The 136,846-nt window shown below is 39.2% G+C and overlaps 1 protein-coding gene across 1 annotated transcript; it reads left to right on the top strand.

The window, feature by feature from the left end:
* Positions 1-27,718: 27,718 nt before the first annotated feature.
* On the top strand, positions 27,719-113,273 carry Mapk1 (mitogen-activated protein kinase 1). Its single transcript, XM_063226138.1, has 9 exons — positions 27,719-28,059; positions 65,460-65,642; positions 67,635-67,824; positions 77,024-77,140; positions 81,808-81,922; positions 82,179-82,310; positions 103,684-103,793; positions 104,387-104,512; positions 111,611-113,273. The coding sequence occupies exons 1-8, from the start codon at positions 27,941-27,943 to the stop codon at positions 104,501-104,503; spliced, it is 1,083 nt and encodes a 360-aa protein (XP_063082208.1). The 5' UTR covers positions 27,719-27,940; the 3' UTR covers positions 104,504-104,512; positions 111,611-113,273.
* The last annotated feature ends 23,573 nt before the right edge of the window (positions 113,274-136,846 follow it).

The raw sequence follows: 136,846 nt of genomic DNA, 5'->3' as shown, positions 1-136,846 counted from the left end.
GGGCCCAACTGACTGCTACCCTCCACTCCAGAACTCAAACCCAACAATGACTTCTAACCCAAACTTCTCTGACTTCATCTACTTCACGACTGGTCAACAGCAGGATGTACTGTGGCTAGTGGTTTAGCAGCCTGGATGCCCAGGGCTGCCTGCTCCACCACAGACACAAGGTACAGGGCACATACACATAGTCCATCAAGGTTATGACCCCCAGCATGTGTGAAACTACACTTTGAGACCAACTTGAGCCCCTTCCCAGTGCCCTTGGGATCACTACACTCATTTTAATTCCAGATGATTCTGGGAAATAGCCAATCATGGGACTCAGTCATCTAGTCCTTTTGTAGCCATTGGCTTGGTATCTTGCCACACTGCTACCAACACTCAGATGAAGGACAAAGCGGCTCACAGAGCCAGCCACCAAGTCACCACTTAAGGCAGGGTGGGATTCGATTGAACACATGGGGGTCAAGTGCCAGTAGGCAAAAGGGCCAGTATAACATCCAAGCCTCAGTGGTATTTTTCTTTCTTTTTTTTTTTTTATTTAAAGAGAAAAAAGAATGGACATAAAAAAAAAAACAAAGCAGTAAAAGGGTGCAAGTAATACAGAATTTCAAGAAAAAAAATATACAGTAAGAAATCACTAGTTAATAGGTTACATATTGTCTTCTTAGAAACAGTTGTCCAAATTATAAAATTAAAGCATATAAAGTGGACATTCATACAGTGAGATTGGAGACAGTTCCATTCAATGATCCAACAAAAGCTCAGTAATATGGTTTTCCATTCTACACACTCAAACATACATGTGGTTATATCCCTTAGTCCACCTTCCTTTCCTCTCTTTTTTAGAATAACAATTACACTTTTTGGGTTTTATTACTCCCACAGTTCTTATTACTTTTTTTTTTTAAGAGAATAAAACCAAACATGACTAAGCAAAACAGAGTCAGAACAGAAAGATGGGCATATAGTGGTATTTTTCAAAGTCCCCAAATTTGCAGATCTTGCCATTTGGTCTTTGACTTCTTTCTCAAGCACAAGAGAAAGTTTAGCAGCCAGCCAGGAGAACTCAGCCTGTGCTGCTGGCCAAGCGCAGGCATCAAAGGGACAGAGAAAACACAGGTGCCTCTTCTAGCACAGTTCCAAAATGCTGCCCTGAACTGTTCCCCAAATCATGGGGGAGATGTGTGGCCCAGCTCATTTGGGCTTGCTGTGCCCCTCCCTTTCCTCACTCCTCTCCTGGACCCCCAAGTCTCACACGCTCTTCCTTTGCCTGTGGACCTCCTGTTTCTTGGCATGGTCTGCTTCATTTCTCCTGGTCCCTTCCAAGTCCCCTAAAAATGTCCCTTCCTGATCCAGCAACACCTGCTGCCCAGAACTGAGGCTTCTACCCTCTGGGCATGCTGCAAGAAAGGCAGCTTTATCTTCCTCCATTTTATCACGGAGGGGGGCATCCTTGGAAAAACAAGGTAACTAGGCCAGGAGGCGATTCTGTCAGACTGCAGGGCTGGGGTTCCCCACCAGTCCCTGGCACCCTCAGGCCCACCCACTCATCAATCCGCCCTCTTGCTTGGCCCACTCACTCTGCTCCCTGAAATCTCCTACTTAAGTATATGCTGTCTTGTTTCCTAATGAATTGTCTGAATCTCCAGATGGTGGCTCTGTACTTTTCTCCTAGCCCCCACCTTCATGCAGCTTGGAACACTCTCTCAGGGACACTGGGTTGGGGGCAAGGTAGGCCTAAGGGACCACCAAGGTACAGACAGGGACTAGAGCTGCCCTATTGCTGAAAGCAGCTCACCTGTATGACCAAGCCATCATGATGGCAGTTGGGGCAGGGTGGGGAATAAGCTAAATTCAGTACAGAGAGCTGAGGCTACAGAGTGTGCGGGGGCAGTGGGCACTGGGTTCCAGACCTGCTAAATGGCTTCAGGCTGGCAAAGGGAATTCACATGCCCCAGGCTAGGGTTAGGTTGGACAGATCCAGAGAAAGATGCAGGAATCCCAAGTGGGAGGGATGATGCCTAGTACTTGGGGGCTCTCAGGACCCCCACCTGCTTCCCTTCCCACTCTCTCCTGGCTAGTATGGGGCAAGTCAGGAAGAGGCCCTCAGGGCCCTGGCCATGACTAGTTTTCTCAGATCTGCCTTCTTAGATCCGACCTGAGAGTCCTGGACTTCTGGGTAACTTAAGGCCAAGGAGTGAGTACAGCCCCCTGAGAACCAGCCCTGAGGATTTGCTCAACCCCAGGAGTGGATCCTGGCTGGTGCCACCTGTGGGAATAGCACTGGTGACCATGCAGCCCAGCCCAGGCAGGCCTATCCTCAGTTCACTGTCCTGGTAAGTCATTCTGGCTGGGGAGAGGCACTTCCTCCTCACTCTTCTTCTAACTACAAGACCACCTCCATGCCCTTTCTCTCCCCTTCTCTAGGCCTGAGCTGCAAATGGAACTTTGGGTCACTTCCAGTCCCCATGGCTTATTGGCTTCTGCCCGCGCTCAGTCCAGTTCCACACAGTGTTACTTCAAAGCAGTATATAGACAATCACCATGAATGAATATATCTAGTGATCAAAATATATTCTGCTTTTCTTTTTTTTTCAGTTCTGAGCATCAAACCCCTACGTCTCACAAATTATGTACTATATTTCTTATACTATAAAAGCAATACTACACACAGCCAAAAACTAAGGTTTGATTTTGAGTATGGAACAGAATATTCATGATCAGCCTGGGGTATAGATCAGGGTTAGATTACCTGTTTAGTATGCATGGAGTCCTGGTCAGTCCCAGTGCCAAAAAACAAAACCAAGGTTAAAAAAAAAAATCAAGGTACATATTTGAAAATGCAGTTTAATACAGGTTCAGTGGTACATGTCTCCAGTCCCAGCCACTTGGGAGGCTGAAGCAGGAGGATTACTTGGCCCCAGGAGTTGAACCCAGCTTGGAGAATGTAATGAGATCACATCTTTTAAGAATCCTGTTTTAACACTAGAGATGCAGCGCAGTAGTACACCACTTGCTTTACATGTATGAATCCATGCATTCCATACCAGTACCACAGAAGTTTAAAAACAAATTAAAAACAATTTAAAAATCAAAACTTCTTGAAATGAAAGATAGCCTTTTGCACAGACAAACTAAAATAATATAAAGAAATCTTGGATGATAAAAAAAGATTAAATGTAACAGCTATGAATTTTAATACATATCTCATGGACAAAGACATTGGAATTAGATACATTTAGTGTCCCTCCCCAGGCAGAAACTCTTCTATGTTGGTATCATGTTTTCCCTGAAGTAAGGGAGCCCCAGTTAACAGAGTTGTTTCTCAGCAGCTACTGCTTAACATCAGTGTCTTATTTTCTCATCACTGAACAGAATATCTGACACCCACAACTGTAAGGAAGAGAGGCTTATTGTGGCTCAGTTTGTAGAGGTTTCTGTCCATAGTCAGCTGGCTCCAAAGCAGGGTGACCTGGCAGAGGGGAACAGCAGAGGAGAAAGAGCTCATGGCACGGCAACAGGAAACAGAGAGAGACCTAGGGCAGAGGGAGAGAGATACACCATTCCAGGCCACACCCGCAGTGTCCCACCTCCTGAAGCAGGCAACTTCCCACATTCTATTCAGCTATAAACTCACCAATGAACTAGTCTATGGATGAGTATCATGCCCCCATGATCTAATCACCTCCCCAAAGCCCCACCTATGAGCACATGGAGGCTTTGGGGGAACTTCTAGTTATAAACCAAAACAATCACAAAGAGGTGGGCCCCAGACAGAGAATATTCCCCTTTCTGGGGCCCCTGAGCATCCATAGCCCCTCCAGGGCCACAGCTCAATCAGGGTGACAAACACAGGCCACTGAGCCCTCCCATGTGACATCAGCTACCAATGCCTGATTCCAACACTACTACAAGCATGGGTAGCTTCCTCAAAATTTTTGCAATTTTAAAGTCTAACATCAACAAGCTATCAAGATGCAAGAGGCAGCCAAGAATTGATGTCAAGGCTTAGGGTGTGGTTTAGTAGTAGAGCACTTTTCTAACATGCAGGAGGTCCTGGGTTCCATCCAACACTGACAAAGAAAAAGTCATGGGTCAATTATAAAGCACACTCCTGGAGCACAGCCACCAGGCAATGACAAAACAGTGTTTCATAATATTGAAACCTCTTAGAGGCCTTAACCCCTCTGCTTATCTCTTTTGTTTCTCCCTATCATCCCAATGACCAGAATCCTAAATGTGTAGGATCATCTTTATGGAGGATTTCTTTATAGATTTACCATGTATGTATATATCCTTACATGCTGTCATTTAGTTTTTGTTGTTTACTAACTTTTTGAAAATGTTTTTGTGCTTTACATATTCTTTTTTTTAAGTACTGACAATTGAACCCTGGGCCTTGCGTATGATAGGCAAATGCTCTGCCATTAAATGCCCTCCTTAGTCCTTTTTAAATTTTATTTTGAGACAAGGTCTCACTAAGTTGCCCAGGCTGACCTCAAACTCACAAGCCTGCCTCAGCCTTCCATAAAGTCAGCTTGCATGTATTTCTTATACTTTTGTCACTCAACATGTGCTTCTGAATCTATACATGCTATGTGACTTCCCAGCTCTCTGCATAAACATTCTTTTTTTTTTTTTTTTTTTTTTTTTTTTTTGTACCAGGGATCAAACTCATGACCTTGCACTTGCCAGGCAAATGCTTATGCCACTGAGCTACATCCCCAGCTGTATAAATGTCCCTAATGAGTCCGGTACCCACATACAAGAGTTTCTTTAGGGTATATACCAAGAAGTAAAACCACTGGGCACAGCTGGTTATATATGGAATTTTCAGGGCCCAGGGCAGAAGAAAGTACATGCCTCTTGATAAACTATTAGGGAGCAGCAGACCAAGTCAAAGCCCCCCACAACTGCACAAGTTTATGGCCAGGAGGCTACCCTGCCTTTGAGTCTCCATACCCACCCACATGGTTGTGCAAGAGGCTTGTGCCTAATGCAAGAGGCAGCCCAATGTCAATATGTAGCACACTGTTCCCAAACCTTACCATCACTTGGTACTATTAAACCTCAATTTTTGTCAATACAATAAGGGTAAAATGGCATCTTGTGGTTTCAATTTGCATTTCCTTGGTTACCTTATAGGGTATCTGCATCCATTTTGAGTTACTATAACAAAATCCCTGAGGCTGAGTACTGTGTAAGAAAAAAAAAAAAAAGGCTTCTTTGTCTAGACGTTTTGGAAGTTGAAGAGCATGGTGCTGGTATCCAGTACGACCCTGTGGCTGTGTCACAACATGCCAGAAAAGCAGAAGGAGAAGCAGACACATGCAAAAGAAAGTGAATACATGGCATGGAGTTACTTTATAACAATCTATTCTTATGGTAACTAACCCTGCTAAGAGATACCTAGCTCACTCTCTTGAGAGAGAGGTACATTTATTCTTTCTGAGGGTGGGGCTCCATGACCTAATTATCTCCCTAAAGGCCTCATCACTTCAACACCATTATACTGAGGGAAGAATAACATCCAGACCATAACAGATGAGTGACTTATGCATAACAAAATGGAGAAACTGCCTCCATTATCCTCTGTAGACCCTGTTCATTTCCTTTCTTCTCTGTATCCCTATAAGCCTGCTTGAAGGAAGACTATATACTGTCCAAAAAATAGGACCTCTGATAGCAAGCAAAGGTACTGTTAATGCTTGATCTGTAACAACAGGCAAACACCAGTATGACCTGTGGTGCCTATGAAGACACTAGGAAAATGAACAAGGACAACTACCAGCTCTGTAACGGGAGACAGAACTGCAACACAGCCACTAACAGATGCCTTTCTGAGGAGGGACTCAAATTAGCATTTAAAAAGGCTGTTCCCAAGTAATTTTAGGAAATGTAAATAGAAAAATAAAGCAACTAGGAAATTAAAATAATTAGAAGAATTTAAAAGGAAAAAATAAGTAGGGAAAACAAATGATGTTAAATGACAAAAGCAAAATGCAAAGTATATGAAGCAATATGTCTTTATTTAAAGAGAAAAAAAGGAAATTTAAAAAAGTATAAGGGTACAAGTAATACAGAATTTTAAGAAAAAATATACAGTAAGAAATCATTAGTTAATAGGTTACATATTGTCATCTTAGAAACAGTTGTCCAAATTATAAAATTAAAGCATATAAAGTGGACATTCATACAGTGAGATTGCAGACAGTTCCATTCAATGATCCAACAAAAGCTCAGTAATATGGTTTTCCATCCTACCCACTCAAACATACAGAAGCAATATATCTTACTATGTACAAAAATGGGCAGTTATTGATAGAAACGTATATGCTGTATACAAACAGAAAAAGCTAAGAGAAATTGCAGGAGTCTCTTATCCATAGTTTCAGTTACCTGTGGTCAACTGCAGCCCAAAAATATTAAATGAAAAATCCTAGAAGTAAGCAATTTGTAATTTTTAAGTTGTGTGTAATGAGTAGCCTGATGAAATCACATTGCATCCCTCCTCATCTAGGATATGAACAGGTCTTTTATTCAGTGTATTAACACTGTGTGTGCTATCCTCCCTCTGGTCACTTAACCATCTTGTTTATCAAACTATTTTCACGGAATCACAGTAGTTATAATTCTTGTTTTATTAATAGTGGCCAAAAATTCAAGGACAGTGATGCAAAAGAATCATCAGTGCATAAAACATGGAAGAACAGATTAATGTTGATGCTATGTGACAATGCTGTAGAGCAGATAAGAAAAAGCATATCTATATAGTGTCACAAGCTGCTTGCAGCTGTCTGAAGTTCTGGACATCAGCTGGGGGTCTTGGAACATTTCACCTTAGGTAAAAGATAACTGTGTTGTATTAAAATTGAAATTATAAGTGGGCAATTGGATCCTATTTTGGTATTGTATTACATTTTTGTAGTTTTTGTGCTTTTCTCTTTTGGAGGATAGATGCTGGGGACTGAACCAGGATTTTGCCCATGCTAAGTACATGGTTTATAACTGAGCTACACCCCCAATCCTGTATTTTCTGGATTTTTAATAATGAGTTTTACTTTTGAGATCAGAATGAAAACAATTTAGTATTATTTCAAGAAACCAAAATGGATTCACTCATTCATAAATGCTTGCAAAGCCCAATTTCAGATCACAAACAAGTGTAGATGTTGAAGTAGAGAGCCAAGAAGAGATAGAGATCCCTTCAAACCTAGTTTGAAGTCTGTCATTAAAGAAGGGGGTGGACAGGAAACAGGAGGCTTTCCTGCTCGGCCAGATGATCCCAGGAAGACAGCCTCCAGGACACCTGGAGAAAGGGTTTCCTGAGGGCTTGATAGCTCAGGGATGATGGCTCCAGGCTGCAGAGGAAGGCATTGACCAGATCACTGGCCTTTTGTGCATGACCTTATAAGTGACCCTTGAAACTGCTGGACAAGTCTGGGCTAGAGACTGGCTTATAGATGTTTTTCAGACTCCTGTTCGTTGCTTTTCAAAAACAAGAGTCAAGACCAGGGAGGAGGTCTAGGAGTCAGAGTGTGCCTTGCAGACTTCTTGAGCAATGCCAAGAAATCTGGAGCTGTGGCAGGGGATGCATTCAGGAGCCACAGTGGACTAGAAAAGACAGTAGACTAAGGAGACCGTATCCCTTCTGCTTGCTCCCTTAGCAAATGTTCACTCACACTGAACCACCTTGAGGCAAGACTTGAGATAGACCCATGAAACTAATGGGTACCAGAAAAGGCATGAGATTATGGTGGAACTGAGCAAAAGTATCTCTGCTGAGAAAAGCTGAAACAGCATTGGACAGAGTAAACAGCAAGCTGGAGCCAAGAGGTAGAGTTTGCTGTCCTGCTATTCTCCTATGATTCAGACACTACATGCCCTGAGGCCAATCTCAGAAGAGCATCTACAGTTTCAGAGAGCACCAGGATGGAAGTGCAGAGAAGCCTTGGGTATTCCATTGGAGGACGCCATCTATATGACGCCCAAGTTTAGGCCAAATTAATCTGTAGAGTTTCTATAGTGATAGAAATATTCCATGTCTTGATTTTTGTCTTGGTGACATAGATGAATACATCTGTCCAGATTCATTAGTGAATCTCATATTGGTGACTTACACCTCAATAAAGTATAAAAAGGCTCAGGTTAGTCTCTGGTAACCCAAGCAGTAGCTTTTGAGAGGTGCCCTACAGCAAGGCCACAGGTGGAGCTATCAGGTGGCCACCTTTATGAGCAGTCTTTAGGCCAATGACTAAGGGAAGTAGTGGTAGTTGTTGCTACCAGCCAGATCCTGCACAGAGGAACAACCATTGAGCCAAGCTAGCCAGCAGGGGCCCTGAGAATACCCTCATGCAGTGGAGGTGGGAGATAACATTCACTGAGGCCTGCTGTGTGCCTGGTCTGTGGCAAGACAGGCTTCAACTTGTTCATTTATCCTTAACCCCCAACAGCCAAGGCTGCTGGCCAGAGGAAGCTCATGGTCATGGATGGTGTGCAGCAGAACCCAAGTTGCCTCTGTCCAGAGAGTCAGAACTGAATGTTACCATGTGTAGTCATCACCTTCTGTAGCAGGGAAACTGTGAAATAGCAAGACTCTGTATGTGTGTGTGCAAGTGCGCGGGCGCGTGCTGCAGAATTTAAAATAGATGTGTGCGTATGTGTGTGGGGGGGGTGGACTGCTGTTTGTGTGGCTGAATAGATTTAAATAGAACAAATCTCTTAGCAGTCATACTTGTGCATGTGCCAGCAGTTAGTCTTCAGTACATTTTTCTGAAATCTCATATCTCAAGAGATACCAGTTTCTCCTTTCGGAAAGTACAGTGCCAGTCCAGAGAGGGTACAGCAGGGCATGTGGTATGTGTCAGACTAAGACCTTGAATGCTGATGCTGAGGGTTGTTCCCTGCCCTGGAGAAATAATGAGCCCTGCTTAGCTCTGCGTGGGGTGGGGTGCGGGGAGTAAGTACATCCTTATGTCAGAAAAGCCTTCTGTTGTATATACAACTGCCTGAACTAGGCTACACGAGACTGCTTTCTCACCATCCATGCTGGGCTTACCCTGTGTGCAAACAGACAGCACATGAAAACAGTATCATTTGCACTTAATAAAGTGACTCTTTTTTTACAGTATTCCCCCATTATCTGCAAGGCATATATTCCAAGACCTTCAGTGGGTGTCTGAAACCAAGAATAGTACCATAACCACAAATTCAATGCCTTTTCTATCTTATCCTATCACTTATCACACACTGTGGTCACACGCTTTACACTCTGAGATGCAATAACAAAGCTAGTACGATTTTTCTTTTTTTATCATTTCATGGATAGAAAGTTATTCTTACTGTATAGACTTATCAAACTCAGCACATATTTTTCTTTTCTTACTAAGTGAAGAACTCTCATATTTTCACTTAAAGAAAGTACTTTATGGCTTCTTTTTAGCGTACTTGAATTACCAGTATCATTATTCTTATACTAAATAAAGTAAAAATTACTGAAACATAAGCACTGTGACATGGCAACGGTTGATCTGATAACCTAGATGGCTAATAAATGACTAATAGGAGGATAGTATATACAGTGTGGATATGCAGACAGAGGAACCGTCCATATCCTGTAAGATGGATCAAAATTTCACCACCATCTCAGACTAATACAAAATTTAACTTATTTCTGAAGTTTTCTGAAAAAGGAAATGGAAGAAGACATAAGAAAATAGAAAGATTCCTTGTTCCTGAAAGAATTCCTGGTTCCTGCAGAACCAATATTGTCAAAATGGTCATACTTCTAAAACTGATATACAGATTTAATACAATCCCAATCAAAATACCAACAGCATTCCTCATAGAACTAGAGAAAACAATCCTAAAATTTATATGGACCCAGAAGAGATCCAGAATAGAAGAAGCAATCATGGGCAATTAGAGCAAAGCAGGAGACATTGCAATTCTGGGTTTCAATCTATATTATACTACAAGTTACAGGGATAAAAACAGCATGGCACTAGCACAAAAATAGACATGTGTATCAGTGGAACAGAAAAAAGGATGCAGAAACAACTCCAGCACATTTAGCCATCTGACTATAGCCTCTTCAACAAATCAAATCCATCAATATTATAAAAAGATGAATATACCATTGCTAAGTGGAATTTACCCCAGGAAAACAAAATTGGTTTGTTGCTCAAAAATCAATGAATGGAAGAATCAAGAGCAGTGGCACACATCCGTAATACCAGCACTGAGATGCTGAGGTGGGAGTATTGCCATGAGTTTGAGGCCAACCTCGAGACTATATAAAGAGACTCTGTCTCAAAGAAAAAAACAACAGAAATCAATCAATGGAACGCACCCTATTGAAAGCCTTTTTTTTTTTTTTGGTTGCAGGAATCAAACTCATGACCTCACACTTGCCAGGCAGGGGCTTATGCCACTGAGCTAAATCCCCAGGCCCTGAAAGACTTTATTAAAACCTCATAAAGTTATATCAAATGATGCAAAAACAAAAAGCATTTGATAAAATTTAACATCCATCCTGAATGAATCAAAAGACAGAGAAGGAACATTCTTAGCATTATAGCTAACAGCAAAAGGTTTAATACCTTCAAGAATAGTATGTGCAGGCTTATGGCTCCTCTGCAACATTGTAATGCAAGTCCTAGTTAGTTCAACAAAGCAAGAAAATAAAGGAATATAAATCAGACAGGAAGAAATGAAATTGTCTCTCCTTGACGATAACATGATTATCTATGTAAAATCTAACAACCACAACAAAATCTACCCAAAACAAAATCAAATCCCTATTAAAACTAGCCAGAGAGTTCATCAGAGTTGCAGAATGCAAAGTTAATACAGGAAAATTATTAGTGTTCTGTATACAGGTAACTGCAAAAACAACAACAAATGAGTACCAGTTACATTAGCTCGAACTACACTTCACATGAACGTAACAAAATATGAAAGTTCTATATGTTGACAACTATAAAAGCCTGATGAAATAAATTTTAAAAGTAAGTAAATGGAAACATATGTTCTTGGAATGGAAAGCTCAACATAAGAAAGATGTCAATTCTTTTCAAATTGATCTTCAGTTTCTTTTTGTGTGTTTTTTGAAACAGGGTCTCACTAGGCAGTTCAAATGAGCCTTGAGCTCACCTTTTAGCCTAGGCTGGTCCTCAAATTTGCAACTATCCATCTGCCTCACCTGAGTGCTGGGATTATAGGTATGCACCACCATACCCAGCTTGATCTTCAGTTTTAACACTATTCCAATCAGAATCCCAGAGGAACTTTTTATAGATACAGATGAACTGATTCTAAAATTTACATGGAAAGGAAAAGAAATGAAAAAAATTGAAACAAGAAAAATAAAAAATCAGAGAACTCACGCTACCTGAATTTAAGACAATTAATTGATAGCAACTGTAATGAAGACAATGTGGTATCACCACAAAAACAGACACATTAATCAAGAGTCCAGAAATAAGCTCACAAATGTTGGCAACTGATTTCTGGATGCTTACAAATATAGACAACTGATATTTGTCACTTTAACTATTTTAAAACATTTTATTACAAAATACATGTAACATATAACTTAGCATTTTAACCACATTTAGATATACAATTCAGTAACATTAAGAGCTTTCACAATGTTGTGCAAACTTTATCACTATTTATTTCCAAAACTTTTTCGCTGCTTCAACAGAAACATTACCTGTTAAGAAGTAACTCCCAATCTTCTCTGCCCTCAAACTCTGTCACATTCTGTCTATAAATTTTCCTACTCTAGATACTGCACATAAATGAAATCATTTGTTGTTCTTTTGTAATTGGCTTCATTTAACATAATATTCATTATGTTTTATGGATGAGTAATATCTCATTGTATATCAATACATGTTTTGTTCATCTATTGATCAACTTAGTTGTTTCAGCCATTTACTAGTCAGCTTTACACCACTGTAGTCAAATACTAGATACAGACTACTTAGGAAGAAGAAGGAAAAGGAGGGGGAAGAAGAAGATGAAGAGGAGAAGGAAGAGGAAAAGGAAGAAAAAGAGGTTTGTTTATGTTACTCTTTTGGAGATTTGAGGTCCAAAACTGCATGTGCAGGTTGAATGGTGAAGACCAGCCCTTGGCTGCCTCATTTCCTGTTGGACAGCAAGAAGAAAGTGATCATATCTGGAATCAGGAGCAGAGAGAGATGGGTAGGGCTTTATCCCTAAGCACAGCATCAGAGACCTGAGGACCTCCCAGTAGGCCTCACCCCTTGAAGTTTCTACCACTTTCCAGCGCTACCACTCTGGGGATGAAGGCTTTAACATATGAGTCTTTGGTGGGGGGACACAAATTAGCTATATCCACGCCATAGCAAACCATTTGACTATTATGAATAATGCGGTTATGAACATTAAATCCCTGTTATCAAACATTTGGGGTATACAACTAGAAGTGAAATTGCTGAGTCATACGCTAGGTCTGTTTAACTTTTTGAGGGACTATCAAACTCTTCCATATTTTATATTTCCACTGGCCATGTATGAGGGTTCCAGTAGCCTCACTGTGTCATGTGCTGAGTATCACTGTAATTGTGTATCTTTGAAGAAATGTCTATTCGGGTCTTCTGCTTGTTTTTCACTTGGGTTTTTCACTGTTGAATTGTAAGAGTTCTTTTTTATTGATAGTAACATGCATGCCAAAATTTACTAAGTCTACTCTAAGTGCACATTTCAATGGCATTGAGTACATTCAGTGACATTGTTATACATCACCATGATGCATCCCCTGAAGTTTCCTACATCCCCAACTGAAACTCTGTATCCATTAAACAGTAACTCCACAGTTCCCCTTCCCCTGAGTTGTTGGTGGACATATTTTACCTCATGCCCCTGCACCTTTGACTCATCCATGCACTTCACATGAATGGAATACCACAATTGTTCTTTATGTAGACTTAGCTCACTAAATGTAATACGATCAAAACCCATCTAGCTTGTAATAGAGATCAAAATTTCATTCCCTTTAAAAGGTAAATAATGGTTCCATTCTATGTATATACCACATCTTTTATACTTTATCCATCGGTGGACACTTAGGTTGCCTCTACTTTTTGGTTATATGAACCTATGCTGCTATGAACCTATGCACTCAAATATCTCTTTAAGACCTTGTTTTCAATTCTTTCAGGTATAGACTCAGAAGTGAAAATGCTAAAGCCTCTGGTAACTCTACGTTTAATATTTTGAGGAATTGCCATAATTTTCCATGTGAAATGATCACACAAATTTACATTCTCTCCATCAGTGCAGAAGTATTTTAAATTCTCTACATCTTCACTATACTTATTATTTCCTGGGGCTTTTAAAGGAGTTATTGTTGTTTTATAGTGCTCAGGATTGAACTCAGAGCTTTGCACATACTAGGCAAGCACTCTACCACTGAGCTATGTCCTCAGTCCTTAATTTTTAATTTTTAATTTTTTTGAGATAAAGTATCACTAAGTTGCCCAGGCTGGCTTAGAACTTGATCCTCCTGCCTCAGCCTCTGAAGTAGCTCTGATTACAGGGATGTGCAATTGCACCCAACTTGGCCTGTTTTTGTTTTTGTTTTGGGGGGAGTTTGTGGTACTGGGGATTGAACTCACGACCTCGTGCTTGCCAGGCAGGTGCTTATGCCACTGAGCTAAATCTCCAGCCCTTGTTTTTGTTTTTGAGAGAGGATCTCATTATATAGTTTGGACTGGTCCTGAGCTCCCTTTGTGGCACAGGCTGGTCTCAAATTTGTTGCTATCTGCCACGCCTGGATATAGTTTTACTCCTTACATTTAGTTTTCTCATACATTTTTAGTTCAGTTTTGTGTACAGTGTGATGTAGAAGTTGAATCTCAATCTTCCCCCAACCCTGTTGTCCAGTTTTCCAGCATAGTAACACAGTCTGTCCTCTCCATTAAGTGAGCTTAGTATATTTCTCAAAGTTACTCAAGTGTGTGTGTGTGCGTGTGAGCGCACACATGGAGTCATATATACAAGAGTTTATTATTTCTGGCTCTCTGTTCAGTTCCATAAGACTATATATCTGTCTTCATGCCAGCAATGCAATAGAGGTTTTGGAAGGGGAGTTCATGTTTTTGTTGTTATTTAGTCTCAAAAAGACAAAAAAAAAAAGTCACTTGGATTTTCATAGGGATTGCACTGAATCTGTGGTAGTATTGACATATTAAGTATTTCAATCTGTAAACATAGTTTGTCTATTTGTATCTTCTTTATATTGTAAATAGATTTGTTTTCTTAACTTCTTTTTAAATTTTTCATTGTCTGTGTATAAAATGCAACTGGTATTTGCATTGTGATTTTGTATCCCACTACTGTACTGAAATCATGTAGTGTTATTACTCTAGCAGTTTTTGTGGAATCTTTAAGCTTTTATATTTCTCAGATCCTATCAAGTGTGAAGAGAAATCTTACTTCTGGATTTCCAATTTAAATTATTTTCATTTCTTTTTGGACTACAACTTTCAGTACTATGTTAAATAAAAGTGGCAAAAGTGGGTATCTATGCCTTGTTTCTGATCTTAGAGAAAACATTTCTAGTCTTTCACTATTGACTATGATATTAGCTGTAGAACTTTCATATATGGCCTTCCTTCTAGTCACAGTTATTTTATTAAGAAATGTATTTTTTACTCTATGCTTGTGATACATAATAATTATGTTCATCTTAGGAGTTGATATGTGTAAATCACATCTTAATAATTTTTACTTCTCTTTCCCTTCCCCGAAGTGTACTGAATTTTATCAAATGCCTTTTCTGCATTAATTGATGTGATAATATAATTTTTCTGTCATTTTTATTCATGTGGTACATGGCCCTGATAAATTGTAATATATTGAATTCACATTTCTTAGATAAATGCCAGTTGATCATGCTAACAGTTACTTAAATGCTTGGATTTAATTTACTAATATTTTCAAGATTAGTTGAAGATTGTCGCATTCTTTTTTTTTTTGTCTTTTAGAGACAGGGTTTCACTATGCAGTTCAGACAGGTCTTAAACTTCTTAAATTCACTTTATAGCCCAGCCTATCCTCAAACTTGCAGCAATCCTCCTGCCTCAGTCTCCTCAGTGCTGGGATTATAGGCATGCACCACCACGCCTGGCTTTTTCCACATTCATATTTGTAAGAGATATTTTTTTCTGTGATTTTTTTTTTTAGACTGGGTCTCACTATTTAGTTTAAGATTGCCTTAACTATTAAGATTGCCCTAACTATTAATGTAGATGCTTCAGTTTAGCTTTCATATATACTCTTCCTTCAGTTGTTCTTTGTCATAGAAGTATCTTATTTCTCCATTAATTTTGAAAGATAGTTTCTCATGGTACATCAGTCTGGATTGGAAGTTGTTTTCTTTCAGGACTTGAAATATTTCACTCCAAGCTCTTTTTGAATTGCTGGTTTGTGTTGAAAAGTCTGTTGCAATTCTGAGAGGTTTTCCTTTATAGGTGATCAGTTTGGTTTTTTTTTTTCTTTTTTGTCTTTTTTGAGATGGGGTCTCACTTCATATATACTCTTGTATATATGACTCCATGTGTGCGCTCAGTAGTCCTGCCTTAGCCTCCTGAGTGCTGAGATTAGGTGTGTGCCACTGCACCCAAACTGTAATTTTTTTTTTTTTTTTGCAATTTTTGCAGGAGGGTACCAGGGATCAAAATCATTACCTTGCGCTTGCCAGGCAGGCACTTGCGCCACTGAGCTAAACCCTTGGCCCCTTTGCAATGTTTTCTTATCTAGATTTGGCATTAGATTTTATCTAGATTTGGCATTAGATTTTATCTAGATTTGGCAATACTGAATTCATAAAATGAGTCATGTAGAGTTTGAAATGGATTGATATTAAGCATTCTTTAAATATTAGGCAGGATTCACCTATGTAGGCCTCTGGTTCAGGGGTCTTCTTTGGTGATTATCTTTACTGGTTCAGCATCTTTTCATACTATAGATTTATTGAAATTCTCTATTTCTCCTGTGTTATTTTTGTTAATTTGTGTGTCTTGAGGAATTTGTCCATTTCTTTTAAAATTTTTTTTAAGAGAATAAAACCAAACAAAATAAAGCAGAATAAACCCATTCAAAGGGAGTTGGGGATTTAGCTCAGCGGCATAAGTGCCTGCCTTGCAAGCAGGCAGTCGTGAGTTCAATCCCTGGTACCGATTTAAAAAAAAACCAAAAAAGACCAAAAAAAAAAAAAAACCCATTCAAAAAACAAAACTAAAAGTGATATAGGACTTCAAAATAAGATAACAGGAAATCAATAATGGCTGCCATAATGCCTCTTGTTATCTTCAAAATAGCTGCCCATACCATCAGATGTAATAAAATCAAATAAAACAGAATGGAATAAAACCAATCAACATACAACAGTGAAAGTTATACAGGACTTCAAAATAAGATAATAGGAAATCAACAATGGCTCCCAGAGTGTTATCTTTGAAATAGCTGCCCATGCCACCAGATATAATAAAATCAAACTGAACAAAACAGAATAAAACCAATGAAAACAATAAAGGACTTTAAAACTAGACAATTGGAAATTAACAATGGCTACCACCTTCACTTTTTAGAAGTTTCTTCCACTTTCACTTTCACAATATGCATTGTACATTTTGGATTCCAATAATACCTTTAGTTTTTTTTAAACTAGACAGACAACATGATGTTCACCTATGAGTCCAATCTATTTCCCCAAGAGCATGATCACAAGTTGCATCCATTTACCAACAAGAGGCTTGTGATTATCCTTCTTTATAGCTAAGTAGCTTTCCACTGTATAAAAATGCCGTATCTTTCTTATCCATTCTGTGGGCAAGCTACACATGTTTTTTCTGGTTCCCTGTTGCACAGAGCATTGTTCTCTCTCCTTTGATGTTCAATCTATGAATTTCCTTTCAAGTTAATATGTTTCTTGTGTATGCATATTGACAGATCTTGTTTTTTTTAAATTGGTACTGGGGATTGAACTCATGATCGCGCACTTGCAAGGCAGGCGCTCATGCTGCTGAGCTAAATCTCCAGCCCAGATCTTGTTTCTTGATCCACTTTGCTTGTTTCTTTTTATTGCTAAACTGAAGCATCTACATTAATAGTTAGGGCCAACATGCACTGGTTCATTTCTGCCATGCTTTTTTCCTGCCGTTAGCTCCCTATTTTTCCCCTCCATTCAATTGCCTGCCCTGTTTGGTGATCCCACTCTGCTGCTATTCCTGGGACCAGGGTCATTTTTGTCTCTCTCTAGAATATCCTTTAATACTCTGTGTAGATTTTGTTTGGTGATCATGAATTCCTTCAGTTGTTCTTTGTCATAGAAGTATCTTATTTCTCCATTAATTTTGAAAGATAGTTTCTCATGGTACATCAGTCTGGATTGGAAGTTGTTTTCTTTCAGGACTTGAAATATTTCACTCCAAGCTCTTTTTGAATTGCTGGTTTGTGTTGAAAAGTCTGTTGCAATTCTGAGAGGTTTTCCTTTATAGGTGATCAGTTTGGTTTTTTTTTTCTTTTTTGTCTTTTTTGAGATGGGGTCTCACTATGCAGTTCAGGCTGGCCTTGAGCTCACCTTGTAGCCCAGGCTGGTCTCGAACTCACAACGATCCTCCCACCTCAGCCTTCCGAGTGCTGGGATTACAGGCATGAGCCACCATGCCCGGCTCTCTATGGTACCGGGGACTGAACTCACGACCTCGTGCTTACTAGGCAGGCGCTTATGCTGCTGAGCTAAATCCCGGGCCCCCAGTTTCTTTTTTCTAACAGCCTTAAGTATTCTGTCCTTGTGCTAAATTTCCTGGGGTCTTGATTATTATATTTATTTTGGTTATAGCTAGTTGGAGTTCTATATGTCTCACATATCTTTATGCCAGGTCCTTTCCCCCTGCTTGGGAAGTTCTCTGCTATTACTTCTGTAAATAATCTATTTCATCTGTGTTGACTTCTGCTTTTTCACTGATACTCATCACTCTTAAATTATTTTTCTTTGCATCTCCTTGCAGTCATTGAATTGTCATTTCCTGATTCCTTATTATCTTTAAGAGATCTTTCTTTTCACTATCACTAGTTGCCATCCTGTCTTCAAGGTCTGAAAGTCTATCTTCAGTTTCTTTCAAGTGGTTTTGCCAGCTTTCAGTGGAGTTTTTAATTTCCTGGATATCTTTTTGGATATATTTCATGCATTCCAGTTCTTCTCTATATTATTAATTCAAGGTTTCCCGCATACTCCTATGTTCCTCTTTTTAAAAAATCTGGGGGCTGGGGATTTAGCTCCGAGGCATAAGCGCCTGCCTTGCAAGTATGCAGTCATGAGTTGGATCCCTGGTACTGATAAAAAGGAAAAAGACCAAAAAAAAAAAAATCTGTCTTCTTTAGATATACTCAATAACCCTTTTATTATGTTTGTCATTTCTTCCTTTACCTGAAATATTACTTCTGATCTAATTCCTTTTATAGCCTCATGAAGTAGTTTCTTTACTCCAGTTTCCATTGTCCCAGAAATTTCAGGTGTGCAACTTCCACTTTCTTCCATGTCTGTGTGCCCTGGAATTGTTCTGTTTGGGCTGGAGGCCAGAGATTGCCTTTTGCTCCTTTGTCCTGACATTTTCCTGGGTTCCTCCAGACAAACGGGTTGTGGAGTCCCAGGTATTTCCCACATTGGCTACCTGTCTGCAGTGTAGGAAGATGGGTCAGGGACTTGGGTTTCTCTTAACCCAGGTTCCTCAGGAGGCTGTGATGAGTGGAGTGCACTTCTCCAGACACTCTCAGCTTCTCCAAGGTGTGGCTGACTGGTTGGTTCTTTTGGCTCATACTGACTACTGGCAGGAGAGTCCCAAAGGTGGCTGTGTGCACGTGGATGCTGGGCAAGTTGCTTCTCCCTGTACCTGCTGGCTACCCACGAAAGAGTCCCTAGAGCGGCCCTTGTCCATTTCCTTTTTTTGTTTTTTTGGCAATGGGAATTGAACTCGGGACCTTGTGCTTGCCAGCAGGCAGGCATGTACTATATCCCAGCCGCACTTGCCCATTTTTTGACTGCTAATTTTTCATAGTATTCTGTTTTAAAATTTCTTTAAACTGGTAGAAATTCCATGGTTTATTCACTGACTTTATTTATTTATATCTTCTCTCTTTGTGTCTTTGTTAGGCTAGCTAAAAGTTTGTCAGTTTTGATGATTTTGCTCAAAGAATCAACTTGGGGTTTCATTAACTTTATTGTTTTTTTTTAACTATGTTATTTATTCCTACTTCAGGTATTTTTACTTACTTCCTCCCCCAAACTGTGGGCTTTGTATGCTCTTTATTATCTAGTTTTTTTTTAATGTTATCTAGTTTTTTAAGCTCTCTGTCTAGTTACTGATTTGAGATCCTGCTATTTTAATGTAGACACTTGTGGCTATCAGTTTCCTTCTGAGTACTGTTTTTGTTACATCTCTGAATCATTCCTCTTGAGGTATTTTCTAATTTCTGTGTTACTTCTTTGACTTGTTGGTTTTTTCAGAGTATGTTGTTTAATTTCCACATATCTGTGAGTTTCCCAGGTTTCTGACTGTTATTTATTTATAGTTTCATTCCATTGTCATTGGAAAACAAATTTTGAATGATTTCAGTCTTTCAAAATTTGGTAAGACTTGTGGGATATCCCATGGTCTATACAAAAGAATGTGCATTAACACTTGAGAAGAATAGGTATTCTGCTGCTCCTCTGTGGAGCACTCTGTTTATATCTATTAGGCTCAGTTGGTTTATAGTGTTATTGAAGTTCTCAATTTTTTTATTGTTCATTTTTCTGTATGGTAGTTCTTTCCATTATTGAGAGTAAGTATTGAAGTCCACAACTATTTTTATAGAGCTATTTCTCTCTTTAGTTTTGCCCATTTTGCTTCACATGTTTTATGGCTCCTTAGGTACATATACATATTTATATTTAGATTTACAGTTATTATTTTATGCATCTGCAGTCTGTCTTATTATTTTTCTTGTTGCTTAGACAAAATACTCAATGCCCAAAGTTAAAGGAGGAAAGATTTATTTAGCTCACAGTTTGTAGAGGTTACAGTGATAGTTGGCTGGCTCCAAGGCAGGGTGGCATGAGAGAGGGACATCACAGAGAGGAAACAGCTCATGGCAGGCAGAAAGTTACAAAACAGTAAAGTACTAGCAGAAACAAGTGACAACCACAGCGGCCCTCTTTCTGTCCCTTACATTTTATCCAGGCTACATGCCCTTAGAGTGGAGTAGCACTTACACCTAGGATAGGGGACCCTTAATCCTACCCAGAACGGTGCCAAACCAATCATTGGACTAATTTAGTAATCACAAACCCTAACTTACCTCCCCCTGGTTTTGGCTCTATTTATTCAGGACTTTCTGGACCTATGGTTGAAAGCTTCTAATTGGTAACAGCAAGAGAGTAGAATTTAAGGAATACACAGATAAAGGGAATCTAGAAAAGGAGATAAAAGATAGCTGCTCTGTTTTACAACAGTGTCATGGGCCAGTCTTAGCCTTCAGCCTAGTATTAAAAGCATTGTTCGATAAGTCTGAAATAGTAGTTATCTTATTTTCATGATAGTCTTACAGAGTGTGTTACTAAATTCATATTCTCTTCCTGAGCAAAATATTTAGTACACTGTTTCAGTGGAATGAGTTAATGACTTAGTAGGATATTTGTTAATTTTAAAAATTGTTTGATTATTTATATGTTAAATTGTGGTATGATGGGGCTGGGGATTTAGCTCCGTAGCATAAGCACCTGCCTTGCAAGCAGGCGGTCGTGAGTTCGATCACCAGTACAGGAAAAAAGAACAAAAAAGTTGTGGTATGACAAGAGAATTTGACCTGAACAAATTTTATTTATCTGGATTTATTAAAACCTACCATGATCCAAAAGGATATTATGAGCAGTGATAGTGATGTGCATTATGTAGGTGTGAAACTCAGCATATATTTGTGTGTCTTATTCTGTTTAATTTATATTTTTGTTTTTCTTTGTTTAGTTTGTATGATAATGGTGTATAATATATGTCACTATAACATTTTTCCTTTTTTTTTTTTTTTTTTTTTTTGTCTTTTTCCTTTTTATTGGTACCAGGGATCGAACTCACGACTGCCTGCTTGCAAGGCAGGCGCTTATCCCGCTGAGCTAAATCCCCAGCCCTATAACATTTTTCCATTCATCCTAGTTCTAAAGATTTTTGTTTCCTGTTTTGTGTTACTATTTTATTTGATGCATTTGGCATCAGAGAGCCTTTTCTGGTTGGGGGTGGTGGTGGTGGATGCAGATATCCAACCAAGAACTTGACTCATGCTAAATAAGCTTTATACTACGGAGCTGCAACACCTGCCCCACAATGCCATTTTAAGCAACAGTCTAAGTTTGCCTTTTGATCTAATCTGAGATTTTCATATTTTTATAAAGATATTTAAACTATTCACATTTTTCCTATTTATTTAAATTGGCTTATTTGTTACATCTAGTCTAATCTTTGCTCATCTAAGCTTCGGGTGTTTTGACGTTGATGTTTATTTCTGTTCTATTTTTGTGGGGAAAGTGTCTAACACATTTCCTGGTACAAGATTTTTGATTTTTGCCATATGAGTTATATTTTCCTTTATCTCCTGCAATAATTTATAAGGTATATGTGAACCTTTTTATACTAAAAATTTATATGCTATTATATTATTTTAAAAATAGTTTTTATCCTCATGACATAAAACAAAGGGTTAGTGTCTTGCTTTAACTTCTGTTTCTTCTTCTCTGGGTTTCACTTCATAATCTAAGGTTAAAAACCCTATTTTAAAGATCCTTTTTCTTTTGCATTCTGTTTGCTATAGTAACAATTATTTCAAGTTATCAGTTTCAAACAGTTTCTGCTGAGTAGTGATTTTATTCAGTTAACTCTCCCTCTTTAGCTAGTTTCAAGGCCCATTGCCAGTTCTTTCATTCCATCATTCAGGACTTCTGATTCATGTCTTAGTAATTTATTGAACAATTCTGAGCAATTTTTGCAAAAAAGGATGTTAATTGGTTAGTGTATTAGTCAGAACTCTTGTGGTTTTAAGTAACAGAACCTAATTCAAATTGACTTAAGTAAAAAAGAATTTTTTGGCTCATCATACTGTAAAGTCCAGGCTTAACTGAACAGAGCCTCAGACTTCAGCATCAGGAAATTGTCTCTGGCTCTCCAATCTACCCTCTCTGTTTTATCTTCTCAAAGGGCATTTCTTGTAGCATGGCATGTTAGGGCCCAGACTCACATTCTCTGACCCCATCTTAAATGAACACTTCTTTCTCAATAGTTTTTGCAAAAGTCTGAGGTGGTGTCATTGGCCCAGATCAGGTCATATGTCCATCTTTCCAGATAACATTGGTGACTCTGATTGGGGAGCCCTGTTCACAGGCTTATTCTTGGAACACGGGAATGGAGTCAGTCCTTCAAACCACAAAAGTATAGAGATGGAATAGTTTGCTAAGGAAAAATTGGAGTTGTTGCTATCAGAAAGGATAGTCATAAGTGATGGGCACTCAAAATTAATAGATGTTTATTATTTTCTAAGACTTTGCACATCTGTGGATTGTTACTACTCTGGATAAACAATAAGGGAGATAGTTGAGTAGCCAAGTATCAGCCAAGAAAGGCTTTACGCCAACCTAGATGGTAGCTTAGTATGGCCTACAGTACTCTTGAACTTGGCTTTCAGCTTTGTGCTTCCAGAAATTTCTTGTTGCCAATGTGACTAGATGATTGTTCCCTCCAGGCCTGGCTCATGCTAACCTGACTCAGCAGAGATGTGATTTATGAGATTAAACTTCATCTTAGAATGAACAATAATTGCCACAGGACTTGAATGGGGTTGTCCACTGGTTAGGGCACTTTCTTTGTCACAAAACTACTAGTGAAGTCAAACTCTAATCATAAGGTTGCTTAGTGTCCATAGAACCAGGCAAGAGTAGTTCTCTGGAAAAAAATTAGTGGTTAGATGCAGCATGCCCTAATAGTGTAGTGGTTTATTATTATTTTAATTTTGAAAGAAAAACCACTCTATTCTGTCTCACAAACAATATCACAATAGTTGTTTAAAGAGGTAATACAAACATTTGCCCACCCCTGGATTCTGTATGATCTCAGTGAATCTATATGTAGTAAGAGCAGCCTCTTCCATTGCAATTCTGAAGCAAGGAAATTGTTAGAGTTATAGCTCAGTGGTCGAAATCTTGGGTTTGATCCCCAGCAGTACAATGAGAAAACAAGAAACAAAGAAGACATTTAACTGATGCTTTTACACTTTATACTTTCACTAGCAATTATATTTGTATGTTAAAGTTACAAAAGCCGGGTATGATGGCACACACCAATAATTCCAGCTAAGGTATGAATTTGAGAGGCTTGGGAGGCTAAGGTATGAATTTGAAGCCAGCCTGGACTACATAGTGAGCTTAGGGTCAGGCTCAACTACCTAGTGAGACTCTGTCTCAAAAAACAAACAAAAAAAAGTTACTTGGATGTGAGTCAATTTCCCATTGCTTCAATTTGAACTTCTTGATTAGACTAATCCATTTGCAAATCTACACCATTTCTGTAGGTCATTTAAATCCTCACAAAGCTTAACATCAGCCTGATTCTGGGCACAATCCAAAAACTATTTTAGCTCATAGAATTAAAGGCCAAAGTTCTGTTATACTTATGCCGGCAGAGTTCCTTAAGGCCCCTGAAAGGTAATGCCAGGCCTTAAGGGCTCAGCATTGTTTCCTCCACTTGAAGCCCCCTAGGGATGGCACGGCCCAGTGCATGTCCAACAGCAGAGCCCACCATCATCTCAATTGCAGTAGTTACCACTGGAGCCATTAGATCTGGCTGCCAGGGTGCAGCGGCAAATGAAACACTCATGCCAGTGTGGGTGCAGGTCTCAGCTGAGGGGCTGTGCAGAAGCACAGTTTGGGCTGGCACAAGATATCCAAGTGCACAGTAGTTTAGTAGTATGTAGAAGTATGACACTCTGCCAGTGTAGTAGTTTGAAATGCCACAAATACTTGGGTTGAGAGTGATCAGCAAGGATCTCATTTGACCTGTAATGAAGAGCTATGGACTTCTTTTAGAAAGGGCATGAAAGGAACTGGTAGAGCACATGGTTAGCATGAGAGAGATACTAAATGTACTCCTTGGCACCCCAAAAGATTACAAACAAGCCAGATATGGTGGTATAGGGCTGTAATCCCAGCACTTGGGAGGTTGAGGCAGGAAGGCCACTGTGAATTGGAGGTCAGCCTGGGCTACATAGTGAGCTCAAGGCCAGTTTGTATTACATAGAGAGACCTTGTCTCAAATAAATAAATAAATAAATAAATAAATAAATAAATAAAGAGAAGGGCCAGGTGTGGTGGATCACGCCTGTAATCTCACTCAGCACTTGGGAGGCTGAGGCAGGAGGATCATTGTGAGTTCAAGACCAGCCCAGCCTAGGCTACAAAGTGAGCTCAAGGCCAGCCTGAACTGCATAGAGAGACCCTGCCTCAAAAAGACAAAAAAAAAAAAAGAGAGAAGGGACATAGCTGGGTTTGTTATGGAAGGATGGACCCTGCAAGGGAAAAAAAATGGCAATTGGACACACAGAACACCCAATGTGGAGAAGTTAATTAAAGCCACAGGTAGGTGCAGTGAGTTGATGCAGCAGGATCTAATTGGCAGAGTGGCAGTGGAGAGAAGGTGCTTACATAAACCGTGCCTCTCAAAATTTAATGTACAGACAAATCATCTTGTTAAAATGCAGATATTGATTCAGGAGGTCTCAGGCATGAGAGACTACATTTCTAACAAAATCCCAGATAATGCTGATGGTCTGAAGACCACATTTAGGAATGTCAAGTATTCCTGAACTGTATAGAAATATAATTTATTTATTATAGAAATAGAATTTGTGATTGGTTAGGTGCATCACTTGTATTAAACAAGCATTCTAACACTGAGTTACACCCCAGTATAAAATGCATTGCTAAAAGAGTGTAGACAAATTTCCAGCTTGAGTATGTGGCTCAGTAGAGGTGACGCTACCCATAGATGTAAGATGTGGAACAGGTTTGGGTGGGGTAGATAACAAAAACAGATAATATTTATTGGGTACATAAAGTGCTATGTGCTAGGTTCTTCACGTGTTGTTTTATTCTCTTTTTACAACAAAATTATGACGTAGACAATCTTGCAATCCCTATCTTAAATCTTGGGAAATTAAGGTCAAGGTCATACAGGTTTAAGTGGATCAGCAGCGATACAAAGCTTCTAGCCCTGTGAGCACAAAATTCATGCAGTTAACCACTGGTAGTTTAGATGCATGGAGATGATGCCTTTGTGGGATGTCACATGGAGCTGTCCAGTGTGCAGGTAGATATGCAGACATAGAGTTCAAGGAGAGATATTTTGAGCAACACAAAGATCTAGGAGGAATGAAGGAGTTACAGTCAATGAAATCATCCAAGGAGGACCATAATTTAACCCTTCAGAGTGCTGTCAGTCTAGTTTCATTTTCCTTTAGCATTAACTATTGCAGAGAAACAATCTCAAGTCAGTATTTAGCTTTAAAAGTAACCTTTTGTGGGCCAGGGATTTAGCTCAGTGGCATAAGTGCCTGTCTGGCAAGCAAAAGTTCAAGAGTTCAATCTCCAGTACCAAAAAAACAAAACAAAAAACCTTTTGTGGTCAGGCACACCAGCACTTGGCAGGCTGAGGCAGGAGAACTGTCATGATATAGAGGCCAGCCTGAGCCACTGGTGAGCTCAAGACCAGCCTGGACTACACAGCAAGATCCTGCCTCAAAAAACTAAAATAAATAAATTTTAAAAATATAACTTTTTGTTGCCCGATTGGATATTATTTGCCCTCTATCCCTAAAATTTAGCAGTTTTTCCGTATGTCTTGAAGTTGGTTTCTGCTTATTCATTCTTCTGGATCCTTGAAAATTTACTCAGTTTTCCACTTTCACTTGTAATCTTTTCAGATCTAAGGAAAGTTTTCTTCCATTCTTTTTTTTTTTTTTTTTTGTCTTTTTCCTTTTTATCGGTACCAGGGATCGAACTCACAACTGCCTGCTTGCAAGGCAGATGCTTATGCTGTTGAGCTAAATCCCCAGGCCCTCCATTCTTATTATTACTTTAATTGATTTGCTGTTTTTTTTAAGGGGAGAGAATAACTATAATTTGAATTCCCATGAATGATGCCCATGATCTTTGGTTTTGGAGATTTCAATTATTTTATTCTGTATCCTTAAAAGGACTTAAAAGTATTTCTGCTGACTTGCTCTTTTGCATCATCATGCCTGCTTTTTACTGTTTCAATTACTGCTTTTACTTTGCTTATTGTGGTTTTCATTTCATAGTACTCTCCGTTTATCTTGGTCATTTTAAAAAAACATTTAATATCCTTTTTTAATAAAGCATATAAATTAGGTGTTTTCTAAAATTGGGTTCTAATTCATGGGTTAAATATATTTTGAAGGAGTATTTTTTGATTCTAGTATTCATTTTTTTCAAGTGGCATACCCTCCTCAACCCTCCAGTGTTTTTCGCTTTTTATTTTGGTGCTGGGGATTGAACCTAGGGACTCAAGATATGCTAAGTGTGAGCTCTAAGTGTGAGCTCTATCACTGAACTACACTCTCATCTTCCCCACAGGATTTTTTAAAAGCCTTCTTTGTTCTTCTTCTAGATGGCCTATCTGTTCTTTGTTAGTATGTGAGGTCTAGAATTCAAAGTTTTAAGGAAAAACCCAGTGTTGACTGAAGAGGATAAATGGTCTGCTTCTCCCTCCAAACATGGTGAGAGACAATGGCTGGATCGTTTTCTGTTAGATTTTTCTTGGCATCCATTACTATTTTTATTTTTCAACCTCTGATGTTTGTGACTGTTTCTAGCCCTCAGCATCTGTCTGGCTTAGTGGGTAAAACCACTAAGTCTTGATGTTACTGTCTTAGCGATTCCATGCTTTGTGTCTATATTTCAGTATGTCCTATATCTAAATTTCTATTCAGTTTGTGAATTTTTATCAAGTGGTTTAACTTACTATTCCGTAATACCTACTGCTTATAGCTCAGGTATTATAATTACTTCCCTTCTCTTTCTTGAAAATAACTTCTGTGAGGATGGATTCCTCAAAATACGGTAAGTGCTCAACAAATATTTGTGCATTGAACCTCTGATTAGGGGATCTACGTATTTTCTCGGTTTTGGTCTCCATATTGGTGTCTCACTTTCTCGGTATGCAAATATCTTTCTCGGTCTCAGACAAGTCTTTCGATTTCTTAGTCTAGAGGTCTAAGTTCATCAGTGTGTTGGTCAGGGATTCGCAGAGGCCTGTCTCAGGGTCCCAGTGGCTAGTCTGACGCGTCCTCGGGTCTCACGCTCAGTCCCAGGTTGATGTCTGGCCCTATTAAGACTCGGCCGGGAGGGTCGCGCTGCTCCACAGTTCCGAAGTCCCCGTCTCCTTCACAGCACCAAAGGCCACCCCACTCGCCTCTTGGCTGCGATGCACGTGACCACGCCGATCGGCGTCGCCTCGGCCGCTGCAGTGCTCCGCCCTGAACTCTACGCTTCCGCCAGCCCGCGCGGCCCCGCCCCGACTGCAGAAAACCAATCCGCGCGCACGCTGCTTGGCCCTGCCCTGCGCCCTCCTCGGCGCGCGCCCCTCCCTCCGCTCGCCCGCCGGCCCGCCCGTCAGTCAGGCAGGCAGTGGGTTCGAGCTGTGGTTGTCCTCTCTGTTTTTCTGACCGTCGCCTTTAGTCCTTCCCGGTTAACGGCGGCGGCTGTACGGGTCTCAGCGCAGCCCCTCGGGAGGCGCGGCAAATAGCTGAGCGGGAGCCGCGGAGGTCAGTCCAGCGCGGCAGCGGCGGCGGCCCGGCAGCCAACATGGCGGCGGCGGCGGCGGCGGGCGCGGGCCCGGAGATGGTCCGCGGGCAGGTGTTCGACGTGGGGCCGCGCTACACCAACCTCTCGTACATCGGCGAGGGCGCCTACGGCATGGTGTGGTGAGTGTCCGCCCTCGCCCGCAGGCCGGGCCCTGCTCGGCCATCCCACCGCTCGCCGCTACTGCGGACGGAGCCGAGGCCTCGCCCGCGCCTCGCCCTCCCGCGCGGCGACGACCCCGACTCCAGCTCCAAGCACAAGGTTCTTGTGCTGGGGTGCTCGGCGGTGCCCTAGGACGGGTGGAGCTTTAGGTGTAACTGGGGACCCTTCCCAGCCCGGCCCTTGCTCACTGTTGGGAGGGGCTCGGGGCGGAGGCCAGCACCCGTGGACCTCCGGACTTGGTCTCAAGAGCGGACTTTGAAGCCTGGACCCTCGCAAACGGAATGGAAGCGTCCCCTCCTTTCTCAGTTTGCTAGCATCATGGTCTTCTTTTTGATAATAGAATGTAAAACCAGGAATTCCATCAGATTGCGGACGGTGGCGATGGCCGTGGTCTTGAGAGCCATTCATCTCGTTGTGTGTGTGGAACACCAAAATAATATTTTTCTCTCCTTTCACCTCTGTTAACCACGAACAGCTTTCATTAAATATTTCTAATGCTGCTAATGGTGTTTTCCTGCGCAGGCTTTCTAAAAAGTATTACTGGTACCAGTGTTGGTTGTGGAATATTTCAACCTTGAAGTTTTAAAATGGGCCTTAATATCCTACTTACTGTTGCTTTTCACAGAGGATAAGTCCGCATCACTCTTTTGATCTATTAAAGATATGTTTGGAGTTCGGACTAAATGACTTTTTTCCCCCTTTTCCCCTAAAGAGCTTTAATAGCATAAGAGATACTTTAGCCTAATTACAACGAACTTTCCCAGTTAATGGTTTAGTGGTCATTGTATATTCATCTTACTGAAATTCTTACATAGTCACATGCACGTATTCTTACTTGATCCAGATCCCTCAGAAACGTTTGTAGAATGATGGTGACAGTATTGTATTTATTAGAATGAGCTAGCTGTAGCGTTACTTGATGAAGAATGTGTTCATGAAGAGTTGGTAGAAGTTGATTCTCTTAGTCATAAATCTTAAGTTTTGTTTTTTTGGCTTTTTGGGTTTTTTTGTACTAGGGATCGAAGTCAGGACCTTGCACTTGCCAAGCAGGCGCTTATACCTGCTGAGCTAAAGCCCCAGTCCCCATAAATGTGTGTGTGTGTTGAGGTAAACATTTTTTGAATGCTTCATGGCATGTGCTGTTATCTTTGTGTTGTATCTGAATAACCACTTTGAGGAAGGAAGATAGTGATATTTGTCTTCAAGTTAGAATGTATTTCTAGGTGAAGTCAGTTCGCAGGTCTCAAAACTAGAGTCAGACTTAAGATTGTAGGCTAAACTCCCATTTCAAATGCTGCAGCTCTTTTCAGTACACCCTGCTTCCTTTAAATAGTGATACTGATAATTTCAGAACTTTCGCATAGTTTACTGTTAATATTCTTCCTAAAAAGACTTTTGAGGGCCTGGGATTTTGCTCAGTCAAATAAGCACCTACCTGGCAAGCATGAGGTTGTGAGTTTGAACCCCAAAACGAAAAGAACAACAACAAAAAAAACTTGAATCATGAAAATTCTCATGTAGGAGCAAAATGCTCCCCAGTTTACAGCTGTAAAATTTAACTCGAATTCACAGACTTGGGAGCCAAAACAGAAATTCAAGTCAGGCCTAAAAGAAGGGCGAGCCTGAAAAGTAATGGAGAGAAAATACAGCTCACAACATCACTTCTCTTGTCATGCATCTCAGTACTCTTGCACCTGCTAGTAAGTATGCCAGTAACTCTCTCATGAGGCTATTGCTCCTGACAGCTTATTGCCTCTTTTAAAAAATTAGCTTTAGGATGTCAATTTGGATTATTTTTTTCCTTATCTCATATTTACTAGTGTTAATGATGATTTAGAATTGGAGCCTATTTCTGTTGCTGCTGCAAACTTACATGACTCAACACAAGTTGAAATGCTAATTTCTCTTGCTGTAATTTTCCTTTCCTCAGTAAAATATTAATACAATGGAATCTGAATCCTAGGTCCGGATTAGAGCCTTTTAATCTTCAAGTTGATAATATACCCTATTATTAACGGAATCTTTTACCATCCTCATTACTAGCATTTGATCAGTGTTGACTAATAGGTTTATGCAGAGCTTTTTAGCAGAAATGTTAATATTTGAATAGCAGTCTCTTAAGAAATTTAATGTTGCCAGGCGTGGTGGCACATGCCTATGATCCCAGCACTCCACTCTGGAGGCTAAGGCAGGAGAATTGCTGTGAGTCTGAGGCTACCATGGACTACATAGCTCAAGGCCAGCCTGAACTATAAAGCGAGACCCTGTCTTAAAACAAGAAACTCAATGTTTCCAGGAGGGTTTAAGGATTTTCACCTATTGTGTAGCATTTTTTTTTTCATTTTCTGAATCAGTTAATTAGAAATTGTGTCTATTTTGTTTTGGTTCCTTTCCTAAAAACATGCGATGCATATTCTACAGATGAAGAGTAGGGTTTGAGTTGGGCCTTTAAGAGTGGGTGTGATTTTGATAGGCAGATAATAGGAGCAAGTGACAGCTTGAACTGTGGAATCTAATCCTGGAAAAGTACTTAGTGACAAACTGTGGAGGGCTATAACGGCAAACCTGAGTTTGATTGTACTGTTCTGTATTTGTACTTTGAGGAAGCATTAATAGTGGAGGACCACCAGGGTGGCTTTCTTTGAAAGAAGAGCATTTGGTTTCACTTTGGCTAAACATGGCTCTATTTCTGTGTATTGATATGTACAGAGCTGGCTAGGATATTTCTTTATCCCCTCAATTGCTAGCCTACGTACTGATGTTTTGCCTTTAAAGCAACAAGTCAGTGATGCCCAGGTAGGTGGAGTAACTCCACACTTGGCTGAGGCAGAGTCGGGTTCAGAAATCTATGATGGGGCCAGGGATCAGTGGCTTAAGTGCCTGACTGACTAACACAAGATCTTTTTTTTTTTGTACCAGGGATTGAACTCACGACCGCGTATTTGCAGGGCAGGCACTTAGGCCACTGAGCTAAATCCCCCGCCCATGACTAGCACAAGGTCTTGAGTTCAATTCCTGGTACCATAAAAAAAATTTTAAAAAATCTGTGACATCTCATGGCATGAAGGTTACACATCAGAGCTGAAGCATGTACCCCAAAACACTAGATACTTACTCTGTGATATGCAGATTACTCTTTGTGCTTCTCTCTCTGCATGTTGCAGAGGTACTCTCAGGCTTCCTACCTAGTTTAGCTTCTACCTAGCTCAGCTTGCAGCATTCAAGTGCTTTCCACCTTTCTCTCAGTCACTCATCCCTGAGCCACTCCCCTCTTCATGAACGAATAAAAACCTGGGTTTGGCCCTGAGTGTGGCCTTTGTTCTGATTAGGCATTGTTCTGACTGGACTTAGGACCTTGGCTCCCTACAACTACAAATAGCCTTAGTGTCTTTATTCTTGCCATGGGTTGCACTGCAAGTGGTAGATTAGAATAATTTATTGAAATTCCAGTAACTTTCCCTTGGAATTACAAATATCAGCTCTACCAGACAAGGTCCAGGAAGGGCTTTCTATAATTAATTTTTTTGAAAGAGCAGACATATGGCCAATTTTGAAAGTTTGGAGGAAGGTGAGTCAACACTGGTAATAATGATAGGAAAAAAACCTGGAGTAGGGGAATCAGGTTGTCTAGAAATGCAGTAACCTAGTGCCATAGAAGGTAGCAGGTGGAGATGAGTATTGAATAGACAGAAACAGTCACAGAAGCTCTTGTGGCAGAGTACTAGGAAGACTTTCAATCTTGGTGAGTATAGATAGAAGCAAAAGAGATGAGACTTAATGGATAAGAGACCAAGAAAGATGGGGTTTGTATTTGAGACAGATTTTTATTTCTGAGATAAAAAGAGACAAGGCATGGTGATTGATTACAGACTTACATTTTCATTCCAAGACACAAAATTTGGAAACTGGGGAGGTTAGGGTAACTGTAGGCAGAGTGGGTTTGTAGGCGAGAAATGGTGAGTTCTGTTGGGGACTTTGTTTTGTGATGGCACTTGAACTATATAGAAAGCATGTTCAAGTTTGTAATTAAGCAAGAACTGGCGCTAAAAATTGTGTACAATGAACAGCAATTAAAACCTTGAGAAGAGAAATACAAATTCTTTTTTGGTGGGTGGGGATCGAACTCACAACCACGTGCTTGCAAGGCAGGCACTTATGCTGTTGTGCTAAATCCCCAGCCCGTAGATGTATACATTTTTATTAAAGGTCGTTGATTAGGTAAAAATGCAAGTCTGTTTTGTATATCCTGCCCCTCCCCCCAACCAGTACAGGCAGTTGCATCAACCAGGCAGCCGCTTATGCCGCTGAGCTATATCCCTGGCCTTATATTTCTTTTTTTGGTGTAATATCCGTAACATTCAATTAATTTTCAATAGAGTCCATTATCCCAGACAGGTAGAACAGATGGATGGAAGAGGTTGCTTTGGCAAACGAATACTAAGAAGCAGGCAAAGGAAGAGTAAGGTGAGGACTAATAGATAGATGCATAGTGAGAATGAGAGGAGAAATTGAAGCTGTATGCTTGGTTGTCTTATTAATCAAGATTTTGTCTATTCTGAGTTTGAAATATTGTTTCCAAATGTGACAGAGAGGTCAGGGGGTCATCTCCATAGAGATGCTAATTGAAGCCTTGTGAGAGGATGAAGTGAGAAAACTGAGAACTGAGTCAAAGAAATGTTAGCCTTTAGGTGTCGGTAGAGAGCAAGTTAACAGAAAATGATAAAGGCGATGTGGTCAGAGATTAGAAAAGTAGGCGTGCACTTTATTGGAGGAGCCCAGGAGACTGATCATTAAGGGATTGGTATTGAGTACTGTTGAGAGCAAATAGAATGTAGTTAATAACAAGCTGTTGTGTTTGTTGACTTTTCACTTTCCTTTGGAAAAATAAGATGGTTCAATCAGCATTTTATTGTGGTCATATCATGATGGTACAGTATTCTGTTAAGGTTTTTGTGATGTAGTAGTGTAGTAGAACTACTGTATCATTTATTTTTTAATTTTCTGGTCTGGTGTTTTTGTTATTTTTGGAGACAGTGTCTGACAAAGTTATCCAGCCTGGTCTTGAATTCATAATCTTTCTGTTTCAGTCTGCCAAAAACCTGGAATTACAAATTTGTATACTATATCAGCTTTCTAGGGGTTTTTGTTTGTTTGTTCATTTTTAAACATTCATTGTTAACTTTCATAACCACACCACAGGGTTTTTCTTTATGTTTTTATCTTAAGGAAGAAACTTGAGAGAATTAACTTGGCCAAAAGCTAGGAAGTGACGTGACAGAGCAATTCATTCTGTCTGGTTCCTAAATTATAATCAGTGATTAGAGTTGAGGGGTTGGGGACGTAGCTCAGTAGTAGAATATTTGGCTAGCATACATAAGGCCTTGAGTTCCATCACTAGCACCTAAAAAAAGAAAATTAGAGTTGAAAAAAATAGGTGATTTCAATATAACAATGTTATCTGTTATCTACTTTTTCTTGAATCACTTTTTAGCCTTATTGAAAACTATTTACACAAGATCATTTGCTCAGAAATGTTTTTTGAGCACTTAACATGCCAGGATTCACATAGTCCCTGCACATTAGTAATTTAGTCCAAATTGTGGGATGTAGTGGGGCAATAATACAAAAACTATACCAGTGGAACAAGAGGAATCTATGAATTACTGGGATAAGAACCCCTGAGTAATATAAGGCTGCCTTAAAATGACCTTAGAGTTTTGAAATTGGTTGATATATAAGTAGGAGTTTGCCTTCATAGGTGCTTTTTGGGGACAGGGAAATACACATGAAAGGCACAGTAGTATAAAAACAGAATAAGAGGTCAAAACATTGTATGGGATAGCTAGAGTATAGAAAGCCTTATGGAGAAGGCTAGCAGTGAGACAGCTAGAGTAGACAGGGCCAAATCCTGAAGGGCATTGTTTGCTAAGGATTTAAACCTGATTTTGTAGGTAATTGGGAAAGGATGACCTTGTTTCTTTTAGTTCCTTAACAGATTTTCTTAGTTTTGCCCGTCCCCGCTATTTTGTCTCTTACATTTTCTGTGTACTGTGCCTGTTTGCTCTTCTTGGTACTTATTTAGTGTACTTGGAAGACATGACTTCACCCCTCTTCTTTCTCTAGGGGCATTTGGAACTTGAAGAGGGAACTTTTCTGTTGTCACAACAGTATGTGGGAGGGGTATTACTGCCTTCAGCATCTATGTAGTCAAATGTGTTAAATGACTACATACAGTTCATGGTACAAGTCCTCCACTGGAGAATTGTCCTACCAAGATGTTGATAGTATACCCCTCTAACTGACCTGGAAAACACTGGGTCCTGTTCAAGTCCTTCCTTCCTCTGGGTTGTCTCTGAAGTTTACCTCTTGGCTCCCTGCTATTGCCTTCTCGTCTTCCCTTGAACTCTGCTGGCTATTTATACCACCTGTTTGAAACATGTAAGTAGTAGTATATAAGTCTTAGAAGGCTGTAGATTGGAATTAAGAGATCTGGATTCAGATTCTTACATTTGCTTGGTGTTAATTTTTTATTTAAAAAAAAAAGTCTCTGCTGGGCATCTGTAATCCCAGCACTCAAAGCTGAGACAGTAAGGTTGCCTTGAGTTTGAGGCCAGCCTAAAATAAATGAGTTCACAGCAAGCCTAAACTACCTAGTAAGACCGTTTCTCTTTCACAAAAAGTCTCATGTACACATTTTAGAGTCTAAACATGTAAGGGATCCCACTTACAAGAACAACCTAAAATCTAGTACTTCTGAATAGTTTAGTGTATAAGTAAAACTAAGAACAAAATTAATTTTGGTATTAATAGTATACCTAATAATATACTTCTAATAATTAGCTACTGTTAACATTATTCCCATGAATTTTAACTTGTGTATTCTGTTTCCAGGCATTATAAAAAGATTCTTATGAAAAGCATCTAAGTTGCTTGAATTTTCCCGGGAGCCATATGTAATTTATTCCTCACTTTGCTCATATTAAAGTTTTTACTAATTAAAAAACAGTTGTTTCCCCAGTAAACATCCAGAGCTTCCAGCATTCAGCCTACTTTGCCTACCCACTTGCTGCACCCTGGGATTGTGTTTCTTCTGTCTTCAGTCTCTTTTCCCTTTAACTGCTTGGAGGTCCCATATTAAATTCCAAGAGATACCTGGAAGCACATTCAATATCTGGCTCCTATTAGTAAAGGCAACATGCCTGAGCTTTGTAATGACCCATATTGTACCAGAAAGAGGAAGGAAGATTCTAGAAGGATTATGACTCCAGACTTTCTGGAATGCAAGCAGAACCACAGAAGAAGAAATCTAGAATTAATTCAAGAATAACATAACACATTTATAGGTTCCTGTTTCATCAGCTAAAAATGAAAGGATTAGATTCTGACTGGTTTGCCAACAGCCTTCTTTATGCCTACACCAGTGAAGTCTCCTGTGTACCACACCCTTGTCCCTCATTAAAACATACCTTTTTCTTTTCCTTGCTTTTTTCCTTTCCCTCCTTTTTTCCCTTCCTTTTCTCTTTCTTTCATTCATTCATCTGTTACCTTCACTGGGTACTTATTTGCTTTTGGAAAAGTTTTTAGTTGTCTTACAAGCATTAGGAAACCAACAGTATAGATATTCTGCAAGGTCCCTTTCAGATACTTGTCTCAGGGCAGGCTCTAGATTTGGAGTCCATAACTAGTAGGAGCTGGGAGTGTAGGTGTAGCAGGGTGTCTAGATGGGATATGCCATAACCAGCCAGCTGACTGACATCAGTTGCAAGTTTGTGTTGCTTCAGGTAATTTCATATTCATTCTCATCCTCATCTTTAAGATTTTTTTTTTTTACTTCACTGATAAAACCAGGTTCCAGTTAACATGTCTGTGGTTTATAGCTGATATAGTAGAACTGAAGTTTAAACTGAGACCTTTTTTTTTTTTAAGTACCAGAGACTGAACTCACGACCTTGTGCTTGCCAGGCAAGTGCTTATACCCCTGAGCTAAATCCCCAGCCTAAACTGAGATTTATTTGGATCCCAGAGCCTGTGAATTTTTTTCTTTAGTACTGTAGGCTTTCCTCTTGTACACCAAATTATGTGGAAACATGATTCCTACACTTTGCAGTATAAATTGCTAACTCAGGCTGAAAGAGGCTGGAGGAGGCTAAAACTGAGGGGAAGGGTTAAAGCAGTTAATGTTTATTAGAATGTCTTGATTTCTTCTTATCCTTCCTGCTTACCTCTACCAGTTATTTTATATTGAATCATTTAGTAAATATTAAACATGTACCTGATCGATGTGGTACATGGTAAGAACAATTAGTGGTAAATAGAAATGGTTCTTATTCTTTAGTGTTTACAGTCCAGTGGGGAAATAACAACATGCACGGAGAGTAATTTGATAGTGACTGCTATCAGAGAATAATAAAAGTGAAGCCAAGATATTCTTAGTAGTCAGGGAAGATTTTTTGGAGGAAAGGGAGTTTAAGCAGGAAACTATAGGATGACATGACAGTACCTGGGTAAAAGATAGGGTACAGTGCTAGAGTGTTATAGACACTCTTTTGTAAGGAAATGGATTGTAAAAAATGAGGAATTTATGATTAAGATCAGTGCCTTTCTTATGATATTGCTGGACAGGAAGTTCACGGAAAGCTTCAGGTATGGTTGGAACCAGGAACTATGTCCCTCTTTACAATACAAAATCTTGTACCCTGAATCTACAGAGCTGTTTTTCTTCTTTTCTTTTAATACTTCCCCATGCTTTTGGCAGGAGACAGCTGATCCTAGGTTCCTAAAGGTATATGTCTTCAGTTCAGTTGGCTACCAGGCTGAGTTGACAAAGACCTCATGGTGTTTTGAGGAATTAAAGAACGTTGGTGATTTGTAGAGCACTGAATACTGTACTTGCATAATACCTCAGTTGTTATTCCTTTGAATTAAATGGACATGGCAAAACCTGATTCTTCCCTTTATTCAGTGTCTGGAAATGCCCTCCTGAAATAAAAAGCAGCATGTTCAGAAGTAAAGATTGGATTTATGTTGGAGAAATTGTGTAACAGGTTGTAGTTGTGTGACCTTAGGCAACATACACTCATTTTTTGATTATAGTCCGAGAGCATCTTCTGTGTCAGGCCTGGCCGTGTTTCTTCCTTCCTCAAGAATGTTGCTGTTGTATTGAAAACAGACTGATAAGGAAATAAATTACTGTGTAACATGGTGTGGTGCTTGTAATGGAAGTAAGAAACTTGTGAAATCATTCTGGTCAAAGCGTCTTAACTCTCTCTGGACTTCTCTTATTAAGTCACAAATAGTTCAGGGTACTGTGGGGAGAAAGACATCAGTGAACAGAAAACTAGCCTTCAGGGAGCTTACAGTTACAGTTTGTGGCAGTGATATTGAATCTATAGTAATGACAGTATAAAATACTTATTTCCCTGAACCACTGGGAAAAAAATTGTACCATTCTATCTTCCTGTCAGTGGTATATGAAAAGGTTTCAGTTTCTCTGCATTCTTAATTAACACATGGTTTGTCAGTCTTGATTGTGTCTGGTAGATTTATAAGTGCCATTACATTATGGCTTTGCTTTGTATTTCCTTCATAACTAGAGTTAAACTCTTTTTAATGTGTTTATTAACCATTTGTGTCCAGTCACATCTTTTGTCCCCTTTTTAAAATCCGCTTCCATTTAACTTTGTTATAGTTCAGAACTCACCAAGTTTTCCGTGAGAATAGAGACAGTCTATTTGGTGCATAACATGAACATCATGAATTAGTGTTGGAGAAATCCTAACTTCTTGGTATTCTAGCCGGCTAATCCTCAAAATAAAGTTAAGTCAAGAATGAAACTCAAGGGCTTGGGGATATAGCTGAGAGATAAAACACTTGCTTAGTAAATGCATAGCCCTGGAATTGGTCCCCAGTTTTGAAATTCAAGAAAAAGCTGAGAAACTGTTCCCCACTTAAGGAGTCTGAAGAGATGTGACAACTACACACACAGAATATAATTCTGAATTGGCACAGTTGGTGACACTAGACTGGAATCTAAGAATTATATTATCTTCGTGTGTCAAGATTAATGAGTTGCATTTTGATTTTGTAGAAGAATGGTTTTTTGTAACACAGACACCAAAGCAGTAGATAGAGAATCATCATATTTGGAACTTACTTTGAAGAGTTCTGTTTACAACTTTGGTTTGAAATTTAGTACCTTTTCACTTGAGTTGTTGGTGAGTTCCTTTCAGGATGGTACTTGCATGAGGATGTGCTGAAATTTGAGAGAAGCCGCGAAAGGTAGCTTTCAGCACATCTGAAAGAGCAGTGTCTTCAAATCAAGCCTATGCATTGCATAGACTTATGCTAACCACTCGGCTTTTGCAGGTTTTAGTTTTTCTCATTTGTAAAATAAAGGATTAGGATGTCTCTAGGGTCCTTCCTCGATGTAATACTGTTCCAAGTCTGAGGACATTGCACGAAATTAGCACACTGAAAGTATTAATGTGGATTGCTTTTTTAATATGGGAAAGCTGTTTGAGTACAGTTTATGTAGCATTTTTGTGTAACCGTTGAGATATACTAAAATGGAGAAAAAGTTAAGGTTAAAAGCTTGCAAACTGATTTACTTTAGTGTTAAAATCGCTCTCCAAGTGAAGTTGAAAGGTCATAATATTGAATTTACCCCCGAAGATTATTCATCTGATTTGACTGGAGACTTGGTACCTGGTTTTTACCAGTATGTCCCTTCAAAAGCTTCATGAGCTCATAGGCAGGCTTTTTGAAAAGGGATTGTATCATAGGAGTGCTGTAGCTAAAGGCACTGTTAGGAGGTGGGGAAACTTAGTCGGATGAGGCAAGTAATAAGAGGATGAACTGTTAGGGTGCATCTCCTTCCCTGGTTCCTTTGCTTTCTGACTACCATGAGGTGAGTAGCTTACTTTTTCAGTAAAATGCTATGGCATTATTCTTTTTTTTTTTGGTACCGGGGATCGAACTCACGACCTCATGCTTGCCAGGCAGGAACTTGTGCTGCTAAGCTAAATCCCCAGCCCCTGTGGCATTATTCTTGCACTTCTTTTGAATCGGGAATTGAACTTGAGCTTGTGCTTGCCAGGCAGATGCTGTGCCACTGAGCTATATTCCCGGTCCTCTTGTACATCCTTTTTTGTTGTTGTTGTTATGGGAATTGAACTCACCATCTCACATTTGCCAAGCAGGCATTTATACCGCTGAGCTAAACTCCTGCCCTCTTGCACATTTTTTGTTAAATTTATTCCTTGATATTTATTCCAGCAACATTTGTGTCTTTGTTATAAGTAGTATCTCTTTGTCCCTGATTTATAAAAATGCATTTGACTTTTATAAATTGATTTTATTCCAGTAATCTTGTTTTCTGTCAATAGTGTTTAAATTCTTTTAGGACATGTGTATCATTTGCAACTCATATTTTTTGTTTATTTTCATTGTTTAAGATTTCTTTTCTTGGCTAGACTCTCCTTTACAAAGTTGAATAGCAGTTATGATGAGGATACATTCCTGACTTGTTCTGAACTTAAAAGAAAAGTTCTTATTGAATGATGCAGGCTGTTGGTTTCTCATGTTTTCTGTTTCAAAGTTTTTTTTTACCTTTTTGTTTTTAATCCTGAATGAATTTCCACAGATGCTTTTTTAATTCTACTGAAGAAATTCTTGTTTTTTTCCTTTAACCTTTTGTAAGTTTCAGATTACATAAATAAATTTTCTAATATTGAGCCAATTCTGCATTCCTAAGACTAAGCTCAATTTGGTCATGATATATTATCATTTATTACATAATGCTGGATTTTGTTTGCTAATAAATTACTAGGTTTTTCTTATATCTAGTTTTGCTGTCAAAACTAGACCACTTTTACAAAATGAGAGGATGTGTTCCTTTCCTTATTTCTGTTTTTTGTAAAGTTGGAATGACAGAGTTCTTAAAAGCCTGATAGAACTTGCCTATAGAGCAGTCCAGACTTGGGTGGACCTTTATTTTAGTGTGTATTTTTGTTTTTAATGTGGAAATGTCAAATTACTGTTGAAATTTCTTAGAAAATTGGTTGTGTAGCCAGGCATGGTGCATGTCTGTAGTCTTTGCCCTGAGGGGAAGCTGAGGCAGAAGAATTGCAAGCTTCAGCCTATCTTGGGCAACTTAGTGAGACCGTGTCTCATAATAATAAATAACACAAAGGCCAGGGATGTAGTTTAGCTTGAAGGTCTTGGGTTCAGTCCTGACTACCACACATCCCCCAAAAGGTATGTGACTGTTTCTCTTTTCTATTTCTTCTTGATAAATTAATCTTTTTCTAGGAATTTATTTCACTTATTTCTATATTAATTTGGTACTGAGGATAGAAAACAGGGCCTTCCAATGAACTATATCCCCTGCTTTTAAAAAAAAAATGTTATTAAGACAGACTGTCACAAAATTGCCTATGTTGGGCTTAAATTTACTATCCTTTTGCCTCTGTTTCCCAGAGTGCTGGTATTACAGTTATGGGCCTGCGCCACCAGGTTCGTAGTACCTTTATTTAATTGATCTATTCTGAACTTGCGAAGCCCTGTCCCAGAGTAGAGAGAGTGCCTTTTGCCGTCTTCCTCTTCATAGCCAGGTTCTCTGTAATGGTCTATACGTAATTGCTGTTTGCTGTATGGTACTCCTGAGTTTGCCTGTTCTGCTTGCTGCAACCATATATTTATACATGGCTTTCACCCACTCTCAACAGACACTGTACACACTTTCTAATGTATACAGTCTTTTTCAACTTTGATTACTCTGAATCAGTTGTTTTTTCTTTAGTTTCTCCCTGACCCAAACAAAGATTTTGACTTTTCTGGAGCATTTGATGTTGGAAACCATTTTCTTCTAAGTTTCTCTATGTTGAGACACTTGTGGTTTTTCCAAGCCTTTGGCCCTTTTTTTCTTAGTTGTTAGGCCCTTCTGTGTTCTATACAATCTCTCTGGGTGACCTCATCCAAATTCCTAGGGGCTGATGACTCTCCAGTCCTAAAAATAAAACAAAGTCAAACCTTTACTTCCCTTCAAGGCATCCTTCTCTCTTTAGGTTTCTGCCCACAGTTCCACCTCCTCCCTCCTACTTTGCTCTACTGGACTGTTCTCATCAAGATATTCTCTTTCATTCTCTGTCTCTGTCTCTGTCTCTGTCTCTCTCTAACCTACATAATACTTATGCTATACCATTGTGTCCTTTATTTTTCCCCTTTTTATATATCTATGAATCTAGCATGTAAATTCAACATAATATTGCTTTATTAAAAACAAGTCATTTATGTAACTTTCCCATTCATTGAGCATTCAGATTGCTTCAGTTTTTCACTATTTTAACATAATGCAGCTGTAAGCAGTTTTAGTACAACAGCCCTCTTCAGCCCACCCTTTGGGTAATTTTCTTGGAACCTGTTTACCAAATATTGAATGACCAGATCAAATGTTTTTAAAAAATTAACCCTTTTATAGTGCAGGGCCAAATTGCTCTGCAGAAGCAACATTTGGCTTTATGCCACCATTAATTTTTAAAAGAATCTTTCTTTGTTTTCTATGACAAGATATTAATTTTTTACTTGGAATTGAATAAAAATAAGGTAGTAGCTTATAACTATAGATGGGACCTTATAGTTGCTTTATCTTACGTCTATTTGTAAAATTCAGTTTTTTCTAAGATTTATACCTTTATCTGATCTTTGAACTGTCATATTGTGCAATCATTTATCCATTAGAAGTTGAATATTAATCTTTTATTTCCTGAAAGCTATTAAGCATTTATATAATGAAATTGATCAACTATTCCTTACTCTGTGTGTTAGCTTTCCTGTCTCTGGTATGAAATAGTACCTGCACCTTAAAGGAGTGGTTTATTTTGGTTTAGTTTTAATGGGTGGCTTAGTTACTTTTCTCTTGCTACTGAGGCAGTACCAGATACCCAAAGTTAAAAGGGTAACATTTATTTAGCTCACAATTTGTAGAGACTCATTCTATAACTGACTGGCGCCAAGGCAAGGTGGCATAGAAAACAGGCATTGCAGAGGAGAAACAGTTCATGGTGGATATAAGGTAGCAAAAACAAGCAATGGATGACCACTACTCTTTCTCTCCTTGCTGATAAGGGCAGATAGCACTCACACCCTTAATCCTACTGCCCTTGATGCATTGTACCATGAATCAATTCCAGCATCACACACTCTAGATCCAGCCAACTCTGCAAAAGCCCCACCTATGACCACGTGAACCTTTAGGGTAACATCTAGAACAGACTGTAACAGTGAGTGGAGTCTATAATTGATTGGCAGAGTTTAAGGCAGAAACAGCATTGTTGAAGGCTCTGGCAGAGGAAAGCTGCTCATGGCAGCCAGAAAGTATAATGAGAGAAGAGAAGGCTGAGACAATACATCCTTCCAAATCATGAACCAGACGCTGTAAAGGGAGTTTGCGAATCAGAAGTTCAGTGGACTTATGGTTATGCCTAATTTCACAGAATGCGAGCGTCCCAGGCCAGTAATGCTGAGTTTCTTCTTGTTCACTGAACAAGAGGGCGCACTCTTACGAGCGGCTTTTGTAGTCAGTTGTTTCCTGGGCGCTTTACCACTGATGGATTTATGGGTAGTCTGTTTGGTACAAGCCATGGTACAGGGTCCTCTTTACCCTCTTCTCCTTTGGCTGGAGCTTGGCGAGCGAGAGGTGGCAAAGGTGTTAGAGAGAGTGATGGCAGCCTGAAACAAAACTTTTAAGAACAAAAATTTTCACAACTGTTTCTTCCCTCCCCTATGGAAATGTTACCATTCTAAAATGTTCAGAATAATTGCTAAGTCATTTATAAATAAGCAAGTCTTCATATATTCTAACTTACATTCAGCACTTGCCTTAATAATAAAGTGAAGCACTGATGAAGGGACATGAGAAGCTTTGGCACAAAACACACAGACACAAGACTGCAGATCCCAGTCCAGAAAGATCCCATTCTCTTTTTGTATTCTAGATCTTTGTTTCCCTGTACTATAGAGATTTTGTTATTTTCTCTTTTTGTGAAACTTCCTCTTAAGTTTAACCGAATTGATTAAACTTTATTTTCACCAGAGATGATCTTTGTTTTTCAAATTTGAAAACACTATATGATTATACTTTTTGTTGTGATTTATAAACAATGTTAACTTTTCTGTGAGCCTCTGTTGTGGGTTACTTTCATATTTTTCAGCTATGATGGTTTTGCTTTGGGTTTTTTTTTGTCTTTTTCCTTTTTATCTGTACCAGGGATCGAACTCACGACTGCCTGCTTGCAAGGCAGGCACTTATGCCGCTGAGCAAAGTCCCCAGCCCCCTTTTCTTTGTATTTTGATTTCTATTATTATTAGTATTAATGATCTTTTTAAAAATTTATTTTAAAGAAACTAAAACAATAGAATAAAAAAATAGTATAGGATTTCAAAATAGGATGATAGGAAATTAGCAGTGGTTATTATATTGCATGTTACTACCTTTGAAATAGTTGCTCAGATTACTGGATACAGGCATGCAAAATTGATCAAACAGTATAAGCACTGTTCCTTTCCATGAAATAATAGAATTAGTAGTACAGTTGTCTTTTACATATGTGTGTGTGTGTGTGTGTGTATGTATGTATGTAATTTGTTTCCCCTTATTTTCTCCTTTCTCTCATCCCAGTTGTTCTTTCCTTTTGAGTAGTTTCTTTCCCTTTCACAGTATTTTACCTTTTGGATCTTATTTATTTATTATTTACTCTTTCCGTTTCTTATACTAGAGAGACAATGCAATGTTTACACATGCTAATGTTAATCATTTTATAATTTGTATTCTGCTTGGCTCATTGGTTTTAACCTGTTTCTATTGTTTGCTCTCTTTAGAGGTGTTTTAAATTCTTCTGTAATGTGTCATAGTTATTCATAGTTGTTGTAGTCTGTTATTATTTTGCACTTCCCTTAAATAGGAGGACTTTAACTGTAGTGGGTTAGCCCTACTATATCTTTGTCTCACTTCTTATAAGCTGTTTATTCTGCAAATCCCACTCTTTTTTCCTGGGCCTTTGTGATCACTCTCAGCCCCTGGATTGCCCTTTAAAATTCACTTGTGGTTTTCTGTACAGTTATGTCTTATCTTTGTTATTTGCTTATAATATGTTTATTTTGTTGAGCTTTGGAGGAGGCATTTTTTCCCTTTTTTTAACTTTTCTGAAAGATCTGTTGTATAAGACTTTTTGGACACATTCTTGTATAATGGAAAGAGGGTAGAATTCAGAGAAAGCCCAGGGGATGACCCTAGTTTGCTGTGAATAGATGGCTTTGACTAATGGTAGGTCTTGACTTAATGATAGCATTAATGGCTTAATGGTAGGATTTGATTTTAAAATTTTATATAATTATCTTCCCACAAAAGGCATAATTTTTGTATTTAATAAGGCATAAGAAAAGCTAACGCAGTTTTACAGTGTCCAATTTAAAAAGAAAAATTATATAATGACTACTTGAAAATACAACGGAGAAATGAGATGTTTAGGGATGCACTATGATTAAAAATCTAGGTAGCACTGGTATTGGCATTGTATTGAATTTAAGAAGCAAATTCTCAGAAATTTATTCTTCCAAATAACCCTTCATGCGAGACACAAGAGTTTATTCTCTTTTAGAGTGGATGATTCTGAGGTTCACGAAGATAAAGAGGAGTGCCCAAGATTCAAACTGTTTAACTGTGACAATGTAAGAACTCAGGTTTCCAGATTGAAGACCAGGCCCTTAACTTGACTCAGTAAAACTTGAATAATTTTAAGCTAATTTGTTTAAATACACATCATTGAATCACTTAAGTAGGTTCTGGGGAGTGAGTGAAGGCATGAGGAGTTCCATCAGGTGTACTAGAAATTGGCTGTTACTATGAAAGTGTGTGAATCAGTGTTGTGGCCTTGCCTGATGGTTGGTTGAAGCTGGACATGGTAGTATATGCTGATGTCACAGCATTCTGGAGGCCAAGGTAGGAGGATTGCTGAGAGTTTGAGGCATGCCTTGAAGGCATAGGGGGTTTTAAAGCCAGGCTGACTACATAGTGAAACCCTGGATCAAACACCCAAACAAACAAACAAACAAATGATGAGGATGTTTGGTTAAAAGCTGCAACATTGCCATTATCTCTAGCATTATTTCTTTTTTGCCTACATCTTTGATTGTGTTGGGTACAGGTGTATTTCTTAATGAAAGGGAGGAGATAATAGAGAAAAAGAAAAGAAACTGATTTCAGATAAAAGATTTCCATAGTAACTTGAGCAATGAAAATTTTGATTTACCAAAAGTCATAGTTCTGTTTCATCAGTATCTTAGGGAGTTCTTTTACATCTCTGAAGTCTTATCCTTTCTGTACATGCTCAGATTTTTAAAGACAGAAACCAAGGTTAGGATCTGAGGGAAGACTAGCTTGGGAAATTTGAAAACCATCAAGAACCAAGGCATTGCTTCCATCCTTCTCTCAGGAATAGTGGGTCTTATTTCTTTAGCACATGACTGCTTCTTATTTGTAGAAGAAAGCCAGGATTCCTGTAGCCCATGCTAGCATCCTCAGTCCTCTAGACAGATATCTAGCCTTCTCTCTCTGGTGCATGATCTAGAGTCTGTGGTCTATTTCTTAGTGCTTTGAAAAGAGCTCACTGAACTAGCTCAGCTTTGCATAAGTTCTTTTTGGGTTGGCTATTACCTTGGCCAGAGGCAGTACTCTGAAGGCACAGACAAAATGAGTACATCTCTGTGGGTAGGAGTAATATTGACTACCAGATATCCTGAAAGCTGTAGAAGAAAATCACCTGGGAGAACTAACTTTGTTTTAAAAACAAGATTCCACTTCCAGATATTGTTCAGTTAATAGATGTGAAGTAGCCAGGTATGGTGGTCTATACCTGGGAAGTTGAGGCAGGAGGATTTTTTAAGTTCAAGCCCACTCCTGTGCAATTTTTAGTGACTTAGCAAAACCCTATCTCAAAATTTTAAAATGGCTGGGGAGGTAGCTCAGTGTAGAGGCCCATCCTAGTTTGTAACCTGTCTATTCATTTTGGTTTATTTTTCCTGTATTTCTTTTGTACAAATAAATAGTTACAGCTGGATATGATTGTGCATGCCTGTCATCTTAGTTGCTTGGGAGGCTGAGGCTGGATAATTGAAAGTTTGAGGCCAGCGTGGATAACTTACCATACATGAGGCCATGTTCAATCTTCAGCATAGAAAAACAAATAAGCAAATACATGTATATACTTTCTAATTACACTTTCTTACATGAAGTAGATTATAAATCTCTTCTGTACTTTGGTTTTTTTCACTTAACAGTCTGTCTTGGAATTTATTTTATGTTTGTTTTTCCTCATTCATTTTTTTTTTTTTTTTTTTTTTAGAGCTGTAGAATACTTCACCACGAAGATGACCATAGTATTGAGCCTCTCCAATGTATGGGCATTAAGCAGTTTCTAATACTGTGCAATTGCAAATAATGCTGGAGTGAATAATCTGTATTTTTATATCATTGGACGTGTATCTTCATAGTAGATTTCTATGAGTAGGAGTGCTGTATCAATAGGCACACATATACAGGTATTGGCCAACTTCGTCTCTGGAAGGATTATATAGTTTGCATTCCTACCAGCAATATGTGAGAGTGAGTTCCTTGCAAATATTTTAAGAATTTGTACATGTGAATGAGTACCAAATTTTGTTCAGGGTCTTGTATTATGTATTTTCTCCTGTTATATTGGGTTAGAAAAGAAACTGACCACAGAAACTTTAATGGAAAGAAGTAAAATTGGTTTTTAGAACTGGAGTTGGTTTTTTTTTTTTTTTTTTGGTCTTTCTTTGAAATGGGGTCTCGCTATGCAGTTCAGGCTGGCCTTGAGCTCACTTTGTAACCTAGGTTGGTCTTGAACTCGCAACGATTCTCCCACCTCAGCCTCCCGAGTGCTGGCATTACAGGCGTGAGCCACCATGCCTGGCAGAACTGGAGATTTTCTTACTGGCATTTTAGAGTTATAATTATGTATTACATGTTTCTACTTTATCTAGTTTAGAATGTTATATAATATCACCTGCTTAGTTGAGCAGGCAGCTGTTTTCAGTTTAAATAATAATACAGTGTATACTTCAAGTTTCAGCATTTATCCTACCTTAGAGTCATTTTTCCACATATGTCTAAGGCAGGTGTCTAATATTTCTGAAAGTGAAGTAGTTCATAAGAATCTTGTATTTTTTTACTGTTTTACCTTTCAGTAATGGGGATCATCTTCTTAGCTTTTTTCCCCTTTGATATGGGAGACAAGCTTACGCAATTGTGTAAGAGTCATCCCTTTGAAGTATAGGCATTCACTTAAGGACTTACCTGGTTGGTGACCGTTAGTACCTACAACCTCCTGCTTGGACTTACAATGTGTTTTTTTTTTGTACAGTTCTATACATCTTGTTTATAGAGTCTCAGTGTCTTTTTTTTTTTTTTGTATAGTCTACCTTGTTCATACAGTACTGCAATTTTTGCTGATTGTTTTGTACAGTATGGTATTACAGCTTTATGTTCTGTTATACATTACAGTACTGTATGTAAGAGTTATGCAAATAAAAGCAGTCATCAGATTGGAGTTTCTTGGGGCTGGGGATCTAGCTCAGCGGCATAAGCGCCTGCTTTGCAAGCACATGGTCGTGAATTCGATCCCTGGTACTGATAAAAAAAAAAAATTGGAGTTTCTTGTGACCATTTCTTCGTTCTGAATATTGTGATATATATATACTGTATGCGTTCTTTGTTTAGTGACCAATTTGATAATGACCTAGTAACAAGAACAGGAACTGAACTTTGTTGTTAATGAGAAGTATCTGTATCATCCTCTTTTTAAACTATGGCTTCCTATCTTCCCCTCTTGCCTGACTTGAGACTCTTTATCTTTATGGTTTTCACATCAACTAGTCCTCTCTGGTCTCACTCTGGATTCTGTCAGCTGACCCCTCCATGCTAAACAAATTCTCAAATTTCTTGATTTCTTCCACTGTACAGGAACTCAGTTGTTCATTATGTCTCATCTTCCTCATAGGTTGTTGATAGACTTTGGAGAAAAAAACCACTTGTCTTGATGGGCACCACTAAAAATCTCTGGATATTAATTTCCACTGGGCCTTCACCAGTCGATCTTTTTTGCTTGTCCTCATTGGGGTCCCTTTCATACTTCCCCTGTGGCTAATTTGGTGCTTTTTGCCTTCAAGTCTGCTCTCCTGTTTCCACACTCCATTTACAACCTCTTGTTTCAGCAGGGAGAGATTTGGCTTATTTTAAGAAGAAATATCAAAATAGCCAGAGCCCTCCAAGTGGATAACCACCTCTGGGAAGCAGTACATCTTCTGTCTGCTGATGATTATGGTTATGATTACAGTAATAACTCAGTTCACAAATGCCTCTGCAAGCAGTTTGGTTCTCAAATAAACTCTGCAACAGGTGACAGACACAACCACAGCCATTTTCCCCAAAACAGTAAAACAAATTAAGTTTATAAACTGAAGTATTTTTGTTTTCACTGTCTACTTTCAACTTATTTTCAATTGCCTATTGTAATCTGGTTTGTAAGCCTGACTTTGATTCATCACCACTAAGAGTGCATATGCAGTGAAGAAGGACTGTTGCCCCTTATATGGTGTAGTAGTTTAGAATGTACACTTTTTTTTTTTTAAACATGGGTTTAGAAGGTTGACTCACCTGGATTTGAATCTTGGTCCTGTTAGCTGCTATTTATGCAATCAAAACTAGTATGTGATCAAGTTAATTAACCCTCCCTCTTTGTTTCTTTGTTCATAAAATAGGGGTTATACTTATATAGAGTTGGGATTATATTTCATAGATATTTAGTAAAGACAATACATAAGGATTTTTCTAATGTTTTTAATACCACTAGTGATTATGGTAATTGGGATTAATGAGATTCTTCTTTTCTTACTCTATTTATGGGCCAGAGATACACAGGGCTGTTTGTGCTACTACCCTTAAATTCTTAGCATTGAAAGAAACTTGACATTCTTAGTCTTTATTTATACCACTTTTAGCTGTTCATATACCTTACTGCTAGCCAACTTTATCTGGCCCATTCTAAAATTCTTGTCCAGTGAAGGTCTATTAAAGAGAAAGGAAATGTAGGGAAATGATCGATAAGAGAGTAGCTCACCTGCTTCATGAAAGCCTTCCTCCTTTTCTTACAACAGATTCAGAACACAGGCATTTACCAAGGTTATTTGTAAATAATACTGCTTTGAACTGGAGAGTTTCTGTTGCAGAGAGTATTTATTTTGAGTTTGTGCTATCCTTACATACTTTAAAGCTTCTTTGTGTTGGATATTTACAATGATGGATGGTCACAATACTAAATCTTAATAGTATAACTTAGGTCTAATAAAATAGACCTTTTTTTAATTCACAAGGAGAGAACTGTTTTGTTTTGTTTTGTTTTGTTTTGTTTTGTTTTGTTTTGTTTTGGTAGTTTTTCATTTAATAATTTGTGTACTTCAGTCCACCAAAAATTTGTGGAACTATTACTGAATGTGTCATCTTTCTATGTATCTGCATACATGTGCATAATTGAGTTGGAGTTTTCCATTCTTTATAAACATACTAAGTTCTTAGTTTGGAAGAAGCCTGAACATAGAATAGTGGAATCTTCTCCTTTTGTTGAGTTCCCCAACACTATTGGATCACGCATATATATACATGACTTAATTAAGAATAAAGGTTTGTTTTTTTTTTTTTTTGCGGTACTGGGGATCGAACTCATGACCTTGTGCTTGCCAGGCACTTATGCCACTGAGCTAAACCTCCAGCCCCAATTAAGACTAAAATTAATACCTCCTACTTTGAAATCTGGTGTTCCTTTCTGATATTACTTCATTTTCAGGGTATCACATGAAAAATGTAACTTTTTGGTTGGGTTTTTTTGTAGGTGTGTTTGGTTGGTTTGGGGTGGTTGGTTGGGTTTTTTTTTTTTGAGACAGGGTCTCACTATGTAGCTTACTTGTTTGCTTGAACTCCGTATGTAGTCCAGACTAGCCTTGATCTTCCTTATTCAGCCTCCTCAGTGCTGTGATTACAGGTGTGCACTACCACACCTGACCACCTTTTTGTTTTTTGAGACAGGATTTTGCTGTGTAGTTCAGGCTTTTGTTAAACTCACTCTGTAGCCCAGGCTACCCTTGAACTCTTGGTGATCCTCCTGCCTCAGTGTCCTGAGTACTGTAATTACAGGCATGTACCACCATTCCCGACTGGAAAAATGTAAAACATTTTTATTTTACTTTATTTATTTACTTATTTTGTGTTTTTGAGACAATGTCTAATCTGTGCAGTTCACATTGTCCTTGAACTCACTTTGTAGTCCAAGTTGGTCAACCTGCAACAGTCCTCCTGCCTCAGCCTTCTGAATGCTAGGATTATAGGTGTGTACCACCATGTCTGGCTGAAATAAATTTTTAAATACGATAAAATCTGACTGTCTGCTACCTTTGTAAAATTATCAACTCCCAGGGTTTCCTCATTTTTTAATCAGGCAGATAGTTACTCAGATATTAAGGAGTTCACCAGTTGGGCCCCAGCTAGTAAACAATCAGATCCAGAGTTGAAACATCCAGAACTGAAACCTCAACTGAGTCTTTAGACTTTGTTTTTTTACTGAAGAGATTCAAAAATGCATATGTAGCCAGCAAAATTGGTGTAAGCTTTAGGGTCTTTGGAGCATCTTTTCTAGAGAGGTTGTATGTGTGGTAATGTTACCAGATTTTAAACTATGATACTTGCAGTACATTCTTAGAACATTGCCTTTTAAGATAATATACAATTTTGAGCAAAGGCAAAGCATTACTACTGTTGTTTTATAACTGAGATAAATTTAGGCTAGCTTTTATTGGTAACCTAATGATTTGCACTTTCTTCAGAAAAAAGAAAATTTTGTACTTTTTATTAGTGAATTATGAGAAAACCAAGTTAAAGGAAGAAATGTATTTTCTTTTAAAGTAGTCATTAGTATTATGTACCTACTTATTTTTGGAATATTACTTTGGATCAGCCTAACTCACTTAGCATCTGATGACAAGTTAATTTTTATCTGTGAAACAAAGTACTGTGGTTTTGTTTTCAGATAATTAAAGTTAACCAAAATGGATAGTGTAGAGAACAGCTTAATAGCCTTTTCTAAAAATAATCCATTCACAGTTGATAGGTAGCATTTTAGTTGCTTAACAACGAATGCAGTGTGTGGTGCTTCTGCATGGTAAGATAGCCAGTTTATTTAGACAAACTTTATTATCCACAAATATTACTGAGCCTCTACTGTAAGATACAGCTACAAAGATAGGGAGCTAGGGTAAAAGGAAAGAAAACCTAGACATAGCAGAAATTTTGCATCAGTGTGTCAGAAATGACTGTTGAAGTTTGGGTATTTGTTGTGATACTGGCCATACTCAGAACCTGCTTGGAACATTTCCCTTGATATTGCCTTCAATATGAGCTTATGAACCGTGAAAGAAAATTCACTTTATGATTGTGTACACAGCTCCATTTTTAAAAATCATCTTTTGAGGTGCAGTAAAATGCATCTTTGGGGATTAGGGATGTAACTCAGTGGTAGAGCACATGTTTAGCCTGTATGATTTTACCCAAAAGGGTAAAATCCATCTTTTCAGTGTGTACAGTTCAGTGGAATCTTGAGAGGTATAGTATATATTTGTGTAATCTCTATGATAATGATTATGCAAAACATTTCATCATCCCCAAAGGCTCTCTTGGTGCCCCCTTAACAATCACTCTGTACCTCATGCAACCATAGTTCAGCTTTCTCTCACTATATACCAGCTTCACCTTTTCCAGCATTTCACAAAAAATGGAAAAGTAGATATACTTTTCAGTATCTAGTTTAGCAGTGTGTTTTTCACATTCCTTCTTACTGTTGCATGTACCAGTAGTGTTTTCCTTTTATTGCTGAAAATGATTTCATGGTATGAATATACCATAATCTTTTTACCCTTTACTTTTTGATGAACAGTTGTTCTTACTTTGCTGTTTTATTACTAAAGCTCTTACCAACATTTATATACAAGTCCATGTGAACATATATTTTGATTTTTCTGAAGTAAATATTTAAGATTAGAGCTGGTAGATTGTATGGAAAGTATATTTAACTTTTTCAGAAACTGCCCAACTGTTTCACATAATGGTTGTACCATTTTGCAATCCCACCTCCAGGATATGAGAATTCCAGCTTTTCTGCATCCTTATCAGCATTTGGTATGATGAGCCTTCTTTATTTTAGCCATGCTAATGAGTACATGGTTTTAATTTACATTTTCCTTATGACTCATCAGTTTTATTATACAGAAGGTATCTTTTTTTTGGCTTATTTTTAATATTGAGTTGTTTGTTATCTTTATACATCAATATAGATGCTAAGTAGAGCATTTCTTGTCTTCTCTTGACCTTCAAACATTATCTGGCTTACTTACCATCTCATTTATGGATGCTTCTCAGCAACCTTCCCTTTTCTGTCTTGCTCTCTCCCCCATCTTGTCTCTCTTATATATTCCAGGGACATTATTACTGCCTTCTAAGATCTAGTTGGATTTTTTAAAATTAAAGTTATTTTACTAATTTAGGAGTGCTGCTGGTTCATAGTGCCCTTGGTTGTGGGGTCCTAGAGTGGATGATAAAAACTGACCTACTTAAAATGCTAGTTGGTGCTTGTTGCTTATTCCAGGCTATTGTTTCCTCTTACCTGTACAAGTACAGTGTTTTCAGTTTCCTCTTTTCAATTCAGTATCTCTCTTCACTAGAGAGGTCATTAGAAAATACAAATTGAGTACTTTTATCTTCAAGCTTAAGGTAAATCTTATATAGTATAACTGCCAAGTACCGCCCATTTCTTTAGCTTCACAGTGAGCCATGTTCTGTGCTTCATACATGCTAGTGACAGTGCCTTCTTATAGGTCCACAGATATTCTACCCTTAGAGTACTTATCTTCTCTTCCATCCCTCCACTTGGCCAATTCAATGTCATTTATATAATGTACTATGTATAATTTTCTGTCGTTTTTGTTTCCCTCATATAAAGTTGCAGTGTCAAGAAGTTTTGTTTTCACTGCTGTATTCACAATGCTTAATACACCGTAGATGATTATTATTTGATAAATAAAATGGATTTTAGCATTTGAATGTTTTTAAAAGCTATTCAGTGATTGTCCTTAAACATCTCAAACTCATATTCCTTTCTCTTGAATACAAACTTCTGTATTAATTTCCTAGTCCTACCATTTCTACTAAATCTATACATTGCCTTTCTAACAAGTATTCCAGTTATTTTTTGTGCCCTATATCCTTAACAGTTGGTGAAACTTGTGACTCCTCAGGTTAATATTTTTGAATGAATAAAATACCATGTACGATTATAAAGGAAATCAGTTATATTGTTATACCAAATTTAAATATTAAGAAAATCTTTTGGGGGTTGTTACCAGAAATCGAACTCAATAGCTCACATTTGCCAGACAAGCACTGTGCTGCTGAGCTATATCCCCAACCCAAGAAAGTAAATTTTATTATATATTTTTCTTTATTAATACCATAAATGGCAAGATCAAGCAGCAGGTATAACAGGTACTATAAGTTCAGTGTAGGAATGAGTTATAAATATTTTGAGAATTATAACTAGTTTTCTTACTGACTTATTACTAGATTCAGCCTCCTTTACTTCTTTACTTGTATTTCTGATTGCATTTTTCACTATGTCAGTAAAATGTAGCTTTCTCATCTTTCTCAATCTGTGTGTTCCCTTTGCATTTTCCTTGGACAGGTTATGAACTCACCCATTTTGAACTGTGCAGTCCTTTATGCAGCCTCCCATGCTTTAGTTCCTGCAGCTTCTTTCTATAGTACTTTTCTCATGGGCTGCCTATTAAAATCTTAACGTGCTTTTCAACTACCACTAAGGTACTGCTAGTAAGGTGCCAGATGCAGCAGTACACACGTCTTATCCCAGCTACTCAGAAGGCTGAGGCAAGCGGATTACAAGTTTGAGACCAATTTAGAAATACACTGTCTCAAGATGAAAAAATAACAAGAATGGGTATGTTGCTGTGTGATAGAGCACCCTGCATTAAGGCCACACATATTAACATACAACAGTACTTGGTTTGTAAATAAATTGTAGCTATTATTGAGAGTTGTTTATAAAACTTTTCTAATATCACTACTACATGGTTCCTAATAAAAAATTTTTATTTATTTATTTTTGTTACCAGGGATTGAACTCACAACCTTGTACTTGTCAGGCAGGTGCTTATGCCACAGAGCTAAATTCTTGGCCCCCTAATAAAAATTTTAAATAATGAACTGATAAAACAATAAGTATGAAGAGAATTCATAAATGAGTACTGGTTAGAATTTTGTTTTTATCTTACTTTGAATATCAGTTTTATAATACACTGAAAAAAATGTTAATAGACATGAACTTTTCTTATCCTTTATACTTTAGTCATCAGAAAAAAAACCCATAAATGTATAAAAATTCTTATAGATCTGATAAATGCGTGTATGTGTGGTGTTAGAGATTGAACCTAGGGCATCTTTCGTGCTAGGCAAGTACTCTACCACTGAGTTATACTCCCAGACCTATCCATAATTTTATTTTATTTTTTTGTCTTTTTGAGACAGGGTCTCTCTATGCAGTTCAGTGAGCTCACTTTGTAGCCTAGGCTGGTCTCGAACTTGCAATGATCCTCCTGCCTCAACCTCCCGTAAGCCACCATGCCCAGCTTCTATCCATAATTTTTTGTAGACCAGGACCTTCAAGTGCCTCAGAATCCTACTGTTGCTTCTTACTCATAGTATGATGTTGAAATAGGAGATGAAGTCTAGGAGTAGGTGGTATGAAAAGTGCTGAACATAAGCCAGTGTGTAGAGATGACTGCTCAATTCCCATGGCATAGACAGCTTTGTACAGGCAGTGTTGGAAATATAGCTAGAGGGGTCAGATTGGCTCACCGCCTCCTGAGGTTGTCTGGTCTCTACAAGCCCTGGTGCTAGTGCTGAGTGTCCTACTTTCAGATCCAATAACAGACTCAAATGTATGTAGAAAAAGCAAGTACATTTAAGGATGATAGAGAAGGGATTAATATTATAAGAAATGCACAGAGTGGACCAGAGATATAGTTTAGTGGTAGAGCATTTACCTAACATTTCCAGGGTCTTGGCTGCAATCCCTAGCATTGCAAATAAGTACTATCAGTGAGAGGAACAGTACCACAAAAGTACAGCTGTACAAGTTAGTAAATAGCAAATTGTTATTTTTGAGGACTTGCTGTGTTGCCCTGGGCAGTGGACTCAAAAACTCTCATCCTCAAGTTACCCTTCTGCCTTACCTTCCCTAGTAGCAAGGACTATAACTACGCATCACAGCACCTAGTCCTGGCAATCAAGGTTTGTTTCTTTTAGATAGTGCAGTAGATATTTTTATATAAATCATTCTTTTTTTAAGGATGCTCAAAGGAACAAAGGAAAATGGAATTATTTATTCACTTTGCAGAGTAGTTAGACTGTAGTAGGTAGTCAGATATCAAATGATTGTGGTATTTAGCTAATAACAGATAAAATTTTCAATGATTTTAGAAATATTTTTATTCAGATTAACTTAATCTTTTCATATTAAAATAGCAAATTATGAAATTACTGTTTCCTTCTGGTTATTACATTAAGCCCTGATTGTTTACATGCTACTTAGTTCATCTGTTTTTAGAAGTAATCATTTTAAAGCATTCCCATATGCCCTACAGCCGGATTTCATCAGTTTTTTTGTTACTCTTTTTTTCTGTTGCAAAGTCACAGCTCATACATCACTATTTAGGCACCTCTAGTCCGTGATAGTTTTTCACTTTTCTTTTCATGACCATAACGATTTGATGGACTGCTAGTCAGGTATTTTGTAGAATCCCCTTCAATATTGGTTTATCTGATATATTTTTTTTTGTTTTAGGTTGGAGTTATGGGTTTGGGGAAGAATATTACAGAGGAATATTGTTACAAGAGGCAAAAGTCATATTGAACATATACAATCTACGTTATTAGTGATGTTAACCTTGTTCACATGGTAGAAATTTCTCTGCTATAAACTTTTTTCCTTTATATTCTTTGAAATAAGTCAGTAAGTCCACCTGGCCTTCAAGGTGTGTGTGGCAGGCTCAGGACTACATTCAAAGTGTCTTTGGTCACTAGGAAACATTTATGGCCTATCTTCATTGTTATTTCAACTATCTTGGAATAGGGAAGAGGAATAAGAAAGGTAAAGCTGAGTTGTTAAATAAGGCCTTGTAACTAGCAACTTGTCCCTTACTGCATTAGGATCTTCTTTGCAAGAGGATTTTTTAAGCACATCTTCCGTTGGAAGGTATCATAAGAATAGTATTTAGCTTCTCCCCTGCAGATCTGGTTACAACTGTTCTGAGGACTTGGAGGAAATTAGAACATATAGTTCTGTCCTCGAGGAATTTTGTTTAATTGGACGAGACCATTTGAACCCAGCTAGGAAATACGAGGTTAGTAAAATAGACTATTTTTTCTGAGTCTTCCTTGGGCCCCCTTTTCAGAGATGTGACCCCTTTCATTCTGAGTTGACTGCATTAAAGTACTTCTTGCTTCCAGGCCACTTAGTAAACCATGTTTCCTGACTTATTCTTTCAACAAATTGCTAAGAGAACTCAATAAAAATGTTGCCATGTGTTATGGCTTGTGTTTAGATATCCTTTCAAAGCCTCCTATAGTCATAGGTGGGCTTTTGAGGAGGTGGCTGGATCTAGAGTGTGTGGTCCTGGAACTGATTCATGGTGCAATGCTAGGTTCAAGGACACTAAGATTAAGGATGTGAATGCTACCTGTCCTAAGCAGCCTGGATAAGATAAAAGGCAGAGAAAGGCAATGTTAAAGTCCCTTGTTGCTTTGCTACTTTTTGCTGCTATAAATTGTTTCTCATCTTCAATGCCTGTTGGCCATGCCACCCCACCTTGGAACCAGCTGATTATGAACTGAACCCTCTACAAACTGAGCTAAATAAACCTTCCCTCCTTTAACTTTGGGTGTCAGGTATTTTGTCTCAGCAGTGAGAAGAGTAACTAAGACACAATGCTTAAACTGTTTAATATCCTTTGGTAAATTCCCAGGATAAAACCATAGCTAACTAAATATGGCTTGACCCTTGCTTACATCTCTAGCTCATCTGCCAGGCCTCTGTGTGTTCTAGGCAGTGTGGATGCTTCATTGCTGTAGGCTCCCACAGGCCTTCACACCTTTGCATGTGCATCTGCTGCCATTGACTTTCCCTTCTCATTCCCCTGGTTTGTCATAGGGAACCTTCTCCTTCATCCCACCTTACCCCCCAACCTTAATTCATTCACTGCCTTTATAATACTCAGTGTCTCTCTGTTGTTCACCTGGGGATATTCTCATCATCCTTTTTGCCTTATTAACTGTTTAAAACAAAACATAAAGCAAAACATAAAAACTATTCTCTTTCTACTCCTTTTCTCCTTCCTTTTCTTATTTAGGCCCACATCCTCATGCAATCAATGAATGCTTTCCATTTCTTACTCTTTGACCTCTCCAGTTTGAAACTTTCCTTTCACTTATGAAACAGCACTCTTTTTCTGGGCCTAATGTATTGTTAAGCATATGGACTTAACAGTTGGACAACACAGGTCTGTTATTACTATTTTCTTACTTTTAACTAGTTATTGTCTTCTTACTGACATTGAGTTATAGCCTCAGACTTCTTTTTCCTGACATTATTTCTCTTCAGCAGTGCTACCTGCTGTGGCTTCTATGATTTTGATCACTTTTTATGGTGTTGGAAAGATAGAAGAATCATCTCTACCTGAATCACCTACAGACTCCCTTAGATCTCTAAATCAGGATATTCAGAGCTGTCCTTGGATTCCAACTCATCTTCATTTTATACTTCCCAGTCCATCCTATCATGTTTGCAAGGCCTGGGAAGAATACAGATGGAGCCCCACCTACCATAAAAATCAAGCCAAGAAACATTAAGTAGGAAGATGTTCTTTCCTGCTGTTGTGATACCTTCTTGGTGACCTGGGAGATCAGGTTCGAGTTACATACTCTGATACTTCTTCCAGCTGTATTGACTGTGCCAGCTGTTCCAGGAAAGCAGGCCTCCAGCACACCATCTTCTTTTTCCAGCTGCCCACACTGCCCTATACTGTGAGCCTCGTTTAGGGCCTGCCTCTTGCACAATGTTCAGTGCATGCTTATGAACAGCTATCTGTTGGCCACTCTTCAGTGCATACACTGGAGGAACATTCTATTCTCAACTAAGGTGGTGAGCATAAGCTTACATAGTTTTCTAGTGGTAAGGAAATCTGGAATGATAGGTGATAACCCTATCAAATCTGGAATCTGGTACAGACAGTCCTGTCATTCCATAACCTGGGGAAGGAAACTGGTAGGGTGAGAGCCAGTGGTTATAATAGATATCCTGGTTGTTTCCTTTTTTTGTGTGTTCCTTCTTGCAATCACTCATCTTTCAGGATTTTTTTCCTCAATAATACTAGGGATCAAACCCAGGACCTTCACACTGAACTATATCCCTACTTTTTTTTTTTTTTTTGAGATGAAGTCTTGTTCAGTCACTAAGTTACCCAGGTTGGACATCAGTTTGTGATCCTCCTGCCTCAGCCTTCCAGAGTGCTGGAATTACAGGCGTGTACCACCATGTCTGGCAGGGTATGGTTTTTATAAGCCTCTTCTCCTTTGAATCTTTCCCTTAATACTTTTATTTTGGAATTAATCTACCCAAATTTTCTTTGTGTTCTGAAGTGCTTTTTAAGAGTTATATTGTGTGTTCCTATATCCTTTTCATTAAATTACAGGTTTCTGAAGTGTAAGATCATTTTTTGTTTTTACCATCAAGACTAACATGAAGGAAGTATACAAGTGTGGCTTGAATTCACCACAGCTCTGGCGTCACTCTCCTGTTGTTGTGGTAACCCTATCAAAACAGGAAATTAAGTTAGTTTAGCATGACTTGTTCATAATTGACTCATGCTGGTTCCCTGTTCTTCCCTAAATGATCGCAAAATATCTGTTAAATAACCTACTCTAGAATTTTGTGGACTTTTACATTTACTAGTCAGTGTGTTTCTAGACTGTTTTCCTACCCACTTAAGACTGGGAATCAGTCATGTATCCAAAGAACCCTGGTCCCTTTGTTGTTTTAAACTACTTATGAGGAATATGTGATACATGGAGTATTGCCTATGTTTAAAGTATAAAATATGATTAATTTTGACACATTGTACAACCTTTAAACAGTTCATTATTTCCAAAAGTTGCCTAGCCTCCATGTATAATACATCCCACACACATACACCTGGTGCCAGACAACCCTACTGGTCTTTCTGTCCTTTATAGATGAATTTGTATTTACATAAATGGAAGTATTTTTCTTTTGATCTGACTTCATTTGGTATAACTGTTTTGAGATTCATCTGTGTTCGTTATATCAGAAGTTCATTCCTTTTTATTATCAAATAGTAGAATCTGTTTTAAGACTTGAAATAACTATTTACACTCAGACTCCATTCTTATTCTACCATTTTCCAAGATCTTAGGATATAACTTATTTAGGACTGGGTACTGTCAATATATTGAACTTTTCAAGAATAAAATATTGTTGGAATCTTTGCATCTTCCTCAGCATGTGGAAGGTACTAACCTAGTTTTAAATAAAACTTCTCTGTCTCTGATCATTCTAATTTTAAAGATTATTTGCTTAGGTGAGAATGAGATTAAATATGTGGTCCTTTCAGAAATTATTTCCTCTTAAAATCTTTTTTGTACTGGTCATTCCAAAATAATTTTTTTTTTAAGGGTTCTTTTTAATTTATTTTTTGTTTTGTTTTTTGTACTGGGAATTAAATTCAGGACCTTGCGCTTGTCAGGCAGGTGCTTATGGCACTGAGCTATATCCCTGGTCTTGTATTTTTTTTTTTAATAGGTTCATATTACTCTTAAGACAGACAGTACATACTATGAAAGATATTGCTTCCTTCTCTATCTCTATACATCCCACTGTTGCCTGGCGTTCTGGCCCTTCTTCTGCAGCCACTCATACTGCTTCCTTGTGTACCCTTTCACAGTTTTTAAAATAGAAATACAGGAAAATATTGACTGAGTGTGGTGGCACACGCCTGTAATCCCTACACTTGAGAGGCTGAGGTAGGTGGATTGCTGTGAGCTCAAGGCCAGCCTGACTGCATAGTGAAACCCTATCTGAGAAAAGACAAGGAAAAAAAAAATATATCGTTAAATATTCTTTGTTTGGAAAAAGATGGCATACTAGCTACTGCTCCATGCCTTGTTTTGTTGTTGGTGGTGGTTTTTTGTTTTTGTTATTGTTGGGTTTTGTTTTATTGAGGCTTAATAGATCCTGATCTTTCCATAGCATTCTGTTTTTCAGCAGCATAGTAGTCTGTTGTATGCATGATCATTTTACTGTTGGAGACTTTTTTTTTAGGTTTAAGCTTTTATTTTGAGATAATTATAGATTGACATATATGGTTTAAGAACTAATATAGAGGGCTGGGGATATAGCTCAGCGGCAGCACCTGCCTCAGCAAGTATGAGATTGTGAGTTTAATTCCCAGTCCAAAAAAAAAAAGAAAAAAAAAACTAATACAGAGATTCCAGTTCCCCTTAGTCATATCATACATAACAATAGTTCAGTACCACAATAGGCAGATTGACACTAATATCGTTCATAATGTTCATATGTCAATAATTTTATAGGCAGATATGTATGTTTATTTCTGTTCAGTTTTAATCGTATACATGTATCATTAATCATTACTTTTTTAAAGCATCTATTCAAATGTCTTAATTTTTTTTCCTTCACTTGTCTGATTTCCTCTTATGGTTTGGATCTTTCATATCTCCTAAGCTCATGTTAAACAAGTTGCTCCCAGCTGATGGCACTATTGAGAGATAGCAGGAACTTTAGAATGTGGGGCCTATAGATCACTGGAGTCAAACTTTTTTTTTTTCTTTTTTTGTCTTTTTCATTTTTATTGGTACCAGGGATCGAACTCATGACCACACACTTGCAAGGCAGGTGCTTATGCCGCTGAGCTAAATCCCCAGCCCCCGGAGTCATACTCTTGAAGAGGATATTGAAGCCCTGGTCCTTCTCTTTCTCTGCTTCTTGGCTGCCATGAAATAACCAGCTTTGCTCTACCATGTGTTCTTTGCTATGATTTTCTGCCTCTTCCTCAGGCCCAAACCAAAAGGACCAAACCATGAACTGAAACCCCTGAAACTATAGGTTAAAAACCTTTCCATTTGTAAGTTGATTTTCTCACGTATTTGGTTACAGTGATAGACATCTAACATGAGCCTTTGTGTGTTTGTTAATTATAGTAAAAACCACATTTATCATTAGCAATTTTCAACTGTATAGTAGTGTTTTACATTATCATGCATCAGATAGAACTTTTTTCATATTGGAAAACCTGGAGCTCTGCCTGTGAAACACAGTTTTCCCATTTCCTCCTCCCCCTGCCTTTGGTGACTACTGTTCTACTTTCTGATTCCATAAGTGTGATAAGTAGATACCACATACAAGTGAAATCACTCATTCTGTCTCTGTCTCTGTCTCTGTCTCTGTCTGTCTGTCTTTCTTTCTGCCTTACTTCATTTAGCATAATGACCCCAAGGGTCATCCAGGTTGTAGAATAAAATAGAATTACCTTGTTTTTGTCTGTTTTCCCACCTTTCTTGGGGCATAATTGACAAATTATAATCATAAGTCTACATTTTGAAGTGATTCCCACAATCAAGCTAGTTAATGTATCAACCCACAGTTATGTTCTTTTCATGTGTGTAGTGAGAACATATAAGTTCTATTCTCCTAGCATATTTCATTTACACAATACAATATTACTATCTGTAATCACCATATAATATACTAAATTTTCAGAACATTAGTCTTGCATAAATGAAATTTTGTATATTTTAACAATGTCCTCCCATCATCCCCTGCCCCCCATTATCTGGCAGCCGCCATTCTGTTCTGCCTGTGTGGTATTTTTGAGATCATGTAATATTTTTCTTCCGGTGCCTGTCATATTTCAGTTAGTATAATGTCCTCCAGAGTCACCCATGTTATCACAAAACGATTCTCTTTTTTAAGGGTAAACAATACTCCATTGTGTCAGTATACCACATTTTCAATTTCATTTTTCTGTCAGTGGACACATAAGTTGTTTCCATGTCTTGTCTGTTTTAAATAATACTTAATTGAACAAGGAAGTATATATATCTTCTGGGAGTGTTTATTTTGTTTCCTTTAAATATATATCTAACAATAGAATTGTTAAGTCATATGGTAGTTATATTTTAAAGTTTTTTAGGTATTTCCCTAGTGTTTTTCTGTAATGGCTGTTTTAATTTACATTTTCACCAACAATATACAACTATATAGAAGGTAGACTCCATGTCCTCACCTATTCTTGTTACCTTTTGACTTTTTGAAAATAACCATTCTAACAAGTATAAGGTGATACCCTGCTGTGTTTCTAATTTTATTAGTAACATTGAACAGTTTTCATATACCTACTGGCCATTTGCTTGTCATCTTTTGAGAAATGTTTACTCTGGTTCTTTGCCCATTTTTTTAATCCAATTATTGTTCTAATGCTATTGAGTTGGTTGAGTTCTATCTGTTTTTGCCTTTGTTGACAGTGCTTTTGGGGTCATACCTAAACCAGTGTCAAAAAGGTTTTCCCCTGTGTTTTCTATCAGCTTTATAGTTTCAGGTTTTATGTTTAAGTCTTTAATGTGCTTTGAGTTGATTTCTTTATATGGTGTGAGATAAGCTTCCAGTTTTATTCTTCTACAAGGGGATATTCTGTTTTCCCAGCATTACTTATTGAAGAGACTGTCCTTTTCCCACTGTGTGTTGTTGGCACCTTTGTTAAAGATGCTTGACTGTAAAAGCATAGATTTATTTTTGGGGCTATATTCTGTTCTGTTAGTCTGTATGTCTGTTTTTTATGCCAGTACCATATTGGTTCTATCCTTCTCCCTAGCTTAAGGTATAATTCACAGATAAAATTTGGATATATTGTCAGTGTAGGTTTGTTTGGTATATGTATATGTTGTGAAGTTATTAAGTCAAGCTAATTAACCTTATCACCTCACATAGTTACCATATTTTCATGTTAAGAACATTAAGAATTAATCTCTTGGCAGTTTTGAGATAATATACATTACTATTAACTGTAATCATTAGGTCATACTGCACATCCAGTACTTACTCATCCTGTCTAACTGGTAACCTCATATGCTTTAACATTTTACCATTTTCCATACTCCCTACTAAAACCATGCTGTAATTACTATAACTTTGTAAAGTATTTTGAATTCAGGTAGATACCTACTTTTCTTTCTTTGGCTCAAAATTCCTTTGTGAGGCAAGCTTAGTGGTGCAAGTCTATAATCCTAGCACTCTGGCAGGCTGAGGCAGGAGGATTGAGAATTGGATCCCAGCCTGAGTAACTTAGTAAGTCCCTGTCTCAAAATTTTAAAAATGAGCTGAAGATGAAGATCAGTGTGAAGGCTCTGGCTTCGCAGTCTCCAGTACCATAAACAAACAAACAATAAATATTTCTTTGATTGTTTAGGATCTTTCATGATTTTATGTGAATTTGGGGATTGTTTTTTAATATTTCTGTGAAAAATACTCTTGGAGTTTCCATAGAGATTACACTGAATCTGTAAAGTGCTTTGAGTCCTATGGTATTTTAATAATATTGTTTTTTAAGTAATTGATGAACACAGGATTGGATGGGGTAAGGTTTGGGTTTTTTTTTTTTTTTTTTTTTTTTTTTGTCTTTTTGAGACAAGGTTTCACTATATAGTTTAGGCTGACCTTGAGCTCGCTTTGTAGCCCAGGCTGTCCTCAAACTCATAGTAATCCTCCTGTTCCAATCTCCCAAGTACTGGGATTATAGATGTGTGCCACCATGCCCACCTGATTATGTGTTCTTTTTTTTTTTTTTTTAATGATTCAGTAACCAAAGAGTTTTTGTTTCTACAAGTATTTATTTCCATTGTTGAATAAGCTTGTTTGCAGTATACATCCTGCCTGCCTAAAGATCTCTGGTTGAGGCCTTAATGTGGCAAACCAAGCAAAATAAGATTTAAGTAATGATAAAATACATTTCATTTGAATGTGTTTGGCGTTGACAAGTAATTTTGAAACAGAATAAGTCAAATTCTCACCTAAGACATAGTCTTTTGATGGAATTAGACAAATGTATCAGTGATTATTAAAATGGACTGATAAATATTATTACAGAGGCACAAACTTAAGAACAAAGTTTTTTTGCAGTTTCATATTATTAGTACTCACCCTGAGGAAACAAGGATGGTCTTACTGCCAGCCATTGTTACTTCATTGTTTTGGTCAGTAGACCAAATGTTGACATTTATTTTAAAAACCTTTTACATATTTTAACAATATTTTCTATAAAGGAAGTATTTCAACAGAATATTGATAATAAAGTTAGAGGTAATCCTGGATTTACATTTAACATGAAATTGAGGGTATAATTTTTAATATTGCTTCTGCTCAGAATCATGTTTTCAGACATTAAAGACAACTTGGAAAAAACTAGGTCCTTTGTTATACAGTACCAATGAAAAGTTTTTTTTGAAGACTACTTGTAGGTTTTATTATGAAACTACCCCAACATCATTGTTCAGTTTCTTGGGAACAAAAAAGAAATAAGTCATGTCATTTTGAAGTAAGAGAAACAAAGTTGATATAAGCAATCAAGGTCTCTTGGGTCTATTTTTGTTGTTGTAAGGATGAAGATGTGGTTGATGGTTTTGAATGTTTCTGCTGAGTCAAAGGAATTTGATACAACAGTAAGCATTTGTTTTGGAGGCAAAAGTGATTGCTTTCACTAAAATGAGATTGTTGTTAAAGACAGTAGGAAAATACTTTTTTGTGTATCTGGCATATACCCATGTTTTGAGTCTGTGAAAAGGAACATCCAACCAGTGAACTGAACTGTCCCTGAAGATCTGCTATTAACTTTGAGGTGTAGTATCTGCTGTCTTCTGTCAACTGCTTCCTCCCTATAGCTTGAGACTTTTTGTGGATTACATACTTGCTAGGTGTTAAACAAGTATTTATATAGAGTTAAAACTTCAATAGTTTGTCAATTTGTATTCTTGCTGAAGTATTCTGTGGGCTATTTTTAATGTCATCCCTCACTTCTTTTTTAGCTCTGCATATGATAACATCAACAAAGTTCGAGTAGCTATTAAGAAAATCAGTCCTTTTGAACACCAGACTTACTGCCAGAGAACGCTGAGGGAGATAAAAATCTTACTGCGCTTCAGACATGAGAATATCATTGGCATCAACGATATTATTCGTGCACCAACCATCGAGCAAATGAAAGATGTGTATCCTTTGTGACAACTAGCTGACTCCACTGCTTATTGATCTTGTTAAATAAATACAACTAGAAATCTCCTAGACTTATCAGAGTAAAGAAAAATGGTATAAAATACATTTAAGGAGAGATTGTAACCTGTTTACTATAACGTATCATTTATATTTTTTTCTTTGATTCATTTTATCAGTTGTCAGTAACTATAGTTTTAGTATTTTATAGGTAAGTCTAGTGTTTTCTCAACAGTTTCAGTAAAGATTTTATGGAATGTCTTGGTCATTTCCATTTTATAGATGGCTCCAGATGATAAAAAAGGAAAGATCAGTCAAGTAAGAGAGAGGGTGCCCTGTATATATCTACCTGTCAAATCAGTATTGTCCTGTTTACTTAATGTATTGCTCCTCTTTAGATCTGAGTTTACTGGTCTTTAAAATGAAGAAACTGGGCCTCATCTTTTAAAACTATCCCAGCTCAGAAAATGTATAAATGACTGTGACCAACATTAGAAATCTGGACAAAGTAGGTCTACAGGATGGTTGCCTGAGTAAAGGATGCATATTAAAGAAGTGTTAAGCATGCTGAAGATCTGCCAGAAGAAAGAGCCTTACACCTCAGACTATTCTACTTTGGTCCCCTCTAGGGATCAGTGGCAGTAGCTCACTGTATCTGGATAGCCCTATCCATTTTAAACAGCCCTATTCATAAAATTATAGTGATATTTTAAGTGAAGTGCCTCCTATTGCTACTTGCTGTTGGTCTTGTTTACCATTTACCATGAAATTAAACCTCTTCCAGATGACAATTCGTTTTTCTTTTTAAGTTCCATGTTCTTGCAGCCAGTTTTCATCTGTCATGAGCCTGTAGAAAATAGACAAGTATTTATGCAGAAATGAATAAAAGAATTGGAAAAACACCACGAGTGAAGTACTACTATAGTGAAGTTAAAAACTACAGGCTTTTGTAAGAACATACCCTAAACTAGGCTCTTAGATACATGGCTCGGCAAGCAAGCAAGCAAGCCCAAAACCCTCTTTAGCATGATATCCTTGGTCTTCTTTATATAGGACATGTGTGGGAGGAGATGATGAAGATTGAACTCTTTGTACTAAATGACATTCCCTACTTTCTCTTTTTATTTTGAGGCTTGGCTTAATTTATGATTCTCCTGCTTTAGCCTTCCAGGGTACTGAGATTACAGATGCATACCACCATGCATAACTAGGATCTTGACAATAAATGAAAAATTAAGAAAATAGACTAGGCGTGATGGCATGTGCCAGTAATCTCAGCACTTGGAAGGCTGAGTGAGGCAGGAGAATTGCTGCCAGTTAGAGGCCAGTCTAGGCTACATAGTGAATTCAAGGCTGGTCTGAACTACATAGCAAGACCCTGTCGCAAAAAAGCACCCCCACAAAAGAAAAAAAAATAGGCTCAGCGTTGGATTCAATAGCAATATTTCTAAATCTTTATTTCCAAAAGTTTTATAGTTGGGTTTGGAGAGATGGGGTTAAGAAGTAAGATGTTGTTGCTGGGCCAAAGAGATAAGAGAATCTGATTCTTGTCGGCTACCACTCTTGAAGGGGATTTGTTGATGATAGGGGTCACTGGAGGTTGAGCTCTTTGTATGTACTAAGTTACATTTCCAGCCCTGTTTTATTTTTTGTTTTGAGACAGGGTCTCACAGAGGTGCCAGGCGTGGCTTAATTTGTGGTTCTCAAAAGCATTTCAAAACTGATGTCTCTGTTTTAGGTTTCAATCAAGGTTCATAACTAGCCACATTAGACAAATACAAAGCAAATTTTTTTCTGCAGGGCCTACAAAATGAGTTAAACTACTTCAGATTCCTCCCAGAAAGGTACAGGTTTTCAGTTCCTGTTTTCCCTTGAAGGCCTCGTGATTTAATGAATCATTTGGGAAGAGGATTGAGAGAGGTTGAATTTTGTTTTAATGCTTTGCTAATAAGTGTGACCATCTGGTGTTTTTCTTTAACCTGTCCAAACAGATACATAGTACAGGATCTAATGGAAACAGATCTTTACAAGCTCTTGAAGACACAACACCTCAGCAACGACCATATCTGCTATTTTCTTTACCAGATTCTCAGAGGGTTAAAATATATCCACTCAGCTAATGTTCTGCACCGTGACCTCAAGCCTTCCAACCTGCTGCTCAATACCACCTGTGATCTCAAGGTCAGCCAGGTTATTTATTCTTAGGATGATACATATTTTAAAAACTGTCATTGACATGTAATTATATTTGTTATTTAAAATTATACTCTGCCCTACCCTTCCCCCAAATAAGATAATACCAGAAATACTTGAAAACCATTCTGTGGTTTTAAAAAAAAGCTAGTCCTCCTTTTCTTTATCTCATCCATTGTCTGCAAAGATAATTACTGTAACAAATTGGTGTATTTCCTTCCAGCATTTTTTATATATCCTTACATATGTGTGTGCTTTTTATATGTACAAATGTGCATTATATATTAAGTTTTAAAATGCTGTTTCATTGGAGTTTTTTTTTCAGTAAGTTTTACACAAGAAACACGCAGAAAACTTAACCTCACTGTCTTTGATAACACCTTCCAAGTAAGAAGGAAAACCTTAAGATCTTTTAGAGTCTTCAGAGTTTTCCTGAAGATGTGCAACATGTATCCGTATTTTAATGAATAGCAGAGCTAAGTAAGAATGGAGATCTGTGTGTTTTCAGTTTAGTAGAGATGTAGATTTGGTCTAATAAAATGCACATAACTTTAAGACCAAAAAAAAAGGAAAGGCTATCCCTTGCTAATAGATCAGAAAACTTACAAAGATGAAAATTTCCCTCAGGTTGATCTCCCTATCAATTCCCTAGCAGTTTTTGTTTGTTTGTTTGTCTAATTGACAGGCTAATTCTAAAATTGATGTGAAAATCAAGAGACCCATCATAGCCAAAGTAGCCTCATAAAAGAACAAAGTTGAAGGATTTACATTTCTGATTTCAAAACTTAGTAAAAAATACAATAGGTAAGGCTGTACTGCTGACATAAGGATAGAGGTGGATTAATGGAAAAGAATTGAAAGTCAGTTAAATAAACACATATGTCTGTCAACTGATTTCTGACAGGAGAAGGGTCAAGACCACTTGGGAAAGAAGTCTCTTCAACAAATAAAACATTTGAATACACACATACAAAAGAATGATATTGGATCTCTCCTTGTACCTGTACAAAAACTAACTCAAAATGGGTCAAAGACTTAAAATTCAAGAACTAAAATTTGTAATACTGTTAGAAAATATAGAAATACCTCTCTCTGATTTTGCATTAAGATTTTTAGATGTGACGCCAAAAGCACAATCAACAACAATAACAGCAAAAAAAGAAAGTAAGTTAGACTCCATCAAGATTTTTGTTTTGCTTTATTTTGGTGGTTTTTTTCTTTTTTCTTTTCTTTTCTTTTCTTTTTTTTTTTTTTTTTTTTTTTTTTTGATACTGGGAATCAAACACAAGACCTCCTACTTGCTAGGCAGGCAGCTAAGATATATCCCTGACCTGTCCATCAGGATTTGAAAGGGAGTTTGACCCCAGGCTGGGCAAGTTAGTGACTTAGTAAGATACTGTTTCAAAATGAAAAGTAAGAAAAAAGACTGGATACAGCTCAGTGCCAAGGCCCAAACAAAAGATATGAAACCTGAGCTACAGAGTAGTATGTAACTGAATATAGACAACTCTGCATTCATGGGTTTAGCACCCACAGGTTCTGCATGCATGTGTCTAACAGTTGCAGATGGAATTAAATACACAGGAGAAAAATGCATCTGTGTGGATATATACTTCTTTCTTTGTCATTATTTCCTACACATTACAATATAACAATACTGCACATGACATTTGCATCATTACTTTTATAAATAATCTAGAGATTAAAGTATATAGGAGGATGACATGTAGTTCGTATTCAAATACTGCGCCACTTTATGTAAGGGATTTAAACATCTGTATTGATATCTTCAGGGTCCTGGATTTAGTCACCCACAGATACTAAGGGATGACTATTGTAAAGAACTCTTCCAACTCAGTGATAAAAAGCACATAGCCAGGCAGGAAGATCACTGTGAGTTTGAGGCTAGCCTGGGCTACAAAGTGAGTTCAAGGCCATCCTGAACTGCACAGTCAAAGTGTCTCAAAAAAAGATAGAAAACAAACAAACAAAAGAAACCAAAACAACCACAACCCAGTGTTAAAATGAATAAAGCATCTGAATAGGCATTTCCCTAAAGATACTTAGATAGACTATAAGAACATGAAAAGAGTTAGGCATGGTGATGCACATCTATAATCCCAGCACTCTGGAGGCTGAGACAGGAGGATCGTTGCGAGTTCAAGACCAGCCTAGCCTACAAAGTGAGTTCACAGCCAACCTGAACTGCTTAGTGATACCCTGTCTCAAAGAGACAGAAAAAAGAACATGAAAACATACTTGACATCATCAGTCAGGAAAATAAAAGCAAATGAAAATTACAGTGGGGTAGCACTTCATACATAATAGGATGGCTGTGATATAAAGTGAAACAAAAAGCATTAGCAAAGATTCTGTTCGTAAGTCTATACCTAAATGAAAACATATTTCTTCATAAAAACTATTCATGCTAAAACAACAACAAACTGTTATTGTTCCCATTACCTATTACAGCCAAAAAGTAGAAAAATTCAAGTGTCCAACTAGTATTAGATAAAACGTGGTAGTTCCATGCAATGAAATACAAAGGAGTTAAGTATACTGATAATGATAAAACTTGGATGAATTATGCAAACATTATGTAACTGAAAGAAGAATCCAGTCATAAAAACAAATATTTAGGGTAGGGGATATGGCTCAGCAGCATAAATGTCTGCGTGGCAAGCACAAGGCCCTGAGTTCGATTCCCAGTACCAAAAAAAATATATATATATATTTTATGATCCCAATTATGAGGTGTCCAGAATATATAAATCTGCAGTCAGGAAATAGGTCAGTGGTTGGTTAGGACTGGTGGAGTTAGGTGAGAAATAGGAAGCAAAAACTAATTCGTTGAAATTTATCTTTGAGCCCATGTAATTCAGCATGCATGTGTTTGTAGAACTTCCTTTGTGTTACGAATTTTTGTTTTTGTTTTTTTGGTTTTGGGAATTGAAATCACAACCTCGTGCCTGCCAAGCAGGCACTTACACCACCGAACTAAACCCCTGGCCCTAAATATTTGAATTAACACAGTCCAAAAACTAATCAGTTAGGAGTGCTGAAGTTTCTAAGTCATTTTGTTTCTTGTACCATGCTCTAGTTACTTACCTTCTTTATATGGAATTGTTCTGAATAGTATTGTTTTTTAAATTTTGTATCCTTGGCAGTTTGCTAATGCTGTATAAACTTGGTTAGTGTTTGATATAAAAGGAGCTTAGATGGTGCACATGCATGTAACATGAACTTTTCACTGATGACCATCAGTGGAGCTGTGAAATCTTTAAGAACTAAATCCTGCAGGTTCTTATTTTTAAAATTGTATCCAATAACTTCTGAGAACCTGCTGGTTCTAATCTTTATAATAAATGTGGAAATATAAATATTAAACATAGTCCCTCTTATACAACCTTGCTATTCTAAAAACTGGTAACTAATAGGAGATTATTAAACCTATTTACTTTGTTGCTGGTAGAAAGAAGTCTGCCAGAATCTGTGTATTAGGGTAAACAAATAGCCCCAGATGATGACGACCCAGGGGTGGTCCCCCTCCTTCTTGTGGTACTGGGGAATTGAACCAGGGGTACTCTACCAGTGAGCTATGTCCCCAGCCCTTTTTATTTATTTACATGCATTTATTTTTAAATTTTGAGACAGTCTTGCTGAATTGCCCAGTATAGGTTCTTTCTTGTACTTTTCCTGCTTCAGCCTCCTTCATTGCTGGGATTACCTTTGTGTGCCACCACAACTGACACAGACCTTCTATAACATGTTCCTGCTGACTTGAACCACTAATAGTACATGCATGACTGTCCTTTGAGGTGGCTGGTACTGATATAAATGAATATAATCATTTTTCTTGGACTGTTTAATAAAATTAATAAAAAGCCACCCAATGAAACAGTCATGCATGTTCCACCAGTAGTTCGACCCACCTGGCAGTATGATACCTGAATTATGGCCCCATTGTGTATGCGTTAAAATGAATGCCGGTAGTCAATACAAAGAAATTATAACATTAGAAAAATGACACTTTTCATCTCCCAACAAAGCAGTTGATTTGTACAGCAGCGTCCTCCTGGGATCCCAGCCACCTGGCTGGGCTGTCCTCACCTCCTTTACCAGATGCCTTTTCACCTCATACGTAGAACATGTCCTAATCTTGAGCTCCCTCTTAACTCTGGTTGCCCGCTTAACTCTGATTGTTTCCCTACCAAGTTGCTGTTGTTCTCTCCACCACACTTAGTGGCTTTCAGACCAGATCTTTTAGGAGAAAAAGATAGGGAAGAACAATTACACATTTGATTTAAAGAAGTAGATATATAGGATGTGGAAGTAGATATATAAGATGTGATTAGAAATACAGTGTATTTAATATTATTACAGTTAAAGTTAATCTACCTCATACTACCTCCCCCTCGTTTCAGACACACTTCTCTTGTTTGTGCCACTTGCTGAAGCACTTATGGAAGCCCTCTTTTTATGAGTGTCCTTAGTTGCTCTGTCATGGCTACTTTGATGTCCTGAATCAATTCAAGATGTTTACCTTTTACGGTCATTAGACTTTGTGGAAGAGCCAGATTGCATGGTACCATACATCCATTGGATTGGGACACATCAAAATGTTTTTATAAGCTCTACAGCAGCCTTCACTATATTTTTGTTCACACCTCATACAGACGTAGAAGACTTCTAGAACTGCTTCAGCAAGTAGCAAGAATGATGGGATAAGTGTGTTTGAAGCAAGAAGGGAGTATTTTGAAGGGATTAATGGCAATGCATCTTTTATTGTAATGTATTTTAAAAGTTAAATATTAACCATACACATATTTTGATGACCCCTTGTATTGCCAGTGATAAAGATAAGTTGTATTTTCCTATTGAGGGAATACTGTTTATCCTAATTTTTAATTTTTCATTCTACCTTAATATTGCCATAATTGAAAAATTATAATTAAAGGTGATTAGTGACTCAGATATTGTGAAAAACAATCTTTATTAGAACACTGCTAATTAATCCTCTACAGTGTTGTGCTTTATCAGAACATTTAAAGTAAAACATTTATTCACCAAATATTGAATGTCCAGTACATATAGTCTACTTCAGAATAAGGAACAAGTTCAGTATTGCCCTTTTTTAGGAACTTATATTCTAGTTGGGGAAGTAGGCATTTATATAGCTCTTTATCATGAATCGTGATTATATACTTTAAATATGACAGAGTAATATGAAAGTTCATAAAAGCGAACAATTTATTTGAGTAGGGAGGTGATTCCTAGGAAACTTCTCAGGCAAAGGACGTTCCCAGCTGGATATTTAAGGAAGTAGATTGACATGTATTGATAGAGGCCCACAGTCAGAGTGGTATTGGATAGTCAGAAAAGAAGTATACGTTTGGTATAAATATGATCAGAGGCAGTAGTGGAAGACAGAGAGATCTGCAAGGTAGTTTGGTACCAGTTACACCATCATTTTGAAAGTTGTCCTTAAATAAAGAATTTGGTTTTGAGCCAGGTATGGTGGCACATGGCTGTACTCATAGCACTCAGGAGGCTGAGACAGGAGTATTGGAAGTTCAAGGCTGTTCTGGGCTACGTAGCAAGACCTAAAAGAAAAGATTTGTGCATTCCATAGGCAGAAAAGATTGGTTAAAAGATCTGAACCAGAGTGATGGCTTAATACTGCTTTGCAAATAATACTCAGCCATCTAAAGGATGAATTAGATTGTAGGAAGGATGCTAGCTTTAGATAAGTTTAAATAAACTAAAAACAATGTTGAGATATAAAAGCAGCTAGTTCAGTAGAAGTGTTTTGGGAGGCTTTAACTGCAGTGCCTCCTCCATGTTGCTTTAGCAACATGGTGGTCCCCTATCATTGGCATCTCTTCATTACTCCAGTATTATTTCACATGGGTCCTCTTCCAACAGTGCCTGTCCCATCACAATCACTCTGTCCAGTACCAGTATAGTAGTTTTTCTCTTGCTGTATAACAAATTATGACTTAAACAATAATTACACATTATTTCACAGTTTCTGTGGGTTTAGTTCAGTCAAGGTACAGGAAAGATGGCTAGGGATTTTTTGTTTATGTGTTTTTACGGTGCCTGGGTCTTGACCAGATGTGAAGACAGAAGATACAGAATCATCACTTACATGCCTGGTGGCAGTTGCAGGCTGTTCCTGATTATGTCTGTAGGTCATGTGGCCTGGGCTTCCTTACATCAGAGGGTTCTAGGTGCCACAGTAGAAAGAGCCAAGTGGAAGCTGTTTCATTTTATAAGGTGGCCTTAGTAGTAACACATCATCACTTCCACTGTATTGCCTATTGATTCAGGTAATCACCGAAATACATTCATATTCAAGAGGAGGGAAGATTGAAACAAGTTCAACCAAAGAGCTTGTAAGAAGAGCATGAGGGATAGCCGGGCGTGGTGACTCATGCCTGTAATCCTAGCACTCAGGAGGCTGAGGCTGGAGGATTGTTGCTAGTTTGAGATCAGCCTGGGCTACAAAGTGAGCTCAAGGCCAGCCTGAACTGCATAGAGACCCTGTCTCAAAAAGACAGGGGAAAAAAAAAAAAAAGCATGAGGGGCCCAGAATGTTACAATCAGCTTCTTAGATCACAAGTCCAAGACTAGTGAGGGCAACTTAGCAAGACACTGTCTCAAAATAATAAAAAGGCTTGAGATACAGCTCAGTGGTAGAATACTTACCTACATACACAGTATTATGGGTTCAATCCCAAACACTGGGTAGTGGGGGTGATATTATATTGATATGTTATTCTTTAGAAAATACAGCCACCACAATTACGTTTAAAATTATCCATAGCACTTAGAATCTCTGTCCTTTTTTAGCGAGGAGGGGTTAACCAGAAATTGAACTCAAGACCTTGTGTTTGCCAGACAGGTGCTGTGCCTCTGAACTACATTCCAGCCCATATCCCTGCCTTAATAGATTTAAGAATATGGTCAAGCCTTCTAAAATTCAACTTCCATGTTTTGTCCATATTTCAAGAGGAATGTATAAACATTCCCTTCAGTACTTGGTTTCTTTGGTCTATGGCTTGGGTTTTTTTTTTGTTTCCCATATATATATATATATATATATATTAGGTTTTTTTTTTTTTTTTTTTTTTGTCTTTTTCATTTTTATCGGTACCAGGGATCGAACTCACGACTGCGTGCTTGCAAGGCAGGTGCTTATGCCGCTGAGCTAAATCCCCAGCTTGTTTTTGTTTTGATACTGGGGTTCGAACTCACAACCTAGCACTTGCCAGACAGGCGCTTATGCTGCTGAGCCATATCCTCAGCCCCATTTCTCTTTAATTTGTGTAGAATTTTTCTGTGATTCACCTGCACCATGCAAAGTTGTGTCAAGTCTGAACCTGTGCAGTCTGTGTGATGTTGGACATCAGTATAGTGACAGATGTGTGCTCATGTTCCATCCAGAGCTTACTGTAGTTTTGCTTTGTTGACAAGGCCCAGTAATTTATTGCTTCTGTCAGTAGGCTGGTGTTGCAAGCCTGGAAACAGTTTCTGCCTGTGATTTGCTTCACGGGAATTGGTAGAAAAGATACGAAAGAAACAAATAGTATATAGATTCATTGAAAGCCTCAAATCATTTTAGCATAATTAGAATTCAACTGTGTTCCTCTTAAAAACTTCTGGTTGTTTCTCAGCCAGGTCCTCTTGAAAGGCCATGACTGTCTGTAGTGTAATATTAGCAAAGAGAAAGTCTCTGAAAGGAGACACTCAAAGCTTGTGCTGGAACTTACATAGACCAAGAGAGTGCAGTGACTGGATTTAGAAGCCAGAACTTTGGAGGACAGGATTTTCTTACCACCCTATCCTGTGAGAATCCCATAGAGTGTCTGTGGGACAGTCACTGGAGAAGCAGATGTGCTGTCTGCTCCTGTCTTCCAGAGGCCACATGCTCATAAGTGGGACTTCAGGAAGACTGGACCATGAGGGCCCTATGGCTGACTTGCTTTTAGGAGGTGAGTCATGGTTGGGAGAGGCAGGTTACTGTTGATGTAACCTAGAAGGGTTTATCTTCTTTCTCAGTTCCTCCTTTCTCTCCTTCCTGGCCACCATGATGTGAGCAGCTTTTCTTCTGCTATGGCTTCTGCCATGACACTTTGTCTTCTAGCCGGCTGAGTGTGCACTGACTGTGAGCCAAAAGAGTCCTGTCCTTTAAGTTGTCTCAGCAATCAACAAAGTGACCAGGACAGCTCCTTTTGATGATGAAGTAACAGTGTGCCAAAGATAAATTATACAACACAACATCTAACTTAATTGGATCTTGTAGCTGAAGCAACCAACAGGGATGTAGTAGCAAAAACACTACCTGCTGATGCCAGCCTCCAAGGTGGTGACTGCGAGAGGATATTTGTAATGTGGGTGGATCTTTCCAGATCTTCATGAATTGAGACACTTAAATTGTGGGATTGATGTTCACATAAACTCCAAGTCCTAGAAATATCTCTCAGACTTGTCCTTTTTTAACCCCATTTTTGTGGCCTGAGTTCATGACCTGGTTTCTCAGCTACTTAGTGCAAAGACCGTCTTCATTAGTCTTTCTTGTAGTTTACCCTTTACTGTACTCTGACCTGTCTTTGATAACACACATCTCTCTCAGGTTGGTTGCCCAAGGACCAACGAATTAAAATATACTGCATTTGTGCAAGGCTAAGTACATTATAACTTGGAATCTGGTGAGGCTGTTGGTCAAGTATGCACTATAGTATTGCATCCAATATTGTATCAGATGATGAAAGGCTGAGGGGTCTAAGTTTTTTGCTTGTTTGGTTTTTAAGAAACATCTTCAATACTTGAAACTTTTTTTTGAAGCTTTGGAAGTAAATTTGACTATATGAAAAGGGAAGGGAAATAGGCAAAATCTTTGAAAATACCATTTCTGAACTAAGTGGAAAACTAGCAGGAGGTCCTAGAAACAGAAGGCTAGTGCAGATTGAGGAGCTGATCCCACCAGCAATGAACCCTGGAACTTTGGGTGATAGAATGGGGTCAAGAAAGGGCCCTGAATGAGTCTAGCGCTCGCAGCAAAGTATCTAACATCATAGTGATAAATACTGCTTATTATTAGTTATTCCTACTGTTGTCTTTTATGATGTTTTTATTTTGAGCTGGTTGAATTTCTGAGATTTCCTACTTTTTTCTCTCTTAGATCTGTGACTTTGGTCTGGCCCGCGTTGCAGATCCAGATCATGATCACACAGGATTCCTGACAGAGTATGTGGCAACACGTTGGTACAGGGCTCCAGAAATAATGTTGAATTCCAAGGTAAATCAGATTTGCATTTTTAAAAGAGTAGGAAGTAGGAATATTTTCTAAATGTTTGGCTGTAAACCTCCCTCTCCAGCCTCATAATTGAGTTGAGGTTTGGGCTATCTTCTGGTCAGAGTCCCAGTGCTATCAAGATTGTTCAGAATTAAGTTTCTGGGCCATGAGGTTCAACTTCTCTACCTCAGTTGACATGATGCAGTAATGCTGACATGATGAAGAGTTAGAAGGTTACCTCTCCAGTTACAGCATAAGTGGTCCATGTCCCTCTCCTGAGGGCCTGCCAATGGCAACTTTCATACCTGCCAAAGTTGTGTGCAAGCTGTCTTTGTGTTAGAGATAACCAGAAATGTGTATTTCTATGAACACAGTTCAGGGCTATTGTATAAAAATGAGCATCATCTAATAATAAAGAATGTCTGTTCAGCAGAATTGTAATATAATTTGTTGTGCTTAAAGAAAATAGATGTGTGAACAATAGAAACTGTGATACATTCTTTCAAAATTATGTGGTAATCTTATTTCCAGATGAAGTATTTTTTCCCCTCCAGGTGGCTATGGAGAGTACATCCAGGTTACATCCAAATTCTGCTAACCAAAGCCTGTACTTGATCAGTAGAGTAATTGCATGCATTTAGGCAAGTCAGAAAAAGTGAAGTAGGATTTCTTTGTTAGAATTATGAATCTTTAAGCAAAAACTTTGAGTACTGCAATTGAGATTGACATTTTTAACATGCTAACACAAATAGTATGTGATGGAACTGGGGATTTAGCTCAGCGGCATAAGCGCCTCCCTTGCAAGTGCACAGTCGTGAGTTCGATCCCCGGTACCAAAAAAAAAAAAAAGTATGTGAATACGGGGCCAAAATTGAGTTATTTAAATAGGACTGACATTACCTATGTCTAATATTTCAAAATGAGATTCTTAAATACAATTACATCGGTATCTAAGATAAATTAAGGAAAACAGGTATGATGGCATACACCTGTAATCCCAGCATTCTAAGAAACTGAGGCAAAAAGTCAAATTCAAGATCAGCCTGGACAACTTGTCTCCAAAAAAAAAAAGAAAGAAAATTAAAAAAAAACTTCACAGCAGAACTGGAGATATGGCTCAGTGCAAAACCCCTGTGTCTAATCTCCAGCACTGCCCTCCAAAATAAATAAATAATAAGTAAATATTAGGTATTATATCTAGGACCCAAGAACCAGAAATAGTCCTGAAAAGCTAAATAGAAATGAAAGGAATGGGTCTAGTTAACTCATAGGCATTATTCTCTTCCTCCATTCTTTATGAGTAGTAATAAGCTATTAGGTTGTTTTTATGAGAAAATGGAATCTGTTTAAAGTTTTTGTTGATGTCCTACATTTCTCTAGTTAAGAAAGCAAAATCCCATTAAAAGAAGTTCTATTGTAAAGAATGATTTGATATAACAGACATTTCAAAGAAGAAAGCACTGGGCCAGGGATATTGCTCAGTGACGCAACGCCTACCTGGCAAGCACAAGGTCCTGAGTTCCATAATTGGTACCAGAGCTGGGAATTTAGCTCACTGGCATAATTTTGTATTACAAATAATCCCACACACTAGAGTCTTTCTCTAACAAAGCCACATGACAGCCATTCCGACGAGGAACATTGAAATCCAGGTGTGCTGTGCTTCTTGGAAAAGAGAGTTGATAGTGTAGCAGGTCTTTTATCCAGATGGCTTCTTGTCTTGAGTCTTCATTCTAAGTCAAGATGTCCCCACTGCTTTCATTTGTGAATCTGCAAGAGCAGCTGTACATATATGACTTAATTTATAATTTAATTGTTTGTCTTTCCAGATTCCTAGTACTCCGTTCTGCAGATGGTTACTGTAGAGAAAACTGAGTGTAAATTATTATTATTTGCAGTACCTTTAGCCTGGAAGTATTACTTCTAGAAATGTATTCACTTTTTTTCTGTTTATTAGAAAATTATCAGATACAGAAAAGTTGAGTACTATGAACATGCTCATATATACCTTACCATGTTCCACTAGCTATTAATATCTCACCATCTTCTTAGCTCTTCTTTTCTTTGCTTTCTCATTCCTCCCTCCTTTCTTCTTCCTTTTCTCTTGGGCACGTCATCTGACACATAGCCAACATAAACCAGTAGTTTACTCCTGGACAATATGGAGCATACTAATTAATACTCCTTAAAAAAAGAGGTGTTCTTACCAGTGGCTTTAGATAGCTAGCATAAATCCAGTGCCATTTTTTTGAAGAGTATGGGTTAGCTGATTTACAAAAGGTCCCTCAGTTTTGTCACGAATTTTGATACCAATACCACAAAAGCAATATTTTGTTTTTCTTGGTGCCTGTTACCAGAACACGTAACTGGCTTGTACTGATAGTTGATTATGATCATGTTTAACATTTAACTAAGATGGTATCCTCCAGATCTCCACCATCATACTATAATTTCCTTCATAAAATTACAAATAATATGTGGAGAGAAATAGTTTCACTGTGTAAATTACCATCTTCAAACTTTACTTACTGCTTTTACTCCCTCCTTTATTTCCTCCTTGCCTACCTGTTTGCCTGCCTTCCTTCCTTCCCTCCCAGACTCACTCTCTCCCTCTCCCTCTCTTTCTCCCCACTTACTGTCTCTCAGTCTCCCTGTCTTTCTCTCTCTCTTTCCTGGTGATAGAACTTAGGGTCAACTCTGCCTCTGAGCTACATTCCCAGCCTTTTTTATTTGATTGATCAATTGACTGATTTTTTAAAATTTTTTAAAATTTATTTTTATTTTAAAGAGAGCAAAACAGAACAAAGCAGATCAGAACAATGCAAGCCACACAGGATTTCAAAATAAGACAAGAGTAAATCATCAGTGGCTACCATAATGTCTTTTGTCATGCTGTCCTTGAGTTCACTGTGTAGCCCTGGCTGCCCTTGAACTCTCAGCAATCCTCCTCGCTCAGCCTCCTGAGTACTGGGAGAAATGCGCCACCACACTTGGCTGCCTTTTTATTTTGAGATGGTTTCACTAAATTGCCCAAGCTGACAACTTTCTCCTGAGTAGGTATGATTTCAGGGACCTACACCTATCATTCCTCCTGTGTTTCCATGTATTAAATTCTATGATTTAAAAAATAACCTTATTGAAGTAAAGATTTTATTACTTCAGCTTACAAATTTAAAATGTAAGATTCAACAGATATGACACATTGATAAAATTGTGCAACTTATGACCACAGTTAAATTTAGGTTATTTTTGTTATCCCAAATCAAAACACTCTACCAACTATCATCTCCCAATCCCTTCCCTTGAATTTAGATAACCAGTGAGCTACTCTGTCTTCATAAAGTTTCTTAGTCTGGGAATTCTTTTTTCATTTTTTATTGTGATTTTTACTCTATTTCTGCCATTATGTGTTTCTGTCCAGATTTGGCTGGTGAGAGCTACTCTTGTTATTTCCCCACAAGTATGAGGCACATTCTTGCTTTCTGGTGTACTCCAGGTTGATTTGGTACTATCCCAGACCGAATAAAGAACTGAAATAGTTCTTTTTCCCAAAGGTTCTAATTCCTTTTATTGATTTTTTTTTAAGTTAGAATCTATTGGTACATGTTAGATATACATAATGATCACATTCATCTTAGAGAATTTGTACCTGATTCCTTTAGTTACTTATTTTTTGTGAGTTTTCAGTGTTTTCCTTCATTTAGGTTTTAAAATTATAAAAGCTTTAGAATTATTTTAAAACTGAACCCTGTTTTATCATAGGTATAGATCTGATCATTGGTTCTTTGTTTTTTTCCAAAGAAATTTCATTATTTACCTAATTTTGATGTTCAGTGGAATTTTGTTTTCTTTTGTTTTGTTTAGATATTTCTACATTTCCCCCCCTTCCATATCTCATTGTATCTTTTTCCATAAAATCCAACTTGTGCTCCTTGAAGAAACATGTTTATGCACTGTTGTGATTTAGGCAATTTTCTTCCATGATTTTGCATAGATTTCCTTTATGAAGAAATTTATAGCTGAAAATGAAAAGAAGAGGATGATTAGAATATTGGACATGCAGGGGCTGGAGATTTAGCTCAGCGGCACAAGCGCCTGCCTTGCAAGCAGGCAGTCGTGAGTTCGATCCGTGGTACCGATAAAAACGAAAAAGACAAAAAAAAATGAAAAAAGAAGAATATTGGACATGCATATGCTTCCCCATTTCAGTCCCATCCCACCCCTGATAAGATTTAGCCTGATGTTTTTTAATATGATTTTTAGGATGATTAAAGATATTCTGGAAATAGAATAAGAACTCTTATTGTGAGTTGACTTCTAGATTTCTAAAAATGAGTATATAGGCCGCTGATGTCATGAAACATGAGTATTACAACTTTTTTTTCTTTCTACATCTCCCATTTAAAAATACTCTTATCTCAAATCATTTGAAAAAAGTACTGAAATGTATAATTATAAATTAATGTTGAAGAGAGAAAAATCAGGTAATCTTGATTGTTCAGCATCTCATAAGAAAACCAAATTATTTTTCTATACTATCTCTGTATGTTTTTAAATTATCTAAGGAGAAGCTTAAACTCTTTAACAAGCCACATACCTATAGGAGATTTCATTGTATTGTCATGTAACAACAGATAGCATTGTCAGCCTTTTCTTTCTTTATGCTACAGGGCTATACCAAGTCCATTGATATTTGGTCAGTGGGCTGCATTCTGGCAGAGATGCTATCCAACAGGCCCATCTTTCCAGGAAAGCATTATCTCGACCAGCTGAACCACATTCTAGGTAAGGTTCCTGAGCACAGTTTAGTTTGTATCAGAGCTGTATCATTAAATGAAGAATTCTAAAAAATCTCTAACCTATGGTAGACATGAGATTTTTATATTCTCTGATTTAAAATGTTAGCCTTTTTTGTAAAAATGTATGCAGTGAACACTGGATGGTGATGAGACATTACCAGGGTTCATTTATCCCACAGCTGGTGATCTATAGTTGTTTGCCTTGGTCTTGATAATTAACAACCAATTATTTTATCCAATAGGCATTCTTGGATCCCCATCACAAGAAGACCTGAATTGTATAATAAATTTAAAAGCTAGAAACTATTTGCTTTCTCTTCCACACAAAAATAAGGTGCCATGGAACAGGCTGTTCCCAAATGCTGACTCCAAAGGTAAATCTTACTTCATTATTTTGGCTTAAGCTAGTTTGCTCGCTTGCTTGCTTGCCCTTTTTTTTTTCTCTTTCCTTCTCTCTTTCTCTTACTTACTTACTGTCTCTCTGTCTTTCATTCATTTGTTTGTTTGTTCATTCTGTCTTTCAACAGTCTTATGTTAGTTCGTGCTGGCTTTGAACTCAGTATGTAGCCTAGGCTGGTACCAAATTCACAGTGATCCATTTGCCTCAGCTTTCTGAGTGCTGGCATTATAGGCATATGCAATTTTGCCCAGCCCCATTTGTTACATTTGTTAAATTATTAGAGAACTAGCTTGAAAATTCAACCTATGACTGTTGAGTTATATGTTATTTTAAATGAACTTACTCTTTTGTTGGTGCCCCTGCTTCTTCCTCAATAAATAAATAAATAAATAAACAAACAAACAAACCCAGAGCATATCTTATTCCTTATTTGGAAGCACTGACATTAGAAAAAAGGATCCTGGAGATGGCTCTAGTTTTCTGCCTTCTGGTATCCCTTACTGGAAATATTTAAGATTTTGTATTTTTTTCACACTTTTTAGTACATGTATAAACAGGAATTATCTTGGGGTAGAAACTCTTATGTCCACATAGAATTCATTGATGTTTTATATGTACCCCATAACTTAGAGGTCATTACAGTATATTTAGTGAGCCTATGTTTTAAATTGTGATTTCTCATAGTAGATCAGTCAGGTATACAATTTTGTACTTATGACATCATATCAGCACTCAGAAAATTTCAGATCTTGGAGCATTTCAGCTCAATCTTGTGTACTTTTTTTATCTTGTCATTTGATAAATCAGGTTTATTAGAATAATTTACATAAAGACCAGGGATTTAGCTCAGTGACATAAGCACCTGCCTGGCAAGCGCAAGGTCCTGAGTTCGGTCCCCAGTACACACACAAAAAAAGAACAATTTACATAAAGTTCACTTTTTTTAGTTTTCTGAGACGGTCTCACTGTGTAGCCCAGACTGGCCTTGATCTCAGAGCAGTTCTCCTGCCTCAGCCTCCTGAGTGCTGGGATTACAGATGTGAGCCACCATGCCCAGCAGTTCACTCTTTAGTTGTGTGGGCGTCTGAGTCTTTTTTTTTTTTTTTTTTTTTGGTACTGGGGATAGAACTCACCTGGCAAATGCTTGAGCCACAGAACTAAACGTCCATGCCATGAGCTTCTGAAGTATTAACAAATATGTACTATCATATAACTACTGCTGACAATCTACTATGGAATAGTTCTATCATCTCCAAGTTGCTCTGTGCGCTCTTACAGTCATTTCTTTCCCTGTTTCTAGCAATCACTGATGTGATTTCTGTCCCTATAGTTCTATTCTGAAATGTCAAATTGGTGGGAAATGGTCTTGTACATTCTTCTATCCAGCATAAACAGTTGAGATTTATAAAAATCCATCTTATTTCTTGTCTCCGTCTCTTCACCAAAGTTGCTAGAACAGTTATGCAAGGGGGGAAAAAAAAAACCTAACAGTGGAAAATGGACCTAAATATAAAGCCTAAAACTGGTAAGCTATAACAAAGAACAAGATGGAATCTTTATGACTTGAAGACAGATGAACATGTCTTAGATAAACACTGTTTTTTGTTTTAAGGTCTAGGAAGCGATGTTTTATATGCATTTTATTTTTAAACACATTTTTTAAAAAAAGTCATGCATCGAATGTTATCCATTGTATTTTTTATTTTTTCTTTTCGTTTTTTTTTTTTTTTTGTACCAAGGATTAAACTCACAACCTTGTTCCTGCCACCTCGGTGCTTATGCCACTGACCTAAATCCCTGATCCATTGTATTTTTTTCAGATCAACTCTAATAATTGTAATATCCTTTATTCTTATTTATTATGTTTTTTATTAAATATATCAGACAACTATTTTTTAAAACTTTATACTGTTGTAAAACACTGGTAAGCAAAATGAAGACTCCTTCCTTACTTCAAGACAGCCATATCCTAAGCTACAGAGTCTGTGAATGTATATTAGGTTGCACACTCCTCATGTAATGATCAAGTTTTTCATTCCCACAACTAGGCTAGTAACTGAGTTGGTTACTGAATGAGAAATTGTATATATTATGTACATTGCAATATTCAGAACTAATAAATACTCAAAGGAAACTCCAACTTGACAACTGTGCTTTTATTTGCATAACTCTTGCATGCCGTATTATAATACATAACATAAAACTTCAATACTGTACTATGTAGTACAGTCAGGAAAAGTTACAGTACAATATAAACAAGATGTGTGGTGCAAATAAGACATTGAGACTCTATAAACAAGATGTACAGAAGTGTATAAAGAAAAGATGGGTCAGAGGGTGAACAGTGTGCCTCAGTCATAATATACACAGAGAAAACAGACTGCAGGCACTAGATTCTGGAGCTTGGAATGCTTAGTGTTGAAGTAGGTAGAGCTGTTTAATTTGAATCTGTAAAAAGTTCGAACTTGATTTAAGTTCGAATGAAAGGAATGGCCTACCACAAATAGAAAGATAATAGCGTACTTTACAAGGTAAAAGAAGGCTCATGTTATAGGGGAAACTCAGGGCCCTATTTTTTTTTTAAGACATGATCAAAGATGTTTTGTCTAAAAACATTAGTTGAAATCTTTGTATCTATTTCTTTTGTTTTTTCTATGGCTTCTGGCTATGTAGTTAAGGCTACAGTTGAACTCACTATATAGCCCAGGCTAGCCTCAAACTCAAGCAATCTTCCTGCTTCAGCCTCCTGTGTCTGTTTTTCTTCCTTAATGTCAAGTTTCCATTCTTTATCTAATTTATAGATTTAAAATATCTAAGAGACTGAGTGTAATGGGCTTGGAATAAAAGAAACATAAACAAGTATAAGGAATACAGATATGGATAACTTGGGGGTAATTTTGATTTGTCCTGAAGTTGCAATCTTAAAAGTACAAATTTTAAATTATTATTTTTCTTTCTTCCTGTCTTCTATTCTGTCTCACTCCACCCCAGACTTTGATTCATATTCTTAATGGATACAAATGGATCAAAGATCTGATTTTTTTTATGCCTTCAAGCTGAGGGAGACACTGATCTTTTCTACCCAAGGATTAGAAGTCTCACTATGGTTGATCTAAAGGAGACTGGAGATCATTAGATTTTGCTGGAATAACCATCATTTTTGATGGTCTGGAAAAGAGGCCAAATATTAAAAGGAGAATATTAGTGAATAATGGCTCCAAAAAATTTTTAAAGTTAAACAAAATTGGCATTTTCCATAAGTCTTTTATATTTAATATTAACCTCTAATTGCCCAGAGATACAACCCAGGTAAAACAGATGGAGTTCTTTATTTGTCAATAAGAAGTACAGTTTCCTATTTTAATTATAACAAAAGCCAAAGACTACCATAAGTAAAGATGTCTGTGTTGGGGACTGGGGATTTAGCTCAGCAGCATAAGTACCTGCCTTGTAAGCGCTTGGTCATGAGTTCAATCCCTGGTACCGACCAAAAAAAAAAAAAAAAAAAAAAAGTCATTTTAGGGGCTGGGGGCTTAGCTCAGTGGCATAAGCGCCTGCCTTGAAAGCAGGCAGTCGTGAGTTCGCTCCCCGGTACCGATAAAAAAAGGAAAAAAAAAAAAAGGATGTCTGTGTTTCAGTATGACTGTTGGGTCATTAAAATTTTTATAAAGCTCAGAATCTTAAGGTCTGGCCTCTGTTTTGTAGACCTGAATACCTTTTGTAGTGATTGGCTCCAGGTAATATGAACAGACAAAATCTGAAATAGGTAAAAGAAAGTCCATACCCCAAAAGTAATAAAGCTTAGTAGTAGCTAGAGTATTTTTATTGGCATTCTTGTCTTACAGGCATATATATACAAGAAGCCAAATCTACCTGAGAGGTACTTGACAGTACATTAAAATAACATAGTAGTAATACATTAAAATAGGCTTATCTTTGGAAGAGCTAGTAGAACTGGGAGTCAGGACCTCCAGAGCTATAGGCCAGGATACTGTAGTTGCAGCTGTAGACTACCAGTAGGTGTTGGTGCAGTGTTTGAGCCCTCTTTAAATATATAGTGTAACTTTTTTGTTTATTGTATTACTCCATTTGGGGATAATATGGGTATTTAAGACAAAGTCAAAGTAAGACCTGTATTAATCAAAATTAATCTACCTGGATAACTTTGTCAAGGTCAGTTAGAGCTTCTCAGGGTTACTTTAGGGATTATGTGAGAAGCCTCTTAGCTCCTCCAGTTTGTTTTTTGATTTGAGTTAATAGGATCATGCAAACTGGGCCTGGTGGCACATTCAGGAGGCTGAGTCATGAGGGTTGTTGCAAGTTCAAGACCAATCTGGACTACAAAAGACCAGGAAAAAAAAAAACTGTTGTGCTAAGGCCAGACGTGGTTGCACACACCTGTAATCCCAGTACTTGAGAGGCAGAGGCAGATGGATTGCTGGGAATTAAGGCTAGCCTGGGCTACTCAGTGAGACCTTGTCTCAAAATAAATAAATAAATAAATGAAAGAAAGAAAGAAAGAAAGAAAGAAAGAAAGAAAGAAAGAAAGAAAGAAAGAAAGAAAGAAAGAAAAAGATTGGGTCTTGCAAAGCATATAGGTCAGGCTGGCCTTGAACTTAATTGTAGCCCAGGATGCCTCAGGTTCCCATCAACCTCCCAATTGCTAGGAGGCTGGCTAGTGCCACCATGCCTGGCCAGTTCCTCTAGTTTTCTACCAACTCTGTCATTTGTCAAGCTGAGTCATGGTCTTGCCTGACCATATGGTCTTCCTTGGAAACATGAGGATATTTCCCTCGTTAGTGATCTTTTTGCAAAATGCACATTGGTTGACTCCTATCTTCTGTGGACTACTCCTGCTCAGGAGATTGGGTGACTCACCAGAGGTGTAGGATGCTATTTAGCAGGGTTCTGTATGCCCTGGTACTGGCTGACTTCGGAGGCAAAAAACCAAAATATTCACTATTTTCTTAGCTCTTTCATCCTTTTTAACTTTGGTCCCCAAACCTCAGTTGTTAAACACTTAGAAGGTCAGTTGTATCAGTCTTTTAAGTGTGAACCACAGAACTTAACCCAAATATTAGGAATCAGTGTCATATTCTCTGTCCTATAGGTGATGGCTACTGCCTTAACACATTGTTTAGATTGTCTTTTAGACATCTTATTCCTGCAGAATGTTAACAGATAATAGTTACAAAGTTATTCAAGAAAAGTACAAAATAAAAATAACAAGAGCAAACAGTATTTTAGGATAATAATTAGTATGACATTTTTATACCAGAAACATCTAGTTTGTTATCTCTAAAAATATATTGACATTTCCACTTGAATGTAAAATAATAAGCTACTGCTCTCCAACTATAAAATATTAAATAGATTCTCATCTAAATTTTATAGTTTTTAAATGAAGCGTTTATCATGTAGTTGTTTACAGATGTGCTTTGTAGGTGACTAATGCCCAATTTTTAATTATTAAGTCATATTGCTTGGAGTATGTTTTGTTTTGGGTCCATCTAACTATAATAATACAATTAGAAATATAAACATAAGCATGAAAATACCTGTCATTTCAAACAGTTACAGACTTCTAAACCAATGTATATCTCATTTATATAATAACAAGATGCTTATTCAGTCAGAGTCAGTAAATGTAGATCATTTTTTTTTAAATTTATTTTGGATTTTCATACCAATTTTTAAAAAACGTATTTTTTTTTAAAAAACTGGAATTTTCATTAGAATTAGACTATTATTAGATTAGTTTTTAGAAAATTGTTATCTGCCAACTGTTTCACCTCAAAATGTTTCTTGAAATCTGCAAAGTTTTCTAGTTCTCTGTATTAAGAGGCCTTGTAAATTTTATAGTGAGATTTATTACTATTTTACATTTTAATACTCTTGATGTATATTATTTTTGTCACCATGAAGTGAAAGTTTAGTTGCTTTTCAGTAAACTTTATTTTTATGAAAAAAATTTTGGGGGCCGAGGATTTAGCTCAGTGGCTCGCTTGCCTGGTAAGTGCAAGGTCGTGAGTTCAATCCTTGGTACCAAAAAAAAAAAATTTTTTTTTTAAGACAAATTTCTTATTATATAGTTACAGGATGACCTTGAACTCACTATGTAGGCCAGGCTGGCCTGAAACTCAGCAGTCCTCTTGCCTCAGCTTCCTGAGTTCTGGGATTATGGATATGCACCACCATGCCAGACCTAGAGTTTTAAATGCAGGAATAAATATCACATTTGAAGTGCAACAATGCAAAGAATTTGGATAATTTTAGATGTTTAAGGCCTAGATAGAATTTATATTGTGAAAAAGAGAACACTTACTGGTTTCTTGGCATTAAGCTTACATAATTATTTTCAGATCATTTTATTAGAACATATAATTTTAATTCTGAAAGCTTTTTAATATAGACGAAGCTCAGACTTGCAGCATATTTTGACCTCTGGTGTACATACATCTCTGGTCCCTGATACATGTAGGACTGCTGTAATCAGAGATAAGTTATTTAACCAGCTCAAACTCATGGTGGAAAACTTTTTAAAAGAAGCTGGGGCTGGGGAGTTAGCTCAGCAGCATAAGCACCTACCTTGCAAGTGTATGGTCATGAGTTCGATCCCTGGTACCAATAAAAAAGAAAAAGACCAAAAAAATACAACTTTTTAAAAGAAGCTAACATTAACCTTAACCCTTAAAGCTCAGTTACTTGCCTGGGTAGGGGCACATGCCTGTAATCCCAGCACTCAGAAGGCTGAAGCAGGAGGATTGCTATGAGTTTGAGACCAACTTAAGATACAAAGTGAGTTCAAGGCCACCCTAAACTGCATAGCAAAGCCCTATCTCAAAAAGACCTCTCCACAAGAAAAACTCATTTCTTCAGTAATTGAAAACCTAAAAAGTTGTCTTGATAAAACAAAATCCCTAGTGACATAATCCTGTTTTCCTAGCACTCAGAGGGCTGAGACAGAAGGATTGCTCCATGTTAGAGTCCTTCTTGGACTATACAGCAAGATTTTTTTTCAAAAGAAAACCACAAAACATTTTGTTTCCTAGTCTCGTTTTTAAAAGTTTATCCAAGAACATTTTAGTATCTTAAACCTTTTTTGCTTTAGACATAGAAAACTAATTTTTTTCCTCTAGCCAATTTAATTAAATATAATTTCCCAGTTGCATTTGTTGGGGTGGGATACAGTAAGGCTTTGGGGAAATACTGGAGGAGCTACCCATCAGCAGTAAAAGCTGAAGCAAATTAGTTCAAGCAGCTGCTTTCAGCTGTAGAGGGGAATATTATCTCCTAAGAGGATTCATTTATGGAAAATTCTTTTGGTATTACTTTAATAAAGAATTATATATTGGAAATTTAGCTCAATAAACTTAAAGCAACGTTAAAATATATATAATTTTTAAGACACATTTAATAGACCAAAATATATTTGTGTAAACCTGTAGAAGCCAAGAGTACTCAAATTTGTGTCTAGCAATTGAGTCACTTGTTATGAACATTTAAAAGCATTAATTCCATTTGTGTTTACTTATTTACTCATTTTAAGAGTTTAGATTATTCATGTGAACCAAAGCATAATATAGTTAACATTTTAAGCCATACATAAAAAAAATTTTTTTTGGTCTTTTGTGGCAGTCTCTCTATGCAGTTCAGGCTGGCCTTGAGCTCACTTTGTAGCTTAGGCTGGTCTCAAACTCAGTGATCCTCCTGCCTCAGCCTCCCAAGTGCTGGGATTACAGGCATGAGCCACCATATAAAATTTTTTAAAGAAAAGCTCTTGGGGCTGGGGATTTAGCTCAGCGGCATAAGCGCCTGCCTTGCAAGCAGGCAGTCATGAGTTCGATCCCTGGTACCGATAAAAACGAAAAAGACCCAAAAAAAAAAAAAAAAAAAAGAAAAGCTCTTAAGTTGTGCACAGACAACAATGAACATTACATTTATAAAACCAAGTTTTAAGATGCATAAAACCAAGTATTATTTTGATTGACCAGCAACCTAGCCAAAACAGGTTGCCAATTTTTAAAAAAAAAATTTTGTGTTAAAGTTAATAAAACCAAGCAAAAGAAAATAAAGCCAGTCGAAACAAACCAGTGTAAAGGACACAGGATTTCAAAACAATAGGAAATCAACAATGATTACCATAGTGCTTCTTGTTGTCTTCAAAATAGCTGCCCATACCTTCAGACAGAAAAAAATCAAAACAGAACAAATAGAACCAGTAAAAACAAAACAATGAATGCAATAAAGGACTTCAAAACAATAATAAGAGTAAACCCAAAGTGCCTACTGTAACATATCTTGTTGTCTTTGAAATAGCTGCCTATGCTATTGGATATAATAAAATCAAGCAAAACAATAAACCCAACAAAACAATGAAAATGATACAGGATTTCAAAACAAGGTAATAGGAATTAGCAATGGCCACCACCTTCAGAAGAAGATCCTCCATAGATGCTACATTGAGTATTGTTATCCTCTGAATAGATGATCAGACTACTGGCTTTAGACCTGCAAAGTCAGTGAAACACTAAACACTGCAAGCATTAAATTGTATTTTACCACAGTAACTATCATCACAGCTTACATTTTTCCCGGGTGCTTACAGCAGGGGGATGAGTAGGAGTAGGAGCTGGCATCTGCCTGTTCCCCCAGCAGCACACATGGTGCTGATTCGCAGGGAAGGCTTTCTTCTTGGTGACTTGTTCTCTTCTCCTGTAGTCCGCGAATGGTGCTGACTCACAGGAAAAGGCTGGCCTTGGTGTACCCTCAGTGGCCCAGGCATGCTACTGATTCGCAGGGCTTGCTTCTTGATACCTTCTTGTTCTCTTCCCCTGCAATCCATGAATGGTGCTGACTCTTAGGAAAAGGCTGGTGTCTAGCTGTCCCTCTCAGTGGCCTATACGGTGCTGATTTGCATGGAGGGCTCGCTTCTTGGTGACCTCTTGTTCTCCTCACAGGTTGCCACTTTAAAAACATTTAGTCTTGGGGCTGGGGATTTAGCTCAGTGGCTTAAGCGCCTGCCTGGCAAGCACGAAATCATGAGTTCGATCCCCGGTACCAAAAACAACAACAACAACAAAAAACATTTATTCTTATCTTAGTAACCAGTTTACATTGTTAAGCCATATGAATAAAGGGCATTCAGCTAATTTTCATGAGTGTCCATTTATCTGTACACCAACTTAAATAGAACTTTTGGAGATACAAATATCCCAAGGGTCAGAATAAATCTATATATTCTCCAAAAATTAATATATAGTAACATACATCTTAACCTAAATTATACATACCCTTTATATTACCAAACTTTAAGGTTCTTATTTGCAAGTTTTATGGAATCATGAGCCTAGCAGGTTTTATCCTGTGGTGAGTTTGATAATCCTTGAATATCTATACATTTGGTGTGTATGTGTGAAGTCATAACTGAGCCAAAAGTCAGTAAGGGGAAAATAGATAAATTGATATGACCTTTAAAAAAAGTTTAGTGAAGCAACTGCAGGTACTTTAGCCATTTGTTAGAAACAAATTAGCAGACATGGAGACAAAAGAACATGTGTGACTCAAAACAATTACATTAAATCAGAGTGTACTTCTAGATGTATTGGCCGTGTTAAATTATAATAATTTTCTGTTACAGGTTCATAACTATAAGTACATTATTCAGTTAGAATTATTCCTACGGGGTGTCAATTAGAACTTCCTTTTTTATTTTGGTACTGGGGATCAAACTCTCAACCTCACGCTTGCTAGTGCTTATGCCGCTGAGCTAAATCCCCAGCCCCCTAGAACTTCCTATTTAATGTAAATAATAACAGTATAGTCCAAGCTACTCGGAATACTTTTTTCCTGTTAACATCACAGACCTACAAGGGCCAGAGGCAGAATGAGAGAAGAGCTGCAGATCATTAAATGGGTTCTTCATCATTTTTCCTTCCTTCTGTTATTATAAAATCAAGTTTGAGGCTTTGTCCTCCCTCTCTTTCTCTGTCTCTCTCTTTCTGCTTTCTCTTCTGTCTCATTATGTAGTTCAAACTGGCCTTGAATTCACTATGTAACTCAGACTCAAACTGACAATCCTCCTGCCTCAGCTACCCGAGTACTGGCATTACAGGTTTGTACCACCATGCCTGGCATACCTTGTCATTTTACTCTTTAGTTTACACTTACAGAAATATAATAAAAAATTCAACTTAAAAAAAAATTGTGTTTTAGGGGGCTGGGGATTTAGCCCAGTGGCCTAAGTGCCTGTCTGGCAAGTGCAAGGTCATGATTTCAATCCCCAGTTCCAAAAATAAATAAATAAATAAATAATCCTCGTTAAGAAAAATTCTGTTTTAAATTGGTCCTACTTTTGTGAAATGGCCTGAGGTGACATTTTTGAATCATTGACTTACCCATAATTGTTTAAGATATGCAGTTGGGCCAGGGATATATAGCTCAGCAGCACAGCGCCTGCCTGGGAAGCCCAAGGTTGTGAGTTCAAGTTCCGATACAAAAAAAAGAAAAAAGCCTGATGTGCAGTCTAAGGTTTCACTTGTGTATTTTTGAAAAGATAACTGAGAAATATGAAAAGCTAGGGTTCTTGTAGGTGCCTGAGGTCAGATTGGCCAGGTATCCCACCCCAGCCTTCACTGGTTCATGCTGCCTGCACATCCTGTCCCAGCTTTCCCAGGGTCAGTCCCAGGTCTACCCTAACTTGCCTGGGCCCATGCATATACATGCTGCCTCCAGATTTCTCAGGGGCACAGTGCATGCATAGTCCACGCACTTTCTGACAGTCATGATAGAAACCTGTCCCAGCTGGATAGTCCTGTTGCTGTTATAACCAGAGAACAAAAGTGTCTTTGCCCCAGTAAAAAGCTACTTCCAGACACTGAGCTCTCAAAAGTGCATAAATTTGTTTGTATCTCTTATAGTAGATTGAAAAAGCTAAAAAACAAATAGAACTGCTAGGATTTACTTGAGGCCACCTCAAAGTCTTAAATCTAGGGACCTGCAACATATGTGAAGAACTTATTGAAGGTTTAAAATCTAGCGATATCATTCAGTAAGTACAGAGCACATACAGTTTTAGATAGGGAGATAAATATGAGACTAAATTTAACAAGATGGAACAAGCTGGCACTAGAGAAGCAAAGAATATTACTGTGATATGCTGTAGGGTTGTAGCAGGTAGCTCTAGGACTGAAGAAGTTCATGGTGTGTGGAAATGGTGGAAGAAGTTCATGGTGAGCCGAAATGGGTCTCTACTTGTGGGGAGCCTTTGAACAGACCCCTGATGGCATGTATCCTTAAGGTGTGGCTGTGTGGAAGGGAAATACTTATTCCCTCTCCCCAACACAGCTTAGAGCTGCTGGTTGAGGAAGAGGAGAGGGAAACAGCTGGACTCCAGCTAAGTATACCAAGACACTTAAATCACCAGTCACCTTTGTCTCCCACTGTGTCAGAGGAAAACATAGGAAGCGCATGCTTCCCTCCTCCCCTGGCAAGAAGTAAGGAGAGACCAGAAGGATTTTCTTTTCCTCTTTGATCAGTGTCTTCATATGGCTGCAACACTCAGGAGGACACCTCCTTTCCCTGCCCACGCAGAAAAATGGAATCTATCTCTTGAAGGTGTGAAAAAGCTCAAGGTCCTGTTCATCCTCCTCCATCCTCTAGCTCTAGTGCTCCCTACTAATTAATACTTTTAATAAAAAGTTAAAGATGAAAGATTCCAGGTAGGTGAAGAGAAAGGGAATGACTATAGGAAAGAGAGAGGAGAAAAAAAAACTGAGCACCTCTTTAGTTTGAGTATATAGACTCTAGCAGGTCCTGAGGAGTGTCAGCTACCAGCTATCACCTAGATGCCCACTGCGATCTATATAGCTTAAGATATGTTCCCAGCCACCCAGAAAGCGGAGCAGTGGTGTTAGGCAGGCCAGGGTTGGTTTCTGAGAAGGGGAGAGGCAAGGGAGGGAAACGGAGGATTAAAAGAACACTTTATAAGATCCTGTTTGATCTGAAGTATGTGCTTAGAACCCAAGGATAGCTTCCTTAAGTGTCATCCTGAGGTCAGTTCTTGTGTCTCAAGAATAGATAGATGTGAGAAAACTTTGCTCAGGACGCCAGGTGGGTCTGTCCTTACAACTCTGTGATGAGCAAGTTTTCAATCTTATCTAATCCAGGAATCAGGTGTATTGATTTGAGGGATATCTAATGAGGCCTCTGTTCATCTTAGTGTACCTCTTGACACCTCAACTCTGGTTAGAGGGAGCAAGTGCCTCATCTTCAGTGTTTTTATATATAAGCACTCATTTTCTAGGTACTTGGAAGCCTCTGACTGCTGAAAAGGAAAAACCTAAAGCTGCAGAGATTTGCAGAAAGAGAAAAAAAAGGGAAGAGAAGGTGGAGTAAGAGAGCAAGGAAGATAGACAAGGAAGAGAGAAGAAACAAGAACTAATGCAACAGAGGTCAAGAGACTGGGAAAGGGGAAAAACACAAAAAGCATTTGGCCAGACTTAATCAGAGTCATGGTTCTGATGCCTCTTTACCTCCTGCCACTGGCTCTCCAGAAGAAATGTCACTGGACACGGTCCAGAGAGGTCCGCAGAGCAGAGCTGGAGAACCTTGATTGAGTCCATCCAGTGGGCAGGTTATGGGTTGATGACTTCTATCACAGTAAAAACAATTTCATAACACATCAGCAAGAGACATAAAAAGATTAGGCAAAATTTTAAAAATATACACTCAGAGAAATAAGAGTATGGGCCCTCAAGAAAAAGGCGAGGTGACTTTACAGTGGGGACTCTACCCTATATTATTAAGGTGGGGGCACTATAAAAAAGTGTCCTTTCTCCTTTTAGATGGAGAAAAGAATCTGAATGTCTAACCAGAGAGATGACAACTTCCCAGCATTTTATTTCTTGTCCTTCAGTATGTATATACATGTCTATTTTTCCTAAAATTTACTTTTTAAAAATAATTAGACCCCGTCTCAAAATTTAGAAAACAAAAAAAAAAAGGGCTGAATAATAAGCAACCTCAAAATTCAGGAGCTTCAGATAATCATGTATTTGTTCTTGAGTCCATTGGCTGATACAGCTGGCTCCCCTCTAGTAAGTAGGCCAATGTGACCTCACGACTTTATTATTTGTTTGATTTTGTGGTACTAGGGATTGGACTGAGGGCCTTTGCACTGAGCTATACCCACAGCCCTCTTTAATTTTTTATTTTGAAAGAGAATGTTACTAATCTGCCAAATTGCATGGGGTAGGCTCAAATTTTCAGTCCTCCTGCCTCAGCCTCCCAGTGTAGAATTTTAGGTGTGCACCTCCATGCCCAGCCCATCTTTAATGGGTCTTCATCCTTGTAGGTACTTCTCATTCTGCAGTACACTAGACTGTTCTTCTCATGATAGAATATTCCAAAAGAAGCTGGGCATGGTGGTGCACTCCTGTAATCCCAGCACTTGGGGAAAAAGAATATTCCAGAAGACCTTGTACAGAACAGCAGTCTGCCACGCTTAGTGTGTCAAAGCAAAATGAGAATGAAACCAAATTGAAGTGCTGGGGAAATAAATCTGCCCACAGTTGTGGAGAACAACAAAGAATTTGTGCCATATTTAACGTGACACTTAAGTTGTTTCTCATTTTACTATAACTTTATCTAAAATTGTATGTTCTGTAGTATCAAAGCTTCCAAGAACCAACAGTAAGAAGTTAAGAGCCTATCAGTAGGGAACTGATAGTCTGTATTTGTATAAAAATACACAAGAAAATAAAAAGGAGGACCTCAGCTCAAGAGATTCCAGTTTTATAGGTAAAATACTGGAGCTTTTAGTTAATGACATTTTACAGAAGAGGAAATATAGCCAAGCATGGTGGCTTGTGCTTGTAATTCAAACCCTTGGACTGAGGCATGAGAATTGCTTGAGTGTAGGAGTTCAAGACCAGTGTGGACAACATAGGAGACTATTTCAAAGTAGGGGGGTTGTAAATGTTTCTTAAGCATAGTCTTGTGGCAAACATCTGTAATTTCAGCACTCTGAGAGGCTGAGACAGGAGAGAGCAAATTCAAGCCTGACCCAAAATAAAATTAAAGATTCTGGGAATATAGAGCTTAATACAAAGAACCTGGATTTGATCTCTAGTACTGCTAAAGAAAAAAAAAAATGTCTTTTAAATCTAGGAAAGGGTAATCAATCAGTTCTACTTGTACAAGATATGGCTACTCAAAAAGTAATTCCTCTTTTATTTATTTATTAAACCATGCTCACTGGGGATTTAGCTCAGTGCCAAAAGGACCTGCCTGGCAAACACAAGTTTGAGAGTTCAATCCCCAGTACCCAAAAAATAAACCATGCTCATCACATTGGCAAATATTAAAAAGTTAATGATAATCTACAGCATGGTCAGTGCTGTAAAGGAAACAGATGTTCTCAAGAGACAGCTGATAGAGTATAAATTGGTTGAGGCAATTTAAATTGGCGGAGGGCAGTTTGGCAATTCTGTCACATGTCTTTTGTTCCAGCAATTCTGGATATTGAACTTTTGGGTCTGCCAACCAAATGAGGGTGGAGAGAGTGGCATTTAATTTGTTTTTCTTTAAGAGTGAAACTGAACATTTTCCCACATACTTGTTGGAAATTTTTGATTGCTGAGTCGCTTGAGCAAGCAGTATTATAGCTTTTTCTTCAAATGAGATAATTCTCTCCAAAATGACTCCAATGAGGGGGAAGAAATTATCAGCAGATGGTGTGAAGCTTGTTGAATCAATTTTTGGAGGAAAACCAGTTTAAATTTTCATGCTTTACAATGAATTCCAAAAGAATCGATTACTCTTAAAAATCATACTGTTGAAAATTAACAGTATTTTGAATAGTATTTTTCTGATCTCTGCATGGAAAAATATTATCTTCCTAAGTATTAAAAGCAAACCAAGAAAATAAGAAAGAGAAAAAAAAAGATTATACTGATCAGGGCCAGGGACATAGCAGTATAAGCTCCTGCCTGCAAATGCAAGGGCCTGAGTTCAGTTTCTGGTACCGAAAAGGATTATACTGATCAGGTGTGAGCAGTAGCTCTAAAATGTTCTAAACTGAAACATTTAAAGAATTCCTGTGCTAATTTAGAAGGAGCACACCACAGTGCTTATGCTGTGATGCTCTAAAATTGGTCTCCTAAGTTCAAAGAAAGACTCTGCCGCGGTGGAGTCTTCAATTTGGACAAGTTATTTAGTTTCTATTTCTGTGAGTTCCTCTCAGAACAAATTCAGTTCCCACGTGATAGGGTAATTAAGAGGGTTATTCTTAAATTGTTACTTACCAATGTTAGTCTCAAAATTGATATTTTTCATGCCTAGAGACCAAAGACAAATCCAAGATTTAAATGAGTAAATAGCAAAGAATAAGAATGCAAAATTACAGGAAATACTGAGATGAGGAAAACTAAAGAGGAACAGTTGAGGGATAGCAGTTGAGAATTTGGTTTGGGTCATGTTAAATTTAAATCACATTAGGCCTTAGAAGTCACCTAAATGCCAAATGTTAACCAAATGCTTATAAATTATATATCTGCCTACTTAAAGGAGTACTGTAAAATCATTGGAAGTGATTTTTATAAAGTTTTGATAGCATGGGAAAATAAAAAGCAATACTAACAAAATAATACAGCATTTGTTATTATATACTGTATAATTTCAACTATGTGCAAGAAAATACATAGAAAAAATTCAAAGATGAGTGGTAGTTACTATTGAATGAATGGGCCATGGGCGGTGAATGCTGGTTCAGTTGGTAGGTGAGCTATTTGAGACCTTTTCTATGCTGTGTAATAAGAATCTATTACCAAATGACTTAGGCCTGAAGCAGGACGTTATTGGCTTTCATAACTGAAAGGTTCAGTAGAATCTGGATTCATGAGTACAGCCACTTTGAAATCAGTTAGATTTGCAACCTTCTATGCTATTTTTATTGTCTGTGTCTTTTTTCTTGGGAGTAAAAAGGCCATAGCAGCTTCAGTTTCACACTGTTTCTTAATGATTTCAGCCCAAATCAATGGAGCTGTCTGTCTTTGCTTCTGTGTGCCCAGTTTGGATGCCACATCCACTCCCGACTAGTCATTGTGGCCAAAGGTGAACCCAAGTGAACATGACCCAACCAGTATCACCATTCCTATATTCCCATTGCTCAGCCAGAGAACACTAGAATGCTGTATACTTCTGGCAGGCAAAACCAACAGATTACCATCATCATGGAGAAAAGTGAGGAGCTTTGTCTCCCGTGTGTGTGTGTATATCAGATATGTATATGTAAAATGAAGTTCATATCAAAATTCTGAACTCAAACTTAGGATCTTCCTGCTTGAGACTCTTTTAAGTACTGGGATTATAGGTGCTTGCCATTGCATCTGTCTGCTTTGAGAGTTATTTAATTCATGGCCTTTGAAATCATTTAAGAGGCAGAGGAAATAAAGCATGATGGTGAACCTTTTAGAGCTTTCAGTGAGGCAAATAGCCCACTGTAGCATGTGTGCCACAGGTTCCTCACCACTAAGAGAAATGAGACTGTAAGAAGCTAGAAACCATGAACTTCCAGTGAGCAGTGGGATAGGGTTAGAAATTCTTGAAAACTAGAATGGACAAAGAGAACTGGTGGCATAGCACTTCACAGAAATGGAAGGTGGGGCCGGGGATTTATCTCAGCAGCATAAGTGCTTGCCTGGCAAGCTCGAGGTCATGAGTTCGATCCCCAGTACCGCCAAAAAAAAAAAAAAAAAAAAGAAAGAAATGGAGGGTGGCATGTTAGGAAAGTGAACTAAGCTGAGTGTTATAGTACATGCTTATACAGATATTCCTCATTTAACTACATAACTGTTTAACGACTGTTTGGAGTTATGACGAAGGCATGCTGTTCGGAGTTTAAGACCCATCACTTAGGTTTATGACCCATCCTTTTTTTTTTTTTTTTGGTACAGTTTTATACATCTTGTTTATACAGCCTCAATGTCTTTTGTTTGTACAGTGCACGTTTATATAGTACCACAAGTTTTGTGGTTGTACTGTGCAGTACGTAATTTTATGCTGTAGTATACATTATGGTTCTGCATGTAGAGTTATGCAAATAGCACAGTCACCAAGTTGGAGTTTGCTTTGACCATTTTTTTGTTCTGAACTTTGTAATGGATATACCATATACAACTCATTTGGTAATCAATTTATTTAAAGACCTAATCTCAGAGATGTAACTCAGTTGTTAAATGAAATCTCTAATCCTAGCTGAGGCAGAAGGACCAAATGTTTGAGCCCAGCCTGGTCAACTTAGCCAAGACCCTGTCTCAAAATTTTTAAAAACATTTTTAGAGAGCTGTGGAGGCAACTTGAGTGCAAAGGTCCAGGGCTTTTAGTCACCAGTGCCACAACGGAGTACAGGTGAGGTACATGGCAGCATCCATGTAACAGAAAAGTCTAGCAAGATACAAACTAGTTTTCCAATAGCTGTTGGTGACCACACATGAGTAATTCAAGCAGTGGGAGTTAGAACTTTGGAATGGAAAGTGAAGGTGGAAATAACTATGGTCATCCTCAGAAGAGCTTGTAGGGTTGACCACACATGAGAAGGATTGACTTTGACTCAAAAGAGAGTTGTCCCTTTTTTGGCAATGAGTAGAGGTAAGTGAAAGGATAGTTCAGAAAGATCACTTCTGGAAATCTGTTTCCTCAGCAGTACCTTCAGTGGGATCTGTTGAGGGCAGTGAGGGTTGGTTGATAGGAAGGTACATAATTGAAGCCATGTGAAGCAGATAGATTTTAGTATAGAGGAGGAGACAAACTAGGGCTGTTGAGCTGTTGAGGGCCTTGATGAAATGGAAAGTCTTGATGTTTTTATAGCACAACTGTTCTCAGTATTGTGCTGCTTAGGCCTCTGAGTCCCTAAAATCTTTCCAGGCTGTCTGTAAGTTAAAATTATCTTAACATTACTACTAAAACATCTTTATACTGTTTTCCATGATACCATCTGCACTCATGATACAGAAGCAATGATGAGCAAGGCTGCAGCACCTTGGCCTAGTTCAAGGCCATAGCACCAAACTCTCACTTCTTCAGAGCTTAAAAATCAATGCCAGTTACATAGAAGGATGTCCTTGATGAAGCAGTAAAAAATACTTGCTTTGTTAAATCTCTTCAATACATGTCTTTGTGACATTTTGTGTGATAAAATGGGAAGTGCACATTGGGCATTTCTGCTTATGGAATGAGGTTATTTTTCTCATGAAGGTGCTGGTACAATTCAGCTGTGAACTGAATAGGCTACTTTTAAAATCAATCATCAGTAATGTTTAAGAGTTATAAAAGGGTTCTGAGATCACAGAATTAGAGTACTGTTGCCATAGCAGTTTGTACAGTTAGTTCATTTTCTCTGGTGCTGCCCAGAAACTCAAGTTGAAGATGAGAGTGAAAGTTATAGTGCTGTTTCAGGATCAGAATTCTGAGCAGGTGACCAGAAGAGGTGCTAGATAGATGGCTGTCCAGGGTCTGTGGTAGGACAGAAAGGGAAAAGATCTTACAGATGGAAGAGAAGGACAGGGGCTATGTCATTATATATCTTTTTAAAGTTAAGAGAAGATGTGAAATACTGAAAGAGCCAGGGGACCATGGTCCGGTGTAATCCCAGTTTCAAAGGGACTTCCTGTTTTTCAGGGAAATAAACTGTATCCAAGTAAGTATGCAGGCTGCCATGATTCATGCTATCCAAAGTGGTACCACTGGGTCTTGGTGTGGCGTGGGAGGAGGGGGCTAGGCACACTAAGTGTGGGGTCAGCACCTGCCAGCTACTTCCCATTTTTCTTTTTTCTCTTTTGGTAGCTATGAATAATGCAGAAATAGCACTTGCAAAAAGAAGGCTGAAATCCAGTTATTTTTCAAGTGGAAGGGGAAGCTATTTGAAGTTTTTTGCCTGTAGGTTTAAGGGTCTAGAATTTAACTGGAAGGAGCTAACAGATCTGTTTTAGAAATGCTTAAGCCAAATAATAATTTAGTTGCCTTGAAGTGCTTCCCAGATTAATACAGGTGTCCCTACAGTGGTGAAATAATGCTGTTAGAATCTGTGGTCATGTCTTTCTGCGTTTTTCTTTGTACTGACAGTACCTGACTGGGCAAAAGGCCAAGTTACTTAATTGCTTCTCAAAAAGGAAATCATTTGGAAAATATCTGCAAGCTCTTGTGGTGAAGTGGTCAGGACCAGGAAGACTGATCTCATGTAAAGCTGAGCTTATATCTTAAGCTATTGTCCACACACCTGCCAGAGTATTTGAGGCAACTAGGATTTGAACTCGAGGTGTCTGAATTCTTGACCATCATGTGTGACTTGATTTTGACTGCTGAAAGAATCTCCTCCTAAACCTCACTAGCTATACACCCTGTATCACAGCTTTAGACATGAACACCTCTAATGGCCACACTGCTTCCATTAAGGCCAAACCTTTGAGAGAACTTTCTCTGCTCCAAAAAATTCTTTAGGCTACAAAGCACTGTGTCATTTATTGCATAATTTCCTAAGATACAGTCAGAATTTTGTATGGGAAAGATTATAGATGGAAGCACAAATTATTTTAAACGTATTGCAGACTTACTTCCTCTTAAAGGTCAGTGGTTGCTCCATTGGTGTCATGCAATAAAGGATGTCAAAAAATAGGAGCCAGAACTGAAGAGTGCACACATGCAGACATGAGCATAAACATATTCATGTGCATACCCTTCAGTAACCTTAAGCAACAAGGTACCTGCTATCTAACGCTAAAGCAGTCACTTCAGAAAGTTTACTGGTCAGCTGTCAAAGGTTGAACATTTTTAAATAAGTAAATGATTAAAAGTTTTTTTCTCAAAATAAGCTAGAGCCGATTCTCCAAGTTAATCATTAATAACACATTTTGGTTATTACCAGTATTTTTTTACATTCTAATAGGATTTAACAGCATAAGCGTAAGCCAATTTGTAGATGGGTGAGGTTTTTGTCATCTGCAAATAACCTACCAAAATAATAACTTTAGGTTCGATGTGGTGGTGCACACCTGTAATCCCAGCACTCAGGTATAGTGAGTGACCAGTTGCAGCTCTAGATGTTCCCAGGGGAAAAGACAATTAGAGGATGCGAAAATAAAGAAGAGAGGAAAGCTGAGGTCAGGTAGAGCCTTTACTCTCCTGATGGGAGAAAGGAAACAGCTCAACCACTGTAGCACTTTTATTTATACAGGCAAGAGGAAGATGTCAATTTCAATCACACTGCTTAGCAACATGTTTGCCTGGCTGACCTGAGTCCCTTGCCTTCTTAGAGCTGAAACAGCTTGTATAAGTGGCTTGTTTGGGGCTCTCTTATTTTCAAGGCTGGCCTTGCTTTAGCCCCAATTTCTAGTTTCAGTGGCTCTTTATACCCAGGAGGCTGAGGCAGGAAGATCACTGCAGATTTGAGGCTGTCATGGGGCTACATAGTAAGCTCAGCATGAGCCTGAACTACATAGTGAAAGCCTATCTAAAAAATACTAAAAGTAGGAGCTGGGGATTTAGCTCAGTGGCATAAGCACCTGCTTTGCAAGCGGGCAGTCGTGAGTTCGATCCTCAGTACCGATAAAAAGGAAAAAGACCAAAAAAAAAAAATTAAAAAAAAAAATACTAAAAGTAAATGATTTCAAGAAAATAGGCTTTCCTTGGAGTTGTTTAGCAATACAGTGCTTACCTAGCATGTGTGAGTCCCTGGGTTCAATACCATCAAAAAAAGAAAGAGGCTTCATTAAGTAGATGCCTATATATTCTTTAAAAATCTGTGTTCTTTATATTGGCTTTATTAGCTTTTCAGATTTGCTGTAGGTTTTTAGATCTAAGCCTTAGATTTTTCAAGGTGTTTGAGAGTCTGAAGTAGGTCTAAAGGGGATGGTGTAGCTCCTTTTTTCTGTTCCCTAACTACAAGACTCCTGATTTAATTTGAAGAAAAGTTGCTACTCAGGTTGAAAACCACTTGTCTGAATATAAATAAGTGGAAACAATGTTTTTAAAGATTGGGCTCAGGTTCTTGCTAGGTTGCCCAGTTAGGGTTTGAACTTGGAATCCTCCTGCCTCTGCCTCAGTGTTTTAAAGAACTCCCTTTAGCTACCTCTTCTCCAGACCAATAATGTTCTACCTTTCTGAGCATTGAGATCTACATCTGTCAGGTGTTCAGCACCTGTATTCACACAGACTGGCGTGCTCAGTCTGCTAGCTTCTCACCTCACAGTGATGCTCTGCTCAGTTTTGTGGGTTGTTGAACAAGAAGTATAAAACACTTTGGTGACCATTACCTCTGTTTCTTACCATGGTGAAAACCTTTGTCTTCATAGCTCTGGACTTACTGGACAAAATGTTGACATTCAACCCTCACAAAAGGATTGAGGTTGAACAGGCTCTGGCCCACCCATATCTGGAGCAGTATTATGACCCAAGTGATGAGGTAAGAGCTCATGCTGCTGACTGCTTCCTCAAACACAGCAACCGTGTCCTGCATATATGGTAGCATGTGTTGTATTTTAGCATACTTGGTCCTTCAAATACAGACATTCCCTCCTCCTTGAAGACAAGCATTGTGGGTATATCTTGAAGTCCTTTCTCCCCTGACTCCCTGCAGCAAGTGGAGATCAGGCAAATATATAAAGCGGAACAGCTGTACCAATGTGTAGCATGGAGAGGACAAGGGTATTTGCATGCTAGGCAAATACTCTGACTGAGCTACATGCGTAACCTGTTTATTGTTTATCAGAAGGGTGCTTTCAGGAGTATGAGCACAAGTGTGTACATGCTTATCAGCATTGAGATACGGGGCTAATTGATGGGGAGGTGCTGGGGTCAAACACAGGACTTCACATATTACTGCTGAGCACGCACTCTTACACTGAGCTATAACCTCAGGCCTGGAGCCCTCAGGTTTTATATGACATCAGTCCTGTGGTATAAATTTCAGAATGTGAGTCAGAGAGTCATTTTCAGTAAACTTATGCCTTAACCGTAACAACTTTTGATTATTAAGTGTTTTATTTTCTCTTAAAGCCCATTGCTGAAGCACCATTCAAGTTCGACATGGAATTGGATGACTTGCCAAAGGAAAAGCTCAAAGAACTCATTTTCGAAGAGACCGCTAGATTCCAGCCAGGATACAGATCTTAAATTTGTCAGGTACCTGGATCTTTTTTTTTTTTTTTTTTTTAATCGGTACCGGGGATCGAACTTACGACTGCCTGCTTGCAAGGCAGGCGCTTATGCCGCTGAGCTAAATCTCCAGCCCTTAGGTACCTAGATCTTTAACCATAGAATTAAATGTCATGAGAAAGAAAAAAAGAATTTAATGTATTCGCCTTTGGTTGAATATAGATTTTGTACAGATTGCTTCATGATTTAAAGCTGGAGAAATTATACTTTCCACCACTGTTGAAAACATACACTTGGAATCCTTTAATTTCTAGAAGTTAATACAGACCTATGGATTGCAAGGATATGAGATTGATGTGAAATTAAGTTGTCAGGGTAATAGCTACAGTGAGATTTAGTGTTTAGGGAAGAGAGACTAAAGCTAATTGTGTGTGTGTGTGTGTGTGTGTGTGTGTGTGTGTGTGTGTGTGAAAGTGAACTTAATGGATGGAATAAGTCTGAGGTCTTAATTTCTGAAAGTCTTTTTATTTAAGTCATTTTTAATATTAAGAAATTCTAAGGTATAATTTTCGGGGTCCTAGAACTCTACTCCATACCCTGTGCTGAGGCTTGTACTGAAGCTTTTGTGCATGCTACGCAAACACTATGTCACTGAGCTACACCCCCAACACCCTGGGACTTTTCTCTGAGTTAAGAGCATAACTCAGTGCTATAACTGAGGTGCATATGTGGTAGCTAGTCAAGACAAAGAAACATTGATAGAGTTAAAGCCAAAGGAGCAGTAGTATAGTGGTTGATGCTGAAAGATTCTGCCAGCCTGGGACTCAATTATCTCTAATAGGACATCCACTCAACTTGGTGTCTCTCCAAGAGTAACTTCTGTGTTGTTTTTCTAGTTCCAGAAAAAACTTCCCACTCCCTTTTTGCACGTGCGCCAAGCCCTCTCCAATCCCAGATCTCCACAAAGCATGCCATCCCCAGCGCCCATTAAATCTTTCTGTTTCCTGTTTTGTGCACACAGATGCTCCTTCAAGTCAGCTGTTGATATGTCATTTTGCCCACCTCCTAAACTCTTCCCCCAGCCAGACCTGATAAAAATACTTCCAAAGCACTTCTTTGTTCTCATAAGGGTGCTTGAGTCTCTTTTGCAGCCCTCCCAGGCCCTTCTGTGCCAACTTGAGAAGTTTAGAGGCTTCATGAAGCAACTCAGCAGGGGCTGGGGTCCTCACTTTATAGACATCTTTATCCTGTACAAGAGGAGGGAACAGGAGATGATGTGAGTGCTACACCTATCATAGGGAGTAGTAGCCTGTTTTGTTCCAGCAACAAAAGAAAAGTCACCAATACAAGTCGGAAGACAGGCTGAGAGGGAAAATCAGGAAGATTATACAGAAGAAATAGCCAAGGAAGCAAGATGCATAGGTGTCACAAGAAGACACAGGTTTCCACAACTTCACTTTTTAAATGAGATTCCTATGAGAATATAATGAGATTTCCTATGAAAGTAGGTATGTATAGGGCTGACTTCTATGCTTGCTAGGAAATGGGAACATTAAGTTTGCTGCTTTCCAAGAAGAGAAGCTGGCTTCCTATTAAGAAGGACAGCTATATGCTCAGAGTGACAGACTGATCTAGGAGCACTTCTCATGGTCAGAATTCCCAGGCTTGTAGCCCCCACCAGTAAGAACAAGGAATCAGGGACAAGTAGATGTAACTCAAGAACAGATGTGGCCAAAAAGAAGAAAAAGAAGAAGAAAAAAAAAAAAAACATGGCCATCACATCCTCAAAACAGAGACCCTTGATGCTGAGCAGGAGGGGAAAAGAGGGAGTTGGGCAAGAATAGATCCAGATAATTTGGGGGTAAGGAAAACGTTGCTTTCAGAAGTTTGATATCAGAGCAGATAGGGTTAGAATGAGGATAGTCTGGATGGGAAGTCAGTGGAAAACAGTACTTGGTGTGGATTATGGCTGTGGTAATGAGAAGCTGTGGATTCAAGAGAATGAAGCAAAAACAAAGGCAGAAAGACTCCAGAATTTCTAAATCTAGCAACTGAGTTGGGCTGTGGTAGGCCAGCCCTGCTGACAGTACACATACCCTCAAAGACAAACTCAAACCAGAGTGAAGCACTGAGGAAGTGCTTGCTTATGGGGACATGAGGTGGACAGTCTTAAGCCAGCCCAGGAGGAAGAGCTAGGTGTAAACAGGACACTGAGGAGCAGAGGACCAGTTAAGTTCATTCTATCAACCATGCAAGTGTAACAGTCTCTTGCATTTGCCATATATAGTGACTTTCATGATCACTCACTGATGTAAAGTCAGTCTATGTGGATCTTTCTTGGCTCTTCTAGGTGGTACTCACGGTGTAGCTGTTTCTCTTTTCTACTAGCCCCATCCCTTGGTGTGGCTTGGAAGGTGGGTGTCTTGAGCTTGCCTAGGAAATGTGGATATCAGGGATCATTGTTTTCCAAGAAAAATAATTGGTTTCCTGTTGAAAGGATAGTTGTGTGGTGGGACTGCAAGCCTGTTTACCAGATCAGATCCACTAGTCCTGATCAGCCTGCTGCCTGTTGTAGATCGGATCTGCTCTCAAGTTGCCTGTGCTGCTTTTTCTCTGACAGCAGACAAGGTAGTCATAGAGACTTACATGGCCTTTCAAGGCTGAGGACATTTACTCTCTGACATTCTAAAGAATAAGTTTGCCAAAAGGTTAAGCTGACGGGCTTCTATTGCCTTTCTTCCTTCACAGTTTCTTTCAAAGGTCATGTTCTTTAAACTGGTCACTAGTCTTCAATTTGCCCTCATCTTTGTCTTAGTTCAAAACATGTGGACTGCTTAGGGTGGATTAGGTGATACATCAGATGCAGCAGCTAAGCACGAGGGGCAGATTCTGTGTAGGAGGCCAGATAATGAGTATCAAAGCCTAATTGACCTTCCCTGCAGACTTAAAGAAAGGAATGGCAGGCTGTTCCTTTGGCAAATGAGCCAACATGCTCACACAGTGCCAGTTACAGGGAAGCGTCAATATAGCCGAGATCCAGTTGTTTACCTGGACATAATATTGATAATAGTAAATGAGTCTTGTGCTTTCTAATTGCTTGCTCCCATGTCTAAGGGAATAAAAAGAGGTGAGGCAAAGGCCCAGGGCTCTTTGTCCACTAAAGGCAGGAGTTCCCTAGCCCTTCTTTCATAAGCATCTCTGTGACTTACTTTCAATCTCCATTTGCCCCCTCCAGTTAGGCATTCTTAGGAGACTGGTTTCCAACACCTTGCATGGCCTTCAGGGAGCACTCAATCTAGCAGGGGAAGAGCCATATAAGCAGAGTACCTCTGGCCATGTAGTATGGAAGGGCATCTGGGATTAACATGATGATCAGTTTTCCCCATCATTGAGTCAGCGTTGAGTACTTCCTGGAGCCAGGTAGGAGGGAAACAAAGATGAGTAAAACCCAGATTTTGCTGTCTGGCAGCCTGACAATAGGAAACAGGTAAACAATAAGGAGTATGTATAGTATTGGAGATTGTAGCAGAGAGAGATGTAGGCACAGCAGACCCTAAAGAGTAAAAATGAAGATCACATAGGCAGTTGTGCAGAGCTGATCCTCAGGGTTGGGAGCTCTTCACTGTGCAGTAATGATGAGCCAGAAGTCTGTATGTAAGCACCGGCTATAGCTGAGTAGAAGCAGGCCATAGAGGCACCAAACTGAGACATAGCCCTTGCCTCACTAAGGAACCCAGCTGCCTCATGAATGGTTGCCTATCCTGAACTGTTGACCTGGGTAACTGAGGCAACAAGGCTATAGAAGAACTTGGGTAAGCAGGGCCCCATGGGAGGACTGACCAGGTCACTGGAAAGAAGGGCAAATGAGCAGAAGAGAGCCAGACAGAGGCCAGGGTGCCTCAGGGGCTATATAAGCATAAGGCCTAGTCGTCTCCTGTAATCCACATTACAGGCAGGGTCAGAGATGCCGCATTGAGATTCTCCCAATGTGAGAACCCAGGTGTGGCAAAGAAGTCACTGCAATGTGCTGTTCATTTGCTCCTGCTGTGCATTAAGAACCTAAGATGGGGCTGGGTATTTAGCTCAGCAGCATAAGCGCCTGCCTTGCAAGTGTGCAGCTATGAGTTCGATCCCTGGTACCGATAAAAACGAAAAAAAAAAAAGAACCTAAGATACCTAAAGTGTAGTTTTTATTCTAATATTTTAACTATTCTGATAATGTTGTTTTCAACTATTCTGAAAAACTGAAAGAATTTTAAAGAAAACATCCATATTTTCACCACCTAAATTCTACAATTAATGTTTTATTGTATTTGTTTTCTCATCCATCTGTTCCTCCATCTAATGTTTTTGGTGCATTTCATCTAGCCTGATTTAGAATTTAGTTGTCTAGAATATGAAAGTGAATTTAAAAGCTGGGCATGGTAGCACACTCCTATAATCTCAGCACTCAGGAGATTGAGACAGGATTGCTGCAAGTTTAAGGCCAACCTGAACTACATTGGTGGGACCCTGTCTCAAAAAGCAAAAAGATAAAATAAAATAAAACAGAATAGAATCCAGGGGAAGGTGGGCCTGGGAGCACTTATTAACCTGTGTGCCAGTTCTTTCACAAACATTTCATTTTGGTGAGCCCAGCAGCATTCTAGATTCAGCACACATACAGTGGAGCATCTGAGCATTTTGCTGAGGCTGAAATTGCCCATCAGTGCAACTAGTCAGAGGATCTGGGCACTTTGGATCAGAATGCCATTTTGTTGTGATCCCTCCACACTTCCTCCCGCTAACCTCACATTCTCAGAAAGGTCTCAGAACTTGTATATAGATCTTTAGAACACTAAAGATCTATATCTATATATCTATATCTATATCTATATATTTGAAGATCAATCTTCAAATCTGAGAACAGAAGCTCCAACTCTGTGCAACACAGAGACTAAATTTAGAGAGAGGGGATGTTCAGGCACTCAGCTGCAGTAGCAAAGGACTGGAAAACATACTTGGGACTCTTTGGTAAAGGAAGTGGTAGTGATGTCCCTAATGGTGACCTGGGAGCTCTTAAAGGATCACAGTTATTTTATTCTATTTTGCTTGCGGAAGTAGTTGTAGTAACCAAAAGATAAAAATGGAGAATTCCTATGATAACCCTCATCCTCACCCAGCCCCATCTCTTTAGTCCCCAGTCCAGGAGGCTATGCAGGTGGTACTAGGTGCTTATCTTTCTTCCTGCTCTGCCTGTTTGTAAATTTTCTTAGGCGGATTGATCACTTGGGCTATTAACCTTGTCTTCCATTGCTTTCCCAGAAGACAGAAGCATTCTAGAGTGGTTTTAATTTCTGCCAGCCAGTAGATTTGGCAGCAACTTATGACATGTGCCTTTAAGTGGCATGGACCGTGATACCAATCTTTCCTACCTTGACGCTTGAGTTGCCCGTGAAATCATAGCCCTGAAGCACTTTGTGAAATATTAAAGTGATAGATTTTTATGCTGGCAAACATGTCAGGACAATGAGGATCTCCAAAAAAGAAGAGTCTGTTTTGTTGTTGGCATTTTGATATTTGGTCCCCCCACCAGCTATCTGAACCAGGCTTCCTCATCAGAACCACAGGACATAGAACATGATTTGTGGCAATGTTTTCACTTCTCAAGGATAGTACCGAACAAACAGATACTTAATGAAGCCACCTTGTTAAATTCAGTGGATACTTTAGGGCAGTGATTGCCCAGCTGTGGTCCATTTATAAATATTTCCAGCAACCTGAGGTTTAATGGGCCCTTAAGATGCTTAGAGCTGGGGCCGGGGATTTAGCTCAGTGGCATAAGCACCTGCCTTGCAAGTGCATGATTGTGAGTTCGATCCCTGGTACTGGTTAAAAAAAAAGAAATGTAATTTCTTCTAATAAAAATACACATTACTGCTTGGCCAGTAGCACACACTTCCAATTACTCAGGAGGCCAAGGTAGGAAAATGGGAAGTTCAAAGCTGGCCTGGATAATTTAGTGAAACCCAGTCTCAAAAATGTCTGGGCATATACCTCAGTGGTAGAGCACTGCTGGGTTTAATCCCCAGTAATGCAAAACAAAACCAGAACTATTAGGAGAGCAAAGGGGAAACTGTGTTGCTTATGCTTTCCGGGGACAGGGCTGCTGGTCAGCCTCTTGTAGGTATCTACAAACCCCTGGAGAACCAAGTGGACTTCTCCAAGAGTAAGTAGGCCACATGTGAAGGCTACTGGGAAAGTAGCCATCGACTCCCTCTGACTTGGGTGATCTTGCACTATTTTCCACGCTTGGGAGCCAGCCTTAGTGCTCCTTTGCTTCTCAAAATCCCAGCCCACCACCCTTACTGTCCACTAGGATTTGGTTTTGCGCTCAGTTAGAGAAAGCTTGAGCATTATTAACAGCCCACATTCCACTGATTTGCATTGACAACTGGATGTGTTGTCATCCACACAGAAGGACACTTAGTAAGAATAGGAGACAACGGGCTCAGGATGTAGCTCAGTGGTAGAGTGCTTGCCTAGCATGCACGTGACTGTGAGTTCAATTCCCAGTACCACACACACACAAAAAAAAGAATAGGAAATTCCCTTTCAATCTAGGCAGGAGGATCACTGTGAGTTCAAGTTTAGGCCAGCTTAAACTACATGCTGAAATTGTGTCTTAAAAAGACAAACAAGAGAGAGAGATTCTCCTTTACCATAGAACCACATTCTTTTACAAAACCCCTTAAACTCTGTTTCTACTGTTGGAATAGGTGGGTACCATGTGTCTAATAAAGGGCATTTTAGGAACACAGAGGTCAACCTACCTGTGAGTGTGTGTGCGTGCATCTTCTGTATAGTGTGGTGCAAATAGCCTCTTATTACCTGTTTGAGGAAGGTACCTGTAAAGACAGAGTTCCAGCCCTGTCAGAACCGATATTGTTACGTGCCCATGTGTATGCAAGTAAAGTGACCTTTTTTTGCAAGAGTGTTTCTCCCCCTTCCTGTGAACTTTCCTGCTGACAGTAACCTTTTATTATGGTTCATTTTTTTTTCACGTTTCCATTTTGTTAAGCTGCTGCTGATGTGTTAATATGGCTCAGCCCTAACTCCTAGATTTATCTGTTTGTATTTTTTTAGGACATGGGCTCAGAGGACTGGACGTGCTCAGACATCGGTGTTCTTCCCAGTTCTTGACCCCTGCTCCTGTCTCCAGCCTGTGTTGGCTTATCCACTTTGACTCCTCTGAGCTGATCAGAGGGGGCAGTTTCTGGTAGTTGTGGCTTTTATGCTTTCAAAGAATTCCTTCAGTCCAGAGAATTCCTCCTGGCACCCCTGTGTGTGTCACCCACTGGTGACCTGCGGCAGTATGTACTTTCAGTGCACCTACTGCTTACTGTTGCTTTAGTCACTTACTACTTTCTGGTTTGAAAGATGCAGTGGTTCCTTCCGCTCCCGAATCCTTTCTATGTGATGCCCTGCTAACCCAGGCAGCCTTGGCAGAGCAAGATTCTTTCCAGATTGGCTGCAGTCACTGGCATCTTACTTAATGATAGGAAAGTCCTACATAGGGCACTTTAAGTCAGTGACAGCCCTGAATTTGCACTTCCTCTGTTGCCTGTAACTGTCTCCCCAGAGAAGGAGCTTGTGGAGAGCTTGGATGACATTGCAGTCTACACCAAGTGTTTCCACCTTGGGAACCTTTGGAAGCATTCATGTCTTTTCTCATATCATGCTAGTCACTAACATATTTAAGGTATGTACTGTTTTTCCAGATTTTAGAAAAAACGATCATTTTTCTAAATAAAAAAGTACGGCACTCACCAATGTCATTCTGCAAACTTACTGTGGTTACTTTTATCATTTATTTATAAAAGTATAACATTTGCCAAAATGCATTATATGCAGTACTTAGTGTTTGCAAGACCTGCACAAAAAGATACGAAGTGGCAGTTGTGTACAGCGTTTGGTGACAGACTCACCAAGGTTAAAGCACTGAATGGGGGAAAAGTTGCTGAAGAAGTAGTCAGCACACTGACCCAGTAGTCCCAGGTAGAGTGCCATCTGCCTGGTGCACATGTGCCCCGAGCTGCTTTACACGGTGTCTGTTTTAGTAACCACATTCAGCACCTGAGAATTTAGCAGAGAGGATCACTGCATCTTTAAATGAGAAAGTATACAATCCTTTTTTCCTTCTATAGCATGTCAGCTTCTCAAGTTCATTTTTCAACCTACAGTATAACAATTTATAATAAAGCCTTCATGAGCTCATGACATGAAGCACTGTTCTATTGTCAAGTACTCAGATATTTCTGAACTGCTGAGTTAAGAACATCAGAAAAAGCTAGCACTAAGTCATGTTCAGAGCTCTCTCCATATTTTCCTTATCTCTTTTAAGTATTTGTTCCTGCCACTGTGTACTGTGGAGTTGACTCGGTGTTCTGTCCCAGTGCGGTGCCTCCTGACTCCCCCACTGCTCTCTGTGGTGAGAAATTTGCCTTGTTCAATAATTACTGTACCCTCGCATGACTGTTACAGCTTTCTGTGCAGAGATGACTGTCCAAGTGCCACATGCCTATGATTGAAACGAAAAATCTATTGTTACCTCTGAGTTGTGTTCCACGGAAAATGCTATCCAGCAGATCATTTAGGAAAAAAAAATCTATTTTTAACTTTCATTTCTCAGCTGTCCTTTTTCTTGTTTGTTTTTTTGACAGCAATGGAGAATGGGTTATTACTGCTTGCTAACATGAACAGCACTGCACTTGTAATTCATGGAAATAAATGTGCATCTTTATCTTCACATTCATGTTAAGATTCAGTGTTGATTTCCTCTGGACCAGCGTGTCTGAGCAGACAGTCAGATTCAGTTTGCACTTAAACATGCAAATGGGCCTCCGTTTCACATCCCAAGCACTGTCCTACACTTTAGTTTAAGATGACTTTAAAAGGTTCTTTTCCCCTCTGCACAGCCATTAATTCTGGCATGTTCCTTTGTTCAAATAGTCTGTCAAACCCTGATGACAAAGCCCAAACATCTCAGGTTGGAATCTCTGGTTCCCTCTAAAGAGGACCTGGCTGTGTACCCCACAGCTGCTGCTGGGCACAGCCGAGTGCTGGGAAGGACTACCTGGCATCATGGGGCACATGTCACCCAGCGCAGGGTGCTGACACTCACATTTCCCGTGGCTATAGAAGGATGTTGACTCATCCTCAGAAATCAGAATCACATCTTAATTCTTGCCCTAAAATACATGCTTATCACTTCCACACTCAGAGCTGCCTTGTGAAGGTCTACCCAGCATTGACAGGATACAGAGATTTGACTGTTATTTGATACATTGTGTAATAAGTGTGTTTTTGTTTCAAAAAGAGCATTGACAGTTTTATTACTCTTATTTCTTTGTATTTTTTAATGGAATGTTAATATTACTATGAAGTTAATTTGCAGTCCTCTTCTAAATAGAAAACTATCACTACTAATATCCAGGGACTGCAAGCTCTTTGCCATCCCCTTGTTGGCAACGTAGAGTCAGATTGGCATGAAACCACTCACTGCATTCTAGAGTCACTAGCCACATGCTGTCATAAATACCATGTCAAGTGTAATCTTAACAGGTGAAAAATTGTCATAACTAAGGTACCTGTGAAAACTACTAGTTAATATGTGTAATAGATTCATCTTGCCTTTTCTTACATTTCTAATAATGTACAGATTAGGTCATCTCAATTCATGTTGGTGATGTCAACACCTCCATTGTTAGTATTCTCTGATAAGTTTTCAGACAGATGGCTTTTTTTTTGGTGTCTAAAATGTAAGCAAAAAATTCCAGCTGAAACATTCCAGTCCTTTCATTGGTATGAAACAAACACCCAACAAGCCAGTGGCATAGATGCAAGCAGACACATTGTGAGGACCCTCCCCTGATGCAGGTCTTCAAAGCTGACTGAGACACAAAGACCACTATAGTGTCCAGGTAAAAGAATATCACATTCTGTGTGCAGTGCACTGTGCATGGTGTGTTCACATTCATCTCACACCTACTCGTTACTGCTGCTCTTGGGTGCAGGCAATGGGTGTGAAGATAGCCATCAGTTTGGGGGAGCTACATGTAGGGTTGTCCTTGAGGAGTTACAAAAGTAGTCCACCCACACTGCATGCCACATAATATTCAGATCATTCAGAGGAGACTGTTTTATCTTTATTTGCTTATATGTTAATACGGTTTTTAAATTGGTAACTTTTATATAGTATGGTAACAGTATGTCAGTACACACATACATGTGCTTTCATGCTTTGGGTCCTTCCATAATACTTTTATATTTGTAAATCAATGTTTTGGAGCAATCCCAAGTTTAAGGGAAATATTTTTGTAAATGTAGTGGTTTTGAAAATTTGAGCAATTCTTTTGCTTGTACATTTTTAAAGCACTTGCGCTTTAAAATTGTTGTGCTGGTGTTCTGAAACATGATATTCCTGTAGCACAGATGAGCAGCATGTAAAAGTGGAATAATGGTGTGGCTTCTTACTATCGTCCAACTCAAAAGGATGGAACAGCAACGACCAATTGGGAATTCAGAGTAAAGTTGCTAGGGTTGCACCAGGTTCGCCTAAAGCTTGTTGCCTTTTTTGTGCCGTTTATCCGTGTAGAGCACTCCAGAAAGTTCTGAAACTGCTTTGTATCTGCTTTGTACTGTTGGTGCCTTCTTGGTATTGTACCCCAAAACTCTGCATAGATTATTTAGTATAATGGTAAGTTTTAAAAAATGTTAAAGGAAGATTTTATTAAGAATCTGAATGTTTATTCATTATATTGTTACAATTTAACATTTATTTGTGGTATTTGTGATTTGGTTAATCTGTATAAAAATTGTAAGTAGAAAGGTTTATATTTCATCTTAATTCTTTTGATGTTGTAAACGTACTTTTTAAAAGATGGATTATTTGAATGTTTATGGCACCTGACTTGTAAAAAAAAAATACAAAATATCCTTAGAATCATTAAATCATGTCCCTGTATTACCAAAATAACATAGTACTGTGCATGTATAGTTTAATTGCAATTTCACATGTGAAAGTATGAAATCGTCTATTCCTTTATTATTACAGTGTTTCCCAAATAAGTGTGTCTTTCTCTTTTGATTTTGGTAGTGATAGGATCATAAGTCAGTCCCCCAGGGTCCATGGCAGTCTTCCATGTGGTTCTTCGGACAGGAAGAATAAAGGCATCGCCTGTTGTCTTCTCTCTAGGCCCCCTGGACTTCAGCAACCAAGGTACTAGGGCAGATGTCACAGGTAGCCAGACCTAAAGCCATGACTCTATTACTGAGTCTTGAATATTTGATTCTTGTCAATATTGAGCATTGTGCAATGACCTATTTCAAGACAAAGATACTGGGAAATGTTTTTGCTGTGATATTACAGGATGAACACACGCTTTAGGCCACTGACACTGGGTTTCCCGGCCTTCCTTTTTGCTTACAGTGGCAACTGCTTGGGCTACTTGTTTTTCTCTTTGCTTTACTCTATCAGCTATAAAGTGAAACTAGTTTGCTTTGTATGTTGTTAAGATCATAAAAAATAATTTCAAGTGATTAGCATTGAAACTCAAAGCAAGTACTCAGTAAAGAGATTAGCATAGAGCCTCAAAGCAAATACTCAGTAAACAAGAAGTCTTCCTAAACACTTTTTGATTTATTAAACACTGCTAGAAGGTGTCACTAAAATTTTTGCCTACTAAAGAAACTGCTTCCTATTAAAGAGGAAGCCTGTCAGAAACTTTATTCAGGGAAACGAGGCAAGGCAGACTAAATTGGAAGATGTTTGTTTTTGTTTTTGGTGTTTTGTTTTATAATACTGAGGATTGAACACAAGGACTGATGTATATTAGGCAAGCTCTCTACCACTGACTACATCCTCTGCCCTTTTTATTGTATTTTAAACATGGTCTTGCCAACTTGCATAGGCTGATCTCCAAGTTATTATCCTCTTGCTTCAGCCACCCTGATAGATGGGATAACAGATGTGTACTTCCAAAGTGGAAGTTTGTGATAGGGCATTTGAAATACTGTGGGTCCATCACAATTGCTTCTCTCTGAAAGGTTCATTGTCTAAATTCTATCAAAAGCAATCATTATGATCTTCCTTGAAGAAGTCTGATAATCACTTTTCTCCTGTTTACCAGTGATGGCCTCCTTCCCTCTATGACACAGCCATTCCAGCTGACAGTAGTGCAGCATCTTGGCTGTCTGCTGTGTTTCATTAGAACCATGTGTTCAGAGCTGACCAGAGCCTACCCCAGGGCATCTGAGGGATGAAAGAATAAAACTAGACTATGAGGGTCACAAAGCAAGTGGAGGCAAGGTGCAGGCTACCCGAGTCTCCAGGCCAGAAGGGCTTGGGGATATCCAAAGAGGTAAGTTTTCATGGGGAAGAGGGACAGGCCAGCCGGTCTGAGAGGAAGAAGCTGAATGGGAGGCACAGAAGGCATGAAAGAGGGTCTGGGGATTTAGCTCAGCGGCATAAGCGCCTGCCTTGTAAGCAGGCAGTCGTGAGTTCGATCCCTGGTACCGATAAAAAGGAAAAAGACAAAAAAAAAAAAAAAAGAAGAAGAAGGCATGAAAGGGTTTTGGACCTACACCTGCCAAGTACAAGGGTGGGAGCAGGATACACACTGGGGCTTGCTCTTTGAGTCTGGTACCAAGAATGGCTAAAGGAAAAGTCATTTTCTAGGTAGACAGGAAGAAACCCAGAGAAGTCATGCCCTGTAATATGTCTCAGATGAGGTGAGAGACAAGGTCTCTGCTAAGGATAAAGCCGACCTTCCATGAGAAGTGGAAACACAAGGGCTGCCTGCCACTGTGAGAGCCTGTGGTGACAGCTAGGATATTGTTTTCTCATCTACATGTTATGGGCAAAGCAGACATCAAAGGGGACAAAGAGAGCCATGAGACAGTGAAGAGATGTAAGGGGCGGCAGTGGTGAGCAGAGACCACACATTGTGGGCCCCTGCCACAGACCCCCAAGGGGACAAAGCAAGAGGCTGTGGTCCAATTTCCAGCACATGCAGATTCTTTGAAGGTGAGCATCATCTTGAAACAGGAACCAGAGCAGGGCCTGGAGAGCAGAAAGTCATCACAGTAGAACTGTGCAGGAAACAGACTACATGAAATGCGTTGCCCTTGTAGATAATGATGGTAAGATGGTAACAGTCTAGGAGGGAGAGAAGGAGGGAGGGACCCTGGCTAGTTTTAGTTGCAGTGTACCAAATAAAGGAAACAATTGTGCACTTCATCTGGATTTATCGATCTACTTGTAGATCAGTTGAACACATAACAATTCCTGCTGCAGACTTGCAAAGTCAGCACCTGGGCTGCATCAAGGGTCATCATGGTCCAGAAAAATCCTTGACCTTGCAGGAGTCTATGGAAAAGGGAGTTTTTCATTTATATAAAAAACAAGGCCTGTGCGCATAGTTTTGTGATATTTGTATCGTGGTCCACAACGTTTGCATTTAAATGCTTGATAACTATAACAGGAATGTAAGGACACATGAGTCACTTGACAGACAAATTCAGAAGGACCCTGGGTGCCCATCAGTCGCTTACATGGGCTCTGAGAGCCACCTTAGTGGTGTGGTCACAGATTAGAAAACAGGCCAGATCCTTCCTTGATAGAAGTAATCTATAATTGCTGATCCCTGGGTAAATTCTTTTCTGTTTGCCTTTTTCTCTTCATTCTCCATTTCCTGATTTCCTATTCTCAAAGTTGAACAACCTTCTTGTGTAAGTAATACTCTGCATTCACACATGAGCCCAGAGGTGCTGTCCTTTCTACTCACAGGACTCGTACCTGACAGAACTTGTACCATCAGCAGTGTGGAACTGGGGCTGTGATGGGCTGGGCCAGGCCAAGGACAGGAGGCCCAGAAGTGGCAGGTTAGTGACAGAGCAGTCATGTTATGGACACACAGACTTAGGAAAGTGTCAGAACTGAATCACCAGGTGCCAGCCAGGCCCCATGGTATATGCTTGTAGTCAGCCCTTGAGGCTGAGGAAGAAGAATTACTTGAACCCAGGAGACTGAGGCTCCATCTAAGAATAAATAGATGAGGGAAACACCTGGTTGAGTGGAAGTTGAGGATTGCTTTTAAATTTCTTGGCCAGAAGAAACAAGGAGCCAACGGTCCTTGTACAGTAAACCAGTTGTCTGCCATATGCATGGCAGGTGGCAGCTGCCTGTTGAGCCAGTGACACATCTGAGTAGTGGCAAACGTCAGTGGGGGCTGGAGGTGGCCTGTGTCAGCCTAGAGTCCTTAGGGCAGGGGCATGCCTTTCAATCCCAGGACACAGCCCCAAAGAAGGGTTTGCTGCATGTTGGTGATGCAAACAAATCTGTGAGCTGTGCATAAGTTACTGGGTTAGAGTCTTTTTTTTTTTTTTTTTTTTTTCTTCAGGTCCTTGATGTCCTAAACAAAGAATTGAGCAGGACACCTAAGAGTCGCAGCAAAATCAGTAATTTGATGCTTGATGGGGTCTTTTCCCCCAGCAATTTGTTTGAAAGAGAAAAGACAGTACATTCCACAAGATGGGAGTGGGCCAGTGAAAGGGCTTAGTACTAAATGTTTTAAGCCTTAGAGCTTAGATGGGGTTGGGGGGTTGGTCTGAGGTATGACTCCTCATGTTGGTGCACCAGGTAGCACCTGTCTTAGTTATTTTTCTCTTGCTGCTGGGACAAAAATACCTGACACCCAAAATTGAGGAAGGAAAGGTTTATTTAACTCACCTTATAGAGGTTTCAGTCCAAAATCAGCTGGCTCGAGGGCAGGGTGGCATGGCACTGGGGCAACAGCAAAAGCAGCAGGAGCAAAGAGGGGAGAGCAAGCCTCTTCCTTGTAAGCAGCCCCAGGGCAGGTGTAGCAATCACAAAATATGCCCTCCTTTTACAAAGTGAGGACTCTAGCCCCTCTGCTGTTGCTTTTTAAACTTGCCAATTTGACAATGTATTAACCCTTACAGCACCTCAAGAAAGAAGTCAATGCTAATTTCTTCAAAGTATTTTGCTGTTTTTTAAGTTTCTTTTAAAAAAGTCTTCGTTGCATTTACCCCACAACGTTGTGTTTTCAATTTTTTACATTTTTATCACCATGCTTTTTCATGGAATGAAATCTCTAGGTTTACTGCCACCCCTATCTATTTACCTCTCACCAAATGGCCTAACTATTGTGTCACAGAGGAGCAAAAAACCAATGATAGAAACCTTGGAGAAGACAGATATATGGCTCAGGGTTGTAATCCCAACACCTAAGAAGTCTGAAGCACAAGGATTTCTGCAAGTTTGAGACCAGCCAACTAACCAGACCTTGTCTCATAAAAAAGAGAAAGAAACCTCAGAAGAGCTAGTGTCACAGAAGATCAAACAAGGCCAGTTAGCAGTCACCAAGGCCACCTGCAGGTGGACCCAGGTAAACAAAGGTGATAGCTGTGTCATTGTGAAAGCCCAGCAAGCATGTTGGGTAAGGTCATCCTCCTTGTTTGAAAGATAGAATCATCATGACTGCTAGAAGCCATACAAAGTGGGCAAGAAACAGCCAACAACCAGGTTAAACTTGTAAGGCAGTGAGTGTTTTGATAAATAAAATAAGCAGGCCTGCGTTCACCCATCAGGCTGATAATTCAGGTCCCAGGCGTTCAGCTAATTAACTATTCAGTATAGTTACAAAGAAATAAAAATTAGAACATAGTTAAGAGCTAAAGGAGAGTTCCCTACAGGAATGAGATAAAGGCACTACCAGCTTCCACAGTATTAGAAAATGCAGAATGAGTGCTAGATTGAAAACAAAACTCCATATATCTGCAAAGGCTGCTGCCTCGCCTTTGAACATGTCTTAAGAAATGAAGGAGCAAAACAGATTTTGAAAGGACATTCATATAGTCACTGGCCACTTGTCATAGGGTAACACCAGTGTTAGATGCAGCTGAGTTAGAAATATTATTGGCAATGAGACAGGGCTAGATCCTCAAAGAAGCCAGTGCAGAAGCCCAGATACCTTGCAACTATGGGGGAGACAGACACCTCCTGCTATGGACCAGGCCTCAAGGTGAAAGATCAAACAAATGCACCCATATCATAAGGACATATTCTAAATAGCTCCCTATCACCCTGAAGAAGCCAGGAATCACCATCCCAACCCCCTAGTCAAGAGTTACTGCTAAGAATGCCCACCTTCTACCTTACTCACTTCCCCATTTGTCCCTAATGTAATCAGTTTTACCTGAACTATTAATCTTACTGGCTAACCTCAGTTCTGTCCCACTTTATGCCCATCTGCCTTGTGAGTTCCCAGTTTTCCCCACCTTAAACCCATCTCACCCCAAGATTTTACTCTATAAAAGCCCCTGGAAAAGACAGTCCTTGGAGTTGGGGATTTAGTGGCTTATGTGCCTGCCTGGCAAGCTCGAGGTCATGAGATCAATCCTCGGCACCAAAAAAAAAAAAAAGAAAAGACAGTCCTTGGCAGCCCACTTGGGACCCCCTCTGTCTCTCTCAGAAGCTTGCTTTCTCTCAATAAATATATTCTGCTCTTAACCACCATTGTTCCTAAAATTCATTCTTTAATTTTAGAGAACACAAACTTGTACCAGACATAGTATGTCAGGCATTTCATTCCCCTATATCACCAGGAGTCTGAGCCAACACCTACCTTTGGAGTCCCTGGAAGTGGAGGCTGGGAGTACAGGGCAAGAAAGGGCTCTGGGGGGTCAGGTTGTCTAATGAGCTCCTTGAGAAGGTAGCCAGCATCCAAACCACACAAAGAACATTTTAATGAAAACAGAAGAAAATGGAATGCCTCCTCCTGCCATGTTCCTGCGTCTCTTGCCAGTGATAAAATGCTTGGGGAAGGATGAGCGAGTAGCCAGTCCATGGCTATAATTCCACTGTCCCTTGTGGAATGGACCTTCAGGGGGTTGCTGAGAAGCAGGGCAGGAAAGCTGTGGCGTCTATTCTTTCTGGCTTTGTTCTGAAGTGAAGGAAGCCACATGGAGCCGGCAGGAGTACCCCTCAATGGACCTCCCTTCCTTGCTCCCAGGTTTAGTTTTGTGCCATGAGGCCAACTCGGAGCTGTGCTTGCTGTTTCCCTGTGAAAGCCTGCTGTTGTCATAGTGTCTCCATCAGCAAAGAAGCTCCTAAAAGAAAACAGCCACCACCAGCCTCTAAAGGCCACTAGTAAAGAGCCTCTAGGAGCATCCAGACAACCAGGGCTTGGGCAACATCCTGTGAGGACTCCTGGCTGCCAGGCTGTAGACGGGGCCCTGTCTTGGTAAAAGTACCAAGGACAGACTTAATGAGATACCCTGGGGAAGTACAGACAAGCCTGAGGCTCAGACACGGTGTTCAGACCTCAGCTGCTGCTGAGTGGTGTGATGGCTTCAGGTACCCTGCCTCCACTCCTCCTGAGTCCACTTGAGACAGCACCCACCTCTCAGGCCCTTGTGCCACATCCTCCCTCCCCTTTTCTCCCTTCCCCTTCCCATCCTGTGTTTCTTGTTTGCCATGAGTTTTCTTCTTCCTTGGAGCCCACAGGTGTACATTTCTGCCTTTGAGGCCATGTCAGGCCCTGAGAACTTCCTAGCCAGGGTCCTCGGTGACAGCAGGTGGCAGGGAGCAACACCAGCCTCCATACACCTCTCCACCTCCCCACCTCTGTCTCACCTAATCAGCAACCACACACAGCTGGAATCAGGTCATGGGGTCTCTCAGAAGAAGCCCCTCCTGCAGACAGCTGCAACACATTCCTGCCACCACTGCAGGCCCCTACTCAGGCCTCCTTGCTCATTCCTTTTAAAAACAGATTTTACTTTTCAACTACAGTTTTAAATTTATAGAATAATTGAACAGATGGTAATAAGGTTCCACATATCTACCCGCCCACATCCCTGTACCCTCAGCACACCTGTTCCTCTCTCTCCAACCCCTGGCAGCCATGAGGCTATTTACTGTAGCAAAGGTATTTCATGTAGTTAGAAACCATATGGAATTTAGCCCTCTCAGACGGGGTTCTTGCACACAGCAGTATGCAGTCAAGAGACCTTCATGTCTATACACAGCTCGAGAGTTCCATTTCTGTCACTGAAATGTATCCCATTGTATCAGTTTGTTTATCCATCCAGCTATTGAAGGACATCTCAGTTGCTTCCAGGTTTTGGCATTTGTAAATAACATCACTGTAAGCATCCTGTGCAGACCTCTGTATGTATGTATGTTTTCAGCTCATTCTGGAACTCACTTGGGAGCAGGATTGTACCAGACCCAGATATTTTAAGGGAGAAATATCAGTTCCCTGTGATCTTCAGGAAACATAAGCACGGGGAACGCACATAATTCATTGGATAAAGGCAGTATTATTATCCTAACTCCAAAACCAGATAAAGATATTACAAGGCAGAGAAACTACAGACAATACATTTCAGGAACATAAATGCAAAAATGCTCAACAAAGTATTAATAAATACTACCAAAAATATGTAAAAATTCTACATCATCACCAGGGGAACGTTATAGTCTAAGAGTACAGGGCCAGGGTTATAGTTCAAGGGCATAAGCATCTACCTGGCAAGTGAAAGGTCCTGAGTTCGATTCCCTGTACCAAACAAACAAAAAAAGTCTGGGAATAAAAACTGGTGGAGGACTCAAAAAAACCTAATGTAACTGGATGTGGTGGTGTATTGCCTATAATCCCAGGTACTTGGGTGGTTAAGGCAAGGCAATTGGGAGTTCAAGGCCACCAGCCAATTAATTTAGCTAGATCCTGTTAAAAAAAAAATAAAAAGAAACAGCTTATATGAGCTATTATATCAACAAGCTGAAAAAGAAAAATCATGATTATACCAATAGATGCAAAAAAAGTTTGATACCTACTCATGGTAAAAGTTCTAGGATAGACAGGAACTTTGATAACAAACACAAGCAAAACCCAAAAACTAACACCTTCTTTAACTGGGAGAAGTTAGATCCTGCCTCCTGTAGTGGTCTGTCTGTCTCCCACTCCTGTTAAACAGTATCTAAAGAGAAAATCCATCAGATATGGTTTCCCACGTCTATAATCTCAGCATTCAGGAGGCTGAGTGAGGCAAGAGGATCATTGCAAGTTTGAGACCCACCTGGGTTACAAAATTAGTTCAAGGCAGCCTGAACTGCATAGTGAGACCCTGTCTCAAAAAGACAAAAGTAAAATAAAATAGAGAAAACCACTTCCCTGGTAGTTTATATCCAGTTAAATTATCCTTCAAAAATAAAGGAGAGAAAAAAAATGGAGAAATAAAGACTTTTAAATAAAAGCTGAGGGATTGGACCTGTAAGAAATGGTCAAAGCAGGGCTGGGGATTTAGCTCAGCGGCATAAGCGCCTGCCTTGCGAGCAGGCAGTCATGAGTTAAATCCCTGGTACCGATAAAAATGAAAAAGACAAAAGAAGAAAAAAAAAAAAAAGAAATGGTCAAAGGTTTTACATAAGGAAGGAAAACACTGTAGATTATGAGTTCAGATCTTCACAAACATTTTAAATATTCTACTCCTTTGTCTTGTTACACAGTTTTCAGTTTCTCTATAGGTGTAGTATGGTTTTCATTGCAATAATGAAATGTCTGGGGCTGGGGATTTAGCTCAGTGGCATAAGTACCTGCTTTGCAAGTGTGTGGTCGTGAGTTTGATCCCTGGTACCGATAAAAAAGAAAAAGACAAAAACAAAATATCTGAGGTTGGCTAGCTTTATAAAGAAAAGAAGTCTGTCTCTTGATGATGTTGGTTCGGCTCCAGTGAGGCGTTCATAACCTGGGAATGGCAGTAGTGGGAATGTATGGGAGGAAAGAACACATCTTAAAAGCAGAGGCCAGAGTGGGAGGGGGTGTCTTGTGACCTCTCACTACGCCCTATGCCTTAAAGGTCCTCTCTCCTCAGCATCCACACAATGGAGACCCAGCTTACAACACATGAGCATGTGAGGGACACCCAAACTGCACAGAAGGTAACATACTCCCAACTTGACCCATCTGTCCAGCTTCTTTCAAGATTTTTCTTAATCTTTTCTTCAGTGTGTATATAATATGCTTAGATGTAGATGAGTTTTTTTTTTTTTTAATTAATCCTGCTCAGTGTTCGCTACTTAAGATTCCTGGACTTGTGGTTTGGTCTCTACCATTAATTTTGGAATATTCTTAGACCATTACTCAGTATTTTTAATGCACCTTTCTCTCTTTGTCCCACAGTTCTTGGATATTCTGTTCCTCCTCCTCACCTTTTTTTTCTGTTTGATTTTTAGTTTGCTGTTTAGTTTTTAACTAAATTTTTTTAAACATATTCACAACACATTCTTCTGTGTGTGTGGTCCTGGGAACTGAACCCAGGATCTTTGTACTCCCAGCTTTTTTTTTTTTTTTAATTGAAAATCAAACTCAGGACTTCATGCTTGCCAGGCAGGTACTATGCCACTGAGCTGAATTCCTAAACATCCTCCTCCCATTTCTTTTTACTTTTTCTTTTTTAACTTTTGAGACAGGCTCCCACTAAATCACTTAAGTTGCCCAGGTTGGCAAATTTGCAATCCTCCTGCCTCAATTCCCAGAATTCTAGGAGTACAGGCAAGCACTTGGCTCTCATTAGTTGTTTTTGTTTTGTTTTTGTTTTTTTTCGTTTTTATCGGTACCGGGGATCGAACTCACGACTGCCTGCTTGCAAGCAGGCGCTTATGCCACTGAGCTAAATCCCCAGCAAAGCTAACTTTTTTTTTTTTTTTTTTGTCTTTTTCCTTTTTATCAATCCTGGGGATCGAACTCACGACTGCCTGCTTGCAAGCAGGTGCTTATGCCGCTGAGCTAAATCCCCAGCCCTCTCATTTGTTCTTTTGTCATCTCAGGTTGGCTGATGAATTCATCAAAGGTATTCTTCATTTCTGTTAGTTGTTTCTTAGACTCAAGTATTTTAGCTAGGTATGGTGACACATGCTCCTGATCCCAACACTCTGGAAGACTGAAGAAAGAGGATCACAAATTCAAGCCCAGCCTAGGTAAATTCTTGAGATTAAGCAAGAATCTCTCTCAAAATAAAAACTAAAAGAACAGGGTGTGGTAATCCCAGCTAAAACTAAAAGAGCTGGGCCTGTAATCCCAGCACTCGGGAGGCTGAAGCAGGAGGATCGTTGCGAGTTCAAGACCAGCCTGGGCTGTACAAAATGAGCTCAAGGCCAGCCTGAACAGACCCCGCCTCAAAAAGACGGAAAAAAAAAAAACTAAATAAAAATGGATGCAGGTGTACTACAAAAGAAAAAGTCCAAGCATTTTATTTTAATTCTTTGTTAAAATTTTCATCTATTTTCATTACCTATTGGTTTTGCTTGTTCTGTTTCCATTAGCTCCATAAACATCATAATCATAATTATTTTCAATCTCCAGTCTGATTGATTCCAAAATCTCTAACATATCTGGCACTAATGCTTGCTTTGTCTCTTCAGACTGTGCTTTCTTCTTTATCATGCTTTATAATTTTTGCTGAAAGTCAGAGATGATATATTGGGTAACAGAACTGAGATAGGCTGTTAGCATTAGTTTTTTATATTTTCCAGGCTAGGATTTATACGGTGCTTATTATTTGTTACAGCTATAGGTGTTAGATGCTAATGTTTCCTTTAATGTCTTTGTTTTTATCCTCTTTAGAGACTTTGGGTTTCTCTAGAGACTTTTTCCTAAATAGAATCTGAGCTTTGGAGCAGGATTTGGTAGCCTGTAGCAACCTGGGGAAGGCTGAGGTAGAAAGGTCACAAATTCAAGCCCAGCTGAGTAATTTAGTGACTTAGTGAGACCCTGTTTCAAATATTAAAAAAAGTTAAAAGGGGGCTGGGGATTTAGCTTAGCAACATAAGCGCCTGCCTTGCAAGTGTGTGGTCATGAGTTTGATCCCCGATACGGATAAAAAAGAGACCAAAAAAAAAAAAAGTTAAAAGAAAAAAAAGCTGGGAATGTAGTTCAGCAAATGCCCTGGGTTCAATCTCCAGTGCAAAAAAAGGAAAGAAAGAAGAAAGGGATGAGGGAGGGAAAAAGAGGAAAGAAAGAGAAGAGAAAGGAAACAAACCAGTTGAATCTGAGCCTTAGGAGTCTTTCCAGCTATGATCCTCTGTATTATGCAGGACTCTTGTTGACGGGTAGTAAGACATAGGAGCAGGTAAGAGGTATCAGCGTTTTAATGAGCTGCACCCCTGAGCATGACCTTCACAACTGCTCCTTGGCTGTTTTTGCACCCTGGATAAGACAGAGCCAGGCACTGGAACTGGGCATATTCCTTGGCCCACACTGGATAAAGCTCTGATGAGGTTTTTTCTCTTATTGGCTGGCCTGGTTACAGAGAATGCTCGGAGGGCACTCCTGAATGCTACCTTCTCCCTTCTAACTGGTTAAACACAAAGAGGTTTTTTCCCCAGGCTTCGCAGGTGACTCTCAAGCTCCTCAATACTCGGCCTCCAGCTGTTCAATGCAGTTAGTTAAGTGGTCTTTTAAGTCTCTCCACCAGTTCCTGGCTCCAGTGCTTCTGCTCTCAGTTGTGGCTCTGTAGTTGGATTTTAAGCATCCTTTGATGGCCCCCGTGTTAAAGGTTTGGTCACCAGCCTGTGACACTATTGAGAGAAGGTAGAGCCTAGAGGAAGGAAGCTGTGCCATTGAAGATGTGTCCCTGAAGGGGACATTGGGGTCCTGGCCCATTCCTGTTTCTTTTTGCTTCCCAACCACAACAAGGTGAGCAGGCCTTTCTACCACATAGCCTAGAGCAACAGGTCAAGTAACCATGTACTGAAACCTCTGAAACTGTAAGCCAAAAATAAATGTGTATGTGTGACACAGAGACAGATAGACAGGGAACTGAACCCAGACCCTTTGCACTGAGCCACATCTCCAGGTGTTTTGTTGTTGTTGTTGTTGTTGTTATTGTTGTTTTTAAAGACAGAGTCTCATTAAGTCACCCAGGCTGAGCTTGAATTTACAATCCGTTTGCCTCCCAGAGTGCTGGAATTAGAGGTATGCATACCACCATACCTGGCTTTTCTTTCCTCCTTCTATCTCAGACATTTTGTCACAGTAATGGGAAGCTACATGTCATTTTTTCTTTTTTTGTCTCCAATATCTGATGACTCAACTAAAAGCCTTTTATTTTCAGTTTCTTTGCTTTTTTTTCCTAGTTGTAAGAGAAAAAAAAAATGTTAGTTTCCAACTTCTTCTTTATAAACCAAAGCTGAAATTGGAAATCAACCTCTTTCTATGCCTGTTACCTGCCCAGTGCCCTCCCTAACAAGCACAACTAACCCAAGTGAGCTCACAGGTATGGTGGGAGGAAATTACTAACTCAAGGGTCCTAGGCAAAGTGAAGAGACAGGTGTTCTGCCTGAATCCACAGACCTCAGCACAGACACAGTGAGGAGGGCTGATGCCACTGGGCCATAGCCGCCATATTTGACCAGTAATAAGTCCAAAGCATACAAAGAATCAAAACAATGCAAATGCTGTGTCTCATTTCCAGATGATAGTCAGAGAATACTGTCTGCTTACACGAGGAAAAACATCCAGTGCCACTGGAAAATAAGGAAATATGACTTGAAGTCAAGATAAAGGTCTGTGTATACCTTTTGTTCTTTCTTTGTTTCTTTCTTTCTGAGACAGGGTTTTGCTATGTAGTACAGGCTGGTCTTGAACTTGCTTATGTAGTTTAGGCCAGCCTCAAGCTCATGGTGATCCTCCTGCGTTTGTCTTCTGAGTGTTGGGATTATAGGCATGTGCATAACCTATTTTGTGGGAGTTGTTTTGTTTTGTATTTCCAATGCTGGGAATGGAACCCAAGGTCTAGCAATGCTATGTAAGCAATGTACCACTAAGTTACCCTACCCACAGACCTGCAATCCTTTGTTTTTTGTTGTTCTGTTTTTTAGCGAAAGGAAAATTATAAACTCCAAATGTTGTAAAATTGAAAAGCAATATGTACCTTTTGGCATTGCTGATAATCCTGAAAAGGAATAGTCTGCCTTATGTGATTAGAACCCAAGAGATTAGGGGCTTGTTTTTATTTTTGTCTGTTTGCTTTTGCAGTACCAGCAATAAGGTCATCAGCAGCGTAAGCCCTTGAGCTTCTGATACTGTGAGCTAAATAAATCTCTTTGTAAAATTTACCAAGTCTTTGATATTGTGTTGTGCTCATCTGAGAACAGACTTTTACAGCACCGTAGTGACTTTCTAAGTTCATTAGCTTGCCAACTAATCTTCTTTTAGCTATGACAAATAATGATGATATTAACATCTTTGTACATGTGACCATTTTCTCTTTAATTATTGTCAAGGGAAAAAAATTCAGTAATGGAATTAGCCAAAACTCATCTAGTTGGGCATGGTGATGCGTGCTTGTAATCCTACCACAACTCTAGAAGGCTGAGGCAGGAGGATCACAAGTTCAAGCTCTGCCTGGGCAAATTAGCAAGACCCTATCTCAAAATAAAAAGAAAGGACTAGGGATGTATTCTCAGTGCTGAGATCCTGGCTTCAATCCCCATCTGAAAGTCCTCACATTTCTCCATGCTTTGATCCTCCTGCACTGCACACATCATACTCACACTTGTGAATGACATACTTCCCGTCCACTCCTCTGTAGGAACTCACTTATTCTTTTGTCCCACCCACCAGGAATTCCTGGAAAGCCCCTCCCCACCATATGGGCTGCTATTCTGGTCTTCCTGTCACCTTTCTCAGGCTCTGGTACAAAACTTCAAACAAAAGTCTAACACTCAAACTAATGCAACAGCCTGGCCCCCACCTGGATACAAACACAGACTCCAGAGGAGAGATAGGGGGAGTTGTTTTTCAATAGGAACAGAGATTCTGTCCTGCAGGATGAAAAGTATTCTGTGGGGCTGGAAGCAGAGCTCAGTGGTAGAGCACTTATCTAGCAGGTACGAGGTCCTGGGTTTGATCCTCAGCACCACATCAAAACAAAAACTATTGGAGCTGGGCATGGTGGCACTTACATGTGATCCCAGCCACTCAGGAAGCTTAGGCAGGAGGATCACAAGATGAAGTCCAGCCTAAGCAATTTAGTGAGACCTTGTCTAAAAAAAAAAATGTAGAACAGTTGGGGGTGTAGCTCAGTGGTAGAACATTTGCCTAGCAGAGCAAGGCCCTGGGTTTGATCCCTGTACTGCAAATAAATGAAGTAGAAAAAAGTGTTTTGGAGATGGAATACACAATATGAACACACAACATTACTGAACGCTATGCCTAAAAGTGGTGGTAAATCTTATGTTATGCACATTTTCCCACAACTTGAATAAAAATGCAAAATCTCAGGCTCCATTCCAAACTTACAACGCATTATCCTCATCTCAACAAGATCCCCAAGTGACTTGTTTAAGATTTAAGAAGCCCTGTATATTGGACACGTAGCTACTCTGAAGATATAAATTCTCATCATTAGTTAACTATTTCTAATTAAAACATGTAGTTTATTTTTCTCCCTCACTGTAGGAGGCAGGTCCTTATCTTGTACTCCTTCATTTGTACGAAAAATGGAGAAATCAAGTGGCAGCTGGCAGGCTCCAAGGACAGCAGGGTGCCATGGCAACTGCTTCCATCAATAACTTAATTTCATCTCTGCTCTTACATCTTTCTCTCCTCAGTCCTAAAGCTGGAAATTGTTTTAATTTGGAAAGAACAGAAGCTGGCTTGTGGTTGCTATACCAATGGCACCTGCACATTTCCTAATGGGCTTTAATATCATAAAAGAAACTAAAAGGAAATCATAGAAGTTTGGAGCTCAAGGGGCTCAGAGAGCTTCGTCTCAGTCCCAGACTTGGCCTTGGAGACCGCTGGTGTCAGGGAGTTAAGCGCCTGTCTATACCATCAATGGCCTAGGTTGAAGATGCTCCTAGGCCTGCGGTTTCAATCTCAGCCAACCCAAGAGATTTAGGCAAAATTTGGGGGTGAAAGAAAATCCAGAGAATTGCTTTAGGTGTCTTCCTCTCCTCCCCAGCCCCAGTGTATCTGTCCACTAGGGCTGCCATGACAGAGTCCAGCAGACTGGTGGCTTGGACAACAGGAATTCTTCCTTTTTTTGTTGTTTTTAATTATTATGCCTTTGGGGGCTGGAGATTTAGCTCAGCGGCATAAGCACTGGCCTTGCAAGCAGGCGGTCGTGAGTTTGATCCCTGGTACCAATAAAAATGAAAAAGACAAAAAAAAAAGTATGCTTTTATTTTGTAACCGACAAATTTTAATTTTTCCTTCAAAAGTTATAATTGATGTTTTCCTTAGATATGTCTTTCATATCCAAAAGTGGGGAAGAATTTGGCCCTTGACTAAAACAAAACCACAAAAAAAAAAAAGTGGGCTGGGGATTTAGCTCAGCAGCATAAGCACCTGCCTTGCAAGCAGCAGTGGTGAGTTCAATCCCCGTACCGATAAATAAATCAATAAATCAATCAATCAATAAATAAAACAAAACCACATACAAGCATACACACACCACACACCAAACTTAACTACAAGTAATCTCCCACTGTTACATTATTGCTATGAAATTTCCAGGCTGCTTTTTCTTCCACATGCTTTCTTTTGATGGCCAAGGTAGCCCATAGTTTTATGTTTACACCTCTGTTGAATGCCTCTGTTTCATTCATACATTCCTGAGGCTCCTGTAGCATCACACCATCTTCTGTCGTGGCACTTCGTAGGCTTTTATGGAGTCTGCAGCTGCCTCCCAAGGGCTTGGTAGGTACACCATGAAGTTGACTCCCGCCTCTAAGCATCGCTGCGCCAGCACTCATCCTATACTCTCACAACTACCTACCATGTTTCTGGTACAATAAACGTGCTTTGTAATAGCCCACTCGTGAGTACATGCTGACAGCACAACCCAGCCGTTCCAGTGCTCAACAAGCGCTTGCTTCTACATGATGCTGAGTTCACAGGGAGCCACACTGTCTCCCAACCCCACGCTTTCCTGGCTACACCTAAGAGCCCCAGATTCTGGGGGTTTGTTTGGCAGCAGCTTCACTTTCCACAGTTTCCTTCTCAGGTGTCACTGCTGGCATGGAGCTGGTTGAGAAAGCTTCGAACTGACAGTCTAAGAAATGATAACCATCACATGGATTATGCAGGCACTGGGGGGTATGCTGAGATATGGAATGAGAAAAGTAACCCAGATTCCTGCAAATCGGCAAATTCCAGAGCCGTGACAAAAACTGGACGAAAGCACGGAAAGCCTGCCTTCTTTTCCTAACTGTAGACTAAACAATTAACCGGCCTCAGCCATATTAAATCAGGGGAGACAGGAATTCTTGCAGTTCTGAAGGCCAGAAGTCTTTGATAAAAGTGTCAGCAGACTTGGTTGTCTCTCTGGCCTCTGCGTCACTTGTAGATGCTGTTTTCTTCCTCCAGGTGTGTGTGTCTGAGTGTCTGACTGTCTGTGTGTCTGTGTGTGTCTCTCTCTCCTCTCTCCTCCCTTCCCCTCCCCCTATACCGGGAGTTGAATGCAAGACCTTCACACTGAGCCACATGCCCAGCTGGGCTCAAATTTGCCATCCTGCCTCAGCCTCCAAGAGTACTGAGATTAGAGGAGTGCACCACCACACACTCTTCCGATGGACATCAGTCATGCTGGACTAAGACCTATGCGAATGATCTCATTTTAATTTAATTACCTTTTGTTTTTTCTTTTAAGAAAGGGTCTTCAGTGTAGATCAGGCTGGGCTTGAACTCTCTATGTAGTCCAGACTGGCCTCAGACTCACAAAACTTCGCCTCCCTCAGCCTCCTGAGTACTGGGATTACAGGTGTGGACCACCACACTTGGCTGATTTAATTCTCTCTCTCTCTCTCTTTCTCTCTCTCTCTCTCTCTCTCTCTCTCTCTCTCTCTCTCTCTCTCTCTCTCTCTCTCTCTCTCTCTCTCTCTCTCTCCCTTTTTTGTGTATTTCAGTCTGGCCAGCAACACACTATGTATCCCAGGCTAACCTTGAACTCGTAGCCATCCTCTCTCTGGTCTCAGCCTTCCGAAGGCTTGGGTTACAGGTGTGCCCCACTACGCACAACCTAATTACCCTTTTTTTGTGTGTGTGCTGGAGATTGAACTCATGACCTCGCGCTTGCCAAGCAAGCGCTTATGCCACTGAGCTAAATCCTTTGGGGCTGGGGGAACAATTCAGCGTAAGACACCGAACCGGACTGGGTACTCGAGAGGACCTTTCTAGTCTCTGACTGCAGCCCGGACTGAAGGTCCGGCTCCGTGCAGCCTGCTGCATTCCACACGGGGCTGACGAGCTTCAGTGAGCCCACCACACAATGTCCTCACCCGTCTGTGACAAACGCAGCCGACTGCCACGTTGGGCTTTAGTCGAACATCTCAGGGCAGCTGCTTCACAACCCTGGGAAGCCCCCCTGGTGCAACTCCGTGGACGAAGCTGTGTTTTTCTCAACTCAGGACTCCTTGCTGTTGCCGCTGCTCTTGTCGCAGGAGGAATGCAGACTGCGTGAAGCGCATCCTCCACCTTCCAGCAGGGGGCGCTCGTGCAGAACCAACCTCGTCCCAGGGCCCTGCCCTCGGGGCACGCGTCTTAGAGACGGGAGGAGAGCAATGAAACAAAAGTGCAGATACCCAGAGAAGGGGTGAGTGTCGAGGAGGGCAAGAGACGGGATGGTGGAGGAAAGGGCAGCTGGTCTCGAGAGCGTGCAGGAAGCTCTTCCGGGACAGGTGCGCAAGACCCTGCAGGCTGGAGGGACCAGGGAGCACTGAGAGCTGCAAGGGGCCAGCAAGGAAGCTGGTGACCCGGGAACAGCCTCCGCCTAGCTGCTGTGAGATGGTCACGAGCCCTCAAAATGTCCCGCCCGGCTGGAGAGTTGGTTTTCCTGGGCCTTGGGGTCTTTCTTACAGATAACCTCGGTGGGAATGACCACGCTAGGCAGTATTTCAGGTAGTGCTGGGTGTCCCAGAAAGCGCAACAGTGTGACTCTGGGATGGAGCTCTGGTTCGCACCCGGAGGGGCTCGGGACTAAGACTGCTCTCCTGGACAATCAGTGGCATCTGTGTGACCAAGCTTGAGTTAAAACTCTGACACCGAGGCCCAGATGAGCTCTTCCTGGCTGGTGATATCCTTGGCACACACCCGAGTCACATGGACAGTGTGGCCCTGGATTCCTGAGGGAGAGGACTACGGTGCTCCACATGAGGGTCATCCCCAGGTTCTGCCTGGTGGACTTTCCTTGGCTGCTCTCAGTCTGTTCTCTTTCCCTGTAATAAACGAGAACTAGGAGTGAGACTGCCTTCAGAGTCCTTCCAGGAAACTATGGAACCTGAGAGTGGTGATGGAGCCCCCAAATTTACAGTTGTCCGAAGGGTGGCCTTGCAAGGACTGTCTTTTCTAAATTTTGTCATCTATTACACTCTTGCTGACACAGGAAACAAGCAAGAGAGAAAAGGAGGGGCAGATCAGGGGGCCAACTGTAAGAACTCCAAGGCATGGATGTGTAGGGTATTGAGAGGGGCGACATCTGGGTTAGGGATTTAGCTCAGCGGCATAAGTGCCTGCCTGGCAAGTGTGAAATTGTGAGTTCAATCGCCAGTACAAAAAAAAAAAAAAAGAGAGAGAGAGAGAGGGGAGAGATTTGGCTTTCTTTTTTTTTGCCACTGAGCTAAATCCCTAGCCCCTCCTTTCCTTTTCTTAAGAGCAGAATATATTTATTGAGAGAAAGCTTCTGTCTGAGAGAGAGACAGGAGTCCCGAGTAAGTTACCAAAGATTCTGTCTTTTCTAGGGATATTTGTAGAATAAAACCAAGAGGTAAGATGAGTCCAAGGTTGCATGCAGGGGTGGGGGGATGGGGGCAGAGAGGAAGTTGTAAGGTAGGCATAAGTGGGACCAAACGGTGGTCAGCCAACCGAGATTAATTGCTCAGGTAGAAGTAAATCAGGAACAAATGGGGAAGCAAGTCACATAGCAAGCAGGCATGCTTAAAGAGCAGTGACTTTTCCTGTAGGGTGTTGGAATGGTGACTCCTGGCTTCCTCAGAGTGATCCACACATATATAGACTATCAAGCCCTGATGTCTGTACTTAGGGTTTGGCTTTTGTTTTAAAAGAATCAATCCGTGAAGAACAGAGGCCTGTAAAACCTGTGATCCAAGCACTTGGGAAGCTGAGGAAGGAGGATCGCTGAGAGTTCAAAGCCAGCCTGACCTACATGGTGAGTTTAAGCCCTGCCTAAACTCAGCAAGACCCTGTCTCAAAAAATAAAACAAAACAAAAACAAACAAACAAAAATAGTTAAGAGTTTGGGATGCAGCTCAGTGATAGAACACTTGCTTACACTGTGTGAGGCCCTGAGTTTGAGTCCCAGCACCACAGAAAATGAAAAGAATACAGTTGAGACAAAGTTTGCAACTTGAGGCTTCTTGAACTCTGGTTGACTCAGTCACAGGGTGCTGCCACTGGGCAGAAGGCCCCAGGACCTGCCCCAGGGGGAACTGTGGAGGGTAAGGGAGGGAGAGGAGTTGGGGAGGACTGGGTTGTCACCCATGATGAAAGCACCCCTCCCCACGACCAAGGCCTGATTTGGATCATACTGAGTTGAAGTGTCTTGTAGAGCTTTGCATGAGATTGAGCAGCTGGCTGTGTAAGCCTAGAACTCACTGAAGGGTTTGTGCCAAGGCATGGGGTGGAGAGGAGGCCAGGGAGCAGAGGACAACTTGCTAGGCAGCAGCACTGTGAGTTGTAGGATTAGGAATGGGGGAGGGCCAAGAGTGTGAGAGGTGCCCCGAATGGGCTCCTGCAGCAGTGGTTGAGGCAGAGTGATGATTGGAGCCACCAGTGGGTGGCAGATGGCTGGCCATGACCTAGCAAGATCATCCTGGATTTTGGTAATAAAATAAAAAACACAAAAGGATAGAAAATGTCAGGGCATTGCGCAAAATTAGAGTGCATATTAAATCACAAAATTTTCTTAGATATGTCACTGGATCACAATGTAAAACAATTAAACATTTTCTTGGTTGTTGTACTGGGAATTGAGCCCAGGTACCACAGAGCCACACCCCCAGCCCATTTTATTTTTTGAGACAGGCCCTCACTAAGTTGCCCGGGCTGGGCTCCAACTTGCAGTCTCTTTGCCTCAGCCTCCTGAGTAGCTTGTAACACATGTGTGTGCCACTGTACCGGGTGTAAATTATTTTGTATGGTGATAAAATATACACAGTTTGCATATCCCTTATCCAAAATGTTTGGGGTCAGAAGTATTTTGGAAAAAAAATATAAATTATTTTGGGAATATTTGCATTTATGTAGTAAGCTATCTTGGAAGGGAATACCTTCCCAAATCTAAACACAAACTTTATTTTTGTTTGTTGTTTCATTTTTTGAGACAGAGTTTTGCCATGTAGTGTAGGTTTTGTTTTTTGTTTTTGGTACCAGGGATCGAACTCACGTTCTTGGGCTTGCCAGGCAGGCACTTAAGCCACTGAGCTAAATCCCCAGCCCCAGAGGAGTCTTTTTTTAAGAAAATGATTTTTATTTTTTTTTCTAAATATGATAAAATACTTCAGTTCATGTTTTATTTTTTCAAATCTATTTATTTTTTGCTTTCACTTTAAAGTTAAAAATGAAACAAAATTTTAAATCACAATAATTAGGGGTTAACAGTGATGTATATATTATGGGGTTTTTTTGTTGTTGTTTTTTGGGGTTGTTTGGTTTCCAGGATCAAACTCACTACCTAACGCTTGACAGGCAGGTGCTTATGCCACCAAGCTAAATCCCCAGCCCTACATTGTGTATTGTTATCTTCAAATCAGTTACTCAGAGTACATTTCTGCATTTACTTTTTTTTGTACCAGGAATTAAACACAAGACCTTGCACTTGCCAGGCAGGCACTGTACCACTGAACTATATCCCCAGCCTGATCTACATTTAATTATTCAACAACACTAGCACAAACCTTTCTTTTCATGAACTTCTGTTCATATTTTAAAGTTGATGATAAAATCTCAGATTTATATAACATTTTACATTCAAGTTTTTAGGTAACAAGAACATCAGTATGGTCAAATATTTACTCAATTCACTTTTGTATTAATAACAAATTAATTAATATTTTTACAGTATTCCTAAATAGGTACAAAAACTTCTTGGCATTATTTTGTTTTAAAAGAAAACACTATTTAATAAATTATAGCCCCAAAAGTATATCAGAAAAGTATAAAAGTTTAGGGGGAAAAAGAACTTTAAAAAAAATAAAATTAAATTTAAAAAAGAACTTTTACCCATTTTTGTGGTGTGTCCTCAGTCACCATTCTTTTCTATGTATAAGAATAT

This window comes from Cavia porcellus, unplaced genomic scaffold (assembly GCF_034190915.1).
Source record: "Cavia porcellus strain 051 isolate PalLab524CR breed Dunkin Hartley unplaced genomic scaffold, mCavPor4.1 scaffold_16, whole genome shotgun sequence".
In the NCBI taxonomy this organism is placed as follows: domain Eukaryota; kingdom Metazoa; phylum Chordata; class Mammalia; order Rodentia; family Caviidae; genus Cavia; species Cavia porcellus.
The sequence above is the reverse complement of the archived record's forward strand: the minus strand, read 5'-3'. Positions and strand labels throughout refer to the sequence as shown.

Coding starts and splice junctions, on each gene's coding strand:
- Mapk1 (XM_063226138.1), top strand. CDS start 27,941: ATGGCGGCGGCGGCGGCGGCGGGCGCGGGCCCGGAGATGGTCCGCGGG. Junction 82,311..103,683: donor CCCAAATGCTGACTCCAAAG/GTAAATCTTACT, acceptor TTGTCTTCATAG/CTCTGGACTTACTGGACAAA. Junction 103,794..104,386: donor ATTATGACCCAAGTGATGAG/GTAAGAGCTCAT, acceptor TTTCTCTTAAAG/CCCATTGCTGAAGCACCATT.